Source organism: Amblyomma maculatum, chromosome 1 (genome assembly GCF_055883805.1).
Source record: "Amblyomma maculatum isolate TAMU_Amacu chromosome 1, ASM5588380v1, whole genome shotgun sequence".
Lineage (NCBI taxonomy): Eukaryota > Metazoa > Arthropoda > Arachnida > Ixodida > Ixodidae > Amblyomma > Amblyomma maculatum.
The window spans coordinates 212,956,361-213,100,539 of NC_139344.1; the positions used below are offsets into that span (position 1 = coordinate 212,956,361).

Below are 144,179 nucleotides of genomic sequence, written 5' to 3' on the forward strand. Positions count from 1 at the left end.
AAAATTGAAGCAGCAGGTTCGCCGAGACAGCGTAAACAAACCTACATACATTGTCGTAACATTTTTCAAAGTGTCAGTATCATTTACATTTCTGTCGCTGTGCCAAGAACGCTTAGTGGGCTATCTTGCTGAAGCGCATTTCTTTGCTTAAACTTCATTATTTTGCAGTACCGTCATTAAATCAAGGGAACTGACGGTAATGCGCCGGTCTCGCCAATCTTCATCGTGAAAAAAAGAAAGAAAAAAAGGTTTGCTGTATCGCATTTTTCATCACACGGTTGCGAGTGTTTTGCACTTATCGTTTGTTAGATGGTATCACTGATGTAGATTCATTTGCATCCCCCTTATGCTGTTCATTTTCAAGAGCCTTGGTGATTAGCTGGCGTTAAAAATCAGAACGACATTGAGACAACCCATTGTTTTCATGTGTGGTTGACACACTGGCAAGAAGTTGTCAGCTTCGAACACAGATCAAATCTATAGCGCGAGGCATTCTAGCCGATATAACATTATATAGTGTTCTGCAACTTTCTCGTACGAGTTTTGAAACATTCTCCCGCATCAACTGGAGGCTCATTTGCACTGAAACCACGCACAAAGCTTGCGAGCTGTTGTACCTTTTGTTGTGTAGTAAGTTTAGCGGTTCTTACCTTGTTTGGTCCCACGTGATGAGAAATCAGAACCGTCTCTGACGAGACTGAAGGAGCAAAAGACGCAAACGGCAATTTTCGGCTGAAGGGCAGTGGTGGCGCCATCTAGCATCATTACAAAAACATGCCATGTGTGCCTGGGCGCTTTCGAAACGCGGCACTTTCCTCCAGCGACGCCAGGTCACACCACAGCGGTTTGCTGGAAACTCTGCGTTGGCGTCTTTTGCTCCTCAGTGTCGTCGCAGATGGTTCTTGGTGTTTTATTATGCGCGGCCAAACAAAGTAAGTACCATGGTCAAACCTACCTCGTAAAGCAAGGGATCCAAACGCGCAAGCTTTGTTCGCGGTTTCAGCGCAAAGTAAATGAGCCTCCAGTTGAGGCGGGATAATTTTTCAAAACGCGTACGACAAAGTGGCGGAACATTCTATACTGATCTGTGCTGCAACGACAGCTAACGAGAAATAAATAGTTAATAAATCTGAGCAGATGAATTCAATTACAATCACATTAACAATAAAAATTCAAAAAGGCAGTGTCCTTCTGATCTTCGTCCTCGTCCTTCGCGCTGTTATTCCAAAAAGAGATGCGGGTGCATATCGATCATTACACGAGCATGCGCCCGCATGCGTGCAAGAGTAGAGTATGAGTATTTATGTACAACCAAAGATAGATGTATCTCTTACAAGCCGGATAGCTATTTCATTTAAGGTAAGTGTAGCTTTTGCAAAACTCTATAAGCAAAATGGACTAAGCGTATTCCTGCACGCGTGTGGCACACTATGTAAACGCCTGTGCCAACCACGCGCAACGTGCGCGTTACCATGCGCTTGTTTTGCGGCTAAGCAAGCAAAATGTGAAATCACTGAACCATTGTATCTCACACAATGGCGTCTCCTTTGATAGCACGAATTTTTCTTGGCCAATTCTGTGAACCAACATTGACCGCTCTTGCCGATCTATTTTTTCTTTCGGAACAGAGAAAACGCCTTTTCTGACTCATTCCTGTTGCCACACCCAAAGGTGCAGCAGCGAGGCATGTTACCTTTACCTGCTGTGTGCCCATAAATTTCCATCCACTTCGACGAACACTCGAACAAAGGGGAACTCCCGTACGACACGTATTCGCGCCCATGCTTGGATGGGATATGGCGACGCGAAGTCAGATGACTTGTATCAGCCAGTATAGGGGGGATAGTGGCATGCTTAAAAGGAATGCATTACTCTAATTTTCCAGTACTCTACGCACACTCAACGACAAGCTCCCTCAACTTTTAGGTAGGGGGGGGGGGGGGGGGGGGGTACACGTCATATTGCCACAGCTGGCGAGGCAAGGCTTCGGCGCATGGCGCAGAGACGGCGGAGGCGCAGCGGTAGCAGCTGCGGCGTGTCACGTGGTGTGATGTCACGACCACTCCTACGGCGCTGCTCCGGCTGAAGGGCAAATTATCATACCCGATGATCTTCGCGAACCATGGCGTAGTTGAGCTTTCCACTCCACAAAGAACAAAGTGCGGCCTTTCTCGGCGCCAAGAGCGCATGTCAGCCTGGAGAGCTTTTCACGACCAGCGTATCACGGCGTCACGCGGCCTTCGCCCTCATCTCTATGTTTTTAGCTCAGCCGCCTGCGGCCGCATTCTCCCGTCGGCGCGCCACCGTGTAATACTATTTCTGCCGATCACTCCAGCGCCTCTTTGCTGCTCCAAAATTTAAAAATCGCGCAGCACTTACGAGGTTCTTCTTGATGCATCACCATCCACCAGCCCTACCAATCGCAGTTAACACTATATATTGCCACCGAGCGCTTGAATGCACTGAACGATCATAGAAATCGCAGGGCAGCGGGTCCCCTTGTCGACGGTAGTCATCGCCGCGTGTCGCGTTCACCGGAGTCGCACAGCCTTCTGCGTCATGCTGCAAATGCTGAGGTCCGAACGACCACACCTAACACTTTACGTCATTACTATGCACAAGAGCCTAACAACAGGCAAACCAAGGGTAACCGAAGCTCTCGCTTTGTATGACTAGGGTTAAAAAAGTTAAATCACAGCATTTGTTTTTAAATTTTGGATCCGTTTAGCCTTCTAGCGTTGGTCACTGTTGTTGAGTGACGAAGCCGCGACTTTAATGCGTCCCACACGCGTCCCACGCGTCCCCTGTCGGGACCCACATGCAGGCGAGCCAATATTTGCTTCGTGAAGACGTGAGCGGCGGCATGGGGGGGGGGGGGGGGGGGGGAGACCGTCCAAACGCGCTCGTTGTCGGCAAAGCACTGCATGCCAAGTAAGCAGTGGCAGCAGCAATGCAAACGACGCGTAATCGCAGTCCGGGAAATCATCGAATCGCCGTCCGATGAAATATAATTGCAATAAATCTGCGTTATAATACTGTCCAGGTAAATGCAGCCATGATTTTAAATGCTACGGTGAGCCTAGACCAAACCAAATCATTTCAGAGCTGTTCAGAGTCACCCATCCTAATCTGCAGAATTTTGGGTACAATGATAATAATTACTTAGCAAGGACTAATTAGTACTTGTTTAATTATTTATATGAAGGAAATTATGCCAATGTAGAAGTCTAGACAGCCTCGAAAAACGGCAAGCTTCGTTGTTTTCCATCACGTTACGATTTACGCAGCTCTTTTCATAAGCTTTCAAAAGAAAGAAAAAAGCTCAATATAGCTGCTATTTTGAATTAATCGTCATATCCGTACGCCAAGCTTCGTCAGAGAGAGCGCCGAAGAGAAAAGCGGATTGCTTTATCTGGAACGCGCCTAGGGGCTTAAAGTTGCTGCGCCGCCTCAAGACTTCTTTTGATTGCACCGGGTATCGTTTTCGGCTCGCAAAAGAAATACTTTAATACTAGCTTGCTGGAAACAATGTGGCGATCCGTTTTCAGAGATCTACAACGTTTGCAGTAGCTCATTTTTCCTCAAGCCAGCAATTAAATAAAAACCTAATTAGCTTTTACTAAATAATTACCTTTCCTGAGCTAAACATACTGCAGATTAGTAAAGGCGACACCACTCAGCTCTTAGTTGGTTTCACCGGGCTAGTGCCCACCGTAATTTTTTACACCTTGGTTACACTTAGCAGGGACTATCTATAGCGAACGAAGTCTGACTGAGCTCCATTTTCTGCCTTTTCTGGCTTTTAGTAATGGCCGTTTGCAGGATCGGTTCGAAAAACGAAGACTTTTGCCAGTGATTTCTGAAACATTCGCTCCAATTACGGATACCATATTTTGTTTTAGTTTTCTCGTTTGCCGTACTACTAGAAGTTTACGACAAAACGTTCCATAGACGTAGCGAAATATTTCGTTACTTTTAGCCTTAGGCGCATTGCCTGTTAGACCAAGTTCCAGTTTGTTTCCTAGCTGCTCCCGTGTGCTGGCGCCGCATCCTAGCGCTAAAGACTGACTCCAAAAACGTACGCTGTTGCTCAATGATTCATTTCTATCCGAAATCAGAAATCGCGCCAGCAGTGCCCGCTAAATCGCATCACTCTATGGCACGCGTGAACTTCCCCATTTCTTACCTGAATGCTGGAGAGTCAGACCAGAGAGATCTGCGAAGTGTGAAATATGACGAACGGTTACTGACAACCATCATACAAACACTTATATATAGTGACAGTCAGAATCCAGCTATTGTCTGTCTCGGCCGCGCTACCCGTGCTGAGCTCAAAGCAGGTGCGTGGCAACCGCGGAAGCATGTCGCTACATGCGCTCAGCTCGTGCTGCGAGCAGCAATGAATGCGGAGGATGAGATGCAGACCAAATGCACTTTTCACTCTGATACCATCGCATTATCAACGCGTAAATAAGTGTCCCTTATCTTCATTTCGAATTCGGGGGGAAGGGTTAAGATATGTTGTGCCACAGAGCCGAGGGTAATCGCGCTATAGGAATTCAAGAAGTTAGTGGTTAGAGCGCTCGGCTGCTAAACCCAAGTACGCTGGTTCAGTCCCGGCCACGGCGGCTGTTTTTCAATGGAGGTAAAAAGCACGGCGTCAGTGTGCTGTACGATGTCATTGCATGTTGGTTTGGTGGGGTTTAACGTCCCAAAGCGACTCAGGCTATGAGAGACGCAGTCATTGCATGTTAAAAGGACGCTGACAACGCTCTGTCACAATTTTTATGTTTCCAAAATCCAGCAGTATGACATACGTCTCACTGAACTGGCATTTCTTCACGATCCTTTAGGCATGTTCTTTTGAAGCCAAGACTTCACTACGCCATACTACGCCATGTAAAGCCAAGGTCGCCGTGCGGAGCTGGAGCCTCTACTGCGCATGCGCCGAGCAACAGGCGCGCTGCGCGTGACGTCAGAGTTGCGCCGCCGACTCAGCAGCCTCGCTGCGCCGAACAAACAGTGCGCCGCACGGCCACCGCCGACTCCAGCCCCGCTGCGCGTGTTGCCATTGCGCAGTAGCTACAGATGCGACGTGTGTGTCGCCAGAGTTACGCCACCACCGACTCCACAGGCTCACTGGGCGCGTCACGCATGCGCTGTAGCTACATATGACGTCATTACTCGTCCACTTATAAAAAAAGGATGAGAAGCGTTCGTTCTTCAAATGAACGATGGATGAAGTAGTGGAGAGTCCGCACGTATACTGCGACCGACATCAACGGCGACTACGGGAAGCCACGTCGACGGATACCGAAGTTACGGCATGGTATAAAGCGAGTAGACAATGGGACCGAGGAACCTAGATCTGGGATATAATTGATGTACACGTCTTAGCTAAATGGGAGACAAACATAAGATAAAAAAGCTGCTACAATAAAGAGCTTGACTACGCGTAACTACGAGCACAAGGTTTCGCGACACACTAGGTTTCCGCACTCTTTGGAAAACGAACGTGGTGGACTGAAATTGGGAATATTTTGTATCTGCAAAAGACCAGTTCAGTTGGATGAGTATTCATTTAAGAGATGCGTACGCGTAAACTGAGTTCGGACCGGAATGGCACTCCCTCTTCTCAGCGCTGCCTTGTTTCTAGTGTGTTGCTTAGTTGTGTCTTATTCTGCATCGAGTTGATTTGTTATTGTCTTCATAGCGTGTAGAAAGTTCGTATACGTAGAACATTGTTGCATTTCAATAATTAATATGTTGACAAACATTCGGAGTGACGCAATGCTTATGCACCCGGGTGGAATTCTGAAAGGTTGAAGTTGAAATCATACTCGGTCCTTTCCTCGTGTTTGCTTTTTATAGCCTTAATAAACAGCCGTGGCGTTTTATTTATTATAACTCTTTTTCCAGCCTTTCTTTTCGCTCCCAGCAACCAGGTCCGGCGAGTAATACAAGGTCCGCCTGTAAGACACCTCCACCCGGATTCGTGCAGATTTATAATGCGCAGTAAAGTGATATACTCAATCCTGTATAAAGTTCGCACCACATTTTTCAAGGAGAGCGCTTGCAGAGGCATGAACTCCGTCCAAGGAAAACTTGGACTTCCCCTGCTGCTTCGCGTTTGTAAACCAAGGCATGTCACAAACAAAACCACGTGGGCATGATAATGGCATGGCAGTGCAAAGTGCATTGCAGTGCATAGCAGTGCAGCGCCGAAACATACCTACACAAAACTCACCACCTGTGGCGCCACCTAGCGCAAGTGTGCTTTGCCGTCAACGTTTAGGCTGTCTTTTTGAAGTCTCCTTCGTGTGATAAAGGTGCGCATGCAGTTTCAAAAAAGCTTGCTTAACCATGCAGACATGTAACCGTAATGCGCATCAGTCATCCTCCTAGATCTATTTTTATACTTCTTTAGTGTCGGTAATGGGTTGTGACAGCATTACTTATATATCTGTTCCCAGTAAAGTAACTCGTTCGGAGATTTCGTATTGTATTGAAGTACCGCTGCTGCGCTGCAAGTACATTTGAAGTTTTATCTTTCAGACAAAACTCGAAATGTAATGCTAGTATTTTTTGACCATGCTTCCAATCTTCGCGCAGGTGTGGTTTGGTTTTTCTGTACTACATGTGTGTGTGTGTGTGTGTGTGTGTGTGTGTGTGTGTGTGTGTGTGTGTGTGTGTGTGTGTGTGTGTGTGTGTGTGTGTGTGTGTGTGTGTGTGTGTGTGTGCGTGTGTGTGTGTGTGTGTGTGTGCGTGCGTGTGTGTGTGTGTGTGTGTGTGTGTGTGTGCGTGCGTGCGTGCGTGCGTGCGTGTGTGTGTGTGTGTGTGTGTGTGTGTGTGTGTGTGTGTGTGTGTGTGTGTGTGTGTGTGTGTGTGTGTGTGTGTGTGTGTGTGTGTGTGTGTGTGTGTGTGTGTGTGTGTGTGTGTGTGTGTGTGTGTGTGTGTGTGTGTGTGTGTGTGTGTGTGTGTGTGTGTGTGTGTGTGTGTGTGTGTGTGTGTGTGTGTTCTGCTCATGTGCTGTTCCTTAGGTGTCCAGTCTGTCTGTTGTAGCGAAGTAGCGTTATTTCAATTTCTGTTCTCGCGCTTCCCTACTGTTACAACTACTTCATTTTTCTCCTCAGTGTCCTCTTAAAGAACAAAAGGTGGTCAAAATTTCCGGATCCTGCACTGCGGTGTCCCTCATAAGCTGAGTCGGTTTGTGACGTTAACCCTTATAAACTAATATGTATTTTTTTAATTAGTAGCGATCTTCCCTGAAACAAATCGTATGTATTATGGCACCAGAGGTCCCGCACCGCGAGTTTAGCTTAAATATAGACAGATATTATTGAACGTTGCGCGACTGTTACAATCCTAAGCGTTTGTTTTACAGTTCACAAGGCAGCCCTTCTTTGCGAATGACGTTGCTAGAATAGAAAATGCAAACCAATTCGCAATAAAAATGTAAGAAAGAATGGCAGAGGAGGTCTCAAATGTTTGAATAAAATGTATTGAATGCTTCACTGAGCATAAAAAATAACGAGAAAGTGTTTGCATTCAATGGTGGGGATGCTGCATAATGTAGGCAGATTTTATGTGTCTGCGGTGATTTGGTTTAACTAGCCATTTCCTTTTTCGTAGCTGTGTGTTACGCGTCTGGAAGGGTTTGGTAAATTAAATTCCATTGCGTCTGCCAATGTTTCTAAAGGTTTGCCAATACATTTTTCAGATGACTGAGCCTTGAATATGCTTCACACACAGTTTGTTAGTCTCCCAAGTGGACTCCTCATAACGCATGACAGTGACTAGAAAACCGATTACAGAAGAAAAAAAAAGGAACGCGCTGTATTTGCGTATGTAGTATCATTGCTTCTTGAATACTCAGTAGATGGTCCGCGCACCTTCTTTATACGTCCTCTTCACCGTTCGCGCCGTTTTTTCTCAACACAGACCAAAGAGCAAAAATGAAGGAGAACCTCCTAGCTTGATTTTGTGCCTTATTCAGCACGCAGTCGAAAAAGACTGCAGAACCGTGTCAAAAATACGACAAAATATTCTCTAGTTCTGTCGTAAACGTCAGATTATTCTGTAGTTCTGTAGTACTTTTCTGTAGTTCTGTAGTTTTTCTGCAGTATATTTCTGTTGTCTGTAGTTCTGTAGCACTTCTCTGTTGTAACTACAGAATTTTCTGATGTTACTACAGAAAGTTATGTTCTCACAACAGGTTTCCTGTCAAAAACCGCACTGAAATTCTGTCGTAACTATAGAAAATGTTCTGTAGTCTTTTCCAACTGAGTATTACTCGTTCCTACCAAGCAATCACTATCAGTGCCGTTAATACGCACAACCTTTCGCATTGCGGAAACGCATTCTTCAGTTTGGGTCATGTATACAAACATCGGTTAACGCGCAGCGTCCAGCAGTTGCCAAGGGGTGCAGGCATCATGCCATCACCACGCTATATGAGCCTTGCGCCGGCTTTGGTTCAAATTATGTTCAGTGTCAACTTCGCCCCAATTACAGGATGGCGTTCGGCTGAGATTACCGAATATGTGAGCTGAAAGTAGTTCATGCTTCCAGCAATGGACAGATGACACGTTCGCTGTCGTATTTTTGCGCCTATACTAACCAGCATCTCTTCAGTGCGACTTTGCTTCCATTAAAGGGCCACTCTCCAGGGAAGGACCTTTTAAGCGAAGGAGACCAGTGTTTGGATCAGGTACCGGAGATAGTCTGTGCAAAATGCTATAGTGACACGCGCGCCGCAAAGCAACGAAAATACAAATAAAAGCTCTCTCATGCTCTCCTTCGGGAAGCCAGCTTTCCCGTTTCCTGCGCTGGCCGGTCGAGCCGCAGCTATGACGTATTTGTCGAAAACGACGTCCATTGGTCGGTCTCTCTGTCTGAGCTTGAAGGATGGGTGTCTACCGCTCGCTGCGCGCTTTTCTCTCGCCACGGCTAGACTGAATCCAGCGCCGCGCGCTCCCTCGCCCGTGTGTTTTTTTTTTTTTTTTCTTGTTTTTTTTTTTTTTCGCGCACGCGGAGGGCCACGCACCACCTCACGCCAAATGCGGAGGAGGGAGGGGAATTTGTCTTGCAGAGGCTAGACTACCGGGCAGGAGAGTGAAAAACCTTTGCGAGGGAGAGGGAGGAGAGAAACACGACAGAATCGGTGATTGCGGGGGTTGTAACTGCGTTATTAGTTACTCTTTTCAAAAAAAATTTGCGGCCTTGCGTTCTGGGGGCGAAGCCTCACAGTCACCGGGGAAGAAAATATTTTCGACCGGAGGGTGGACAGTGGGCCTTTAAAACGACCAAAGCCTCTTCCGCTAGTAATAAGCCAGTAGAGTGCTGTTTGGACTAGTATTTAGAAGTTATGCATATTGTTCGTATTTAACCTGAGAATTATCTATAATTCCAGTAAGCTTTTGTTGGAAGGAGGCTTCAAAAAGAAAACTGAGTACAGCCACATTCAGTCCAATTTTTTCGAGAAGCTACAGACCTGAAGCGCGCTTTCTTCTCCCTCAGGCTTTACCTATCGATTTTCTCTGAGTACCTAGTTGGGACAAGGTGCTATTAGCGGCTCCTGCTATTGGTTGTTTGTTCAGTGAGACATTCGCGCTGCTGCAGGGGCGCCAAGGAAGCCCAGGCTGCACCTTTGTTTTATCTTTTAGTGTATTTTGCTCAAACACAGGAGCAAAAAATATACCAAGCTTTGCGCCATTACCCATCTAGGTGCATGTCTAACAACCTGTTATTTGGCAATATATTGCGTACTTTTGTTTAAATTTAGATTATAACGCTCGATAATCGGCAAGTTATTCGCAAAACAGAGCGCTGCTGCATGCGTGAGACATATGTCGCCAATGTTAAGTAAATAATATATGCGCAAAAGCATCAGTGCTTCGTCGATCTGTTAAGCCCCCATGTGGGATCTCCTATATACACTCTGCAGGCCGTTAATAACATGTGGCGAGGAAGAGCGCGCCGGCGGCAACCCGCTTTAACTTAAACATCTATCTTTAGACTCAACAGACGCGCCAGATGTAGAATCTATCTTTGAAACGGCATTATCAGCGCTTTCATAATCAACGGAGATTTATGAGTATTTTTCCCGTCCAAAGGGGTATATTTACGTTACCACATTCCATAAGCTCCTATAAAGCTTTTCTGATCATAGTAACAATATTCTAGACATGCCACACTTGAACTCGACATATTCAACATACGTTCCTAAATGTGTGCTTTTTATTTTTTCCTCCGTGCATTTTCATTGAAAATTGCCTTTACTAATGCATGAAATAAGTCGCATCATGTTCCTTTGTTAGTGACGTTTATATTATAAATCTAATCAGGCTCAGGAACAGCTTAGGCCGTCTATAAAACCTTCTTTCATTTCAAGTGTGTGGTCTCAAATCGCTTTGAAAATTATATCACGTTTCCTTTTTATTTATTTCTGCAGGTACGTTCCATGGTTTATGTACGGCTCCCTCACACACTACCCATGTGGGAGAGAGAAATTTGAATAAATAAACATACATCGAAAAATAAACGATCTAACCGGAGTCGACCTATTCGTATCAGATAAATAAAAACACATTTACCGAAAGATAAGACACAGCAATGGCCTCGTTGCGAATGCTGCTCACTGGCCGTGACCGTTAGAGGTACAGAACCTCAGAATTACACTCGCTGTGACGACAGACCCTTAAATCAGAACGTCATTACGTGTTTTCAAATACTCGCCTTTAGGAGTCCACTGCACTCAAACGAAACATATTTATTCTAAACTTTCACGTTTTATCTTTGCCTTTTTTGCTTCAATCTCCTCCCTGCGGCACTGACCGAAAGGCTTTAGTGCCGTGTGGAGAAAGCCACAAGCTGCACCAGTTGATTGACGCGTTGCTTTGCAGTATATACCGGGTGTCCCAGATAAATGCAACCAAGGTTTAAAAAATACGGCCACGGTGAGCCATAGCGCAGTCAAGTCGATTAAGAACTGTTCAGAGTCGTCTATTCTAACCAGCAGTATTTTTTTTCGTTGACTAAATTTAAATGATTAGTAAAGTCTAATTAGCTATCTTTAATGATTGGCTTGAAAGAAAAGGTTTCAATGCAAAAATTGTAGATATTCTCGAAAAACGGCTAGCTACGTTGTTTCCATCAAACTAGCGTTTACGTAAACCGATTTTTGTTTTGTTTTTTACCAGCAGAAAAGCGTTATTGTCGTCACTACTATCATCCTCACGGTAGACAAGGAGAGCTATGATGTGCGTTTCACGATCCTGTGCGTGGCGCAGTTCGTTAAAGCACTCGGCTGGGGACCCAAAGGATGGACGTTCGTTTCCCGGTGGAGACAGGATTTTTAGTTTTCAATGACGTCATCATGACGTCATTTAATTGACAGCTATAGTGTGATCGAACGAAAAACGCCGACAGTATGAGCCTTTAAAAGCTTTCACCTTAAAACTTCCTCGTGACTGCGGAGCACTTCAAAGCATGGAGGCGCGTCCGAGATAACAAAATTCGCTTTTCTGGACCGTGGTGTCTACGATGAAGCTGGTTGTACGCACTTGGCGAATCATCTAAAATATCAGCTGGTCACGTTACAGCATTTTTTTTTTTTTTTTTTGAAGAATTAAAAATAGGGCGACTTCAGTCTCAGCGTGACGGAGACAACGTAGCTAGCCGTTTTTCGAGATCTACAACTGTTATATTGAAGATTTTTTCTCAGGCCAGTAATTAAAAATAACCAATTAGTATTTGCTAATTACATTTGATGAGCAAAAAACTTTGGTCATATATATATATATATATATATGACAACACTTTAACCATGAGAAATACAAAGTAGCACCATTTCTTCCACCAATTCAACAGCCAGAGCAGACACAGCTAATCAATAAGCGTAAACTGCCAGACATGAGGTAGTATAACATATCGAGAGTTTTAAACGTACTTCAAGTATATTGTATTTGCTTTATATTAATTTTGCCTTACTTGGTCCCTACATTTAATAATCAGAGTAAATACATTCTAAATATGTTAGGAGCAAAATTCTGAACCCCTTTTTTTTTATGAATATGTTAGAAATACAGCTTTTTTCCGCTTACTACATCTCTGGCACGTGAAAACCACACTTAAGCCAGTTCAGCTAATTATAGAGGAATTAAAAATGCGCCACCAATATAGTGACAGCATACCTTCAATGCAATAGTCAATTTACTCATGGCCTACTTTCTAAGGCTAGTAGAAAGTATACGAGTAATATTGCAAAGGCATGAATTTATAACATCTTACAAATACACTTGAAATGCACCAGAAATAGAATACACTTTTCGAAACTAGAAAAATATACAATGCACCAGAAATGTAGTTATCAATGTTGTGAAAAACAAAATTTACCAAACAGCCTCACAACTGACTAAAAAAAAAAAAAAGGCTGATATTCACAAATGTCAGTATGAGAAATTTGTCTCTGCCCGCCATTTGCTATCGAGTATTTGTTACACAAGCTGGCATTACATTTTGAGACGAAATACGTACTAGCCCCATTCTGCGATTAAACACCTTTTTGTGTGCGTGCGCGCAGAAACTCGCTGACCCATAAAATGGCATTGCAATTGGTGCACTGTAGCAATAGACATCATCTCTGGTGGTCATCAATGTGCGCAAGTTACAAATCTTTTCGTATCAAATTGCTGACAGAACATTTTTTTTTTTTTTTTTTTTGCGCAGCGTTTCGATTTACGCTACATAGTTTCTTGCCTAAGTAGCATGCATCTATTAGCTAAGCTAGACGCTATCTTGCGACAGGGATTACAGCTGACGATATAAGTTACCTCCATTTTTGAATATTTTGAGCCTTTTTCGAGTTTAGTTTTAAACTTGGACACGACTATTTGTCACGCATAAGACTTCCAGGAGGTGTCATGAGGTTTCTGATTGCTCATAGCATACGTCTCCTAGTCAAGCCTTACAAGCTAGCTCAATGAAATACTTGGCCGTGCAAAGAAGCAATGGTTCACATTCCCACATGCAATCAGTCTTTAGTGTGTAGCCGACCTTGCTTTCATTTCCATCTCTGTATCTCTGTATTTTACCCTGCTATATACTTAATATGCGACATTTAACAACTCGCGGACGAAGACCCCACAACGCTGCGGCACTGAATATTTTTATCGTGTTATAGAAAGAAAAATTTGAAAAAAAAAGGCTCCTGCATGGATGGTTAGAAGTATCCAAATTTCTTAATATACCCGCTAGCATCTTATACCAATTAATTGCAGTCTGTGTGGAACCTGGTTGCAGAGTGGCGACCTGTCAGTCGTTATGATAACCAAACGGTCAAGCAGCAAAGGATGCGTTTGTGTGTGTGTGTGTGTGTGTGTGTGTGTGTGTGTGTGTGTGTGTGTGTGTGTGTGTGTGTGTGTGTGTGTGTGTGTGTGTGTGTGTGTGTGTGTGTGTGTGTGTGTGTGTGTGTGTGTGTGTGTGTGTGTGTGTGTGTGTGTGTGTGTGTGTGTGTGTGTGTGTGTGTGTGTGTGTGTGTGTGTGTGTGTGTGTGTGTGTGTGTGTGTGTGTGTGTGTGTGTGTGTGTGTGTGTGTGTGTGTGTGTGTGTGTGTGTGTGTGTGTGTGTGTGTGTGTGTGTGTGTGTGTGTGTGTGTGTGTGTGTGTGTTTACCTAAATATGATTTTAAGCATCAGACTACCACTGCAGTTTGAAGTGTGCTGAAAACATTTTTGAGCAGCACCCTTTTGTTAGAGTTGAATTAAGCTTCAGACGAAATAATTTAATATTTACCTAACTACATATTAAAGCGATAACTTTAAGAGCCCCGTTCACCAGAAAATCTGGAGTCGGCGTTGTCCGCGGAGGCGTAGTGAGGAAATATTCACGAGAACGGCGCTGGCAGGTGGTAACTGGCAGCTGACATGGCGGCGCACTGACTGGACGTAGGGTTGCGTGACGTTACGTTTGACAGGAGCTGACAACTCGGGCCTCTCCTTTCATATAGGACCCTCGCATTCACGTTCAGTCATGTTACCCCTAGACCACGCATGCAGGTTCACTCGGTTTGGTTAAATCGGGGCTTTTAATGTGGACTGGTAGCCTACGCTATCGCGGCATACCCTTAAAGACGGAGCTTAAGTGCCCCTCATGTTTTGTTTTTTAATTCATTGCCACCGTGCAAAGACCGCATATATATATATATATATATATATATATTATTCCGCATAGTCGAAACATGCTCGAAGCAAACTTTCAGATGTAGTATTTTTGACGAATCTTAAAAATATATTTCGTATATCGAGCAAGACACAGTATACTTTAGAGGAATAAATTTTGTTTTAACAAAAGTGCATATTTAATACTTTGCCACCATGCTAAAACACATACGTATTTTTTCATATATTCGAAATATGCTCGAAGTGTATACATTCTAATATAGTATTGCGACAAATTATAAAGATATATTTCAAACTTTAAGCTAGAAATTTGACGAAACCTATTTCCGAGATTTTCAGCACATTCGTTAATATAAATTATGTTTAAAATGTCTTGCGAATATCGTGCTGTAAATTGCAAACGTATTACTTTTAGCTACGAGGTGAAAAGAGGGAAAGCAACTGGAGAGGACCAGCTAACTTCGGATTTGTTGATGGACGGTTCATAAAGGCTGATCTACAATAGATCATATCCGCACTATCAACCAGACGATAGAAAAATAATGGGAATACAACCAACCACTATGTATAGCATTCATGCATTACGTGAATTTCACACGGCCATGCAGGCTTTGCGAAATCAACGTGTGGATGAGCGAAATTGCTGGAAGGTATATATATTGGCTGCATAGCAACCGGAGTCCTTTATAAACACACAAAGTAGTAAAAGCTCAATTAATTAAAAGTGTTAGCAAGGAGACATGTTCTCTCCAGTACTATTCACCCCTGGCTTGGAGGGAGTGTTTAGAGACTTGGATTGGGAACAGTTAGATATAAGGGTTGATGAACAAAACCTCACTGATCTGCTAAGTTACTTAGCAAGACGATGTACTTTTTTTAACACCCTCTTTAAGGAAAAATACCCGTACTCTCATTCCCCTTGTACTTCCCCCTCCCTCATAACTTAACAAAATTGGAGGAGGTTTCCCTTAGAAGGATAAGAGCTAGGGCGGGCCTTACCCCGTCGGTAACATGCCTATGGGAATCTGAAGAAGAAATAGGACCTACCACATGCCCGAAGTGTTCCACACCAGCTGCTGAAGTGGATGTTCGCCATCTGCTGTGGACTTGTGCAGGGACAAGGGCATCAAGGATAAAGATTCTGCAGGAAGTGGGACTAACCCCAACAAGGGAAGAGGACTTCTCGAAATGGCTCACCGACAACGCTAAGAGCAGAAGCCTTCTCCGGTTCCTTACGGAAAATGATTTGCACGGATTTTTATAATATATTCCTTATGGCAAGCTTGCGTAATAAAAAAAAAAAGAAGACGATGGACTTGCTAAGTAACTTCGCAAAAGATGCTATGACCTAAACAGGAAAAGTAGAACGGCAGGCCTAAAAAGTGATATGCCTACGACTGAAGAAATATTCAACAGCCTAGGAAAGGAACAGCATTTTGCGATTGGCAACTAGGCGCAGGAATCGGTCTTCTTAACGCACTCCCGCTCGGACCGCAAAATAGAAATACCTAGAAGGATCAGATTTGAATGGTGTGCATTTTGGCATGCATTCTCATATCATGAATGATAGCTTACTAGCATTCGCTAGGCAGGAAGGTATACAACAGCTATATATTACTGATGCTCACCTATATTGGGTCCAAAGGTGGAGGCTAATGAAAAAAAAAAATGTTAGGCTTAAATTTAGGGCGACGCAGAGAGCTATTGAACGAAAAACTAAGAGGCAGGAAACGGGCCGAAGGGGTCAGGGAACAAACGCATGTTAATGACATACAAGTCGAAATTGAGAAGAAGAATGGGCACAGACAGGGCATGTATTGTGAAACTGATAGACACTAAAGGTGGCAGGCTAGAGCCCAAAAGAAGCCAAGCTTAGCAGAGGGCGGCAGCAGAGAGAGGCGTGGACAGATGAGATTAGGAAGTTTGCAGGGATGAGGTGGATACAGTTGGCACAGGAACAGGTTAACTGGAAGGATGTGGGTGCCGCCTTTGTATTGTAGTGGGTATAGCCAAGGATATTATACATATGACCTACTCCGGTGTAGTGAGGCTTATTATTATTTTATTTTATTTACTTATTTACAAAAGTACACGATGACGATGAAGATAAATATTTCGGAGCGCATATTGTACTTGCGGTATTCACGAGTCCTGGGCACCTTGCCAACGCATTTTACTTGGCAGGCAAGCAGACTTGGCATAAAACTTCCGATTTTGCCCATTATCCACAGTTTTGTGTTCCCAGGTGAGCCTCAATGTGTTCGCTGATTAAATATTTTCTTATCAGAATTATTCTGAAAAACTATTTCTTCTAACTCGACCATTTTCTCATTTGTATGGGATGGCATCCTGCGACAACTGCTGCGACCGAAAGGCAAAAGACCATGGCTATTGCGGTAATAGGGGGTTTTAAGGTCTCAAAGTGACTCAGGCTATAAGATACGGCGGTAATAAGTTTATCCCCGTATCCCAGAGCATGTATTTCCACCGAATGGAATTTTAAATGGCAGCGAACTGCGCATGGGGAGGCTTCAGAGGCAGGAAGATGTCGAGAGTCTAGATGGCAGCGAGAAAAATTGGCAAGTTTAAAGTGGGGGCGTATAGTGCAGGCCAAAATCTGAGAAGTGAACAACATTGTAATGGGGCTCAGTTTAGCGCAGCTTACATAAAGAAAGCATTATCTCAGAACATTAAAGGCGTCTGGGCCATTGTTATGCAACAACTCGTTATGTTCGTTATGCAACAAATGGCATTTGACCGCTTTATTTTACCCTAGTTGGCGCTATATAAGGCTGAGATCTATTAAACATTGCCGCATCAACACAGCTCACAACTCAGGCATGCGCACGTTCTGTAGACTCCACCGTCCTGCTCATTGCGCACTGGTTAGCTTTGCTAGCTAGCACCTATTTCGACTTATAAACACCCTAATCGATGCTCCGCGCTTTGAACAGAAAGGAACGCGCCGCAGTTACGAACGCATATATGGTATATTACGCTTCTAATTATTTCAGATTGTAAGGTGCCAAGCAATCCTTGTTGAAACTAGTCGTTTAGGAAAGATTTTACAGTGGTGCAGTATATTTGCCCTTCATAAAAGTGAGTTCAAGCTTGGAGGAAAACTAAGAATGCTTTAAAAGATCGATACTCCTTGTGTATCCCAAAGTGAAACCGTCAGTAATCTCCGAATATGCTTAAAGCATGAGCTGCAAAGAAACAGCACTCGTAAGCATTTCTCGAATCAGCGCATCGAGGCGCTGATGAAGTATACAGGATCCTGTATTGCTAAACAGACTTTAGGTTGGTTACGAGTGCTTTAGCTTGTTACAGATTGAGTGAGTGAGTGAGTGAGTGAGTGAGTGAGTGAGTGAGTGAGTGAGTGAGTGAGTGAGTGAGTGAGTGAGTGAGTGAGTGAGGGAGGGAGGGAGGGAGGGAGGGAGGGAGGGAGGGAGGGAGGGAGGACGGACGGACGGACATTAATGGTTATACATTTGTTGCGTCTTTTAAAAAATGCTGCGCTCCTACCTTGTAAGAGGTTGGACGGAGTTCAGCTACGAAGTTGGAGAGCGAGATGAAGAACTGAAAGCATAGAGCCAGTTTATTCCCGGCACAGCTTCCGCGGATATTCGTTTTCTGCTTCCCTCGACATCACACTCGAGGTCGGGGAGCGGCTTTCTGCTGCTGAGGTACTGCATAAGTTGATCTGCAAGTGTTGACGCTAGCATAGGTGAGCTTAAGAGCAAAACGCTGTACCCACGATACAGCGTGTTTGTGGCCTAGAAAAAGACGCAAACATTGCGCGCGCAAAGGAAAAAATCCCTTTGACGAGCCAGGGGGCAGTCGATTTCCACGCAGGGCCGCAATTCGATTTATTCGCTCCCAGCTGGCCTCGCCTCCGTATGCGTTTAATCCAGGCGCCGTTGCCCTGCTCCCCGCATTTTGGCGCCCATATGTAGTCACGGGCAAAAGTTTGCGGGATGCGGGTTCGCGGTAAAAAAAGATATATATTTCTGCGTGATCAGTCAACGCAGGCATTTAGAATTTATAGACGTATGCTTCGTCAGCCAGAAAAAAATGTCAGCTGACTGCCAAGTGAAACAGCGCGGGAATGTATTTTTCCTCGGATTCGCATCCCGACGTATTGCAGGCTTAATGCGCAGCTATAAAAAGTACCGCTATGAAGCATTCGCCATCGATACTTCAGAAGAAAAATGTTGACGTTCCCACAGGGGCAGAACGCGTGTCTGTGTGCGACAAAAGACATGGATGCACGGCCAGGAAATTAAGAGCGCGCGAGGCCGTTCCACGTAACTCTACACTGCATTTTTCACTTTTACTTGGGTGCACTATGCGAACGAATAAAGCGCTTTTCTTTTTCTTTTCCTTTTTTTTTTTAACTGCTTCTATCTTTTAAAAGTGATTACTGCTGTCCGTGCAATTTCTCGCATAATTTCAGCAGAGCATATAAAGGTGTATCGCCTCTGTCACAAAATAAGAAAAAAGAAATCCTCTGTCCCGTCAATATATGATGGTTCGTTGTTCCAAAACCAGCTTATCTGGTGTAACAGAGGCTAACTGCAACGATATTTGAACCGCCCATAAAGTACCTTCTCGCTCATTGTAAATTCGCGTCAAGGGCCGGCGGCTGCACGTGCCGTGAAGCTAGTCACCGTAGACGGCACAAGCAAGTTGCGCAACTGGAGCTGCGCGGTCCAAGAAGCCACGCAAGCGGTGAGGAGGACGTCGCGCCGCGAAAAACCCGACCCAGGCGAGCCCGCTGCCCCGCGAACTATCGTTCCCAGACGGCCAGGGTGGTGCCATCTGGCAGCGAAAAATGCGTCTTGACTTGCGCAATTCTGTGTCGATGGGTGGCGCTGATAGTTCATGAGTAGGAAGCAGCGGACACGGCGAAAAAAATATATATATAATACGCCGCAGGCACGGCAGGTTTGCCCGGATAGCCAGCGTGGGCCGAACTTATACGGTCGATGACTTAGCTGCCGCTTTGCGTGAATAATCAGTTTGATGCAGAGTTGCGATCGATGTGTTTGCCAACATCATACGCTGACAGCTCAAAAGGAGACTTTTTCTTTTTTTTTTTTTTTTTTTTAGTAATTATTGACTCCGGAGCCATTAAGTGCGGAAGGAAACACCGTGGGGAAACATGCATAACATGGCGACAAGCAAAATTCTCTATATTGTTAGCACCGTGGCTTGAGGGTTTCTTCAGTAGGGTCAACATGCAACCTGTAGCAGGTATGGTGAATGCATGCGATTACATAGGACATAAGGGGTAAATACGCGGGAGCATTTCTAATATCAGCATTTTCCTTCTGAAGTCGTACTGTAGGAGTATTCTAGTTATTCTTTGTATTCTAAATAAATAGCGTGTGATAGAAGACCCTCTCGGATGTGATGCGGAACGGAACTAAATTCTAAATACACTTGCGCTCCTCATTCCGAATTTTTTTCAGCTCATTAATCAAACGGCCCGCAGGCAGTATATGTATTATATAGGTATATATTCATACGCATACTTGAACTCGCAGAAAAATAAATGAGTCGCTTACTGCTGTTTTCTTGGCAGCATGCGCAAATATCATAGGAATTGACGGGAAAGCTTCTTCAGCTATACCTACAAGACCAACATGTAACCTTTGGAGAAAAATTTGCATAGCAACAATGACAACTTACTAAGATCCATGCCATCTGGAGAAATGCTACAGATTTCGTCAGTGGAGTGAACGTACGTCAAACTGAGAGCGTAGCAAATCTGTTGATGTAAGAAAGATTGGTGCGTGTATATTTATATATATATATATATATATATATATATATATATATATATATATATATATATATATATATATATGAAAGAAGCCAACAGTCGGTGAGGCCAAGGAAAGCATTGGGGATTATGTGTTAGGTCTTTTTTGTTTTTTATTTTCTATTTGGGTAATCACAGAAATGAGTAATGTAATCTGCATAGGGGAACGATAATTAAACACAAAGTAGAAGAAAAAACAACGTGCCCATGGTCCCCACCATCGGCGCGTATATATATATATTAATTTTGTGCTAGCGGTACTTGAGCTCCCCACTTTTGGATTTCGAGTAGTCACTGCGCTACTGGCCTTGCTTACGTCATGTAAAAATTCCTACTTCAAGTCCCCATCATCCTGGCGCATCGGCTGCTTTTTCGCGGGTGAAGCGATGGCGACGGTGGTGCCTTGACAAAGAAAATGTTTTAAGCTTCACGAAAACTTGCCCGGGTATACCAACGTGAATTATGATATGCGCAACTATTATTTTGCTGCATGCGCACGTTTGGCTGAAATGTCCCACTCTCCCAGCTCATTTTACTCTTCACCAGTTGATGGAGCAACGGGTTCACAGCCGTATGCTATATGGTCCGTCCCTGATCATCTGCATATCTGAATAATCGACGATCACATTGTCACTTCTGAGCTTTAACTGTCGATTTCTCACCCAAAGGATCGACAGCCGAGGCGACAGAACCACGGTACGGCGGGAGCTTACGCACGTCTCACGCCTGTGCGGGCCGCGTCTGTGGCGTGCGTACAAAACACGGAAAAAAGAAACGCAATCCGTGCAAAAATAAGAGAAATTAATACTGCAGTTATGGGTGGTCGCATCTTCTGAGTGCAATTTCAGCGCTCACAGAAAGTCACAATTTATCTGCAGTATACCTTGAACGCAGCTAACAATTACTGCTGTGTAAAGTGACCAGAGCAACGCCCTCTCTTCTTACAAACGCGCATAAAAGTAAACAAAAAAAAATGTCCGTATATTACTTTTCATCTACAGGTGTGACTTTACTGCACGTTCATTGGTGATACAAGATTGGTACATTCATTGTACAGAAACAGATGGTATATTGGTCGCAGTACTCCGACCTCAACAGCAAAGCAGCTGACGTGGACAAAGTTTACTGCTCGCATTTATATCTTCAGTTCCATATTACTGTCGTTCCTCTCAGTAAAATATATTTAACGATGGTTTATCACTAGCATGGATTTTGATAACGGAAATGGGTCCAACAGAAAAGCGCTTCAACTGTGCGACGCCTTTCGAAAGCCCCCTGCACTTTCGATGCTTCGTAAATGCGTTTGCAACACGCGAAAACTAGTAATTCGATCAGTTTGGTCATCAGTAACTATTTCTATATTTGTCGACGTGGAAAATGTTTGCACCTTTTTGCACGCGTGAATCTTTGAATGCTCACAATCGCATTTTCTAGCTTTTCGGATGTCCATGCACCTGCGGTTTGCTATATTTTGACACTTTTACTTTCTAACTCATCATCAGCAAACTTCTGTCCTTCCCTATACTTCACTTCTTGGTCCACACACGTTGACACTCACATTTCAAGCACTTCGTCTCGAAAATGGGGCAATAAGATCACTGAGCTCATCTTATTTACGATTAAGTTTGTACTTTCTTCAAGCCTTGTTAGCTACTGCGATCACTTTTTCTTTCGCCCTTGAAGGCAAAGCACGGACAACTTGATGGGCGCCTTGACGTACGCACCATTGTGGGCCGCGGTCGTGACCTCACGGTTGTCGGCAGGGCAGCTGTACACAGCGGTTTCTGCGGTCCGACGGAGCGCAGCGCTTTGCGCACACGCGCTGTCAGGATGCGAAAAATAGCATTAATCGCCTCGTGTACTGGAAATTGGTGGGTGACCTGGAGAGCCCTGAAACGCGCGTAACATCAGATGTTCGGCATGCGTACAGCGATCGGCTGAGCCGCGAATGAAAGCGAGAGTGGATCACGACGCTGCTTGATAACGCAGACTGCTGGGGAGCGGTGTGCGCTGTGTTGTGGCCACTTAAACGACAGCGCTTAAACGACCAAGGGGAAATAAAGAAAGGGTACTATAGCCCTGGGACATTTTTAAAGCATCTGTGAAAGAACAAAAGAAACCCGTCCTTCGAAACAAACTGCTTTAGCGTAGTTGGGTGCTCTTTCGTCTGCTTGCGTGCATACTTCAATGAATGGTGCGCGGGCCTAGATTGGGAGCTGTGAAAACACGCATTAAATATCCACAAATTACAGGCTAATAGCTAATTCTGTGGATGCTTCATCGCGCTTCAAAATTTTCTCCTCTTTAGGAAAGAAAACTTGCAGGACACCTAATTAGTTGTGACAATGCGAGAGCAACTAAGAGCTATGTTGTGAGCTGGCATGAACAACACATTCCATGCGTTACCACGCACACAATACACCATTTCACATACCGCGTATCACCATACACCTCGTCCATATCACTTTAGTTTATATATATATATATATATAATTTTTTTTTTCTTTTTTTTGAAGGAGGTGGGTGTTCCTGTGGCAGCCAGCTCCATTCCGTCCCTCCCTTCTCTCCACTTCGCCAACTGCTAGCCGTGACAAGTGGCAGGTAGCAGGTGGCTTTTCCAGGTACTATTCTTGCAGGTGACAGGTAACAAATGACGGCGGCATTTCGCTCCAACGGGGCTCCGGGGTACGCTAATCCGGGTGCTAACCTTAATTAAAGGTGCTAACCTTTAATGGCTCATGCTCGCGGATCGTGTCCGTCCATCCATCCGTCCGTCCGTCCGTCCGTCCGTCCGTCCGTCTGTAACGCTTTCGTTATGGGGAAGACGGTAGCTGGCAGCTGACATGACCGAGCACTAACTGGACGTAGGGCTACCTGACATTGCGTTTGGCCGAAGCTGCCAACTCGGGGCCCCTCCTTTCACATCGGAGGGTGATACAAGAATCAGCCTGCCAAGATATTTGCATTCACGTTATCCCTAGGCCACGCAGGCACGTTCCTACGGCTCGGTTAAAGCGGGGCTTTATATGATGGCTGGTAGCTTATTGCGACATCGCGAAGGTGGGAGTAAAAACAGAAAGAAAGAGATGCTTAGTGGAGGACTTCGGACCACCGCGCGATAGAGGCTTTCGCCTCATCGAAGTTTAGTGATCCAAAGTGCCCTCTAGAATGTTTGAGAACCACACCTAGAAAACGTATTTTCGCACATGCCGATCAAGTGAGCAAAATAGGCCGCACGTTCACCCCTTTTGTGATGCAATTACAGCAACGGCTGAGATGATGCAAAATTCTGACGCCGGTCAGTGTGTTCATTTACCCTGAGGTAGTGCTTTTGTTGCTGCACAGCGACTATAGCGCATGTGAAACGCTACTTGTTGAGTTTGCGTCCGGAGCAGCCTTGTGCCGCTCACCATGTTTAACTCACAGATGAAATATACACGGTCATCGATACTGTTGAGCAGTTATAGAGGGCGAACATAGAGGGAAGGACTAGTTCATAATTCGGAAAACGAGGCTCATGCAACGGTTGCTGTAATAAAAACTGTGAGAGAAAGGAAAGGTACGAGCTGGAGCCGAATGAGGTGACAATAAGCCTGTCAGTAATAAAACGCGAAAAATTGCAGCAAAACACTAGTCAGTCGATGCTGCGATGGAAAGTTTTGAGAAGTGAAGTGCAGCATGGGAAGGGGGGGGGGGGGGGGGGGGTATCTCTGCAATTCCAGAAAAACACGACTCTAAAAGCTGTGAAAATCAAAGGAAGCACTCAGTGCCAAAACAAGGGAGAGAACGGCAATACAGCTTATCCTTGGACGCTCTTCTTTCCTCTGTCGCCGCTTCTATTCCCGTATATCAAAATTCTAGCAAAATTTCCCATGTAACGCTAATATGCGGCACAAGAGATTTAATGAAGTGCATAAATCATTGCATGGAACCCACAAGAGGACACTAAGCTTGCTTTAGTAGTTTGTTATTCAAGGTGCGAGCCGCTAAAAAAACTCGGCCTGATCAAGCGAGAGCTCTCATAGCGAGTTTCCGCTTATCCACGATTGGCGACATACCTGCGCTACATTAAAAAAAAAAAAAAAAAAAAAAAAAAAGATTGCAACCTCGTTTACTAAATTTGCAAGGCAACTGCTTCAAGCCAGTTCCTCTCAGCGGCGCACTCCCGGTAATTGTATACCATTGCGATTCGTGAAACTGCACACGCTGCCTTAGTCCTCGAGCCGAAGCCACACACACCGCTTTCCCGGAACTTCGCTTCCTGGTTCCCGAGTCCAACGAGAGTGGGAGAAGCCACAAAAGCGACGACTGCTTGATTCACGTCGCAGTAAGAAAGAAGACGGCATGTTTTTTGGGACCTCTCCCTCCAAGTTTCGTCACTCGTTGCGACCAGAAAGGAAAACAGCGCTCAGAGGTAAGTGCGCACGGCGAAAACAATAACAGAAGTAAGTGCGCACGGCGAAAATAATGAAGAGTTTCGTTTCGTATTAAATTTCAACCACGCTGCTCTTACTGACTGCAAAACTAGTAAAAGCCGTATTAATTAACAAAGGTCCGCAATGGTCGTTTTGGTTTGATTTATTCGAAATGAGCGTTTTTAATTAAAAAAACGACGTAATTAAAGCTGCGCATTGGTTTTATTCATAATGTAAAGTATCAATTAATTTCACTGCATCACTAAGGTAGCGGTCTGCTGAACAGTTACTCCTTGAATTCCAGCCTTTTATCGGAAGCGGCGATACAAACATGCGCGTAGGAAGTAATAAGTGACCTCGCTTTCATCCTTTCAGGGGGGCTTAAATATTGGCGTAAGAGCATGATACTCTATCCTTAGTTCTCGACTTTCACTTACCGTATCCGATGTCTTGTGTTCGATGTGCAGTTCTTGTTGCCTAAATGTGTCACCTTTCAATAAATATACTGTGTCTGAACACACAGTCGTTATCCTTGTGAGAGACGTTAGCAGGTCTGAGTATTTTTGTTCGTACCCACTTTCTGCGCACAACTACCTGACGTCATGCAGTTGATGTTTTGGTTCTTACTTGACGGAAAGCCGTCAGAATACACCAGGTAGAAATAAGACAGCGCGAGGGGGAAAGACGGATGATGCATGTACCCTTGTTGTGGAAGTTTTTTTTTTTTTTTTTTTTTGTATTAACCCTTACACTAGCGACGACGAGCTCGCTTCGCCCGCGGAGATTGTACCAGTCAAACCGAAGGCGAGCTCGGTCCGTCTTCGCACCCATTATTAAAGAAATGCTTGGTTGTACCACCGCGTTCGGTATATGCTCCCATCCACATACGACTGCAAAAACAGACAAAAAGAAAACAAGCAAGCTTGATGGGCCGGACAAATCCAACAGGCAACAAGACATGGTGGCCTAGAGTAGCCGGGACTATTCTTGCACGGACATGTCATCACAAAAAGAGAAAAACAAAAACAGCCGAAAACCAGGGTGCGTTGACGTTTCACCCCATTTACAAGCCGAAATCGATACCTCTTCTGATACATATAGCAGTGGTGCGGCAGAGCTGTTGTGTCTGGCTTCGGTGTCTACGAATTCTGAAGACGACGACGTTTCAGCACACCGGCAGTAGACAAATGTCAACGGCGACAATCCCCCGCCTTCACATCTACGTTTTCCATTCGGAGGTCGGAAGGCGACTTAAATAGAATTCAAGCTGAACGTGGTTTGAAGTCTTATAATATGTAACAATAACATCAATAAATAAATAGATAGATAAATAAAATAGGAAGTACGTTCGACGAATCAGTGTCAGGTCTTATATTGAATCATTATGCGCGGCCCGTCCAAAACGTTGCTTTATTTGTTAAACTGCTAAGAGTGTTACAAAAAAAAAAAAAAAGCGCACCCCCTCAAACCTGCACGTGGTGTGAAAATTATATAGTACGGATCCTGCTTGGAGGACACCACATAAATACAGCCCTTAAGCTGTCAGACCGCTCCTTCACAGAAGTTAGTACTTCCGTCCATTTTTCTTGATTAAAGCGTGTAAAAGTGAATTTCGACGGAGAACTTTCCAAACGCAGCAACGATTTGTCGATAAAGATGTGATGCGAAGCTGAAATTTAGTTTCATTTTCAGTAATTTATTTCAACGTTTCAGGCGTAACTTAAAGATACGTTTTAGTGCGCTTGCACAAGAGAACTGATTCAGCGATTTCATTGTTTTTTAAAGTAGCAAAAAAAAAAAACAATAACGGCCGATTTAGCATAGATAGGTTAAATGCGAACGAATTAGGTGCGTTTGCACTTTGATTTTCACATTTTTTTTTTTTGGCCCACCCATATGGAATCTACCACAGTCGCAATCCCACAGTTGTAATCTAGCACATTAAAGCATGTCGGGCGGTCTAGCACTATGCGGCATATTACGACTGTACACTGATTGGTATGTGCGACCCGAAACAGAAGTGCTAGGACATATCACATCTAAATCGCATTTAGCATAACCACGCCTAATCAGCCGTCATTTTTTTCGCTCTTTCCGTCCTTCATATTGTTTGTAGCATCGAATGCAGTAATAAAGAGGTGATATTTCTTTAAAATTTCACGGCAAAATAATTGGCGAGGTAGAAATTCGAGACATTAATCGTTACCCACCCCATTCTGGGCTTGTAAAAACGACACGAAATCAGATGCAGCAGAAGCACACGAAGAAAGAAAATTTGAGTCTTTATGGGCATACATGTTTCACTGTTTCCTTTTTAAGTACTTTTTACACTCACCGACGGGACCGGCACTTGTGAACAAAATATTTCTAAGGCACAGTGAGATGAACTAACAAAACAACTTTTCCTTTCTCTCAAAGCATTAACATTCAACGGTATAGGCATTCCGACTAGTTGTGTTTCTCAAACTCTTTAGTAATCATGGATACGTATAGAATTGAGATGATAATGTCTGCACGTGAGCAGTTAGTCAACAACGCAATCTGTTGCGCAAACACAGAACAAAACTGCAGCAAATATTGCTTAAGTAAGATATAAAAAGATCGCTTGTGCGTATAAAAGTGATAACTACGCATGGATGAACCACTACGCGACGCTCCTGCCAAGTATCGAGGTCAGAGGGCCCTTACGTAAATGAACCATTCCAAAAACTGACCACAAAGCGAAAAAAAAATTAGCTTGATTCTATAGGCTCGTATTTTAAATCATACGAAAGAAAATTAATTCTTCTCGGCCTCCTCTGAGTTTATTCGAGCTTAACTGAAGAAATTTAGGAAGGTAAGCTGAAATTTTGTGACTGTGGAATGGGGGAGTTTCTGCTGAACGAGTGTGCTTGTCAGTCTCAACTACGATTTTTTTTTTTTTTTTTTAGGATGCTGTAAAGTGCTTCACATTGGGAGCACAGCACAGGTTGTTCAAGTAAGACATTTCTGCGTTCCTCACGTTTCGGGATACCAGTGCGATCGCGATGCCAGCTATAGCGCCCTCGTATGGTCATCTTATTCGCGTTTTACAGTAATATCGGATACGAATTTAGAAAATATAGTTGCATGACATCGCGGCTCTGTTAGAAGTGCATTCTACAAATGAATTTCGCTTTTCGTTGTATGAGTTGAGCGTGACTTTTCACCAGCTCTGCATCCTGTATCGATATCTTAATTACGGTAAGCAGTAGATAGCTTTAGACTGAAACCGCTCTGGCGAAGAAGACCAGTTCAAACTTTTGCTATTCTTATGCACATATATGAAACATCAAATTGCTTGTACGCTGCGGCGTCCAGTGTGGGTACGCAGGGCGTTCAAATGCGTCATCAGCGAACACTTTACGCTAAGTCCTTTCTCTGCAAGGAAGGCCCGGCACCCAGTCGCGCTACCGATTTTTACTACTTCGCAATTAAGCCGTGGAGTATTATCTTCTCACGATAGCTTAACAGGGGATTAACCTAAACTGCAGTGAGATTAACCGTAGCGTCACAAAAAATGGCAACGCCACTGGTTGGAGGGCCTCCTTTGAAAAGCATTTGTCGCTTCGCACTGTAATTCTACCTGACTACAACTAGTACTCCTTTAACGAGCTGCGTATGGAGCGGCCAGAAAAACAGAGGGTTTAGCCTTGTGAGTACAGAGTAGCGCACACGTATACAGGAGTACCATCGCCTTTATAGGACCCGCAGTGTCAGGTGCGGGGAAGGTGGGACCCGGCGTCCGGTATACATCTACTCCAGTACGCCTCCGCTGTGCAAAATCTTTGTAATGTCCCTCGCAAGGCTTCAACCAATCTCCCTCCAACGCAATCTTTGTGCGGTGTGACAATTTATCCTACTGGTTACTACAGGACGCCTAAATATCTAGCACGTCACCCTTCTGCCGGACCCTGGAACACTCAGAGAGGCTGCTTTGCCTACACACTATCGTTTCAGGTTGATAATGTCAGGCAATTATACGTGTCTGCCATTGTTCTCCGGTTACTGTACGTTATTATATAGGATTTAAGCATCACAGTGGGCGCATTTTCAATTATATAAGCCGTTTTAGAACTTTCCCTACAGATCACGGAAGGGGTACCACCGATAGAAGGCTCGAGCGAGGTGATGGGTTGCAGGAGTCCGCAAATACACACACACGTACACACACACATACGCGATCGTTAATCACACCAACAGTTCCATGACACGTGGCTTTTACCACGTCTTGATGGCGCCGGTGGCGGTCGGTCTGTGGCTCCCCATGTGCGGGTACATGAGAGCGCTGGCGTCGGGTGGTTGCGGCGGCGCCGGCGGTGGCGGTGCGAGCGCGGTAGCGCTGGCGAAGTATGGATGCATCGGGTACGAAGGCGCCGGCGGTGGGAACGGCACGGCGGGCTTTCCATCTCGCACCAGCACCGGTACCGCCACCCGGCGGGCGCTGGCTGCCGCCACCATCTCCAGGGATTTGTCCTGCGACTGCCGCTTGCACTTGTACCGCCGGTTCTGAAACCAGATTTTCACCTGCGCAATCCGGCGGTCAGGACTGGTTAATTTTGCGCCACGCTGAAATCAATCATAGCCTTTATTTTTCACGTAAGTTCGCGCATTGCTCCTCACCCTTCATTTTTACACCAGTTTCTAATTGCGGCCTATCGAGAGCTGCAGGGCTTTCTTTGCCTGATAGGATACCATCCCCACGTCACTTTTTGTCGGATTTGAATCATACCCACAAATTTGGGACAAATTCTGGGAATTAGTTTTTGACCACGTTTTCTCACAAGTTGCATAACTGCGGAATAAAAAAAACATATTTGTTAAACCTCTGTCGAGTGGCTTTTAGTTCTTTATATTAGTTTTCAAACAGCGCCCTATTGGTTTTTTGTCTATGGCCGCCTTAATTGCAGTGTGTGGAGGGCAAAAGTAATTTCAGGAGCAAAATTTTGCTATTCATTGCAAGCCTAATCAATTTCCACCAACGTGTGCATAGCATTATCTCAGGGTGTATCCCGCAGTTGTCTCATCACTAAAAGCTGTCACCGAGAGGCTTTTAGTTCATTATATTAGTTTTCAAAAACGCGCCCTATTGGTTTTTCATCCCTGACCGCCTTAATTGTCGTGTATGGAGGACAAACTTCAGGAGAAAAATGTTGCTATCCATCGTAAGCTTCATCAATTTCCACCAGCGTGGGCATGGCATTATCTCAAGCTGTATCCCGCAGTTGTCTCATCACTAAAAGGTGTCCCAGAAAGCTGGAATTGATTCTGGCTTTCTGTTTTCGATTTACGCAATTCCTTAGCAGCATTAAGAACTCCGCTGTCAATTAAAACTGAGCTGCTCATCTACGGGACATATATGCGAACAAGAAGATGTTGGCGTACACGTTGCCTCTAACATTTGAAAAGAAAAAAAAAAAAAACATGCCAAAGTTTGCATTTCCTAGCAATGCATTTATTTATTTTATTTATTTATTTAAACACACCTAACCTGTGTTGCGGAAAGCTTTTAGCGAGCGACACGATGACAGTAAGGATCTTGTAAAAGAGCCAGGACATCCCTTTTCTCAACGATCCGTCTCCCATAAGAACTGCGTTGTCTTTGGCGGCGTGTCTTGTTTGGCTTCTGAGCGTCGTTGTGAGGATAACACGCTCGTAGATTTATTTTGCTCTTTGTGACATGTCATCTCACATCACGGCAGACAGAGAATTCTGGTACCCTTGAAGTATTGTTCCTCTTCCTAGATCAGTTGCTTTAGAAATGCCGCTGGCTGGTCAATCAATCAATCAATCAATCAATCAATCAATCAATCAATCAATCAATCAATCAGCCTTTTATTTTCTCTATATTAGAGAAGGAGACAGGACTAAAAACTCGGAAGCTTGACAGAGGTCTTGCCCCTTTTTTTCGAAGTAACATTCTACGGACACTGCCGATTTCATTCTTGCGATCATCGTGGTCATGCAATTGGTGGGCTAGTCAGAGTCCTTCCCTTCTTCGTAATCGTTTCGAACGCCACCCATCTACAGCGGTGGATGTTAGAACACACGCAGAATGATCTTAGAGATACTGTTCCTAGAAAGAAGGAGAAAGGCAGGAAGTTATGTTGGTTTCATGAAGATTATGGCGATTTGATAGCTCAGCGACAGCTTGGGAAAAGAGCCTTACTTTTGTCAAAAACGCTCTCCGAGCAGAGTAGGCTCAGAGAACATTTTTAGAACCACTCGGTGTTATGCATGGGATTTAACGTGGCGCAAGTTTACTTCGGAAACGGGTCACTTAGCAGCGGAGCACTGTCCCAATTTGTATGATGAAAGGCAAGTAAAAAAAAAGGCAAATATCCTGCAAATATTCGGTGCAGTTATTTTAATTAATCGATATTGCTGAGCGTTCAATCCTAGAGAAGAATATAATGCTTTAATCAATTTTTAGTGCAGATTTACTCTATCATTTAAAAAAAAAAATCGGCACGAAAATTTGTTTGAAGTTCATGGAATACTTGAATCACTTGGCAAATATGTCAAATTAAAAAAGTACAAGCGGAAAGATCCAGCAGCCATTGGCACAAAAAAGAATGATATAGAATTTTATTTAGTCTTAATCAAAGGAAAAGGAATGAGGATAATCAGAAAGTAGACGAAGAAAAAACCACATGGAACGGATCGAAATGGTTGTTTTGCTGAAAGGGCGCCCCGCATTTAATCTCGAACGGGATAACAAAGTATCAAAAAGAAAACACAACTGCTGTAGAGAAAGCGAGAGAAAGCAAGCAGGTCACGGCAAACTTGATGCCGAGCGGCACAACACCCCCGTGCCCGATACAGCGCAGTTGCGACAAAATCAACGGGTGCTACCGCTAAGCCGCGCGACAGCAGGCACGCGCGCCTTGCGTGCGCGCACCGCATACCTGCGTTGAGGTGAGCTTGAGGGCGTTCGCCAGCCGTTCCCTCTCCGGCGCCGTGAGGTACTTCTGCTGCTTGAAGCACTGCTCCAGCTCGAACACTTGCGACTGCGAGAACAGCACGCGGGGCTTCTTCCGCTTGCGCGTCCGCGGGCCGCCCTCCCTGCCGCCGGGCTCTGCACACACGGAAATGGCTTCGTGAAAAGAGCAGGAAATGCGATTTTTTTTCTCAGCCGCGAACATCTTGTAATGCATGGCAAGTCAAATGCGATGCAGACTGTAGACAGGTCCATAGCAGTCATTTACGTTCGCAAGCAGAATATTTTAATTTTACAGTGCTAGGAATATGTCAGCTGCCAGGGGTAGCGGAGGAGGTCTGCTTTAAGGGATCTCCAAAAAACATCTTCGAAGAAAACAAGCTAGGATTTAATAACGGCGTACTGTGACACACGCAGGCGATAAAACGACTTTATCTGCTGTCGACTTCTACGTTTGCGTATTAGTACGTGCGTGTTCTGAAACTCGCAGCTTAGTTTCGATATCTTCACTGTGAAGCAATAATACACCGCTGTCAATAAACCTGCTCGTTTTTTTTTTTTCTTTCAAGTTTTCTACAACTTCCGGCAATCAAGGATGAATTATCATTTGGAAAAACTTATCTTACATTTTTAATTATCTCGGCGCTGCAGCAGTATAATAGCAGCAGCGGCAGCAGTTGTAGTAATAAACTTTATTCAAAAAATATTTCAGATAGGTAACATAGTCTGACATACTAGGAGAATGTGTCCTTTTACAGACTGCTTTCACGCTAAAATCACCGAAGACATTTCGACCTCGGGCTTCAGTGTATGCATATGATTAGTCGATGAAGTAATCACCCGCATCACTTAGAGTGGCGACCTTCTGTTATCTGGACTTTGGTCTCGGCTAAGCTTAGATCCCGTTTACTGCGCTGAACTGCCAGTATCCAGGTTCACTAGACGCCTACAACTCTCAAGCAAGGTGTTCTCAGCGTCATCGCGATATCGTCAAGGATTTTAATTAATTTACCCCTCCTCAGTTCCCCTGCACCGAGATAAAACGTTACACTGGAATTAGATGCGAAACGCATTAATCATTTTTGTTTAGGTACACTTTATCGTTTTTTCTTCGTTAACGACGTAGCAGATTAATTAGTTGTTTTACGTGTTGCGTGGGCTCATAAAACCGCGAAGTCCCGCAGATTATTCAAATATGCATAACGCGGCGACAGCAACGCGAGCCGCGCTTTGAATATGCTAATTATTTCTACGCGTTGTGAGCCAAAGGCTTAACGGAGATTTTTAAAGAATGCGGATCGATGTTGGTACTTCCCGTGTGTGCGTTTAATACATGGAAAATCGATTGCTTCCTTGGTGTATTCTGGGAAAACAACATGTAAATCAAAGAATAGTATCCGGTTGTAGGAAACGAAGTGTTCGCATGAGTCAATTTTCTACACAAAAAAAGGACCCCAACATTTTCGAAATCTTTGAAGAACGACCCACCGCAGTTTTCTTGTTTTTTAATCTGCCACGGCGCTTTTCTGTGTTTCTTTTTATTTTATTACAAGCGCTTCACAAAATGCTTCCCGCCATGTTGCGGCATCCTGGAAACCGCAGCAGTATAATGCAGTACATGATTAGCGACGCGCAAGTTGGCATTTATCGTCGTGTAAGGTACCAAATATTACTGTGTGGCCTGATGTACACAAAAAAGAGCTAGGGACAACCAGGGAAACAAAGGGAGGTGCTAGGTTTGAACAGTTTATATTAATGTGCTCCATTACTTGACTCATGTGCATCATGTATGGAATATTAGAGAATGTGTCTGCAGTAGCTGTGTAGCTTATGATCAGTATAATAGCCACAAGTGTTATATATTTGGTTAGCTTATGTCGAGTATAATTGCACTTTACTAATTTCAGGCCTCAGTTAAATGCAGCTAATTAGTCAATTGGGATTAAGTTGAAATGTATGCTATATCATTCAGTCATAGATCATTGGATAGCTTATGCCAACCACAGTTGAGCTGAAGTTATTGTATATGTTAATTAATTACTGTCAATTAAATAATTATAATTAAACTGAGCTTCACGCTACATCAAGCCACATATCACTGGATAACTTATATCGAGTGCGACTGCACTACACTAATTGTAGTTCTTATTTAATAACTGTTAATTAGTTAAATGTGATTAACTTTAGGATACATGGAGCTATATGCAGTTGAAGAGGCCTCGACGAGTAGATTCCAAAATCGAATGCTAAATTACGCGAAAACCAATTCAAACTGATAAAACCGCGCGTTAACCGAGCTAATGTTTATCGAACTCGAATAAAAAAAAAAGCAACGGACGGAAGCAAAGCAGTAGGCTTACCGATACGCATTAGCAGCTCGTAAGGAGCGCTTAAGTGCCCCGACAGTTTTTTTTTTTTTTTTCTCTCTTGGTTCATGATACCAGGTCAGCGGGAACCGCTACGGGACATGAGTTCTTTTCGAGCGTAATAATTGAACCACAGAAATTAGATCGTAGAAAAAGGTCCCAAAGTGAGCTGTTTGCTTATGTTGTAATTTCCCAAGGAACACTTCGCGGTATGCCAGCAGTTACGGCGCACTGCGTCAGGATCTAGTTCCGCGCCTGGCGCTTCGGCTTCATGTGCCCGTTTCTTATTCTTAACGCTGACTTTACCTTTATGCAAGTGGCACATTCTTCTGTTCACGAAGTGTCACAGGCGAACATATCCAGAACACACCTTCAGCCCCGCGTAAGCCCGTCATTCACCGCTCGCGGTCAGCTGTTCGGTCTTCCCGCGTATTTTGCGAAGATCGAATCTTCTAAGCAGAATTGCCCAAGCTATGGCGTGCACCCATAGTGCAGCATTGGCAATCATGGTTAGGCCGCCACTCTGCCGACTACTCGCTATAGTGGCACCAAAATTCGCGCAGCGATGCAAATTATCAGGCCATCATATTTCAAGCGCGTCCAAGCTACACCAGGACTGTGAAGCACGCAGTGGTAGAGAGCTTCTGATTAATTTTGAGCAACTGGGGACCTTTAAAGTAAACCGAAATCTCAACGCACGGGCATTTTAGTTTTTCACTTCCATAAAAAAAAAAAAAAAAAAAAAAGACCGCTGCTGCCGGGATCGAGCCTTCATCATTCGGCTCAGCAGCACAAGGTATTTGGTCAGCCTTAAATACTCTAGAAATCAGCATGTTACAACAATCTGGGGTATGCGCTTCGCGCAAAGAGCTTATTTGGGTACCAGGTCATCAGCGTGTAGAGAGAAATGAGCGTGCACATGCCGCCGCCCGAGCTCTTCTCCCCCGGGTGTCCTCCTCCTCCCTCCCTGAAGTCTCGGATTCCTCACAACGATTATAAACATGCGCTGACAGCACTTGCGCTTATCAGGACAAAAGTTCCCGGGCCCAGCCAAGGAATTAGATAAAGTAGAAAAGTAGAATTTACGCCGATTACAAACCTCGTCTTTTAATAATCCAGTAAAGCTTCACGCTATCGATCTAGACTCTTTTTCAGTACACTGTAAATTTTGCGGGCAGAAAGCAGAATTGTACCATATGGTATGGGCCTTGCCAGGCCAATAGTGCCTCAGACGCTATACAGCAGCCAACGTGGGAAGGATGGGAGGCAGCCTGTCAAGTTCGGACCTCGTGGACCCGAGAGCCCTCGTGGAAAGGGCGAAGGCGTCGTCGTTAGTCGACGGAATCCTGGACTAAGGATCCCACCAACGTTCCCATAACCCCCCCCCCCCCTCCCCCGTTTTTTTTTTTCCTTGCCATAACAAGTTTTCATCATCATCCAACGAGGTGTACTCGTAAACAAGTGTGTGATCGTGAGTGTGTGAGCGAAATGCGGGCGCGCAGCATACCTCAATCTCAACGATATGATCGTTGACACGAAAAGGAAACAAACGAACAGAGTACAACGATTGAAGACCAATGTGAGTCCGGCATTTCAAAACGAAAACATACTCTTGGTCAGTGCACTTCCTCGTCTTGAACGTACGACCCCGTTGTATAGTGCTCTAGAAGATTGGGCAGTGTGTCGACCGCGCCGCGAAATGCATGGGAGCGGGGGGCCGCTTTTGCGATGACGGAGGCGCCGCAGCGCAGAGGGCGCCACCAGCAACTGGTGTGTCAGCCGTCCGGGCGCACGCGTATGCGCGCTGTGCAGCAGGGTGGATACCGCGCGCACTGTACGTTCTTGTTTGCTTGTGCATCGTCTCGAGCTGTTCGCGACAAGATTTTATAAATATGCCGGTTAATGGGGCTCAGTACTGTTAGCAATCACCTAATTTATTTTCCCTTTTGGCCGTCGACATCACCTCGCGGAAGCAACATGCACAGGAGCTGGGCTCCGAAGAAAACAGCTTGGAGAGGGCGTACAAATTCAGACTCGCACACCACGCTTCACTCGCCGTACAGCTTGCTTTGGCATTCCTGAAGCACCTAACTGACGTCCAGAAATGCACTCGTTTTGAAATGAGGGCAGTGTGGAGACAGGAGGTATGAAGAAGTCAAACATGCAACATGTGCGTTCGAGCGCTGACTAAAGCTGGCCACAGTAACCCCATTATCAAAACAGTCAAAAATAGTATATTCCGTTGTTTCACGCGCAGACTATGCCGACTACAGTAAGTTACCTGAAGCCACAAGAAAAGTCGGCATTCAGTTCGAATGAATTAAATATGGACTACCCCGCAGGTAGAGACATGAAAAACGAACGACACTAGGTAAACGGCTACTAAATAACTAAACACAGTGGGTCAGGAAAGCTGGAAGAAGTGGGAAGTAAAGGATGCACAGAAAAAAAGAAAAGAAACGTGTCGCCTACAAGGGAGGGAGAAAGGAGGCACGCAGCGCCGTGAAAAGAGCGACCGCGAATGTGAACAAACGTTTGGAATTGTCGTGCGGCGCAGCAAACGCACGACGGAGAAGAAAGCAGGCAGCTAAAGACGAAGAAAAATGGAGAAATATGACAGCAATAAAAAAAGGGAAACAATCGAGCTTAATAACCAAATGGAGGCCTGGGAATCAAGAAGAAAGCACACAAAAAGGCTGCAATCGAACGCGTAGAAATAAGCGTCGAAATTTAAGTCAACAGCTTCGTAAAACTGTACACTAATATAAGAACAAACCATTTCATTTTCTTTCCATAAATTGGAACATTGGTGTAACGGGTAGCTTTAAGTACCCAGAGATGCGCGCTATACTTAAGACATTTAATCTCAATGCATTATAGTTTGACAATGACCTAATTGTTCCAGAAAATGTTTTCATTCTAGGTAGCTTTTATTCTGCGTGCTCAAGCAACCGATAATATGTAAGTCATTGACCCCAGAAGATCGCTCTAGTCCTGTTTTGGTGCACATATAAAATGAAAAAAAAAAAAAGAATAGCTTTGAAAAAAAAAAAAAAAAAAGAACGATGGAAAATAGAGGACGCAGAGGCTATAGTGTACGCCTAATTCGCTTCCGCTACATAATTCTTCAGCGAAAGAGCGGTTGTGAGGTCGGCACGGTTTTTCGCCACGAACAAAAACTGCGCCATAGGCTCTAAGCTATAGTCGCAATTTACCCAAAAATTTGGCTCGGGTGTACAATCCTTTTGGACGCCTTTGCACTTGAGATTTTGCAACCTTCATCTAAAATGTGGAGGTTCAAAAATGTTACCTATTAGAGCACCAGAAAGCTCACACTTGAAATAATGAAAGTTCATGTGTTTTTGCGGCTTCGCTCTTTGCGAAGTAGCGAACCACGACAAGAGTTCTCAAAGGGAAAATAATTGAATTCCCTTGGAGTATTCCAGGTGTAATATCAACCTTGTTAACAATTATAGCCTGATTAGTTTTGCAAAGAGTACCCGCGGCAAGTAGCCCGATTATAGTCCCGCAAGCAGTAGTTGGCGAGTTTATCCAGTCGATTACCCACATTTCATACCACACACTCGAAGAATAAACACGAATTAGTGTCCGCATCTGAATTCGGCCTTATACTAATTGCATGTGCATTTGGTGCCCGTCACCGTTTTCGCATTTTTCGTTTTCTTGAGGTGCGCGCCAAGAACTGCATCATATCTTCTAATACGACGCGCAATTATAAGTGTGTGTGTGTGTGTGTTCTTTTTTTTTTTTTTTTACTCTGTACCATTTGATGCCAATAAAGCGTCCGCTCTCAAGTGCCCACTATGAACGTATTCCCTCGTATACGTATGTGACAGGTTTAATTTTTCATATTTTGTCTGAAGTATTGTCCTAGCTGTACTTGACATTTTTTAAATCTAAACAGCTGGTTCACCCTTTGGTCAGCGGCACGTAAACAAATGTCCGCGATATATGTATTTGTTCATCACGAACAGAGAATAAATGCTTGAGTCATGTATATTTTCCTTTGTTTTCTTTTTGCCGCTAAATACCGCAGTGCTTTACATTAGAACGGTAATAAATAAATGTGTTTTGCTCGCACACTGTATTTGTAATTTCTATAAGCGGTGATTATAGGGCACATAAAGAACACCTATTAAAGAGATATATTACAAATTACTGACGATTTAAGATAAACGTTGTTATGTATTAATAAGCACAAACAGAAAAATGTAAGCAGGTGTTCGTAAATAAGGTTCGTAAAAAATAAGCTCGTCCTAAAAGACCTTACGAAGCACAAGAATTCGCATGTATACTGTTATTCTCCGCGTGTTAATAGCGCTCCTCGGCAGTAGCCTTTATTCCCTTACTGGAAGAACGAATGCAAAACATCACGCTTCGTTGAAAACATTAAGTACAAGCTCATCTGGACGATTTATGGCTGTCCGCAGGAAGAAATGTTGAAAGAGTTTGAAATAGCGATTAAAACATCGCGCGCTGCTCCGTAGGACTGCCCAAGCGAGCACGGCGTCTCCAGATTAACGTAATGGAATGGCAGGGATGAGTTTAAGACTTGCAATAAGTAGCCCCTTTATTAAATATCGCACCATTTGCGTAGCGTGTCAAAATAGCTCCAAAGAGAACTGCGCCCCTCCTCTGTACCCCCGCTATCCCCGCGTCCGCTACGCGCCGAGCGGCGAACGTGGCACCCCTGTTGCACGTCGCGCCCTCTCGCGGTAGTCGGTTCCTGTCATCGCAAAAGCGGCCCGCTCTCCGGCGCCGGTCGTCACACTGCCCGATATTCTAGAGCACTATACCCGTTGTGAATTTTTTCGCTGCCGCAGTGCCACTCCGATTGCGTTTTCGACACAGAATCGGTACCTGCAAAGCCGCTCGGAAACGTGGACAACACAGAAAGGTCCACGCATCCTTTGTCGTTCATTATTTTTTTCTTAAACCTGAAAATAAAAGGACCGTCAAACCGAGAAAGCCGCTCCTACGGAACGTAGGAGCGGCTAAATTACTTACGGTCGCCGGATTGCCTGGTACGGAACGTACCAGGCAATGCGGCGACCGTGATCTCCCCAACAAGGCGCCGCTTACTCGTTTCGGTTTTCCTCCGGTAGATGACAGCACTTTTGCATAAAATCTGTTCACTCTTTTAAAAATAGGAGAAAACCTAGAATCTAGAAAAAGCGCAATCTGTTTTTTGTACGACTGGTTACATCAGCAAATCATGTGACTTCTAGCATAGAAGGAGCGCCATACGTCGCAATGCGCTAGCTACTATCTGTCCCACGTCCTGATAACAAAAGTAGCCATTCTTTTCAGTTTCACTGTAAAGGAGTGGCTTGTAGGCGAGTTGGTGCATTGCAGTTGACCGAAAACGATTTGTGAAACGAGACAAATACACAAGGAGAAGCGATGGGAATGGTACTGGTTTCGTACAAGAAGAGCTTTCCTTCTGAGACAAGAGCGTAACTTTTTTTTTTTTCTTTCTCGAACTTCATCTCAAAGTGTTTTTGTTCATATATGGTTTCCTAAGTCAAGATCTCGTCACTTTTCACAACGTTTCTAGGAAGCATATATGCATAATACTGCTCGATGCGTAGACCATGCATTTGCTAGGGGAAAAAAAAAAAAAAAAAAAAAAAGATGCGCAACTTTTTTTTCTTCTCACCGCTTTCCATCATTAGAAACACGGCCGTGCCGCGGAACTTTATTTAGACAGCAGTTTTATGTATGAATAGATCGACGTAGAAAACGCATCTGGACTCGTTTCTTTGAACGGAAACAATATTTGAGAATTGTTGCCTGTGAGGAAAACGTATCGCCCTTTAAGGTCCGCATCTATCACACCTTACACGTACGTTCTCGTTCCTTAGCTGAGCCAATTTTGCATCACCTTTCTGATGGCTCGAAAGTGCGAAAACAGATGGAGCTTGTACGTACCGAACAAAAAGTAAACTTTATAAAAGCATGTCGAAAGAAGCGATCAAAAAGCTTTTCCTCGTATTTCAAGGTCCGTTGAAGCTTAGTTCACCTTTCCGCTTATTATTGTGATTTCAACATTTCATGTCAATTTATGAGCTATGATGAAAACACCCATCTCTATGTGTGCGCTAAAAACGACTGGAACAGACGAAAAGTACTTTAAGCATCTCTGGATTTGAACCTGTGATCCGGGACTTAAATTTTATTTATCTTCCCATCTAATTGTTTCTCAATTCATTGAAACTATCTTCAACACGCCAAAGGTGAAACCGTCTTTTTCACCCTCTTTTTTGACGGTGAAAGGAATTCTGCTCTGTGCAGCACCTCTGTACCCTGCCCAGTGGCACCTATCGGAAGTGATGGAAGGTGCGCACTAACACTAGGGCTGCTGAAACAGCTTTTAATGCTCACACGCTCGCCGAGTGTAAATTTGTGGGTCTTCAATGCGAACGCTTTTGCCCTAGTTCGCACTGGCATGGTCACTTCAATATGATCTGGTGGTGCAAACCACAGGGAGACAGGGCGCAGCTGCAAGGAGAGTTCTGTGCCAGAAACAAGAAAACAAAAAAAAAGTCTCCTTGCGGTTATGGTCTTGGCGTGAGCGCAGACATGTACTCTTTTACTACAAGTTCCGTTTTGCCCGGTAGCAGAGAGAGAAAGAGAAATAACATTTATTTGCACCCTTCAAACGGTTGGCGAGGAATCGAGGTGCAGCTCTGTCCCAGCCATGTGCTCCCCTCATCAGTCGACCTGGATCTCTTGGATCTGAGAAGCGGCCAGGGCGAGACGGATGACTTCACGTTGCCCTTTTTTGTCCTGTTGAGAAGTAGTGCCTCCCAGGACTCATCTGTTCAGTCAGGTTCTCCAGATCTAGGACACTTCCATATCCGAGAAACTGTTTTAAATGCGCACCGCCATACCGTCGCGACATAGGCAGCAGAAGGGTCACAGAAGAAACAAATTGAAACATTCGAGGAAAAATATGTGTTCACAACGTTCCCGACCCTACATTACAGGAATGAGTTTCATAGTGATATTAGCCTCGGCAGCAAAGGTTAGCTGGTAGGTTTTAATGTGTGGCTAATTTAGTGTCACAATGCGGCGTACATTTTAATTTTCAGACAGTTAAATCAGGAATTAAGCTAAAACAAAAACGATATATTTGTTTTACGTCCGCGACCTCACGTTTGCCTAGACTACATGACAGTCCCTAGCAAACCATTTCCGCAAATGTACCAGAACATATCGTGCATGACAGAGAATGAGCTAGAATATTGAATATCTACAAGGCTCCGTGTAGAAGCTAAGACGGAGGCTGTGCGTCGTTCCACTAGCCCACGCCAAAACTCCTCATGATGATAATTCAGTGATCCATCACTCACTTTTCTCATATTCAGTAGGAAAAAGGTCAAGATACCACAAAAAGCTTGGTTCTGTTTTGGGCTCCTGCTCTATACGTTCGGTCAGGTACGAGATATTCAAGCGCGAAGAGCAATGCTATCGATTTTCTTTTTAGTACTTTCCCGGCCCTATTTCATTGGTTGCCTCGAGCGAGCTATCTTCACCACAAAGCAGAAAAGTTGCGCGAACACGCTGAAATTGTTTACTGCAGCGAGACTGCAGTTCTAGAAAGAAAAAGCGGGGAAAAAGAAAAGAAATGTACAGCGACCCGTCGCGCCCGGGGCCACGCTCCGCACTCAAGGTAACGACTGGTCTGCTTCCGCGCGCGTCCCCTTCATGCATAACCCATGGCGAGCGCTGCAAGCAGCCCAGCTCATCGCTGAGTGTCCGCGATGTTTCCGATACCTCAGCCGAACTGTAAACACTGTCGCAACACCAGCACAGCCGCTTCTTTCGAAAAGCATGCTGACGACGGGAGCGAAAATAATGCAATACCCAGCGTATATATGACATTAACGCGTGAAACCGGCATATGAGGCGTTCAGAGAAAGCAAGAGAACGAGCTGCTTTCGTATTCCATGGTGCAGTTTATGTTAAAGTCGTGTTTACAAACCATTCATTTCATTTATTAATTTATTTATTAAGTCAGCCAATTCCAAAAAGGCTCAGGAAAACGAGCTATTCTCGCACACACACTCACATACACTCAAAAATGTTTTGCGTTTTTTTAGCTTTGTTTTATGGCCAGGCGAGCACACCTTACGTTGAGTAAGCATAAAAGGAATAAAAATAGCCTCGCTTTCCTCACGTACCCCCTTCTCCCTCGCCTTTTCTTTTGTCACTTACTTTGATACGCCAATTTCTATGCGGCTCCTCATTGGAATAAACATTCAGTTTTGCGAGAAATGTTCTCAATTTAAGTGCTGCAGAACTACTACCCGCATTCTTGCAAAAACCAAAACACGCGTGACAGATACAGCGCCTTTCGTTTTCGTTTTCCTTTCCTTTCCTTTCCTTTCATTTCATTTCATTTCACTTCCTTTCCTGTCCTGTAAATCAATTATAGAACGCCGATGAACTTTGATACTGTTTTTGTTCGACAAGGGGCGCGCGATGTTCTACAGTGTGCCGCAGCAACGCTCCGGCTTTCGTACAAAGTGGGATTCGCTTCCAACGCCATCGCTAATAAAAGCATTACTTTAAGAAGATCGTATCTGCGAAGCACAGGTAATGTGTGGCCTGGAATAATGGCCGCCTGATTAACACAGCAAAATAACGGTTAATAATTGAGACACAGTAATCAAAATCCTGTCAAAACGCCCTGCTGCAGCACGATATTCTGTGATTAACTGAGTTCAGTGGACGTGAATCGTTTTGTTTCGCTTTCTAACTCGAGCTCTTTTACTTTTTGAGTACATACGCACGCTGAACAGCGACCGTGTATGTTGAGTACTGCGTATTTCAATTTTAAATAATCCGAGGTTTACTGCCATGCTCATGTACTTTTCACGTTTATTGCGCTGCCCATGTCGTAGTTATTTGAAGTGATCTTAATTACAATTTACGGGTGCGTCACTAGATCATCAACCATTGAACGGGCCCTCTAAACTGCAGGAGAACAAGTATTCATTGTGTACAAAACGAAAAAAAAAAGGAAGTGAAATAATTAAATGATCACAAAAAACAAGACTGGTCCAAGCATCTAGAGAACCGAGTGTAGGCCATTAAAGATTTCAAACTTTACTTGCGTTTTTCAAGAAAAAAGAACAAAGTCCATTGTTGGCTTGGACAGGCTCGTATTTGTATGTCATTTTTGAAATAAATATAATAATATGTGAGTGTGTTATACACCAAATCTCTGACCCGTGATACTCTCGCGGCGAATTCTTCCAAGCACTTGCTTTTCAATACGATTACAGAACAATACTGATGGCAAGAGCCCGCTTTAATCTTCAAGAACAAAAGCATGCCTTCGTGGTTAGCTAAAGTATATCGACTAATTTTGGTGAATAAGTTCTTATTTTGAGGCGCTTATATTGTTTAGTTCTAATTACGAAATGCAGCAGATTAAATTACCTTAGTTGCCAGAACGTTTCAATAAATATTCGATGATAAAACGAAATACATGAGCGAACAATTTTAGATTCTGTTGTAGACTGGCTCAACAGTAAACTTTTTACCTCGATTAAGCACAACAGCGAGAAAGAATGAACAAAAGAACACCAAGAAATAAAGAAAGCTAGGCAAAAAAATTCCGATTGAGTTTGACTCGAACTCTTACCTCTTAAACTAGAGCGTCGTATGCTGGGAAAGCACTCGTCAAGCCATCCTACCACGAACAAGAAAATGGTCACCGATCTTGTGCCTCAGTCTAATTGCCGTAGGAACAGTGTTTTTTCAGGCGTACGCAACCGGCACTCAAGGAAAAAGAAAAAGAAAACGATGGAGCGCAGTGGATTCTAAATGTGTGTGTGTGTGTGTGTGTGTGTGTGTGTGTGTGTGTGTGTGTGTGTGTGTGTGTGTGTGTGTGTGTGCGTGTGCGTGTGCGTGTGCGTGTGTGTGTGTGTGTGTGTGTGTGTGTGTGTGTGTGTGTGTGTGTGTGTGTGTGTGTGTGTGTGTGTGTGTGTGTGTGTGTGTGTGTGTGTGTGTGTGTGTGTGAATTTTATTTCTACGCAGCCGCCACATGTGAAAATCGAATCGATAGCCTTTGGTCGAGAGAATCAGTGCCATGCATATACGAGATGGCATGCTATTATTAAGGAATATCGAATATTTTTCACAGTCTGTTTTTATTTGTTTTACACTGTACAAGGTATTAAACGCGAAAATTGTCAATGAGGTGTTATTGGTGTACGTGACTATCAGATAGAGCTGGTTCTTCACAAAATTAGACAACAAGAAAAAGCAATTGAGTAGATGGCAAGAGAAATGAGGCGCCTACTGTTACTTGTCACCATGAATACCTGTCCTTTCTTTTATCTCTTGCCTCTCCTTCACCTTAGATCGAAGCTCTAGATATGTAATCGCCGCCCCACCACTTCCGTCTCTCAAGAGCTCCTTCCACTTATAACTTTTTAAGAGCTCCTTCAACTACTCTAAAGAAAAAGTGCATCATTTTGTCATCGATAATAAACATGTAATCTCTGCCTGCACCGATCATGTTTGCTCTGAGGCACTGACGTGCAGTCGAATACTGCAGCGCAATCACCTCGTAGCATCGCTGCTGGTGTATTACTGAAGTCGAGGCGCGGCAGCTTCAGCACGAAATCCAAGCTTAGAGAACTTCGCCAACTTGCGCAGCATTTCCTTCTGCGCTGTATGGCCCCAAATGTGCTGTGCAACCAATCCCAGCCTCACTAACTTAAATTGCTCGAGGGAGAAATGTACGCCACATTTCACTGCGTATCGCGGGATGGCGATCTTTCACTGAGTGCCTGGTCGCATTACCAGAGCCGCCCCGCCTCTCACCAATAGTCTCCGACGTTTAGTCGGTACCTAACTGAACCATTTGTTGCCATGTCAATGCGGGGAGCTCTCATTACTGCTTCCAAATATCGAACAAAGCGATGTTCCGTACTATGGGCAGGCCATCGATCCCGTCTTATACACATATCTGTCATACGTCCGTTCATTTTGTTCGCGTATGATAAGCTCGGTAAGCGCCCTCACAGCCAGAGTTTCATCGGCATGAAGAACACAGTTCGATATCTGTACGTGTAAAGGTGATTATACTCAAATCCGTGAAAAAAATGCCTGACCAAAGTATCGAGTGCAAAAGTCTCCAGGGGGGGCGAAAGGAAGCCTACAGGCATATAAATGCCATGTGTGCAAGCGATTGCTCTATTTTGCGATGATACATAAAAGCAGATTTGACAAAAGATAAAAGCGCACAGCAATACACACATTCGAGAGAAGATGACACAGGATACGCGCTATTCTGTGATAAAAGCACAAGAACCGCATAATTCCCCCTATGCAGAAGGGTGGTTTCAAATGATCTGCCGATAAAACAACTACGCTGTTTAATACATGCTCGTGCTTCCTGGAGAGCTTTGTCTGCGATAATATGACGACGTTTGGTTTTTCACTGCTCTTTTTGCTCTACATGGCATTCATAAGTGAAGCTTGCCGCGGCGACGCAAACTTCATAGTTGAATACTCACTCTTTTTAAAACACTGAAGCAGTCAAATCGCTATATTTCTCTGGCGCAAGGTTTTCGCGAAGAGAGGAACTAAACATGGGCACGAGAAAAAAGAATCGAGTAGCAAATTTGAGGGTGACCTCTGGGTTGACGCGCATTGGTATTGTGTCATGTTCGCTCTTTTTACAGTCCAAGCGACGTTCACAATGAGCGATGTGTACGCACTATTTACTACGTACCGGTGCGGACAAAAGTAAACGGAGCACTCGATTTGCTTCTAAGATTTTTCACGCGCCGCATAATTGAAACTGAAAGTCATAGTTAGCGCGAACCGGTAGTAGATGCCTATGCCCTTTCACCTGGACAATTATTGTTTCCGTAACTCCGCTGCCGAAGGCGTAAATTTTAATTTGAACAAAAAAGCGTGCTGCATTCACTTGTGTCCGCACATGTACACCAAACTGAAAGTGTCTATAATTAAGCAGTCTGATCACTCCTCGAAACAGCTTTCAGGGCACTCACTAATACCCGCCTACATACAAGAGTATAAAGGTTGGTCGGACAGTTCCAGTTGAAAAGTTTTGAACAGTGTCATGAGTGTTTGGGCACGCGCGACTGCAACACTCTGGAAGTCTGACCGCCGAGCTTAATGCTGATAGAATACATGTAGCAATTCTTTAAGCGCACGAAGAGAAGATAGCTACGTCATATGTTTGGAACTAATTGAGGACAAGAAGAATACAGTGTGCAGGTCGACACCGATGATTCACGCCTACACTTCATCGGCGTTTGCTGCGCTGCTGCTTGACGTGCATGGACCTAGGAATTAATATAGGCTACAACATGTCCAATCGTTTCCCTAGCGATTTATCCATTAGTTGAGTCTCTTCCTTAATAAAGTTCGTTATCAGCTGCGCAGTCCACTCAGTCAACGATAAGACTTGGTCAAAATATTACCACAGTGATTGGCGTTTACTTCTCTTCTACTTCTGCGTCATCGATTCTCGAGTGCAATCTCGAATTCCACGGTTAATGTGCGCACTACATCATTCGTTGTGACCTATTTGGAAAAACCCAGTAGAGTTTTGCAGAACGACCGCAAACGCTCATCAGCTCATGTTTATGCACCAGCGGAAATCATGACAACACAGCACGTAATGAATTTCTTTTCCCGCACCGCTGCGGTAACCTAGCGGTTTGAACATGCGCCCTGCATGTAGGTGGTACTGGGTTCGATCCTCGGTGCCGCCGGTGGGTACCCGCAGGTGACACAACAATATTTCCCATAGCATAGTGCTGGGCTTGTAGGGGGAACTGCTTGCGAAGAAAGTCTATGACCCTGTCTTGAATAGAAACATTATAGTGCCGTAGTGCTGTTTGCTTAAAGCTGTCCTTGAGCTATAAATATGTGTCATCGTCATCATCACTTTTCCCTGTGCCGCAGGATTTCAGGTGAACTTTCATAAATGTCATCCAATTAGATATGCATGGCTTTAATGTGCATCATTTTTCAATAAATGGCGATGTTTAACCCTACTTAAACCTGGACATAACGAGTGACACCACCCATAACGGTGTTTGCGTCTTGATTCCAAGATATCAGTTCGCCGGGGTAGTCTCAGAAGCCGGCGTACTTGCCCAGGCGAGATCGAGAGGGCGCCGCTTCCGCGCGGCGCGGCCAGTTTGCGAACACGCAAACCTTAGGCGATTTTGCTGTAGGCTCTCAACCTCCGGATTAACGTTTTTGCATTAAATGCTTTAAGAACCACCGAGTCTACTTCTGGGCTCAGCAGGGTGGTGGCTGTAAGGCCATCGCAAAGAACCTTAATCTTTCAAGAGTGTACAATCTTATCATCGCCACCCATTTTATGCTTGCCATACAAGATTCGCCCCGCCGCGGTGGTGCACTGGTTAGGGCGCTCGACTACTCTGCCTAAGGACGCGGGATCGAATCCTGGAGGCGGCGGCCGTTTTTCGATGGAGGCGGGCCATGTCAGTGCACGTTAAAGATCCCTAAGTGATCGAAATTTCCGGAGGCCTCCACTACGCTGTCTCTCACAGCCTGAGCGGCTTTGGGACGTTAATCCTACAAAACCAAACCAACCAGCCATACAAGATCCAGAGAAACACCTTGACACTAGCCTACGCAACAAAAGCAACTAGAAATCTTGTTGTGCTTGGATATTTTGCAGAGAGGAGCCATGTTGACTAGCTACGTGGCTGAACGTTAAGCGTACGTGTCGCTCTTTCTACGGAGTTAACCCCGCTCTTTCGTTGAAGGCATATAGACCTCTTTTGAGTGCGGTAAGGTGAAAGTCTTTGCTGGGACTCTTTATACTCATTCGCCGATTTTTCGTTCATTTCTTCTTTTCTTCTCTTTTTATCTTTTTTGTCCATTTGTTCCTTTTTTTTAATCTTTCTACTTTTCTCTCTTTTTTGGTTGTTGTTTTTGGTCTTTTCATTGTTCTTACTTTTTCTTTTACTACTTTCTTTTATCTTTTACTCTTCACGGACTGTTTGCGATATTTTAACGCAATGACGAGGCCCGACATTAAATCGTTGTAACGTTTTTGCGCCTTTTGTGCACAATTTCGACGTTCGATCGCTGTTTTGACGTCTGCCCACTATATCGACTATTTCAACGTGGAATTAACTTTTTTGTCTGTAACTAATTATTTAATCACTCCACATCAGCGGTGGCGTAGCGGTAGAACATCCGCCTCACATGCAAGAGGACCGGGGTTCAAATCCCGGTGCCGCGCAATTCTCCACCGGATGAAAAAAAAAAAAAAAAAAAAATCCGCGTGTCGATGGAATTGCATAAACAGGTTTGGGGTGCGACCTGATGCCGGTGAACACCTCCGGCAACGCACTCCCTCACCAGAACAGGAGTTGACCACCCTGGTGCAGTAATTGGCCACAACCTCCTATGATAAGCTCCATAAAACCCCGGCCCTCAGTCACCAGCGGCTGCGGAACAACTGACCACGGCGGCGGTCAGACCTGTGACGCAGCAGGGGGTGCTAAGAAAGCCTGGCTCCGCTGGACAGGCCGCCATTGGAAACTGACCCTGGCAACGTTTAATGCTAGAACCCTAGCTAGTGAAGCTAGTTTAGCAGTGCTGTTAGGGGAACTAGAGGGCATGAAATGGGATGTCATAGGGCTTAGTGAGGTTAGGAGGCCGAATGAGGCATATACTGTACTGAAGGATGGGCATGTACTGTGTTATCGAGGTTTACCAGAGAGGCGACAACTAGGAGTAGGTTTCCTTGTCAATAAGTATATAGCGGGTAATATAGATCAATTCTATAGTATTAATGAGAGGGTTGCAGGAATCGTAATTAGGCTTAATAAGCGGTATAAACTGAAGGTTGTACAGGCCTATGCACCTACAAGTAGTTATGATGACCAGGCAGTTGAAAGCTTCTATGAAGATGTAGAATCGGCAATGCGAAAAGTAAAGACGCAGTATACTGTACTAATGGGCGACTTCAATGCCAAGGTAGGGAGGAAACAGGCAGGAGACAAGGCAGTAGGTGACTATGGCATTGGTTCTAGGAATAGCAGGGGGGAGTTACTAGTTGAGTTTGCAGAGCGCAGTAACTTACGAATCATGAATACCTTCTTCAGCAAACGGAAGAACCGGAAATGGACATGGAAAAGTCCTAACGGAGAGACTAAAAATGAAATCGACTTCATAATGTGTTCACCCCCCGCTATTACGCAAGATGTAGAGGTAATCGGGAAAGTGTGATGCAGTGAACACAGGATGGTGAGGTCCCGAATTAGCCTAAATCTGAAGAAGGAACGCAACAGATTAGTAAGAAAGAAACCCATCAACGAATTAGCGGTGAGGGGGAGGGCAGAAGAGTTCAGGATCAAGCTACAGAATAGGTATTCAGCTCTAACTGAGGATGGCGACGTTACCCTAGAGGCAAGGAACAATAATTTCAGAGATATCATTACTGAGTGCGCGGTAGAAGTAGGCGGTAGGATAGTTAGAGAGGATAGCGGTAAGCTGTCTAAGGAGACGAAAGATTTGATTAAGAAACGCCAGAGTATGAAAGCTTCCAATCCAGCAGACCAGATCGAATTGGCCGAGATATCAAAGCTAATCAATAAGCGCAAGGTGGCCGATATAAGGAAGTATAACATGGACAAAATTGAGCATGCTCTAAAGAACGGGGGAAGCCTTAAAGCGGTAAAGAAGAAATTGGGCATAGGCAAAAACCAGATGTATGCGATAAGGGACAAGGCGGGCAACGTCATCACTAATATGGACAAGATAGTCAAAGTAGCCGAGGAGTTCTATACAGATCTCTACAGCAGCCAAAGTAGTCAGAACCGTAATGAGATTGGCGGTAGGGAAAAACAGTCAGACGTTCCACCAGTGACGAAAGACGAGGTCAAGAAAGCATTAGAAACTATGAAAAGGGGGAAATCAGCTGGAGAGGATCAGATAACTACAGATTTGCTAAAGGACGGGGGGGATATCGTGCTAGAGAAACTGGCTACCCTGTATACGCAGTGCCTGATGTCATCTACGGCACCGGAACCATGGAAGAATGCAAACATTATCCTCATTCACAAGAAAGGGGACTCTAAGGACCTTCAAAATTACAGACCAATCAGCTTACTGTCTGTTACGTATAAGGTATTTACTAAGGTAATCGCTAATAGAATCAGGACAACCTTAGACTGCAATCAATCAAAGGATCAAGCAGGGTTTCAGAAACGGTACTCTACTATCGATCATATCCATACCATCAACCAGGTGATAGAAAAATGCTCGGAATATAACCAGCCCTTATACATAGCATTCATTGATTACGAAAAAGCATTTGACTCAGTTGAAACCTCGGCGGTGATGCAGGCATTGCGAAATCAGGGGGTAGACGAGCCGTACGTGAAAGTGCTGGAAGACATATATATTGGCTGCACAGCAACCATAGTTCTGCATAAAGAAAGTAACAAAATTCCCATAAAGAAAGGTGTTAGGCAAGGAGACATAATCTCCCCAGTACTATTCACAGCTTGTTTAGAGGAAGTATTCAGAGACTTGGAATGGGAGCAGTTAGGGATAAGGGTAGATGGAGAATACCTCAGTAATCTGCGATTTGCTGATGACATTGCCTTGCTAAGCAACTCGGGGGATGAACTGCAGATAATGATTGATGACCTAGACAGAAAAAGTAGAAAGGTAGGCTTGAAAATCAATATGCAGAAGACTAAGGTAATGTTCAACAGCCTCGGGAAGGAACAGCAGTTTACATTAGGTAGCGAAATACTGGAAGTAGTAGGCGAATATGTCTACTTAGGACAGGTAGTAACCGCAGATCCGGACCATGAAAAGGGAATAACAAGAAGAATAAGATTGGGATGGTGCGCATTTGGCAAGCACTCGCAGATTATGACTAGCAGCTTACCGGTATCGCTCAAGAGGAAAGTATACAACAGTTGCATCTTGCCTGTACTCACCTATGGGGCTGAAACGTGGAGGCTAACCAAGATAGTTCTACTTAAGTTGAGGACAACCCAGAGGGCTATGGAACGAAAAATGGTAGGGGTAACATTAAGAGATAGAAAGCGTGCAGAGTGGGTCAGAGAAATAACTCAAGTTACCGACATTCTAGTGGAAATTAAGAAGAAGAAATGGACATGGGCAGGACATGTAGTGCGAAGAGAGGATAACCGATGGTCGCTGAGGGTAACAAACTGGATTCCAAGGGAAGGAAAGCGTAGCAGGGGGCGGCAGAAAGTTAGGTGGGCGGATGAGATTAAGAAGTTCGCAGGGGTCAAATGGATGCAGCTAGCACAGAACCGGGTTAAGTGGAGAAATATGGGAGAGGCCTTCGCCCTGCAGTGGGTATAATCAGGCTGATGATGATGATGATGATGACATCAACAAAATTTCGCACAGCCGACGCATTTTTTCATCTTCTACTTCGTGCAACCATTCTTTTACTCATCAAAATGGATTCACTTCTCGACAATGTCGGTGTGACACCTTTCGCGGACGCTCGAATCCTGCTCATACTCATGAGCCTATGAAGGCTTTCGCCTTAAAAAGCACGTGATTCGGCGCGTGCTCTCGGGTAGTGAACATGCAACTCACTGGCATGACCGCAATATGCTCACAGCTCGGTCCAAATGCAGTTTAGGACCTCTCCAAAAGGTGCTATCGCTCTGTTCAGACAGTAAGTGTGCCGAGTGACATGCGTGTTATTGAGTGCCTTAGCAGCAATAAAGGGCCTTCCAAGACCGTGCAGCCTATATATATATATAGTTTATTCTTTTTCTTACTTTGACTTGTAAAAATTAGTAGCTTACGTTCACACTAGCATTCCCTTCAAACAACGTCCCTTTGGGCCCAATGCCAGTATAAGCTAAAAGAAAAATGCCCTTTTATGGGTTCGAATACGCACAATCTAGTTGAGAACTTTAAACTAAACTTATACAGTGTACTTTTATAACGATCCTTTTAAAAACTAAAATATGTGTCGGTAGGCCTGTACGGATAATTGTTCAGCAAGGCGGACATTATGCACGCAAGAGCTCAATATTAGGCAATGGCTAGTTAAACTATACTAATCTACATCGTTATCACGCGTTTTATGCATTAGCAGTGTATATCGAAATCGAAGGCCGTCAACATCAACGATGGTACCATTTATAAAAAAAAACATTTTCGTAGTTGGCTATAGGGTTCGAGATGTCGATTGACAAAAATACGCCTTTGAAAGCTCGCAAAGTTGGCTTTCTGGCGTCACATTGAATATAGTGGCGTCGATCGCACTTCTTATGAATTAAACACAGACTCCGTTTGCGTGTCTGATGATGCAGAAGAAGACTCATTTCGGAGACGAAGGCAAGTGTAGTAGCCAAATTTTAAAGACATGCAATGAGAAAAAGCGAACTAAGTGAGCTTTCAAAACGTATTTTTGACGTTCTTTGATTCGAGCCACATAGCAGATTAAGATAATCTTGAAATAGGCTTTATTTTCAGCGTTGAGGGATTTTAATTTCGCATTGTGGCATAGAGCACTGCACGGGCTCGGGCCGGCCTGAAAGCCCGAGCCTAAATTGCTGTTTTGCCGGAATTGGCCTGCGCAGCACTTGAATTGGCGGGCCCCATGCCGGGCTACGGCTAAATGAGTATAGGCCTTCATTCGGAAATGAAGGGATCCCTGCGCTCAAAGCGCTCCAGTTGTTTACGAATAAACCACTACCAGCGCCTTTTTTACGCCGAATGAGAGAAAGCTAATTTGAAGACCGAGTTCAATCAGCGCCACTTGGCTGTTTGTCCAAGTAACTTTGGACGCGCCCGCCTGGTGGCGTTCAACGAAGTGAAAAGGTTAAGAAAGAAAAGCGCGAAACCCAGCAGTGTACTCTACTACAGTGCAGGGCTTATGGAGCGGGGTAAAGCATGACACACGGCACGTTTGCACGAGCAAGCGCCTACTGAAGTACACAACACCACTAGCTTTGGAGTTTTAGCGGTCAATGGGCACACTCTGTCTGTTATAGCAGATTGCTCTCTTGAATCTTCTCGGTTTTGTGTTACCGCTAACAACTGGATATTTCAAGCCTCACAGGGGCCACAGGAGAAGGACCTTCAGTTGACTGATCAGCAGGCCGCCGTGTCTTCAAAGATAGACTTTGATCATCTGCACCCCCCTCCACCCACCAACACACACACTAAACATAATCTATACGCTACGAGAAACGCCATTGTATAAGAGCGTACTGCTTTAGAAATATACGGCTATTCAAACACCATAGACCTATTCATAAAGAGACGTCTTTCTTGCTTTTGGTCTTCATAGAGATGCGGCAACACGACCATGAATCCTTCGCAATAATATATTATTCACAAGAATATGTAAGTTTTTGCTTCTCCTGCCTTTGCCCATCAATTTTCCTGCGGTATATACGCCGGGGACAACTGGGCAGCCTCTTTGTGTGTGATTAAGACAAGAACTTGCCCCAGGAGCTAATTGCTAATAAAGAGCCGTATTTAAAATTATTGTAATCCATACCTTAGTACTAAGCACGACAGCTTTAAATCAAATGTTGGGCCAAAAAAAAAAAAACATCTTAAACAAGCCATTGCTTCTGCCAGTACTTTTAACTGAGAATATTTTGTAAGGTTTTTCTCTCATCTTGATTTGTTCTTACGTACTGCTAAGCAGTATTATTTATATCATTCATATTCAGAACTAAGATAGGAGTGGGTTGGTTATATCAAAAGTACACGCACCCATAGTAGTATTAAACTAAAATATTACAAAATAAATATAGTCATGACCAAATGAAACACAATTCATGAACAGCATACATACAAGCTGTAATACAGCAATTCAGGTAACAGAGAGGAGAATTCCTCACGGCTCTTTGCACATACATTATTATTGGTTAGAATGTTACAATCTCGCGTTGTTTAAATAAAGAAAAGGAGCACTTCATGCAGCCTTTTGAAAAACATTTTCTTCTACCTGCTTAGAATTGTTCCGCGTTATTCGGTATGTGGACTCTTATATACTGTTTCTTATCAATCAGGACTAGATGGGTTATCGTGGAATAGAAAAGCGTTAAGAGTTTCTTTTTTCTCCTTAACTGTACATTTGTAAGGCGTCCGCGCAGACGAACTTTGCCCGTCGAGGGGCAGGCCTAGTCGTGGAAGCGCGGGCCCGATCCGGGCCTGCTCCATGTCAACGTGGGCCCGGGCCGGGCCGGGCCCGTGCTTGGAGTCATGGGCCCGGGCTGCGCTCGGGCTTCAAATACTGGGCCCAAACCGGGTCCAAACCAGAAAATAATGCCAGTGCAGTGCAGTGCATGCCATTTAATTGCTTAATTACTGAGCTTCATCACTCACATTACGTCCGGTTCACTGAACAATCCACCATCACAGACCTCACCGATGTAATTTATTTATTTCATTAATTATTTAATGATTCATTTATTTACAGATACCCTCAGTGCTGAATCATTAATACAAGCAATAATACAGAATAAGGGATAGAATTAAAATTATACAGTACTGCGTGCCCAATTTCGTTAAATATAACAAAACGGAATCCATTTATGTTATTTATTTATTTATTTATTGTTTCCTCAAGGGTCCACAGGGGACATTACATGAGGGGTTTAATACTGCATCAATGTTTAATACTGATGCAGGACGGTGTATCTAGCCTCGTGACGTATTGGGCGGAAACCATATTGAGAAAGCAGTGCGGACTGCCGGAACAGCTACATTGTAATGGGGATCCCGACGAAAGGATTTGTAAGATGGAGGGGAGATGAATTCATGGTGTAATGTGGGACAATGAAATATTAAAGAAAATAAAGAGGCACAGATTGAAGGCTCTTGGCGATCCTTTAAGTTAGGAAGATTTATATTAAACGTTGTTATGCTGGCGGTGAAATCATAGTTAGAAAAAATTAATCGTGCTGCATTATTTTCAACCATTGAACCATTTCTAGTTTATGGATTAAAATTACGTGATTAGGGTCCCAAATTTAAGCTTCATAGTCTAATTTGACCTAACCAACGTTTTGCACAGTATGAGTTTAAGAGGTGAGGGGGAGAGCGAGAATTTTCTTCTTATATATCGTAAAGTACAATTAGCGCTATTAACGGCGTGACTTATGTGCAGGTTCCATGTTAGGTTGTTTATTATATGGACACCCAAATAATTATACGACCTGACTGTCTAGAAAGGCGATTGATTTAGACAGTAAAGATGAACACTGCTCGAACTTGGACTTATTAGCAGTTCTAAAAAAAAAAAAATCTTTTTCCTATCAGCTGCCACGCTCTACGCCTCTGAGGCGCTAGTTGCTGAAGTTGACCCGACAAAATCGGAGCAGCTTAACCCCCTCCCTCCGGGCCACACTCTTTTTCATCACAGGATTGCGTGCACCTTCAAGGCCGGAAATCCAATCTTTCGGCGAGCGCATGGCGCCGGCGCGTCGCGAGTTGCGCTCGTATTGCCCAGCGCTCGGGTTGCTCGCCCGTCCTGCGATTCTCACGCACCCCGCTGCGCGCCTCTGAACCTGCACCTGCACGTTCGCCACGGCTTCGGTTCCAATAACAATCGCTTTGTTATAATCTTGTCGTTTACTTTTGGAACTTTAAGCTTTTTGCTTGTCGTATTACTTTGCTGTCATTTCAGTCATCGTTGCTACCACTGGAACCCGAAAGCACGCGACGTTATGTTGGAGTCTCAACACTCAAAACTCATAGTGAAATAGCCCGTAGTTGGCAAGCACAACACCTGGTCTTTCTTTGTTTTGTTTTGTTTTTATTTTTTTTTATTTTTTTTTTTTTGCCTGGGAAAAGATGAAGAGCACGTTTACTGCCGCCTAGTGCAATGTCCGACCGTCTATCACACTTCGCTCAACGGGCGCTTGACATGCCGGACGAAGGGCGATCGGATGATGAGCGAATGAATGCGATCGCTGAGCGACACATGGCGACGTGTCTGGCACGTGTCGCCTTACATCCTGTGGTGACAGCACACAGCTGGCGTTTTTGGCGTTTGCTTAATGAAGAAGGCACGCAGTAAAACTGCGCTTAATGAGCTGCAGACTACTGAGATGCCCGATAGAGTTGAATAAAATATCGATCATTCATATTCCAGGAGTTCATACATTACAGTTTGCGACATCTTCGATTTAAAATTCGTTTTCAACTGGGCAGAGGATTTTTAATGCGCTAGGCTTTGCTTTGTTTTTAAAACAATGAACTTTCCATGACTTCGCGTTTTTTTTTTTTTTATCTCGAGGATTTTGCGACGTGAATGTAGTGCAAAGCCATCCACGGGAACATTCTTAACTCAAAGCGAAAAATGCTGTGTTTTTCTATGAATTGCGATAATTTCTGGTATATGCCCCTTCGCCCCCCCCCCCCCCCCCCCTGGCTGCGGAGTTCACTGGATAAATTTTTTGATGAAAACTTTTTTTGTGATTCACACCCGGTACAAAAGCCCGAGGCGTGTAATGAGCACACGAACATACATACATACATGTACGTACATGTATGTATGTATGTATGTATGTATGTATGTATGTATGTATGTATGTATGTATGTATGTATGTATGTATGTATGTATGTATGTATGTATGTATGTATGTATGTATGTATGTATGTATGTATGTATGTATGTATGTATGTATGTGTGTGTGTATGTATGTATGTATGTATGTATGTATGTATGTATGTATGTATGTATGTATGTATGTATGTATGTATGTATGTATGTATGTATGTATGTATGTATGTATGTATGTGTGTGTGTATGTATGTATGTATGTATGTATGTATGTATGTATGTATGTATGTATGTATGTATGTATGTATGTATGTATGTATGTATGTATGTATGTATGTATGTATGTATGTATGTATGTATGTATGTATGCTATTACTACAGGTTTGCCTCAAGGTTCTATTCTCGGCCCTCTGCTGTTTTTAATATATATTAATGATCTACCTAGTTGTCTTGCTAAATCAGAACCGTTTCTTTATGCCGATGATACTACTATATTAGCTACTGGTAAATCAATCCACTCATTAACATCTATGCTGACTACTGATTTCAATAATATTTTAAACTGGTGTCATCGTAACTGCTTGCCGATCAACCCTTCTAAGACAACATTCATGGTATTCAGCTCCAATCGCAAGGCTCACGTACACATCCCACCACTTATTTTTAATTCCCAATGCATCAAACTTTCAGAAATTGCACATTTCTTGGCGTTACTCTGGACACTACCCTTAAATACAATAAGCACATTTATAACTTGAAACAAAAATGTGGTTTTGGCATCAGAGCACTACTAAAAGCGCATCCCTTTTTCAATCGTGACACTTTAAAAGCTCTTTACTACGCATTAATTCATAGTCTTTTTAATTACTGCATCACTTCATGGGGAAACACTTACCCATCACATTTATATCAACTGCAACATCTTCAAAATCAGGCCATACGTATAATAACCTACAGCTCATACCGCAGCGATGCGCTATCGCTTCTTCACGACCACAACATTTTACCAATCGTTTCACTGATCACCTCTAGTCTCGGAATCCTACTTTATAAAGCTGTGCACAACACCATACCCTCAATTGTAATCAACAGGGAGGCCATCACCAATAATAATCAAACAAGATTTGCTAAGGACAACAATTTTCTATTATCAACCGTTCGAACAAACTACGGCAAGCACATGACTCTTTTTGCTTCTTTACAAATTTGGAATAACCTCCCATCTCATGCCAAGCAATCCCCTTCTCTGTCCGGTTTTAAACAACAGCTGTTATCCGTATTATCGCAATAGTGTCACATAACTTTCAAAAAAGTTTGTTTCTTTATATACTGCTTTGTTCACATTCAATTCATGAGTGTTTTCATATGTCCGTTGGGAAGATGTATCAATTTGTACATAATTTTCAAGTACTTTATTTTAAAAATACCGACCGCGGATGAAATTTTTAAATTTGTATTGCATTCCTACTTTTTTTTTCTTACCATATTGTGATCGCCGGTTTTGCATCTTGTGACTGCGTTTCCTGTACCAATAATATTGTTCATAAGTTTATACATCCATCCATAGGAGGTCCCGATACAGCCTTGAGCTCTTGGACCTCCTTCTGTATTATTTATGTAATACCTGTTTTCATAAATAAACAAACTTCTTCTTCTTATGTATGTACGTATGTTGTAACATATTCGATGATGTTCCAAAAATAACTGTAATGCGCGTCTGTAGGTAGTCAGGAAACAATGTTTCAAATCTTAAACATATGTAGCCCATGGACTGTATACCAACATTACAGTATTTTGTAAAATCTATCACACAGGTTTAGCACATTGTTCTTTGAACATGTACAAACATGAGCTCGAATTGCCCGCACTTTTTCGAGAAACGATTTGATTTGTAGAGCAACACACGAACGAAGATTGTAAAGTTGCTCGTGGGGCATGATTTTCATGCTCGCCAGAAGGCTTACGTATCCCCTATTTCAAATTTCGTGACCAGTTGTTACTCAGTGAAATATATGTTGTGTGCTATACAAGCTTTATTAAATGCCATCGGAAGCAAGCGAGGCAGTCGGGAGCGACGTCCCAGAAGTTCATGAAAGAAGTTGACATAGAAGTGCCCATGCAGTGTTTTCTAGCCACGCAGCCTGCGTCTTCTATAGCTTCCTCTGTGACGTCAACAACGCACATAAGATGATACACTACTGACAGCTTGAAATGAATTGGAAAACTCAGCGTTCCATGAGCATGCTCGCTCCCTTTTCAAGCACGCGAATAACAGGCATGAGATATAATCATGAAAACAGCGGACATTCATAATACAAGTAGAAAAAAGGAAGATGGCACAAATGGCTGTCGACAAGAAGCCACACGTGCACCTAGCACTTGATATGGTAAACGCAGCATGAGAATGCGGATCGGGAACACCTAGGAAATGCTCGCAAAGCTGCGTTCTCTAATAACAACCTTCAAATTTCTGGCCAGTCAGATAACATATTCCATGAACGTGGTTCTCAAACCCGTCGAAATTCTTTTGGAAGCCTTTCAAATCTCCCCGTAAAGCATCTGCTTAGACTGACCAGCAATCCTTTTCCACGAATTGACGTTCCGCAAACTTTAGTCTCTGACTGTACAGATCAGTTTTACGGCTTGACAAAGAGTGCATGTGTGTAGGCAATTCTTACGTGTTTGCGACCCGCCCTCTCATGTTATTTTTACCATTCCGAGGACTAGACACACGTGTCGCTTCATTTCGTCAGTGTTGCTTTACTTTTTTTTTTTTTACTTTTATCTTATGAATTCACCATTTTCATGTTCTTTATTTATGACTTTTGTTAACGGGCTTGAAATGACAGTGTGCTTGCTCAACAAGTGCGGAGTTTTCTTGTTCATCTCAGTTGTTCGCAGTGTCTCGTTTTGTGCACACAGTCGATATCATGAACAACTACTAATTCAACCACTCCAGCATTCCACGCTATTCAGCTTCGTTATGCCTGCTCTAACACAGAAAGAAATGAATTTATGAGAAACCTTTACAATTGCACATACTACTCTGGCAAAATTATTTGAGAGTGAATGGGACAATTGCAGATACATTACAAAAATGTTACAGGTAGACTTATTTGATAGTGAATGGGCCCCACTTGAAACCTTTCACTGAGAAAAAAGTGTTGTAATAACACCTCCATAAATACTATGTACCTTCATTTTTCCGGCTTGTCAGATAACATTGCACGTGGTTTCGAAAGCGAGCCTTTTCATCTCAATGCGCTGAAGTTATCGCGTAATTTTTTAACCCTTTTATTCCAAAAAAATCAAAGCAAGAACATGATCTTTCCGCGTGTTTTGTGCGAACTATCTGCTTTCCATTGATATCCTAATTCATTATTCCATGAACGGAGGATGGAGAAACAGGCATATACCATCCAGCGGCTAAAGAATGGGACCACCTCGTTATGGTGACCAACGTTTGTGAAAACGCCAGATGTCTCTCCAAGATAACAATAACTAGTTTGTGAAGCGTCGCGTTGTAGGCTAGTACAAGCGCTCACGCACTTTAGGTTTCAGACGCGCATTTCAGCTTCGCTTTGTGAGATGTTTGAGCACTTCGCCGTAACGAGGTTCAGTTTAATCCAACCAAAACGAGCACAGAATTACTTAACCGCTTGTGAAATTATCCGATGATATGTGTTCTGGCCCATGCTGGGGTCTTCTGTAGGAGTGTTATCTGTTTTGTGTACTGCTTGTACCCTATTATGTCCAATCTCGGAGTCGGTCGGACTCATCAAAAGTAGCGTGAATTGTATAGGCAGAAAGTGCACGCGTAAACATACCCCGGCATAATTAAAGTGTAATTATTTCTGCCTGCTGATGACATGGTGGGAGCGGAATCCTTTCCCAGTGAATGTGGCGCAGAGCTTCACCGGTAAGGCAACCGCATATATCCACATTATTTTTGACATATTCACTCTCATTTTTATAACGCCCTCTTATTCACAATTCCAGGTTGAGCAAGGCCACAGATGACTGAATGCACCTAACGCTATAGCGAATACGTGAAGTAGGAGTGTCCTATTTTTCACGAAAAAAGGCGATTTTTTTCCGCTAAAGTTATGGTTTAACCTACGAACAAAGCTCGCCAAGTTGAATTGGCCCGGATCCCGTGAGTACAGGAGATATTGCCCTCCATCCGTAGTGGAATCAATAAAGCGGTGTGCTTGAACTTTTATTTATTTATTTATTATTATTATTATTATTATTATTATTATTATTATTATTATTATTATTATTATTATTATTATTATTATTATTATTATTATTATTATTATTCACACTGGCGGAGAGGGCGGCGGTTAAAAGTTACTAAAGAGTGAAATTGCTTCCCGACGATCGTGTCCTTTGAAGTTTTATAGGCAGTGCTTCGAAACAAACTGTGTTGAATGAACATGTTTATAGACTTGCGGACTGGCGTGAGGAGAGCGGCATGCAGATTAATTTTGCAAAGATATTATTTATGTCAATAACAAGAAAGAAAACGCCACTTAGTTATAATTATCACTTAAGGAACCAATTTATTAATCCTGTTTCAGATGTTAAATATCTAGGAATAAATATTACAACCTCAAAATGGACACCCCTATATATATATATATATATATATATATATATATATATATATATATATATATATATATATATATATATATATATATATATATATATATTGTTACGGACGACAAGGAAGAAGAAGCGGGCAGTGGCGCGGGCAGGAGCGCTAGCGCTAGTCCCGCGAACATTCATTAAACGTCATCTACCATCGTCATCGGTCATGTTCTGTTTCCTGTCTTCATCGGCTTGCCGCTTCGTAACATTTGGTTGGAGGTGCGGCGTACGACATCCCCAACCTCGCCTTGGAGCATCGAGGCCATCTTCAAGCCGGGACCATCACCGAGGGCCCAGGGACATCGCCGAGCAGCTTCGCCCCAGCCCTTCAAGCCCAGACCTGAACAACTGTCACCGCCCAGCGCCCAGCCCGGACCTGAAGACAAGGAGAACAGACATACCGATCAGAACCGAGACGAAGAACCCGAAAGACCCGAAGGAACCGATGGACACGAACACGCAACCCCCGCCCAAGCTGCCCGACGTGACCTCGAGCCATCGGTCCCATGGACTCTGGTGACGGATGGTTGACAGCTCCAAGGGAGGCGGATCACCCATGCATCAGACATCGTACCGGCAAGCCGTTCTATTCTTCCTTCTTCCTCTTCTTCTTCAAGCATCCAGACATGCCCATCATCATGCCATAAAATCACTAACATCGCTAAACTTCCTCGTCCACGATCGGGACGATCGCTCGGTGGCCCCGGGTCATGTTACGGACGACAAGGAAGAAGAAGCGGGCGGTGGCGCGGGAAGGAGCGCTCGCGCTAGGCCCGCGAACATTCATTAAACGTCATCTACCATCGTCATCGGTCATGTTCTGTTTCCTGTCTTCATCGGCTTGCCGCTTCGTAACAATATATATATATATATATATATATATATATATATATATATATATATATATATATATATATATATATATATATATATATATATATATATATATATATATATATATATATATAGTATGGCAGCCGTACTGTAGTAAGGACATTGTTAAACTTGCGCTCATCAAAAGTGTTTCTGTCAAATGTTTTTCTGCCAAATTTATTTTTCTGATTACCGTGCAACATATTCGGTTCCAAACATGCTGAATCCGCTCAACCTGGAACTCCTTAAGTTACGCCGTCAGTTCTTTAGGCTGAAGTTCTTTTACATGCTGTGGAACAACAAATCTGGTTTGTCACGTGACACCTAAATTTTTGCTGCCCGTCAGGGAGATCCAGCAGACCGAACTACTCCAAAGTAGTACGCCCACATTTCGCCAGGAGCACACTTTTCTAGAATTCATATTTTGCCTTCATAACACATCAATGGAACTGTTTGCTGCCATTTATTGTTGAATGCTTCAATGAAAATACGTTTCTTGCGCTATTATTGCAACATAAGTAATTTTTTCCCCTCTCTTGTTTGGGCAGCGCTGCTGCCTGCAGTATTTCCAAATAACTGAAATAATGAAGAGCGCCATCCCCTGTGAAAGGCAATGCAGGTGCAGATGTGAGTTTTCGTAAAAGAGAAGACAGAAAAGCGCTTGTGAGAACAAAAGTACAGGGTAGCGCTGAAAGCTGACTGCACGAAGCCATGGTAAATGCCTTTCGCAAAAGGGCGAAAGACTCATTTGAGGCTAACAGTTACCCGGCAAGAAAGAGAAGGGGGAAATAATAATAGCACTAAATTATCAATTTTAGCTCGACGCCAGGAGCCTGATTATGGCTGCGGAAGAAATCTAAATCCGCCGGAGCCAGACTTTTGAGCAGCAAGGGCTTCCATATCCCGGGACAATCTCTGACGCCGCCGCCTTTGCGTGATTCTGCGGCGGCGGCGCGTGGCGATCAGCGCGTCGGCGCCTCTTAAAGAGACGGGGAGATCTTTTTACACGCTTACGCCGACTTGGCGCACAGTGGCAGCTGTGTTTGGGTAAAAGGCGGATAATCGGCTCTCGCCGTCGGCACGGCCGATCTTTCGTGCACAAAGCAGCGCCGGTGCACGGAAGGCGGCAAGGAGTCCCTGCTCGAGCAAAGCGGCCGCCGGAAGAAAGCGGGCATCCAAGGAACCATTGTGTTCCGCGCGGTCGCAGCTCCCTGTACAAAGCCCGTGCCGACGTCGCGGTTTCTCCCGTCCGCCGTGAGCACTCTCTGAGACCGCAGTATTTGCTGTTCTTTGGCACAAAGTTCAAGCATAGCATCACTCCTATACACACGGTTTTTATTCCAGCGAATATGCCGCGGAGAGTGAGTCGGCGCTGACAAAGAGAGTAGCTTAGTTCTCTTAGTTGCGCGCGCCAACCGATTGAGTTTTCCGCAAACCAGATATCCGAGGAAAAACAAAGCAAAATAGCCTACCCCTCTTAAAAGTTTCCAAGCGGATGCTTCACCGTGCATACAAATTTTTCGTGAAATGTGCAGGGTGCCACTGAAAAAATCACAGGATGATCGAAACGCAGTTGGAAAAAGCATTGTAGTTGTGGCATGAATAGTGCGGTTGGTTTCAGCTCATGGCGTTCTATGACCGCTATTCCACACATTCGCGATGAGACGAAATAAGAGACGAATAGCGCCATCGTTTAGCTGCCGTTAGGAGTTCAATGCTTGCGTATAAATTCTTCGGCACAATTTTTCACCGCTTTTTTAGCATTGCTAGCCGCAAAATATGCGCTGCCCAAGCTGCCCTCGACTTAATTCACTGCATACGATCCTGTGTAGTGTCGGCCTTGTTCGAATCTGACAATGAGTTGCCAATAAGGCGTTCATCTTTCGTGTGTTTGAGGTAATTGTACCTTCTGCTTACTCTGTGCTAGGTATAAAATACATTCGTTCACGTTTGGTCTGTTCCAAAGAGTGTATTGACCGAAGTTGGCATTCCTGTTATATAGAACGGTAGGTCTAAAAATTAATACGCAGAAGACTGAAGTAGTGTTCAACAACCTCACAAAGAAACAGCAGTTTACGAAAGGTTGCGAGGCGTTGGAATTGGCAAGGAATACGCCTACTTTGCACAGGCAGTGGCCGCAGATGTGGACCATGAAAGGGGAATGGATAGAAGAGTCAGACTGGGATGGATCACATTTGGCAAGTGCTCACATTTCATGTACCGTAGTTAAACACTATCCCTCAAGAAGAAAGTGGTTCTACTTAAATTGAGGATACCATAGAGTGGTATGGAACGGGAAATGTAATTTTTTTATAGATGAACTGCGGTTAAACTATGTTTATTTATAGCATAACCCCAAATGCTTGTAAATCTGTCCTATTATTTCTTATGTAAAAAAGTGAATTTGTATCACATCATGGTAAATGCTTTCTCATAATTTTTGTACCCTGTAGTGCCGCCTGTCATCCGGGTGACGTGGCCTCGTCAGGCAGTGTAGGCCTTTTGCCACGTCACCCTGGACGGACAACCTTTTTTTCTATTATCTGAAATAAATTTGGAATGAAAATGGTAGGTTTAACGTAACGAGATAGGATGGGTGCAGAGCGGGTCAGGGAAGTTAAGGACATTCTAGTCGAAATCAAGAAGAAATGGGCATGAGCAGGGCATGTTGTGCGAAGGCAAGGTAACAGACTGGACTTCCAGGAAAGGCAAGCGTAGCAGGGTACGGCCGAAAAATAGGTGGGTGGATGAGATTACGAAGTTTGCAGGGATTAAATGAGAGAGATAGGTGAGAGACCATTGCCCTATAGTAGTTGTAGTCAGGCTGAGGAGGACTATTTAAACTGTGTGTTTTTTTTTTCCCCCACATCTTAAGAGGAATAATATATGAGGCATAACTCTTGCCCAGTGCACATGAGAAGTCCAATCGAAGGGCGGGCGCTCCAGATTAAAGAGGACCTTGCTCTATAACATGCGTTTTGGGGGCGCTTAAGTATACCCCCGCGGTCACGTGGAAACCTTATTTAATTAATAATAATATTAATGGAAACGCGTTACTTTTTAAAGCAAGAATAAAAGTTACTTTACGCAAACGGTAGCTTGGTACAGACGTTTCAGTCGGGTGTTTTTCAAGGCGATCTTCAACTTATGAATTTACACCTCATTTCTCAATCCAATCATTAAAAAGCTATCTAATTAGCTAGCATTAATTGTGCGGTTTCACAGAAGGAAAATACTACATACTAGAATACACGACTCTCGACAATCATATTTGATATCGCTAGGCCTGTTTTATAAGCTTGGTTGCATTCAGCTGGGATATCCAGTGTAGTGCCTGTTTTCGTCTCAGCATCTTAATCAATTTCAAGCTATACACATCGTTTACCTTGACTTAAACTGTGGGAGCCATGCGAGGTGCCTAGTGTTAGAAAGATCAAAATTGCACATTTGTCAACATTGCTGCCTTCCTTTACGACCCGCCCTCTATTATGGTGATTTCGTTCTCGCTCGGTTATTTGTAACCTCTATCGTGACGAGAGAAACAGGAGGTGGGGAACAAGAGGACCAATCACAGTCACTGCAGGTCTGGTCACGACGCCGCAGCTATAGCCAGTGGCCCAGGTGGAGCTATGAATGGCAGAGGACCAAGTGAAAAGAACACGAAATGAAACGTTGCCACCACTGGTCGCACCTGTCCCGGCAATAAGCTATACCTGTCACGTGATGCCTAAGTGGGCGCACTGGGAGCTATAGTTGTGAGAGCATAGGAAATAACAGGTCATAAACTTGTCCTCAGTGCCAAAAAAAAAAAAATGATCACAGAGTTTGTTTAGATAAAGCTCTGCGACAAGTTCTAAGATATGGATGACATTTATTTATTTATTTATTTATTGTTCGTACCGTCAAGAGCCGAGGCATTACGAAAGGGACGAGCAAATAAACAACAAAGACAAAATAAAAAGCGGCAAAACTGCCTAGTTGAAAGTGTAGTGTTAGAAATGACCTTTGCAAAGAACACAATATACCAATAACGGATCAAAAATGCAGATGAAATAAGCAGAAAACAATACAACAAAGGTGGCGTATAAAACCCAATAATTACACCACTAAATTAGGTGGTGTCATATAAATCAGTCTCATCGGGGAACCATGACAGGTTGCATAATCTTTTATACAAACGGCGCACATGCGAGGAATAAAAAAAAGTATTAAAATAATATAAAGTGTTCTTATGAGAAAAAATGGCTTGAATCTTGTCTTGCTCCACCCGGTGTCTCAATGGTTAGGGAGCTCCACTGATGATCCCGAGGACGCGGGTTCTATCCGGCTGCTGGAGGCAAAAAGCAAGGCACCCGTGTAATGCGCGATGCCAGTGCACGGTAAAAGAACCACGGGTGGTTGAGGCTTCCAGAGCCTTCCACTACGGCCTTCCTCAGAGCCTCAATCGCTTTGGGATGTTAAAACCTATAAATCAAACCAAGGTGGAGTGTGCAGTATAGAAGAAAAGTGCGATAAGCGGTCGCAGCGATAAAACTTGTGTGCAGTATGAAGAAGCGTGGTCGTACAATTTTCTACGTTGCGCTCAGTGCTTAAAGCCAGGTTCCATCGAAGGGAGGGGGTCTCTACTGATTCGCGCATAGGTGGAGAGCAAAACAAAAAGGAGGAGAGAGAAAGTGACTGGCGGCCTGTTTTGCTCATCGTCTTTACATGGGCGAGGAACCATTATTGGAGGGTTTTTCCTTAATGTATGACACAGACGTTAAACAAGCTGCCCCCACGCTCTCTAGTGTGCTCGACAGCTTATAACGTAAAAATCTCGCAGTAAATGAAGAGTAATCTTCTAATTTATGTCATATTGTTCTCAAAACCATTATTTTGTAGTACTCTTCATATCGAAGACAAAAGTAACGCTTCTGGCTAGTCTTGGCAGGCTGCTGCGATGAGATGTTTGTAAAAGTGAATAAAGGTTAACAGTTATTACTTTAATTACGCTCTTCAAAACGAACGCTATATTCATTACTCTCTAGACAATAAAATTGCTACAAAAATTAACAAAATGAAAACAAAATTTTTAAAGAACAACTGGGCTGCTCTGATTGGTAAGCGAGGAATACAACTTACCAATTAATTAATATCATCGCGCTAGCGTCAACATTTCCTCAGTCAAAACAGGGCAACAACCTGAAAATTGGCGGGTATTTGTGCGCAATAAATATCAGTACAAACGTCCTCTGCAGAAACAAGTGACTGGTCGCTCGCTGTGCTTTAATCACTTGCGATAATTCTTGTATGTAAATCTCGCCAGCTTGCATCGTGGTAAGGAGCTGAGAGTCGTCGAAGCTCGCGCAGTATTTAACACATTGGGAAGCTGTAAAGTTAAAAGAAAAAGAAGTTTTCTCCTTGGAATTATAGTACGGGAGGTCTAGATCCCTCGTCAATGCTGGTGTGGGGTCAGAGGTCCTCAGAGACCCCTCTGAAGTTAAGCACTAGTTATGCTAGGTGAGGCAAGCAACAGTTACGATTTCATTATTGTCGCTTTCGCGGTGCGGTTATATTCGAACAGCTCTATAGTGCCGGCAAATGGTAACCATGGTGAGGACCAAAAAGGGGTGGCATATTCCAATTTAAAAAGAAAAGTGTTTCATAAAATAGTAATTGTAAAAAACTGAGGTTTACCAGAACATTCAACGTAAAAAGCCTAACAAGTGGTTAGCACGGCTATTAATTAGTTCAGTGGGGGGTTTCTAGGTTTGTAGTGAGGATATAAGCTCATGCAATTAAGTACAGGTATGATGTCGCACATTGAATCTGCATATTATTCAGGTGCATACAGAGGCTATTTAGGTGCATACAGAGGCAGGAATATATATATATATATATATATATATATATATATATATATATATATATATATATATATATATATATATATATATATATATATATATATATATATATATATATTTCTGTTCTTTTCTGGAACGTTTAATCACAGCGTGCTTGAGAGAGTTTAGTTTCATTTGCAATTTATTGTACTCGAAAGTATGTTATATAGATCATGCTGAAAAACAAGTGTTTCTGGTAATCGATGTTAATTTCGCTATTTATTTATTTATTTATTTACTTGTTTGTTTATTCGTCTGTTCAGTACACCTACGTCGCCTGGACGGCATTATTGTAGGGGGGTATAAGTACTGGGGTTTTCAAGAGGAAATAAATCAGGAACAACGTGCAAACAAGAAAAACAGCAACAAAGGAAAAAACAAATTGATAGAAGGTACAGTTTCTTTTTGAAAATAAACACACACAGCTACTTTTTTTCAATAACAGAACTAAATAGTGTCCACAATAGCATAACTTCCGAAATCAATGAAATAAGGTTCAATGAATAAAGCTCTCGATTGAATTTTCAACGCTGCATGCAGCCATCACATCACTAGGTAGCGAGAGGATAGTAAGAAAACATTCCAGCCAGGCTAAAACATTATTATATCGGTTTAGGTCGGAACGTTTAACCACATGTACTTTGTTTCCACTTTATTTATTTATTTATTTATTTATTTATTTATTTATTTATTTATTTATTTATTTATTTATTTATTTATTTATTGAACCTTACAGGCCCCGAAGGGCATTGTGTAAGGGGGGTTACAATATCAAGGTTAATGGCTGTAAACAAGGAGCAGACACTAGGTATTACATAATTTCAAACATAAAAGAATTCCCAACGTAATTATACATGGTCGCTACAGAATAGAGTACATACAGATCGGACACTTTTGAGAAGAAATATGCATTCGGACTACTAATTTTTGTCGAGAATAACATGCAAAGAGCGTGCAAAAATGAGTTTGTTTCCCAAACAACCTTTTGCCGGAAACAATGCTGGGCAGTAGTAAAAAACTAAAATTGAGTTCAGGGACTTTTGTATTTTAGAGTACAATTGATTGATTTAGAATACAAAGCATGTTTCTCCAATTGTCGGCGGCGGATTGTTTGTTCTAATTCTGTGAATGCAGGGGAACGTGTTACTGTTGTATGCTGCAATAACCCTACTTAGCAATGTGCTATAATGTGCTCAATTTGTACTCCAGTGGTACAATGTCGCTAGCCGAATAGCTAAAATATTGTCAATAGTTGGTAACACCGCCTTTTTTTTATTGCTTATAGCAGGGTCAATCGCATTGTTATCCGTCTACTTCATTTCCTTCAAAGTGATTGATATATTGTGGACGTTTTGGACGATTTTTGAAGAAATCACCCGAATATTTATTTTCGGACCTCCTTACTTTTTCCACAACGTGTGTATCATATAAAGCAGAACGCCTTATATCTTCAAAATTAAAATCCAAGGTTTTGGTGCAAATCGCCTGACGTTTATTTATTAAATAAGCTTTCATATATGTAGTTCTAATTTGGCGTTTCTTCTAGGAATAAAGCTCCGAATAATATGCTGCCTGAGTAGGCCCCTATACAGAGAGAGAAAACATAACTCGGGCTGTCAAAAACATGAGTCGTCGACTTTCAGTTAATTCTCTGCACGCACGAAGAACAACGATAAAAACTAATCAACAGATAATTAGCTACCTTTTGGCATGAATAACAGGCGTAAAATCAACCAAATGTTCTTGACAAAGCTTACGTTTAACTGGAGAGGTAAGTTAAGCACGCCGCCGCACAGCTTCTCTTTTGGTGCCACTCTTCAGGAAACATCCAACCCCTCCCAAAGTCCCCTCGTATATTTTGACTCTACATCACTCAGCGCACCGCGTACCCCAAGCTACTCACCTGCACGCGAGCGCCCAACTTGAGCCTCCCGCTGTGAAGTCAGAACCAGATCGCGCCGTTTCGTTCTCACTGGCTCATTGCTTTTGAGGCCGTCGCCCTTTTCCAATAAAGTCGTAGTTATTAGTACTGAAGGTTTCCCCATACGGTGCGCACCGGTTCAGAATATGGACGAGAAGGTTGAAACTCCATCTTGGCTTTATTATAATAAACTTCCGCGTGGCCGTTCTTGTGTGTTCGCGCGGTTTTAAAGGCGGCACTGCAAATATTCAAAATGTAAAGAGATCCGTAATATGTAAAACAGAAACCAGATCGTCTTGTTTTTTTCACTCTCGAATGTTGAAGGCTGCTGCTTGGCTTACTGACGCAGTAGAGCTGAAAAATATTACGTGATACAACAACAAATCTGTCAAGGGGATCGTTTTTCTTGGTTGGGCAGCTTTCATTTGTGCCCCGCATTGCTAATTTGAAATGGCGTTTTCATACCGCTTTTGAATTTAATGCAAAACTAGTCAAGAGGACATGCATATGTTTATGACTTCAAACTTGCTTATTCTTGATGTACGATGACATCGATGTGCAGTACAGTAGTTCCAACCTCATCTCATGTGTGTTTTATGTAGCCCTTTTGCTTTGGGAAATTTGATTCCTTGTAGCGTAGCCAAACCTGTCATCGAAACAACTGTCTTGGATATATTTTAACAATACATTTTACTTTTTATGAGAATATTGAAAAATGCGTATGCATAACACGAGAAAGCTTCAATAATAGAGTCCTTCAGCGTGGTAAATACGTGCTAGCGTAGGTACGTAATGCGTTACCGGACGCCGGCTGTGCGAGCGCAGTCTACAAGCTTGCCACGTCTATGCCACCGCGCGTGCCCAGCAGGCGCCCGATTACAATTTTGCCGCGAACCCTAGTATCTTTATTTGTTGCTACTAACAGCTGCCGGCATGTGGCCTCATCATTTTGAATGCAACGCGCAGAATGGTCTCGAGATCTTTGTTCGTTAGCGCTCATTTGTCGCCGAAAGCAGCTTCATGCCTTTCTTAGTAGTGCAGGATTTACCTAGAATGATTGCAGCCAAGCTCGACCGCTTCCACATTGTTCCGGACTATTATAGTTTCCTTCAATTCTTCGAACAGTTTAGATAGAGCGCTTTTAATATAGCATAAGTGTTGTAAAGAGACGGTTTACTTTACTATATGCTAAACATGTTCATTGGTCGGTGAATAAAGCGCAGTATAGATTACATTCGGGGCTCATTGGAGCCGCTCCTATCGAACTGTGCTTGACTACTACACCGCCCGTAGTAAAACGAAAACAAACAGTGTCCTCCATCGCGTAAATTTAGCGATACGCTTTTTGGCGTTGAGCCTCAAAAATTCAGAAGAAAAGTCGACTCCAAAGAAGAATACTGAAACACGCCTTAATTCAAAGTAGTACACGACAAGAATTTAGTTCAAAAAGGTCGCTCATTTGTACGAGCAGCGACCGCTGCAAAAGGCCGCTCCTTCTGTGTCTCTGTGTTGTGTCGTAGTCGTACAGTAGGAAGGTGGTTACTGTGAAAGGTTCAGAACATGAAAAGTGGCTGCCATAGGAAGATGGTGACCATCGAAAAAGGATAATGTGAAGAGAGCGTAAAAGTGGCGCGGTCCGGGAATACCGCCCTCCTGGTGTATGGTGGGGGATGTAAGGTGAGAGCGTCAGAATGTGCTACCGGAGGGTGGTTACCAGGGAAGGGTAGTATAGCGACAGCAGAGGGATGTTAACGCGTCGCCCGAGAAGGTGTTGTGGTGCCCTGCCGCGGAGGAATGGAGAGAAGCGCTAGTCGAAAAACCCATTATTGTGGAAAAGTGAAGAGAGTGGTCATATATGCATGCTTTTTGCTTCAATATACCGAAAAGTGAAAACACCTCGACAGCTATGCTGCATCTCGCCTACATAGTGGCAACCGTCCTGCGAATTTTAAAAGAGCGAGCTATAAAGCTCCCATGGCAAACTTCAAGGGCATCTGGCTGCAAATGTGTGACCTTGAACTCTCACTGTGTACTGAACATCGTTGTCTTCGTGAAGTTTCGCCTGCGCTGCTTCTTCATTTAATCTGGGTAAATACGCTTGCACATTTCGAATCATGGTTTATATCAACTGGCTAAAAGCTGCACACTCGATCCTGTGTCGCATTGAGTCTCCAGCCGCATCAAGCCCGCCGCTGAGCTCGAGCATAGTGGAAGGCATTAGCACCGTAATTCAATATTGCGTCATAATAAGTTCATCACTGAAATAAAGGCTAGCCGTGGAATTAAGAACAAAGACAAAAACGGAAACGTGGACGTTGACGAATCCTGTGCCATTGCGACTTGGTGGAGGTGCTGGGTAAGTGGTCAGCCGTTCGTAAGTGGTCAGCCAATCGTCGACGTCGTCATCACTGCTTCCACTGAAGGTAGCGGGGTCCCGTTGATGAAGCGCACCTGTGCAGGTGACGGGCGGATGTAGGTGCAATGAAGTCGGCTCCGTCATTAAGGTAGTCAACGTTCTGCTGCGACGTTCCAGGGCGAGATGGGTACAGGGAACCTCAGACTGACCTCCACCAAGTGAAATGTGGATTTAATAGATGGGTTGAACGTCTAGCGCTGCCAGTAATTCGGGCACAGCAGGGTCGAATTGCCAGCCGCAGGGCACAGCTTCAGCGCGAGAGAGATGGGCGCCGCAGACAAGCGATGGTGATGGCGATGCCGCAGCGTTTTCTGTTCTTTGTCTTCTTTACACATAGAACAATGATCAGCTCGAAGCGAGCTGCTAAAATGCGTGCACTGCGCGGCGTGCCGCTTTAAGTTACCCCGGCGATGAAACTAGAGGAGAACGCCATTTGTATCCACCGCAACGTGCCATCGGTTACGCCTGGACATGTCAATGTGTCTACAGAGATTTGTACACTGCGCAAGCAGCCTGTCAGTTTTTAATCTATGGATGTCAAAAGTTCAGGGTGATATTTTGGCGTTAAAAAAAAAAGGGGGGGGGGGGGCGATTGACAGATTTCATACCATTTAAAAATATTTTGTGTGAAAAAATTGAATCGAAAACGGAAATTTAATGGAAAGCCTTGTTCTCTAGCTGCATGCATTAAAGATTTAAAATATAGCTTTTCTCTCTTGTTTTGAGTTTAAGCAGGACTTTTATCAGTCCAACGCGATGCGGAGAAGACTCTTTATGACACTGGCGTTCGCAAGCTACTGAGAATTCTGCTATTTATATTAATGATCAGCGCAAGTATATTTCCACAGCGAGAGATGGCATTTTCTATGCATAGAAGCATGGAGTGGTTTTTGCTTTTCTCGGCGGAAGATGATGTTCCATATTGGCGTTGTAAGTCAGACTTAGCTGCATAGAATTACGGTGATCATTTCTTTAGTAAAGCAGTATTATTATCAGCACTATAGCTGTACGTTAAAGTGGACCAGCATTGTCTTCGGGAAGTAGCTATAACTACCCAATTTCGTATTCAGATACAAAGTGCAATAAGACCTGAGACTATCGCTCAGCAAATCTCGCCGATACGTACCATCGCCTAAAAATGTTTCGGTAAGCCGCTGTTCGCGGTGAAAAACTTCAGCGCAAACATCAACGCCTTGATCAGCGCCTAAACAAGCCGCAGGATTACTGCTGGAAATAAAAACGACTCTCAAAAGTAAGAGGAATTACAGGCAAATAACGAGTATTGGAAACCCCGTGGGAAAGCTCCAGCTCTCGAAATAGACAACATCCACCCCTGTAAAGACCATAAATACCGCAATTGCTGGAGTCTGGTGCCAATAGGTTCTGAACTTCTGACACGTGCTTTTGACTACCTATATTATATGGCACTAAGGTAAACATTTGCTGCGATTTTCCACCCCCATTTCCGCAATATGAGGTTTAATTTAGATATAGGGATCAACCGCCCACATGCGGAAAGTACTCTCCGTGAGTGTTCTGGTTTTGCATACTTTTTTAAGCTCTATGGTGGAGCTTCAATGCATTGAAAGGTGCTCTCCTTTTCTTGTTGCAATTGTCGCCGGCATGATCGGGTCGGATATAGGCGCAGTGTTTGTGAGATTGTTTCTCATCGACTTATTAAACAACGTTGCGATCTTTTCTCATGAGCACTACTGCTCGGCTCATAATAGCAGCCGGGATAAAGCAGTTTCAGAATGGTTTAAAATGGTGAAGTTCCAGCCCGAAATTCAATGTTCCTGTTCTGTATTTTGACTACGTTCAGGTGAATGTGGCTGCATGTATTTTGGTGTAAATAAGCGTTTAAGCCCACACCCACATCCATGTATACATTGTCTGGGATGATTCCAATTGCCCGACTCCTTGCTCAAAAATATATGTGCTGAAGTTGTGGCACGAAACAGCGCAACGCAGAAGTTGCAAGCCAATGAACGATTTGAATTTTTTATTTCTCGAATTCTGCATCTTTCAAGCAACCTGAGCAGAACTGCCGAAGGCGCCACGCAAGCCTTAAGCACTGCACTTTCTAGGCACATCTGCACTGCTATCGTGCAATACAGCTTGAACATAACGTTTGATATGGAGATGCAATTACGCCCTTTACTGTACAGCTAGAATCAATATGAAAGGGAACACGAGAGCGCGTGGCCTTTGCGCTTTGCAGAGCGTTGCCCCCAAAACAAGACGAGAATGAGTAGCACCAAGGGTATGCTCGGAAAGAGCAGCCGACCAAGCTTACTTTGGATGCCTCTTTACCACTGATTCTTATCACCTGTTGGTGACAGCGCATTTGAAAGCTTGGAGGCCACGCGCTCCCTTGTTCATATTGCTTCTAGCTGTACGTAGAAGTAGCACCTTTAGCCTCATGTATGCGTTGACCAATTAAATTTTCTAAAACGCAGATGATGATCGAGCAGCAAAAGCAATACCGGGAATATGAGAGGCTTTGTTGGGTTGCACGCGCGTGCGCGCCTCGCGCGATCGTGTTTGTGTGTGGTGTGTGTGGGGGGGGGGGGGGGGGAGGGAGGGGGGGGGGGGGCTTGCTGCGTATGATACGAATAGCCCTCTGCTCTAGTCATCAAAGGTAAAAACGAAAGGGGCGAGTCTGTCCCCCGTCAGAGCGTGTGGTAATATCTATCATCGCTGCGCGGGCGCATGGACAGACCGGCGCCACAGTCAGAAAAGCGGCTTTGCTCGGCACTACAAGTGTCCGCGCCGTCTGCAAGACGTAGGGCTTTATGGACACTTTGCTTGCGAGGAGTGACCGCATGACGTCATGCTCTCATTTTTCTCCTGGAGAACAGCTAACAAGTGCTGAATGTTACATGGGGTGTTAGCAACTTTGCATTCTACTCTTCACCGTTGGCACCTAGACAAAATGCAATGCCCAACAACGGCATTGCATATTGTCTAGGTGCCAACGGCGGCACACCGGAAAGGGCTGGCGCCGATCGATCTCAGACGCCTTGCATGAGCAATCACGCGGGCATAATTGGAAATTGAGATATGAATATTTCGTGGCACGGGCGTGCTACGAGAAATCTATCAGAGTGGAACGGCCTAAAAATACAGCCATCCGTTAGTTTTCATGTGAGCATGCACAATAGCGGCAGAATAAAATGAAAAATCGGCGATGACCATTATACTCTCAATATGTGAACCCCTAGTGGCACAACGTATCCGCCGAGACGGTTCTCATGTTTTGCTCATTCTATGCTTAAAAAGAAACCAAAGACCTTATTTCAAACTTACAGTATATCGCATTTATGAAGAAAGTTGCAATTCAAATAGTTTTCCGCTTCAAACTATACTGTCGCGCTTATATACTAGCAAGATAACCCCTAAATTCTGTTAGTTTTTTATTAGATTGGTCCAATATAGGAGGCACTATATACGGTGTCGGGCTACCCGCTAATGTATGGCCTTGCATCTAGAGACGATAGGAAGCTATAAGATCAGGTCTTCCAATCGCGTGAGTTGAAAGTTTCATGAATCCGCTCTATCCGGCTAAAAGTAAACTTCTCAGGTTGCTCAAAGTACTATTAAATAGCATACACAATGCCTAACTGTTTGCAGCGTTACTGTAGCATATTCAGGGGTAGTTTCCACCCCTGGGGATACATTTCTACCAAAACAGCTGCCCGTTACGGTCGTTTTTTACGCCAGGCAGGCGGCATAAAAAAGTTAACGCCGGAAGCTGCACCGCCCACCGGAGGGTGACGCGCAAAACAAAATCTCAAAATCATGTCGAAAGAAACAAACTCCAGAACGAAGCTTGGTTAAGCTGCTGGTCTCACACACCATCAGAATATATGTTTTTCCAAAGCAAACGCGTGGGTGAACTTACTGTTTTGCGAAGGCTCGAAGAGAGAACAACAGATTTAGGTCTGCTGAATATTATAATTTTATTCATAGATTCCTGAGCACGTATTCTCCTTCTGTTACAGGACAGTTTATGAAGTTTTTTCTGTTTCTTTTTCGCTCTCTACTATCGGTTAGGAACGAGAACAAACACAGCTACAAATTAATTATTTCGTATTGGATGGGGGCATCACTTTCCGTTGCCCATTTATAGCGCCATTTCCTAAGACGGCGTTTAAGCCAGTTTCGTCATATCTTTCACTGTGCCTTCCAGCAACCATCTTCTCTGTAAATCAGTTCGTATACGAGGCAGAAAACTGGACGCAGTCGCTATATTTCTACCTAGTATTTTGGACAATCGCTATAGCCTATGTTTTTATCGAGATATGTCACAGTGAACTACGTACTTAATTCAGAGGTGGTCGCGGCGCGCGTACGAGGTTTCTGCGCGTCTGTTCACTGCTGTGCCCCGTAAAGCAAAAATCCAGTTGTCGGCGCTGTCAGCGTTGGCGCTGCGAGTGAAGAATAATTGGCAGGTGCACTTATTGGTTGGGAAACTCCGCTTCGAAAAGTGATTAGCTTCAGCGTGCATTTTTTCAGGTGCTTGTGAAATGTGGCGCCATCTACAACCGACCAATTAAACCAATTAAAGCTGTCTACTGTTACCATCATTGCTTTATGAATATCGCTTCGTTTGTTTGTTTGTTTTTTCTCCACTTTTTTGCCTCTACGACTCTTACATTTATCAATTTCTACTAATGCTTTTCAGCTGATTTCATTTGTCAGGTGGCTGTTCATTTATCAACGACGTGAAAATTTAGAACTTAGACACAGTTTATTTTAATGACTGCGGGCGCCAACACTATCCGTATACATCCGAATTTTGACCAATCAAAACCGCTGTTTCTTTTTTTATATATATACATGAGCCCTACGGGAAGTTTCGCAACTGGTAATATTAAAGAGTTCTGGTCACCGCGTTGTATGACGCCAAGAGATCATAAAACGTGGCCGAGTTGGGAGCGGCTGCTATATCGGGTAGCTATTGCAAGATAAGGTTGGGATCAAAACCGGGACCTTTGGCTACACGCAAGCCCTAGGACGCGCAGACACGTCCGTACGACTTGGTTAAGCGGGTGCTTTATAATATTTCGGTGGTATTCTACATAATGTGGTAGCTTATGAATATATAGGCTAACGAGTAAGTTCGATATAATAGAACTCCAAATTAAGGAACTAGTGATTAAGTGATTAGAAAAGTGAATATCAGCGAATATGGACCCGCAAGGGGATTCTTAAAGGCAGCCTGGAGCTTAAGTGATCCTTTGTTCTTTTCTTCATTTTTGCCAAAACAACTAACAACAGGTTCCGGAACCGCAGTCAGCTCTTCCACTACCCTTTATTAGCACAGTATTTATTAACGCAATTCTTTTTTCTTTACCAGCGACGTCTACTTCAGAGTGACACGAGGACTAGTACAGGGTGTTTCAGGAAACACTTTCAGGAACAGTGGGTACAAAATAGAAAGAAAAAATTATTTGCAGAAACAAACTCTCTGCCGCGACAGACACAGTATGCTGCAAAACTATTGTAATTATCCAGCTGATTAACTGCAATTCACTAATTAATCGTTTGTATTACCGCAGTTGAATGGCCCCGCAGTGGGTAGGGCACTTGACTACTGTGCCCAAGGATGCGGGATCGAATCCCCTCCGCGAAGGCCGCTTTTCGATGGCGGCGAAAAGCAAGGCGCCCGTGTTCTGTCAGAAATGCGGAGATTTTCTGGCACGACGACAAGAAAACGCGCACCTCCGGAGCTGAAATTCTTGTAAAGTAAACCGGCACGAACATAACGATCATCTCTTGAAGCATGAGCGGCAGCGAATAACGGCGCCAAACTCTGATCATAGCCTGAGTCGCTTTGGGAAGTTAAACCCCACAAAACCAGTGTTCTGTAAAAAATACATTTTATGGGCGGAGATATTACTGACCCTAGAGAATGTCATGTCGAAGATTTTGCGGCTTCCAATAACTTAGTTATTCTTAATCATCCGGATTCTTTACCTACCTACGAAACCCCTTACGCTGTCAGTGCACGTTAAAGAACCCCAGGTGGTCGACATTTCCGGAGCCCTCCACTACGGCGTCTCTCATAGCCTGAGCCACTTTGGGACGTTAAACCTCCTAAAACCAAAACCAAATATTGTTGAATGGTTGAGCCCAAAGGGAAGTTCGATGTTACGAATAAGACGATGCCATATCAGTTTGTGGAACGAGGAAATGCACATTGCTTAACGCCCTGCAGAGCGTGGAAATCCGACGCTCAGTTTTGGCGATGCCTGAGGCGCAAAAAAAAAAAAACACGGTCGTGGCAGAAATACAAGTGCCTCCCTCGTGTTCCTGTCTTTTATGCGCTTCAGGCTTCGCCAAAATGACCAAGCTCCACCAACTAGCCCAAGAAAAAACCTTGCTGAAATCGGACGCGTTTTTCTTCACGAAACCGAAACTGACTCTATGAGATACGCACGAAGCTCGCTACAGAGGCGACGTTCGATGATGACGTGTGCAGTGGCAACTGTCCTTAGTTTGAACTGCAAGCGGTATTGCGCCATGCCATTATTTTTCCTTGCTACTTGATGGCAAGTAAAAGGCCAATCATTGCCAGCTGCGCGGTTGTTATCTTTAAGAGCGGCGGAACGATATAAGGCGCGTGACATGACACAGTAAAGCATGCAGTTCGAATCTGACGGCGTTGCCACTTAAAACATCATCACAAAAAGTTGCTCCTGTACCGAGCCTCCTACGGATCTCTTAGCATCATTTTCACCACTTCGATTTCCTCTTTGGGACTAACCACCCAAATGCGATAATCAAACAGTTAATTAGTAGGTTTCCGGTTATTAGCTGAATATTAGATGACTTCTGAAGGATATTGTGTCAGCCGTGACAGAGAACGTTTCTGTGAATTGTTTTTTTTTTTTTTTTTTTTAGCCCACTATTCATTAAAATTACTTAGTCTTCCCTGAAACACCCTGTACGTACCAGTCGGACTTAATAAGCATCTTTCAGTTTAAAACGAAATGCAGAAGCGACATAAACAGCCGCTAGCATGCTGGCTCGTACGAATGCATTCAGTAACCTGTACTCATCTGCTCAAACTGATCAGCAGAACCCTCTAGCGATTTTCTACAGGGTTTCGTTATGGTCATGCTGCTTGGCAGTCAATAAAATATATAGATATTGGAATTAATTGAGGCCACAATGAAATATGAAATCGTGTAACACTAACTATGTTGTGAACAATTCTTAACAAAACTAAATTGAAAGGCTTCCACTATAAATGTGCACTAGTACTACTTCACTTTTCTCATCCCTTGCCACACAATCTCAACTGCAACATTCTTCGGATTGACGCTATGGCGTGCCATCATGGTCCGGCCGCAAAAGACGACGACAGCCCCAGCTCACCTGCCAAGTACGCTCAAATTGGATTTCGTGGCTGCTCGACTGAATGCCGGAGGCGCGCTGTCCCATTCCCGCCTGGCTGAGCGGGTTCTGCCAAATATGTTTGTGGAGACCCGACAACGACTTGTGTCTGTGATTCATCTCCACAAATTTGGTGACTCCGGTCTTCGCGTCTTCGCTTTTTGCTCCTGCCCTGTGCTTGCATCAATCGCTTCGCTAGGCCTACCACCGCCCGGAGCTCGAGACAGCGCTTTTAAACAATTGCTGGGCTGAATAGTCTACCCTGTGGCTTGACTTCCTAAAATATTTGCACGCAGCTTAAGACGCAATATACCCGGCATTATGCATTGTTTCAAGCTTTTCCCTGCTGCGTGGCACGACAATGTTGGTGGTGCGCGAAGAGGATCTGGTGTGCACTAATAGCTCAATACGCCACTAATGATGCAGCGAAGACGACTTTGACTTCCTAAGAAGAGCCACTTAAAAGCGTGGCATTTTTCAAAAACCTTCAAAATTCAATCGCGCAAGACATTCAGCGTGGAATCAACGACTCTAGAAGCCGGGAACTAATGAAACTGAAAATTCGGTGCCTATCGTTCACCTTACGTGAGGGCTAAGTGAGACACATCAGTCTTAAACCAAAATGGCTTAGCACTGCTCCTTGTGCTACTGTGTAGCCTATTGCTGCACATCGCCAATCAATGGGTTTAAAGCCTAAAGAAATGGCCCTTTAATATGCTTTGCATTAACTAGACCTCCAAGATGAGTGACTCGCAGCACGTGGCAGTCTTCGGTCGTTGGCCGCAGCAAAACAGACTGCTGCCTTTGTACTCAGAATCTAACTTGACTCGGCAAAACCAAGAACTCTGTTTCGGCGCGCGTGTGGATGCAAAAATCAAAGAAAAGCGCTGTGAAGCTCTTGTAGATAGCGGCATTATCTACCTCTTATAACGGAAGAACACTTGACTGTTTGTGTTTCTCCGCGAGTTACGCCTTAATTTGATGACACAGTTGTTTTTGTTTTTCCGAGGTATACAAATATTTCACCTATTTCGCGACTACATGTTCTTATCGGCCCAGGAATTGGCGCAATCCCTCGCGCACGCGGCCTACTTTACTGCATTGCAGGAGATTACCAAGAGCATGCGCAAACACCAAGACCATTCCTTTTTGAACGCTCGCTGGTAGAATTCCCGACGTGGCCGAGGTCTTTTGTCCCAGCCTGAATAAACATTGCCCGAAATCAAACAAATGATTATTTTCGAGGTTCTTTTGAAGTCCCTTCTTCACTATTAAAAGCTTATGGGTTTGGATATCCTTCTACTATTGGCCGTAACTTAAATCTGGTCGGCTCCGCCTTGGTGGTGCAGTGGTTAGAGCGATGGACCTCTGTGCCCATGCACGCGAGTTCGAATCCCGGCCGCGGCGGTCGCTTTTCGATGGAGGCGAAAAGCAAGGCGCCCGTGTGCTGTGCGATGTCAGTGCACGTTGAAGAACCCCAGGTGGTCAAATCTCCGGAGTCCTCCACTACGGCGTCCCTCATAGCCTGAGTCACTTTGGGACGTTAAACCCCACAAACAAACAAACATATCTGGTCGTCTTTCAGAGTCAGTTCCAGGAGTTGCAAACCGCTGACGATGTGTAGTGAGTAGGAAAACGTCCCTTTGAGAGATTGCCCTGAAGTGAGTGGAGGATGAAAGAAAATATTAAGGCTCGTCATTAAGTGTTTTTCAATTGATCTCTATCTGTAGGTCTGTCATAGTGCCGCCAAATTTGTGGAAATAATAACCGAAGTTTTTCTCCTCTGTTGACCTTCATGATATACGATCTCAATTAGGTGCAAAGAATAAAACAAACAAGTTCTCGTAGAATGCCCAGGGCTATTTGCTAATAATTTTGTATTCAAGCACCGATAAGTGAAACTACTGAAATGTAGCGTTGAAATAACTTTCGAGTAAATTACCTGCAAGGTAAGTTTCCTCCGAGAGCTTAGAACACTTTTCATGTTACTCAGAAATAAAAATTGTTTGAGAATTTGTTTTTCTTTTAAGAGCGACTGTCATAAAATATGTTCAAAGTAACAGAGAGTACTTTCTTGAATATTTAAAATGATTGGAAGCGATATTTATTGTGATGGATGCGCGAAGCGCGTGTTATAGAACACACACACACACACGCGTGCACAGGGTTCAGCCTTAGGGGGAGCCAAGGGGAGCCCTAAGTTACTTTCTTGTATCTTCCGTTCCAGGTTTGTCATATAAAGCATGAACAGCAGCGGTGATAGAGGGCAGCCTTGTCTTAATTCTTTGCATACCTTGACAGCTTCCGTACTTCTTATCCCTTCCCATGTAATTTCTACTTTGCTATCCCGGTATATTTCCCGTAGGAACTCTGTTATCTCCATAACCGATACCTTTTTCTTTTATTATGTTCCACAGGAGTTCCCTGTTTACGTTGTCGTACGCAACGTTTATGTCCAGGAAGGCCAAATACAAACGTCTATTTTCCACTCTAGATATTTCGATGCATTGGGTAAGCACGAACAGGCTATCATCTAAGCGCCTACCATTTCTAAAGAGCCGTTTTGAAGTTATCCGTGTATCTTCTTACTTTCTAAAAATGATTGCTTCTTTAATTTCACCGCCTGCATGGCCAACCTGTATATAACAGATGTTATGGTAATCGGCCTGTAGAATTTTATGTGCATCATTTCTTCTTTCCTTTTATAAATCAAATTCAGTTTATTCTGCCGCCAGCTTTCCGGAATTTGCTTATTCGTTATGACTGTTTCCAAAGACTGCTGCGCTGCGTTCAACGCCACCAACGCCGGCGCAGAGTAATAATGGCCGGCGCGGTCGGGTTGTATTCGAGTCGTACAGCGGGAAGCATGCCGGTCGTCATTTTCTAGGGTTTTAAAGCCATTGAAGGCATTGACAGCTACTTCAGATCACTGATACTATCGAAAGGACGCCGCCTGTTCGAGAACAGTCACATTTACAACGTGAATGATGTCGACGAGAAGGACCCCGTGCCTCGAGTGACGGAATAAGCGCGCGAACGACGTTGAGGTTCACGCGAGCAAACGGAGCTTTTTTTTTTTTCTTTTACTACAACCCTGGAGTGCAAAAACAAAGTGAGAATGAAGCTGAGAAAATAATAATAGCTTGTGTTTTTTTTTTTTTCTTTTTTTTTTTTTTAGCATCGTGATGCTTTCCTCGTGATATCGAGGCAGTTCATGCCGAACGCATTTGTTTGTCGCGCACACCTTTCGACAGGGCCGCGAAGGTTAGAGGGAGGTAGGCGCAGTTGTCGGCGCAGATACCTTAGCGATAGCAAGCCCTACGTAGGTGTAACGTGCTTCACCAACGAAAACGACCCTGCATCTTATACTTCCATACCGCAAGCGTGGGGAAAGACTGCAGGTATAGCCAGCATTTACCGACAACGCGTCAATAAGTGGCGTCGCTCAAGGTACGATTTTTTTTTCTTTCTACTAATGAAGCAACGCTCTATCGCCTGATACAATAAACTCTTTAACAGTCAAAGCAGGAATATTTTGGTGCGGAACTAGATACGACGTTTCTGCCCCTCGCACAGGGTCTCACGGGCCTCCACACTCCGCGGTTAAATTTCTTCGGCACGAGCTATATTTACCAATAATTTTCCTATAGTGTAACGCTCTACTTCGAAGTTTATACCGTGTTTTCTGTTTAACGTTCCGAATAGACGATGTAATAGAAATTCAGGCCGCAGAGCGCACGGGCATTTTTGTGTTCCTGCTCTCATGAAATGCAGTCGCAAATCCATACTGTAACTGCGCGGTTTGTCGCTTGCCTGGACGTTCCGCTCTTGAAAAAGACGAACATAAGTATATAACCATAGACGCCAAATTTTACAGCGCGGAGCGCGTACTGCAGCGAGTGCTCAAACCAGCGTATGGCGCCCTAAGTCAGAAGTTCATGCTGTCTTCTCCGCTCAACCAACAATTATGTTATTTGCCGAAGCTTCGCTCTGCACGCTATCGACCCTATAAGTCAACGAATTTCTCTTTACTCACCGCACAGCCATATCCAATTTTTCCCCCAGGGTCTCTCTGGTAAGCGGACAACTTTATGCTTAGGTCCCCTTCGCGATTTTACCTGCAGTACCTGCGCTTATTAATAATACTTCCTGTTGCAGTGTAAACAGCCTGAGACCGTAGTGAAAGTCTTTTTACTCAGATAAAAGTTACAGACCCAGAAACAACCTCAAATTTGCTGACATGAATTTACTTATAGGCAATCCTCCACAAGCATACGTTGTAATACGTCATTTACGGGTATAGCATAAGAATGTCAGGATACTATTGGCGTGGATTAGGGCGAACATGAAGGTATGCGTGCCAGAACGTGTGGTATGTTTTGGAAAGCCTCCTTGTCGCTAGTACCGTGCACCATTTTTCGGGAGCGCCAGAATTCCGCCGATACTTGCGCATGACTTTTGCCGTATACAAGCTCCCCTGCTCGATCACATACATTTCGCCACACCATACTGCCTAGAATAGCCACACCTTTCACCCACCAACTCACTTTCCCTTCAGACCATGTGCGCAGAACAAATACGCTCTGCGCCCCAAGTTATCTCCTTCTCTCGCGTTTTTTTTTTTTTTTTTTTTTTTCTAAGCGCAATTCATCTCATCGTTGTTCAGAGAAATGACAAAATACCGAGTTTGTGCGGTTGGGTAACCCAAGCGGGTGGGGATAGCGAGCTGCTTGTGTACGCTTATCTCAAAATGCGGCTACCGCACGTGACGCGGAATAGACAGACACTATCGACCAATTTGCGCATGCGCCAGTTTGCCGGAAGTTGCAACCGCCGCCATGTTAGTTGTAGTCGGATGGTCAGGGCACGCGCAGGCAACTGCACTACCGCATTCTCAGCACCACACGAACTCACCGCACATTTCTCGGAATTTACCGCCGAGAAACATTCGTCATGCCATTATTTTATAAAATTACACTGAATATTGCATGCAGAGCAAGCGTTCTAAGGGTCCTTCTGTTCTTTTAAGCGGTAGCGTACACTGCTCGTTCAGTTGAAAATAGGTCGGCGCAGTCAGCACTGGGTGTTGGAAATAATCGGCGGCTGCGTAAAAAAATTGTATCCTTGTATTTGTGGTTCTTATGATTGATGATTGATTGGTGTGTGCGATAGGCAATGACGAGTTAAACAAATCATTGTATTAATGATTAATTGACTAATTAGAAACACAAAAATAAGAAAATGTAAAAATGAGGGTTTAATGCTCAGAATGAAACCCAGTATTTGATTATGCTAATTGAGGAATTTTAAAGTGTATAGTAAAACGAATTTAATTTATCGAAAAAATATTTATAAATTGGAGACAGGGGGTTAAAAGGGGTTAAAAGGTGTCAAAATGCTCAGAATTAAGAGCCAATCATTGCTGATGCTAGGTAGTGGTGTATAAAAAAAAAAACGTAAATAAGATATAAGAAATAAAAAAAATAAAAATGAAAGTCGCGTGAAGCACGTTACGTCGCTAAAAAAAAAAAAAAATACCGTCTTCATGTACTGTCGCGATAAAAAGAAAAGAAAGAAAATTGCAGTCTGATGGGCTGTGACGTTTGTATTTGCTTTCAACGTGCTTTTATCTAGTGGTAATAAAGACACTATAGTCGTCCACAATACAGCCTCATCGATTTCTTACCATGCAGGTACTACCACGATGAAAAGAAGAGCGAACTACTGAGCGCATAGATGCGCTCTGTTCACTCCTCTTTTTATCGCCCCTGTGCATTTGTGCACGCATGCATAAGTGCGTGTTTGATACCGGCGTTGCAATTAAACAACGTAAGCCACTAATGCACGAGAGACTAGTGACGCAGCGCTCCCAGAAGATAATGCAACTTGTAATAATTAGCACATAGGGATAAGAAAAGGTTGATGGAGTGAACAGCTCGCCGTATACTACCCCTATGGTTTGCGGCTGATCTATCCCGGAAATATAGCGCACGAAGACAAATGTGGTCAAAACGTTTGTTTTTTGCAATGTTAAAAGGCTGAGGTTACGTTGCGATGCAAGCTCTGGCAGTACACATGTTTACGTAAAAAAATTAGCAATACATTTTTAAAATAAACCTGCATTCTGTCCGGCCCTACTGATTCACTGAAGCCACGTGTGTCGGAGCTTTTGCTTTTTACAAATAATTAGGGGGACACTTAAGCTGTGCCGTTGATGGTATGACGAGAGAGTTTCACACACACGAACAATGTTCTCTCACTAGTTCAAGTTTTTTTTTTTAATTTTAAGTCTTTTATTTTCTAACGTTCTTATGTCTACACCGATACTTTGCATCAGCAAACATTGGCCGTCCATTTCGAGCAGTTTGACACCTTTGAACGCATTTTTCATTTTTAAATTATTTCAATTTATTAACTGACCAATAGCACACTGTAAACTTTTGTAATCAGCATCACCACGCACTGACATCTCATTCTGAGAATTTTGACACCGTTAACCCCTTTTCCCATTTTTTTTTCACCTAAATTATTGCAATTAAATAATCGACCAATTGAACTCAAAACATTCCTAATCAGCATTATGAAGCATTCGCTTTTTACTCGAACCATTTTGACACCTTCGAAGCAACTTTTTCTAGATTTGAGATTTTTTTAATTCCAAAATTAGTCAGCTAAATACGATGAGTTCATTCACTCGTCATCGATCAATCACTAGAACCAAAAATTGTCATGATACAATTAATTTTTTTAATTAGCCTGAGATTATTTCCGACACGCCGTGCCAAAAAATACTTCGACGCCGACGGCTTTTCGACGAACGAGCTTTACCAGTAATCTATCGCTTTAATATAACACTAGTCATTTAATTGTCCCTTTTGCTCCTGTTAAATAATCCAGAAACGTCACGGGTGAATTTTCCCAATAAGCTCTTGCATACAAACGAGCTAAAATCGTTCGGAAACGCGGCGCGCACTCCAGTCCATCTCCGGGCGGCTGCAGCGGTCATATCGTGCACCTGCATGCACGGTGCGCCGCGGCAGCGGTGGCGTCGTGAAAGTTGAAACCGGCCGGTGGGATCGGACAAGTGTGCGGTCGCCAAGCTGGCGCCGGCAGGACGCAAACAGAACAGAGGCACGCACGATAGTCGGCGCTCCCGAAACTATGAGACGATACCCGATCCGACCGTGGCCCTGAGCGGTGAAGGCGTTCACACAGCGGCCATGGCTTTCCGGCCACTAAAGCTGGTCAAGTCATTTCACTCGCACAGAGAAGAAATGCCCAACAGAGGAGGGGGAATGGGTCGGTGTAAAGTGAACAGGACTGACTTCAAGGCTTCGGGGATGACGTACACAGGATGAGCAGACGAGCTGATAAAGTGACGAGAGGTCTAACTATGGAGCACAACGTGCTCATAGCTCCGATATATCAGGTTTACATAAATGTTTTTCCTTTTTTTTTTTTTTTCTTTAAGCGAAAGCACAGCACCATAGATCGAAAGACCCGTCAGCGGCGCACCACTCTTTCGGTCCGTCGGCATGCAGCAGTACGAGGAAAGCGGCTGCATTCAGAAAGGGAGAGCATATGCGTGCGAGGGCATGTGTAATCTCGGGTGTCCGGACATCCCGGGTCTTTATCCCACGGACGGCGTGCGTTTCGTCTTTCTCCCACTCTCAAATCAGCCGTCTCTCAGCCGTAAAATAATTCTTCTCCCAGCTTCCCTTTGATCGACACCACATCCATTGCGCGTCTACCTAGCGAATTGACGCGCCGCGGCTTATATTCTAAGCTGCGCGGTAGGCAGACGATCACGCGTGGGGATCGCGATGAGATGATGATGAGCATAGCGGAGCGTGACGTCAAGCGCGGGCACCGCGAGGAGAATGGCGCGGCACGGCGCAACCGGTTGTCATGATAAGGGCGCATGTGCAGTTGTGGCTCTGGTTGGGCACTGCGATATGCGCTTCTAGCCTATAGTGTAGCTTTCGCTACAGTATTCAGGAACGACGAAAAACTAAAAGGGAGCTTAGTGGGCTAGTTCGTGTAACATATTGGGTAGGCGTGATGCCTTTGCGGAGTCATGATTCATAAAAATGATTAAAAATGAACAAAATGCGGAGCAGAGCTCCTCGTATACCGGCGATGGGGCAAGTGAGGGATGAACTATCAAATAAACCATCCTCTCCATTAGGTTTTTAACACCCCAGCTCAGAAGCTCAAACGAGTAAAACGACAAACGTGAACGTTGGCACACAACTGGTGACTTTAATATGCGTTCCAGTGTTTTTCTCTGGTGTTGTGGTTGAGACGTCCACCGACACAGAAAAACAAACGGAGGTTTTACACCGCGAAAGCTGTACGTTCGTTTATTTATAAACCACACGAATTATATGTTCTTGCCTCTGTACCCGAATAACCTTGCTTTTGGTCCCAATTCAGCCAGGTTCTATAGTCATTTACAGGATGGCGTTAGGCAATGACCTTACCAGCAATGTGGCATATTACAACATTTTGAAGTTATACGTGCCAGTTACATAACAATGCCACCCATGACTTGACGTCAGCTGCAACAATCGCATTAGTGAGAGAAATGGGGAAATGGCTGTACACGCCATTTAACAATTTTTTTTTCTCAAGACTGAGTACACGTATCCGTCATGGTGATTTAAGGTGTCAGCCATCTTGCAGGAGCGAGAAGCACATTTTATTTTTAGTAATATTATTTTCGTGACACCTGCCTAGACAGTTGTTTACGTTAAAAACAATGCACCATATATGAACTTGCTTCATCAAAGTAAACAGCATAGGGCTGTGCTAATTGCCACATGCAGCTTTGGGGGAAGTCATTACAAAGGTGAATTAAGTATGGCCAGACTGCTTAGTTCATACCTTTGTGCTGTCGAAGTATGCATGTGATTTCATTGAAATATCCTGCGGCTTCGTACGCAGCATCCTTAGATCAAGCCACAACGTCAAGCTCCTAAGACAACCTGCTGCCCCCCCCCCCCCCCCCAAAACAAAAAAAACTAATCTCGACGTTTTAACCAACGCGTCAAGTTGAAACAAAGATTATCACTGCTCGCTTTTAGCTCTACGTACCACCTCCAACATCCACCGATACATTGAGTCGTTCGGCTAGTACGACTGAGTCTTTTCGGTCCAACTGACTCCCAAAAGGTCACTTTGCAATAATTTAGATTGCAAAACCTGGGAGTGCCCCTTCATCTAATGGTAATGAGGCCTTTGTCGTGGGCATCGCAAGACGAGTAAGCCATTAGGCAATGCTCAGCTGACGCTCCCAGTTGTGGATGTGCGAAATTTTACAAACACAGAAACCGCAAACGATATTGATGAGCGTTTTTACACCAACCGCGTTGTTAGCATGGATCCTAGGTGAAACGATAGCACTTCGCGGGGCGTGCCAGCTTCTCGGCTAGGCACAGCAATTATTCAAAGCATTCGAAGCTGCCTTACTACAATGGAGAAATTGTTAATGCACCTAAAATGTATCCGACTAAACGAAAGGTGTTTCCAACTATCAAAACATGCATTCTTTGCATAGAAAGGAGTAGCTGGAATAAAGAAATACAACTTTTTTTATGCACACATTTCATGATTGACACTCCCCTAGCCTTTGACCTGTTTTGAATAAGCTCATACAGCAACCTAAATACGACTGTTCTTCAGCGCTAAAAGTGGTATTGCGCATTTCTGGAGCGATGAGAAAGCAAAGTATACTCAGCGGCCAGTTGGTCTAAAAACGGTTTGACCGAAGAAAGTGGCATTTCTGCGTGCTGCATCGTCGCTACGTCCATAGTTGAAAATTACGAGATGAGATAAGCAAGCAAAACATCCATGAGTAGTTGGGCGGAAATGAACTAAAACTGAATGATGTCGGTCACATAGTAAATAAGGCAAGCAATCATTAACAGCTGAGAGGCGATGTGAGCTAACAAGTTTTCTGGCGGAAAAATATTCCTTAAAGAGTTGGAGGAACAGTCCAGCCTGCCCGATGTGCACCCACATACGGCCTTTGTATGCTTATGGTGCTATAACAGTGGGCACTCTCCACCTTGGCTTTTGTGGCCGTTGATCGGCATAACTACAACAGCGAGCTGCTTTATTGGAGAAGGTTGAAAAGGTCGTTATTTATACCTGCTGCGGCTATGACTGGAAGAAATGTCATGCTGCCACTAGAGTGAAGGATGCAACGAACATTAGTCTCCTCATCACAAGTATCCAATTCAGTTTTTTTAAAAAAAGAAAAAAAGACACCCAACGAAACTGCAAGCAAGTGAATTTGTGATAACCTAAGCGCAGCCAAATGCCCTCATTCATATCGACTTATGAACGTAAACAACCTTGGCTTTTCAATGACTCGTAGAGTACATTATGGATAATCATTATCCAAAGAATTTGACGACACGATCATAAAGCACGCTTGGCATTGAAAGTCGCCTACACAGTGTTCTATATCCTCGATATTAGTACTTTGTAGGGATAATAGCAAATTTAAGACACTCTGCAACGATATGTTGTTGAACGGCGAAGAGCACCACGTTACCGCAACTCCAGCGAATTCTTCAAGGCTGCGAATGAACTAGCAGTAACTGAAATGCTTTTGTTCAGACATTATACACATGGGGGTGATGACTACTAAGCGGACCGACCTTACTTATATGAACGACAGTCATAACGAACGCACCTGAGACCTCCAGAAATAGGTTACCTCGCGATACAAATCACTATAATTAAATATCTCAATTATCTCCAGTGATGCACACGTTGCGACGTTGACAGGTGCAACCGGGAGCCATCGAGACTCCCGGTAGCTCTTGGCAACGAGCACCAATGGATGGTTGCGCTCTGAGGTTGGCTTACTTGCTTCGTTGACAAATTGCTGGCCGAGCAGGTCAGGGCGGCTGGCCGCGTAATGCTGAGCAAGGTGCGGCGGCGGGCCTTCGTCGTGCGGCTGTGCGTAGGTGGGTTCGAGCCCCGTACCGTCGAAGCAAGCCGCATGGTACGGAAAGCAGAGGTGCGGCGCGCCGTGGCCGCCGCCGCCGCCGGTCGCAGCCGCCGTGGCCGCAGACTCCGCGGGAAGTAGAAGGGCGTCAGCGTCGAGCAGGCCCTCGTGACAGGCCTCCTCGAAGAAGGCCTTCTCGAGGCTCTGCGCCTGGTACAGCAGCGCCTGCGGGTCGAGCTCGTCCACGCCGCTGTCGCTGAGGTTGAGGATGTCCTTAACGGAGAAGGGCGTCGCCGAGCTGGCCAGCATCGCACTTGGGTCCTCCGGAGGTCTCTTGCAGGGCCCACTTGTGCGCCACTCGGGGCAGACCAAGTGGCCGCTTCTGCGCTTCTGGGCCCCACGCTCGCGGGCGGGGGAGGGGGCCGGCCGCACGCCTGGCGCCGTGTTTACGCGACGGCCGCGCCGGACGAATAGCAGCCGCTCTTGGGCCGTTCTTTTCCAGCGCTCGGCCTATCCTGATGCTGCGGCACTAGGGCCTGCGGCGGCCTGGCTTTTGTGACGCTCGAATCATCGCGGTGTTCAGCCAAACCCGAACAGCGATGCGGTGACGCTGGGTTTGCCATCGTTCCTTCTGACCATCGGTCACTGCGAGCGCATATTTTTTTCTCTTTTTTTTTTTCTTTTTTGCCCGTTCAAATTTCTGGCTTATATGCAGACACTATTCACGTGCTCTGCTAGAACTGGTTTCAAATTTTGCTGGTCATACTGACTCGGATAAAAAAACTCAGCCTATCTCATGATCTCCATAACAGTAATGCGTTGAGGCTTCCGTCGATTCAAGAATTTATTTCTTCATACAAACTGAAATTGCCTCTCCTCTTGGTACGAAGCTTTTTCCAGCGATGACGTGTACATCAGCGCTGCGTGTCGCTCCTTTTTTTTTTTTATAAAGTTTAGTTTAGCTCATTGGTTTGAACTCATTTAGCAAATTATGCGAAACTTGTAAATTATTTAGGAACAGAACCGCAAGATCGATTTCCCTCATGCGTGATCCTGCTGCGAATTATGTGCCGTCAGTGTTTGATGTCGTCTCCGATTGTTTTAAATAATAAAAAGAATAGGCGACACGTGATTCAGTGAAAGCATTCTACAACTGTGCATGACACCTGTGTCTTATATTTTGCTGGTAGTGCTAAGAATTCACTTAAGAATTTTTATTTTCACTCCATGGGCATATATATACCCCGAATACACAGGCATTGCTCCTGACGAACCATTTTCAAATATTCAATCTTCTGTTTTGACCACGCAATAACTACAAAATTTGCACAAAATATTGCATTTAGGAATCATACTTTTCAGTCATACACTGCCGCAGAAAGAGACATACTGAACGGTGCAAAACATATGCGAAGAACGCCGTCAGCCATAACAGAATAACGCGGTTGTGATAACATCCGTCGTCAGCATTTCTCTATACTAACAGTCGTTCAGGCTTCAGCGAAACGTTAAAACAAAGGGCATTTTTGTTGTAGTCAAATGCTGTTACAGTGTTCCTGTATTTTTTTTTTTTTTCATTGTTTCTGATATATTACGTATATAAACGTCGGAAAACCCTTGCTCTTATCTTAATTAGACATTTGGACATCAGAAGTGCAACTCCAGCTAAAAGTGAAAAATAAGATTTAAATGAACCGGCAGAACACCAGCTTTGAAAGACGTGCACCTCATCAGCGCTTTTCAAGGACCGATAATGGCGATGACACTTGAATTCTACAATACACCACAACTAACAAACGCAACTCATTCACCTGTGAACGGATACCACGGTATATCATGAAAGGGTGGCCTATGAGTGACCGTGGTGAATAGGTATACCATGAAAATTTTGAGAAAATAATGGGGTGCTAGTAGTAAGAGACTTAATGGGCCCAGATGAAGACAGGCCCACTTGTCGAAACGTTGACTCGACTTGCGAACTTAGACTGCCCTTCAACCCTTATTCAGTGCCCTTTCATACTGTGTAGCCCCCATCTTCATTCTCTCTCTCTACCTTTAATGGGTAAAAAAAGTATAAACAAGCAACAGTGCATGCAGTCTATGGCAGACATAGCCTAGACGGTTTATTGCAAAGTTCTATTAGCTGAATAGCGTATTTAATGTAAAAATAGTCACAGAGCGAAACAAATTAGGAAGGCAGGGCTAAAAATATGTTTGTAAGGTTATTTTTTAACATTTTAACATCACATTAACATTCGGAACAAAATATTTGAACAGTGCTTAACTCGAACTAGTGATTTCACTAATACAACCTGTCAGGCATGGTAAGTGCGGCATTGCGGGACGGTTACCTCTAGCCCATCGGCTTGTGTGCCTAGAGCACTGCCTTTTACGTTATTATCACGCGATTCTCGCCATTTGCAGTCATCACTGTTAATACGACAGTTTCTTTTAGTATCAATAGATGGACGCCTTCTGCCAAGTCGGGCAGCCATGCCGCATCGAGTTCCGAAGCGTAGATTCGTCATTATTCTTGATATTCTATCGGCCTGTATGCACTTCGACCGCTGTTTTGATTATATTCCAATACAGTAGCCTATTTAAGGTCAATCGAGGCCGTCAGTGAATGATGATTCTTTCTCCTCTTTATGACGCGTTCTTCAGCAGTAACACCTTGTCGTGGGTGTCACACCGTCTGAGATGGTCGAGTTAATAACTGGCAACAACTTGACTAGAGGGGAAAATGAACTGAGACTTTATACAGGAATGTAAATATTTGCAACAGGCTGGACAACGGGCACGATAACATGGAACTGGCTAAACTCGTTGGCATAGCCGAAGAGGCAAAGGATCTAAATATAGCCCTGAACCATGTTGTCTTGCCTGTTCAGCCTGTTGTAAATATGTGTATTCCTGTATAAAGTCTCGGTTCATTTCCCTCTTTAATGAAGTTGTTGCCAGTTATCATCAACTCTACCGTCTCAGACGGTTTGGCACCCACGACAAGGTGTTGGTGCCGGAGAACGCAACACAAAGTGGAGAAAGAATCATCACTCACTGCCGCAGTCGACAGGATTCTTTCGTTATCAGAGGATAGCAAAGGAGGAAGAGGCGACGACCCGGCAAACCAAGCATCGGTGGCTGAGGAGGACCGGGAGTTGACAGCAGGAAACGGAAGCTTCCAGAGGAACCAGTAGCGGAGTCTCCGAGGTGGATCGACAACGAAAGATTGTAAACGGTTCGGAGAAGCTGCGTGGCGAGGAAGCGGGTGGAGACGAACAGACAACGACAGCAAAGGAAGTCGGACGTCAGTGAGGTGCGACTCGTCAGAGGGTGAGTTCTATTTGCATTTCGCCTTGGCGTTGACATTGCTGTCTGTGTAGATTGCCTGGGGTGTATGAACATTCATTTCGCGAATTTGAATCCGGACAGGCGGAAAGCGAGCACGACAAGCGAAGAACCCCCCTTCACTCCGTCTTTGGAATTGAGTGGTACAATTGATAGTGAGTTTAGAATGTGTAATGCCATACAAAGTGTTCTGTGGGGCAATCGCAAGAGCGAACGAAGGGATCCTAAAACTTTCCGAGTTTATGCGTGGACGTAACGCGTGGTTGTGTTTATTGAAGCTTTGAACAGATCAAAATGGCTAGACGGATATTGGTGTAATGAAAAGCTCAACATTTGGTTTGAGTGTCGTTTGGAGCTACATGTGCGCTCTTTATTCAATTAAGCAGCGCCAATTTTGTTGGCCCTGTTTTGTAATGTGAGCTCACCATCACCTCAATGATAGTAATTGTCCTTCTGGAGCTTGCTATTTTTCTTTATCTTGTAGCCATCGTCCTTAAACCATCAGCGGATCATCTATAAAAGAAGCGCTAACGGAATCGCTGGGCACGCTTAGAAGGAAATTGCATCTGAGCCCTTTCATGTCATTGATTAATGAACGGTTGGCACTGAACGCAAAAACGAAATATGCGGAATAATATTTTGGCAGACCTAACCACATGATCATCAGCCAACTCATTAATGATTAACGAAGAAAAAAACTAAAGCAGTACTGATCTTTCCTAAAGGAAAACAAGTACTTTACCTCGTTATACCTCAATGGCAGAGTAATCGAGTATGTGGACACCTTCAAATCATTGGGTGTAACGATTAGCAGTACGATGACATGGGATTCCCATGTTAATAATATTGTGTCAACGCTTTCTGGAATTGTCGGAATTACTTCACGTAACAGGCATATTCTACCTATCAAAACTAAAATTAATTTATATTATGCATTTTTTTATTCCCACTTTAGCTATTGCCTCCTTTTTGTCTGGGGCAATACAACGGTATCTAATGTCATAAAACTGCAAACATTGCAAAAAAAAAAAAAATGCTTCGCGCAATTGTCAACGGGAGGTATGATTCGCCTACTAGACACATTTACCTACATTATAATATTGTATCTTTCAACAAATTATTTGACTACAGATTTGCATGTCTTTATAAATCAACGATAAAAAAGGATGATTCATTTTTTCCTCAAATTGTTCCAATTACATGTCGCCACTCATCATACGACATCAGATTGCAGAATAGGTTTGCATTACCAAAGTGCAGAACTAACTATGGGTTTTGTATGTTGAGATTGATTGTGCCCAAGTTCCTAAATACCTCTCTCAGTGACCAAGTGAATATTATGCCTTTTTCTGCCATTCGGAAAAGCTTTATTCAGCAATCTATGCTACAGTGATGTCGAGTGTTTGAACGTACTGTGCCACTCTGTGTTATAGCCTCGCGGTCTTCTGCGTCTATTATTGTTGCCAGTTATAAGACATGATTCTACCAACCTTATTCTGTAGATGCACTTGTATTCATTTTTTTCTACCAGTGGTTGTTTTTGCCTTGTGCCTGCTGCTGACTTGTAGGGGCGGTGAGGCCCGTTAAGCGGTGTATAATTCACTGTTTTTTTCTCACCATCTCCAGTTTGCATGTAGAAACTGAAATAAAGATAAAGTATAATATTAAACCAACAGTTACCAAAACAGAGGAGCGCACAGAAAAACGTTTTCATTGTTTTAATTTGGGATGTTGATCCATGCAAAATTAATAGTTCTATCATTCACTGCCTCAAAGGTAATTTATTAGAAAATAAAGAAAAAAAACTACCGCCCGCCGCCAGTTTAATCTGAACCCACAACATCTGTAGATCGAGGATTCTGATCTCATAATTTCACTGTACCTGTCTTGTTAGTTGTTAAGGGTGTTTTCCTTCCAAAGACCATGATCGAACGTGGTATTATGGCAGCTCAGCCACCCGCAGTAATAGGTTTCATAGTTTCGTTATGAGCGCTACAGAAAATTATTTTTTCCTTTCGGTATTTCAGGAAATTCTATAAATAACTTTTTTTTTTTTCCTGTGCTGTGCAGTTTTTACTCTGCCCAGAGACCTGGACTTTTCGGACCCATTCGGACTTTTCGGACCCAGCCTTGTGAGGTGCTTTGTCTTTTGTTGACGTTAGGTGGAGACTTAATGGGCTAGCTAAGCCCCATATACTGGTCAGTGTGCCAACGGCTTTGTTAACAGGCAGTAAAATGTGCAATGTGCAGCCATGTCTCGTACGTGTGTCTGAAACACGCTCGAAGAGGCTTATTGTGATTCCATATTTTTGCCACAGTTAACAAATCACATTAATTGGTAGAAACTCCACAATTAAAGGGAACGGGGGGGTGGGGTTATGCCATCGATAATGCGTCTTGTGTGGAGACCTTCTCCAAAATCTACCGTTTTTACGTCACGCCGTAAGAGCATTGGTTCGCATTTCTATATAGAAATTCTTACGAGATACTAGAAAGAAAGCAGACGCAGATTTCGAAAGCAGCTTTATTACTTTGACAACGACAATGAAAAAGAACTGTTAAATTGCATTGAATGACATTATAATAGCAATGGCATGCGCAAACTATACGACGCGTCCATTCAGCTTCTTGTGGCTGAACTTCAAGCGAACAGAAAGATCAACCAACTATATATATATAGTTGGCGTAAGCAACAAAGTAATTTGTTGTTAATAACGTTAGTATACTTCAGTCTACGAGATGAGGCGGCGTTCATCACGATGAGAAAAATTAATGAAGACACATTAATGAAATGGGCAAAAGGTAATTAAAAAATACTGACTCTGGTATAGAAGACACATGGTTAAACTGGGCGCACTATTTTCCCTCGATCTTAGGCTCGTTTTAGGCGGTGATATTTAGGGCAATCTTTTTTTGCTGACAGTATTGCGTCCGGATAGCTAATGAACAGAATAATATCATCTGATTTTCGAAATGTTATTGTAACCTCTACTGGCATAACTCCAACGGCTTCTACAATTTTGGATCCGTTCCTCACTAATGTTGACACACCCGTGGTTGCTGTTGGCACTGTAATCTGCGACATTAGTGACCACTGACCCATATTAATCGTCTCTTCATGCTCCACTCGCTTAGTCAAACAGCGTCTGCCTGTTGTCTAGTATCAAAGCGTAAATGTTCCAGCTTTGAGTTATTACGCAATAAGATCGAAAAGAATTACTTTGCTGTGGTTTTTAACGAGGACATGGCCAACGGCGCATACACAATACATTTATGCCTATATGTTTCGAAACTTCATAAGTGTTGTTTTCCAGTGAAACCCTGGAGTTTAAAGGGCGTACGCGGAAACCTTGGGTTCATCCTGAACACGTGCGATTAATTCGTCAGGAGAAAAACCTCCGTGGCATATTTTTCAAAAACTTAACACTGGCAGCCTTCAAAAAAATTCGCAACAGGATTATGGCCGAATTTAGGAAAACTTAAATACAGTACTGTCAGCAGTTGTTCAGCAACGCATATGCATGCCGATCGAAGCGAGCATGGAAAATTATGAACAACGCGCTAGGAACATCCCCTATTGAGCTCATCATAGATGATGAACCGATTTAAAGACCTTTATTATCTGAGCGCTTTAACTGCAATTTTGCTGCCAGCCCAAAAAAAAAAAAAAAATACGTGTCGCTAAATCCTGTTTCGGCTTCCTTACAACACAATGGCCCCTAGACCATATTCTCTAATCCCACAGATGAATCAGATGTCTACCAGATGTTTTTGAGCTAAAAAAAAAAAGTCAAGCGTTCGACGTTGACAACATTCAGGTTAGATTATTAATACATGTACGCGATCTTATATGCCCATATTCAGTCCATATTTTCAAACCTCTCGCTTGCATCCGGTAGCTTTGCAAAGGACATGAAATCTGCAAAAGTTTCGTTCATATATAAAGGATTGGCTTGGTAGGGTTTAACGTTCCAAAGTGACTCAGGCGACAAAGGACGCCGTAGTGAAGGGCTCCGGGAATTTGACCACCTGGGGCTCTTTAAAATGTAGCGACATCACACAATACACGGGCGTCTTTCCGCCGCAGCTAGGATTCGATCCCGCATCCTAGGAGTGAGCAGTCGAGTACCGTAACCACTGAGCCAAGGAGCAGGGCCATATATAAAGGTGGAAACAGGAATGACGGAGGCAACTACCGACCCATATCTGCAATTCCAATATTTTCCAATGGAGAAGATTACGCCATTTCTATGGGAGAAGATTATGCTCATTCGTCTTGACAACTTCCTTACCAAGCACAATATTTTATGACAACGTCAGCATGGGCATCGCCAGGGTAAGTCTATGGAACCCGCTTTTCTTTAAGAAAAAAAAATCATAATTTAACAACATCGAGGCTAATGAAATCACTGTAGGTATTTTCGTAGACTTTAGCAAAGCGTTTGATTGAGTATTCCACGCAGCACGCCTTAATAAATTAGATTGTCACTGTGCCCATCGGCTAACACATACACTTTTGTATCATACCTATACAAGGCCGATGTCGATGTGGCTACCGTTCCAATTTCCAAAAAATTGCTTCCAGCGTTCCAGAAGGCAGCACTCTTGTCCCGTTCTTATTTCATTTCTGCGCAAATGATGTGATGAACATGGATGGTAATGAATGATATCTTCGTGCTCTGTAGATAGTTGGATGACTCAAGCTTGTTTTTGTTTTTGTTTTTTTAGCATAACTAATCAAGTCGACCTGTTTAAAACAGCTAATAGTGCGCTGTCAAAAACATTAAAATGGCGTGATGTAAAACGACCTGGATAAAATTGAAACAAAACGCAAAAACGAATTTCATTTGTGCCTAAAAAAAAAACGTTTTCTCCAAAACGTCCCGAGTTAAAATTAGCATATCATCAAATAAATATCGCGAAATAGCATAAAATACTTGGTGTGACGTACATTCTCAAGTCAGCTGACATGGAATAGTAATATTTAAGAGATATACAACAAACAGTCCTAAGGTGTAGGCGCCCTATATTGGTCCAGACACCTCATTCCGATCCCTATTAGATTGCAAGTTTGCCGTGCTTTTTCGAACGCACCTAACTACTTCACGCTGTTATTGCGGGTTAGTTTAAAAAAAAAAAAAACCACGCTACTTCTGCGACTAGAAAAGTAAGGCATTGTGTAAGCAATGTACCGTATTTACATCCATCAACAGAGCTCTTTATTAAGCACCGAATCATCAACATCAAGTCCCTTATAATTATCCTCTTTTTTACCACTTGTACTTTGCAAAGAAAAATATAAACAACTCTTAATGACCAAATCAGGTGCAATGCTAGGTTATAATGTCTCTAACGCACTCGCCTCTGAAAACATGGACTACCCGCCGCTGTGGTGCAGTGTTTAAGGCGTTAGACTCCTGTGCCCAAGGATGCGAGATCGAATTCCGACCGCGGCAGCCGCTTTTCGATGGAGGCGAAAAGCAAGGCGCGCGTGTGCTGTGCGATGTTAGTGGGCGAAATTCCAGGAGCCCTTCACTACGGCGTCCCTCATAGCCTGAGTCGCTTTGTGACGTTAAACCCCTAAGCCAAACCAAAGCATGAAAAAAAAAGAAAGAAATTCAACACCACAAAAAAAAAAAAAAAACACAGACCATATTTAGTCCCTAACTTATACAGTGCCAGATGTACTTAATAAACTGCATATTTCCACCCTTACCTATAATTTGCAGTCTCACGTAAACTTTTGCGCTCAATGTTTCTATAGAGTGACCTGTGTTTGCTGTTTTCATTGTGCAGTGTTCGGTACCCCGTATAACGAACCCAAATTTTAAATTTTTGTTTAAGTCTTTATTCTATTGTCGGATGTATAGTAATGTTACTTTCTGTATAATGCCTACAGTTATTGATATTTTTGCTTGAGCTTTTATTTGTACATGCGCTCAAAAAAGGCTGAAGTTTTTGGCTAGTAATTGTAGTGCTTGTATCGAAGTTGGATACTGCAGTCACTGTTTCCTGCCGCCGGATGCCTGGCCTCGTCAAGCTGTCTTTACAGCTTCTTGTCAGGGAGTCCGTCAACGTTTGTAATTTTGAAAATAAAAATGGATTGAATTGAACCTTGATGCTTCCGTTTTATGCATGCCGCTGTGAAAAAGTGAATCTTAGCCTTAAATTCCTGCAGCTATTCGGAGTCGAGCCTTCTCTATACCTGACATCATCAGTGCCACGTGCTAGGTATCTGCAATGCGTCGCAATAAATTTATTTCCGAGAACACGCACCCAGAAAATTTGTGCTGCCAACTGTACGTCGGCACTGACTATGAATCAGGGTAGACGACCGTGCACAGCTCTCCATTTTTGTAGCATTATCATGGCAGTTTCGATCACGTCGTCTTTCATCGTTGTTTGGCAGTGCTGAAACGACAGGATTGTCAGCAAGCGCAGAGAGCGCTTGGTTATATTATGTCGTTCGTTTCACCACTGCTGAACAACCCTTTGGAAAGATGTGTATACGTATACAGGTAAGAACGATTGTGCACGGGAACAAGCGCTACCTGCATTGAGGGTGATGTGTGCATACCGATGATTTAGAGCAAGATTTTCCGTTTGAATGTTTCGGCCAGATCGCATGCAATCACCTAAACGTGAAGGCTGCCGAAGGAAAATTCGCAGTTTTGTCCTGCTCCCGCAAAGGATCGCCATTGTGTCGCGTTTTTTTGTGAAAACTTGCATCTGAAGCAATGTGAACATATTCGAAGTAATAACAAGAGGAAACGGCGTTAAAAACCTGAAAAGAAAGGAGAAAAAACAGCATATAAAATTATTTACTGAAATGTATACTGTTAATCACCTGATCTGTCGTCTAAATCAAAAACCCTTTATCATTAGTCGAGTACAAATTGCACTTCAGCATTAGCTGAGGTCTACATGCAGTCACAACTAAAGCCTTAATTATAAAGGTGGTCTGCGCGCCCGCACTACCTGTTAAAATGGCGTCGTGAGAATCCAGAAAACTTTTCTCGTTATGTGCAGTCGTCAACGCGAAATAACTCTCCTCCTACGTGGAAGCTGAGGAAAGTTTCGACGTCTGCGCGGGGCCAATTAAGGAGAAGAAGAAATGGACGAACCTGTCAGGAACACGATGTCGACGACCAGCCGAGGGGCGGTTAGGATGTCAGGCGCTGCCGCGGCTTCTCTTGGTGAATAAGAGAGACGCCTCTACTGGTGCGCGATCAATGGACAGCCCGCCTGGCTTTCTCGCTGAAAACCATGCCAATAAAACGGCCGCAACGCTAGCTCTCGTGTGTAAAAATACATCTCTCTCTGGCGTCCCGTTCGTAGGACCCATGGCGACTAGGAATTATGCAAATATATTATTCATCGTGCTTGATACAGCGTGTCTTTCGGCGCTTCATCACTCCACTAACTGCTAGCAGTGAGAGGGTGAGGGAGGGAGAAAAATAGCAAAATTGTGGGCATACTTAGGGGACGTTCTGGGCGTTTACGTGGACCCGAAAACGTCAGGTCGAGTCTTCCAGTCGGACTGAAATGGGTCTACTGGGGTGGTGCGCTCTGAAGGCTAGCTGTTCGGGCCGAGTTAGTCCAATTGCAGTAGGTATTGCGGCCCGCGAAGCGAGGTGCATGTACGAAGACGCTGTCGAGACAATGACACCGGTTATCCCCAGGGGAGAGAATAAATGGGCATCTGCTTTGTACTGGCGACGTTGATCCTCCGAGACAGCTGTAATGCACCGCGACCTTGACGACACCTTCGCACTTTCACACTGTCACTGGTCGACCCTCGGTTCCCTGCAGTCTCGCCGGTTTTTACTCGCAATCCAGGTAGGCGCCTCGTCGTCTACATGCGGTGATTTTTCTCAGGCAAGCCTGAACCGACGAGCTCCTGCTGGCTTCATGGAAACTGGCCACTCAGGCATGGTCGTACGTAGTGTTCAAATCAAGTAGTGAGTGAGTGAGTGAGTGAGTGAGTGAGTGAGTGAGTGAGTGAGTGAGTGAGTGAGTGAGTGAGTGAGTGAGTGAGTGAGTGAGTGAGTGAGTGAGTGAGTGAGTGAGTGAGTGAGTGAGTGAGGGAGGGAGGGAGTGTGTGAGTGAGTGAGTAAGTGAGTGAGTGAGTGAGTGAGTGAGTGAGTGAGTGAGTGAGTGAGTGAGTGAGTGAGTGAGTGAGTGAGTGAGTGAGTGAGTAGGTGGGTGGGTGGGTGGGTGAGTGAGTGAGTGAGGCAAGAAAAAAAATTGGTGGCAACTGGCTATGCAGTCAGGCTGAAAGCAATCAGAGTAATAAACCCTACTCAGGCCCGTCAGGAAGAGGGAAACTTATCACCGAATGAACAAAATGCCAAATGCCCGAAACATCAGCCTGAAATTATTCTTCAAAAACCACAAACGTGGAATTCACCGCAGTGTAATTGTGTCCACCTCGAGTCCCCCTGCGATTCTTGCCGCGGTAATTTAACAAGGCCATGTCACCAGTCCCTGGAACCAGACCCAGGTTTGACGTGAGGGGTTTATCAAAATGACGTCATGCGTGGACCTTTAACCCGACGAGCGCCATATCTACTTTGGTGTGATTTTACTTATCACAAAGGAGTATGGAAAGCTAGAGATGTGCAATCAGGATTTGTGGAAAAGCATTTATTTCTTCGTTGCCTCACCAGTTTGTCTTGTGATATTTTTGCCCTCTCGTGATTCAGCACATTTCATTCTCCATACTTCCCCGACCGCAAAGAAATAAATATTTTTTCAAGAACTCACGCAAACTCTTGTCCCTAATTGTACGCTACTCGAGAGTCGAGACGTTCCTCAACGTGATGACCCACTCAGCGGACAAACTCCGCTCAGAGTAAATGGTATATGCCACCTTTTTGAAGCTTTCACGTGTCAACTTTTCCTTTAAATGAAAATTCTACACTCAGATACAAGTGACTAAAATGAAAGCCTTTAGTATCTACGACGTGCAACGGCCATGGTCTAACAGTGCAACCGTTTATTTCCAAGAGCATCGCTTCGTATAGGCGCACGATGACTATCATAACGGCTGCTCGTTGTGTGATATAGAGCTATCGCATCGGTCGCCGTAGTCAGTCTGTATAAAACACCGAATAAAGAGGGCTCAGAGCAAATTCCGTTCACAACAAAAAATATTTCTCAGTTGCGTCGGCGATTCCACTGCGCCGAGGTGGCGCAGTGGTTACGGCGCTCGACTACTGTTCCCAAGGACGCGGGAACAGTAGTCGAAAAGCAAGGCGCCCGTGTGCTGTGCGATGTCAGTGCACGTTGAAGAACAGAAAGAAAAAGTCGAACTTCTCCTAGAGTAGCTTTTCATATGCCGATGAAAACAAGGAGACAAACACAATACTTGAAGAACAGAACGAGAGTTACCTTACAAACAGCTTTATTCAGGAAGCCAACTGAAAGAAGAAAAAAAACATACGTTCATTCAAATCAGCCAATCTCGTCTCCGAATCACGTCTTCCACCCCAAAGTTATTGAGGCGCCAGCAAGGGCAGAGCTCGTATCCGTAGATGGGAAGGGCTGCGAGTGTCCAACACATCAACAAACACCTCAGTTTTGTTAGGACCACCTGCCAAAAGAGAAAGTTCAAGGCATAGTATGAAATAAGTATTGCGTCATCTGACTGGACAACATAGAAATGAGTTAAGGCAACCCGAAAACAACCATGTTGTTAGCCATATCCTGACTATGGATGAAAATGATCCCGCGTTTATTTATCGCTGTTGTTCAATGACTTTTCAAAGGTGTGTTTTAACTCATGTAACATGCAAACAATCATGTTATATAGAAAGAGCCAGTCTTTCTTAATAAACTCCTTGTGAACATTTCCTTGTGAATCGTAGTTGCGCTTCGGTCCTTTTCAGTGAATGTATAGCAATTTGCCTGGACATCCATTATAGCTCAATACTCGAAAGTTCGCGAGGGAGAGCAGCGCAGTCGTCGAACGCTCACAAGATTCCCACCAAAACAAACAAACTAACAAACAAAAACTTCGATGGAACTGTTACTCTTCAAACCAAAGCGAAACACCAAGGAAGGCTCCGAATTCAGCCGTGGCACTTCTGTCGCACAAGCGGCAACCTCCTCGCATGCAGCCTCCCTCCGTCTACCACTTTCGATCTCTCCCTAACCTTCCACTCTCGCTGGGCCCTCTTTCAACCCCTCAAAGCTGCGCACTTGCTGAACGCTGTCGTAGCCCCTGAGGAAGGATCCAAGTTTGTTCCAAAACGTCAATTTTAAGTAAAACAAACCTTTGAACGGCGCGGATGCTCATTTCCCTGTACGTTAAGTCCCTACTAAAGAGAGACAACTCTGCCGAAGTGTTTATTTTCAAAATATTGCGTGACCGACACTAACGCCACCGAACCTCAAAATTCTGGAGGGCACTTTAGGTGTACGACGAGAGAGCTTTAATGGCTCCCGTTCACAGCTCCTCTCAAGGATCCTTGTTCGCGTACATAATACCTTAATATTATCCCACACATGTTTATTAGCATACAATCATGAGCTATACCTGTCATGTCCTAGATAGCACTGTCCTAGATTGGTATAAAAACACGCATTATGGTCTATAAGAGTAGGATGCCTGATTCGAGATCCAAAGGTCCCAGTGGGTTCTGTTCCCATCTCAAAGGATCCGAGATGCCACATTTGAAATGTCCTGCCAATTAGGCCCCACCGTTTGGCCTCTCTCGTGATGTCAGACATCCCACCGACCAATACATGCCCGGCCATGTCACCTGCCAAAGGTATGTCTGTGATTTTTCTCTCACCGTATCGAGGCCGCATTTTCTAGAAAACGGTGACTCGAATGCTGAATCTTTTCAAATATGGGCGGAGTGCACACCGTCGCAGTCTCCGAGCAAATACACATATCGACAATCGAGTATGATGCAGCAGTCTCCAATGGATGCCAATGGCCAGCTATAACTTTCACTATCCCTACTATGAAACTGCACCGGTACTACATATTAAGAAACTGCGAACTAAACCTCTTCCCCTTTCATGCCATCATAGCTGCCGTTTCTATAGCTCTGGGTATTTCCGCATGATTGGTGGAGTCAAAATTCAGTACTGCAAGAGCCGCACGATGTAGCCAATCATGTGGCACTCACTGGCTGTGCTTTTTCATCCTACTTTTTTTTTTTTCTTTGAAGAAAACCTCCTGTAATACCAGCAGTGCTCAAAAGCGCAGGAAAGAGCTGACACGAGTGGCTTAGGGATCCCTTTGACGGCCTATTGCATGACGCTGGCAAGGGCCATTAGCTCTTGAGCAACACATAAGAGCGAGAACAGGCCCACAGAAGCCCAGGACGAGGTGTTCCGCTCGACGAAATCGACCAAGATGCGGCCGCCATCGCGTCAACTTTTCCTATTGTAGACGCTCAAGAAAGCCGAGAAGCACACGTCGGAACGCATCGCAGAGGCGCCTCCAGGGAATTCCTAGAGCCAGTCCGAAAAAAAAAATAAAAATGTAGTGCGAAGCATCCGAAGGACAAGATACTTAGGAACAGCAGAAGAGCGTCGAAAACTATCAGTTTCCGTTGGCTAGCCATCGGGGTGATATATTGTCTTTCATGGCCGAGCGAGGAGGTTAAGCGAGCCCACTAAAGTATTCCGATTCCATTTGCGGTTTCCAGTCATCGCATCTTAACGGCAAAGGCGTAAATGTTTCCTTTTAGCATATCGGGACGCACGTGGAGACCCAGTGCCTCCCGAGGGACGAGGTCGCCTCTGAGAACGGAACGGTGACAGGTAGGCACTCTCCCGGATGCTGTGCACGAATGCGGGACACTTTGTGAATGTGTTTTAGACTGACACGTGACCTTGCACTGTTCATGTCACTGTTCTATAAATATATTGCATAATAACTAATGGGTATTTTATTACAAGGTCATATCTCATCGGGAGCAGACGCTCGCATTCAACGCAATGTCAAACAAGAGCCGCAAGTATAATATATATATATATATATATATATATATATATATATATATATATATATATATATATATATATATATATATATATATATATATATATATATATATATATATATATATTGCACTTCTTCCGCTACGAATAAGACTGAAAATGTCTTAGAAACAATTGTTGGGTTTAGACATGGTTTGAACCTATAGTGATAGAGCGAAAGCTGTGAGTGTTACAGCGATAGCCACTGTAACACGGTCTTTTCAATGCACGGTTTTATCATTTTTAATAATAATAATTGGTTCACAGGAAAGGAAAGGCGCAGTATCTGTAACACTTGTTCTGTGGACACCTGAACTGCGCCGTAAGGGAAGGGAGGAAGGTGGGAGTAAAAGCGAAAAGAGAGAAAGGGGCGCCGTAATGGAGGGCTCCGGAGTAATTTTGACCACCTGGGGATCTTTAACGTGCACAGAAATCGCAGGGACGCCACTTCGTTTCGCTTCCAACGAAACGCTCGAAGTTAGGTTTTTGGGGAAAGAAATGCGCCTTATAATTTTGAGTGGTCACAACAGAATGATGGACACCTGCACCTAACCAGGTCAAGGTCACGTTTTCATTTTGTTATGTAAATTGTAAATTGATTTGTAAGAAAGGAATGGCGCAATATCTGTCACACTTGTGAGAAAGGCAGAAGGTGGGAGGTACAGCAGAAAGAGTGGAAGAGGCTCGTAGTGGAGGAATACGGATTAATTTCGGCCACCTGAGAGCCTTTGAAGTGTGCTGACATGACACAATATGCCTGTCCGTTTAAGTCAGATTTTGGGAAAAGTAAGGTGCAGTATACTTTGGGTGGACACCACAGAATCGTGGACACCCACACTTAATTGGGTCAAGGACACTAGAAAATTAAATCTAGTGCCACGCGAATACCACTTCTACGTAGCGTAGTGAAGCTTTCGCTTCAACTATAAATTGGTTCTAAGAAAGCGAAGGCGCTGTATCTGTCAAGGTCACTTCAAGGTCAAGTTATCTAACACGTAAAGCTCGGCTCTGCCTAACGTAGTGAAGCGAAAGTAAATGCATGAATTAATTATTTTCGGGTATATTAGGAAGATAAGCTGCAAATTTCAGAAGGGTGGCAAAATTTTGATGCCAATAATTCGTGATTTTACGCTTTCCCAGGAATTGGATAAATTCAAGTATATTGCATTGTAGGGCATATTATAGTACGGTACGGTGCGTACGTGTGATATGGTATGACATGATGTGGTACACTATGGAGTGGTACAGTATGGTATGGTATGATTTGTGCAGCAGCGAGTCCCCGAAGGTGTTTGTATAGTTCATGAAAGCGATGGCATAGCGAAAGCCTGAAAAATAATTTCTGCCTGAACCGTAGTGCACTGGCATCACACTATCTCACGAGCATGTCTGAATTTCTCCCTGGTCGAAGTGCGGTCCGCGTGGTCGGCTTTCGATTTCATGGCCTTCGTCTCGGCAACCGAACGCTCACAGCATTCTAGTTTGGACCTCATAGAGGATTTGCGATGATCTGTAGGAATTGTATATCTGAATGGATAGGTGCAGATGTGGTGAGGGGATGCTAGCCTCAGGTACTTTCGTAGGTTATCGAGAGCCTGGTTAGCCACTATTAAGTGAAGTCAGCTCGGATTATTGTATGTTAGAGTCCAGCAATTTAGCGCAGTAATTTATTGTCTAGTTAATGACACCGTGGCGGTAAAATGGCCTGGTAATAATTTTTTTAAATCTTGCACTTAAATTGCAAACATTTTACAAATAATTTTGATTTGGAAAGTCAGACGCTATTGCAAGGCCTTGGCTGCTTCTGGTTACGTTAGGTTGGTGTAGATTTTAACTGAAATAACAAAATTTTTCTGAAATATCAAAGTGGCAATACAGCGACCACACCGAGTGCCCAAAGTGCTCTGTACGAGATTGCAACAGTAAAAATTCATAAGTTCGTGCATTTTTCCCGCGCGAAATGGTCATTAAAACGCTGTCCAGTGTGCAAACGGAGGGCAGTCTTCAGAATGGCAGCCGCAAACATACCTTGAGACTATAGATATTGTTCTTAGGGATTTATAGCTCGCTGCAGTTGATGCCATCGGCAGACGCTTCGCTCAGGTCTAGTACTTATCGGACAATGTGATGAGCATTGCCTTCATATCACTTAAAGAGAAAGAAATGAAGGAGGTGGTGCTATAAGGAGTTATATATGTTCTTCTATGTAAAAGGAGCAGAAAGAATGTGGTGGGTGCCGAAGTAAATTGCCCCCTGCTAACGTAATGAACACCCACCAGACTAAACTAATTTTAGCGTGCAAGAGTAGAATCCGATGTTTCTCAGCCACTGTTCGTACACTGTAGACAGTCTGATTGCGCTAGCACACGGGATGCTTAAGCTAAGCATTTCGAGCCTCTGGAATGATATACTTTCCGTGCTGCAGCCTACCAAAGGCGCTTACGACTGCGGTCGTTATAGCAGGTTATTGCAAGTAAATAGAGCAATCTGTGTTCTTCGCGGCTGCTGTGCACGACGTGCTTCACGTGCGACTACTCAGCTTAACGCTATTTACGGATTTTGCACTGTTTGATTGGTCGTTTAAGAGTCGACGCGATAGGCGCAAATATACGCAGACGCGGAGCAGCAGCGGAAGCTCGACGAAAACCGGCGTCAAGTCTGAACGTAGAAGTCAGTAAACGCCACAGCAATTAGTATAGCGCTGCTTGCCACATGCCGTTCACGATTACTCTGGCGCGTATTAGCAGGTATAGCAGCACTTTTCGTTTAGCTGAATTCGCAGAGAAAACGAAATGTAAGGCAAACGAATGTGAATACCTACCTTTGTTATATGAACGCGAAGAACATTGGCGGCGTAAAATCAATGCAATTAGTTTTTTTTTTTTTTTTTTTGAATGCAAATGATGACTCGAAAGTCAATCGCGTGGTTGCAAAGCGCACAAATATATTAGCTTTGTTGCGTTTCTATACTTTGAGCACCTCATCGCCTACCTTGTTGAGTCAGTCAGTTTGCCCTTAATTATTCAAGAATCCCGCACGTGGGTATGCCGGATCTCTAGGCCACAAAAAGATTTTTCCCGATTAAAAAAATTGCTCGGCGTCGAAAGCGAGAGTTCGGGGCTGCGCTTATATGCTTGAGAAGCAGTAAGCCGACGCAGGCTTAGTCCAATACTGAATGTAAGTAATGGAGAACAGATACCATTTTGTGAATCCGAGCAGTAGAACGGCAGGCGTAAAAATTAATATGCAGAAAACTGAAGTAATATTTAACATCCTGGTAGCAGTTCACGGAAGGTAGCGAGGCGGTGAAGGTGGTAAGAGAATAATCTACTCAGAACAAGTAACGACCGCAGACCCGGACTACGAGAGTGAAATAACTAGAAGGATCTGATTCGGGCTGAGCGCGTTTGGTACGAATAGCAGTATACTAGTAATCGTCAACATGAAATATAACAGCTGCTTCTTAACGGGTCTCACCTAGGGGGCAGAAAAATGGAGGCCAAAGGAAGGGTTCTACCTAAATTAAGGACAGCGCCGAGAGCTGTGAAAAAAAAAAAAAAATTATAGGCGTAACGTTATGAGACAGGAAGTGACCGGAGTGGTTCAGGAAACAAATCCGAGTTACCGACGTTCTAGTCGAAATCAAGAAGTAGAAACGGGCATGGAAAGGGCAATGGAGAGTTAATACCGCCAACACTCTGGTAACTAAAATTTAATTTTATAATTTTTGAATACTGCTCGCCCCTCTCGCACAATGGTAGGGCGCTCGACTGCTGAACCCAAGGACTCGGGATCGAATCCCGGCCGCTGCGGCCGCTTTTCGATGGAGGCGAAACGCAAGGCGCCCGTGTACTGTGTGATAACCCCAGGTGATCGAAATATCCGGAGCCCTCCCCTACGGCGTCCGTCATAACCCGAGTCGCGCTAAGACGCCAAGCACGGTAAGCCAAATTAAACCAGCCAATTTTTTGAAGGCTAGAATTATATCTTGATGCTGTCGTCGGAACAGTTCCGCCGTTGTCCGGGTATTCAACTATACAATTTGTAAGCCGCGATTATGAGAGGCAAATAGTCGGAACTTTGAGTGTTTTGATTTAGCAGAATCATACACAACTGAAGGGTGAAAACAGACTGGTGGTTTCCTTGAGACACGTACGTTACATAACAGAGAAACTGAAGTGGGCAAAGTTTGTTGCTTTATTGACGTCTAAAAACGATGGCGTTCTGCACACATACCGAGGGGCATGCATTTAGTGAATACAAGTTTCGAAATCATTTCATTGTCACCTCATGCGCCATTGTATCGTTGAAATTCGAGGTCGTTTTTTATGGCAGCTTAGATTTTGCGGTGAGCGGCTGCAACCTTCATGTCGCTCAGACAGCCGGGAGATCGAATTTTTTTTAAAAGTTCGCTCTGTGTCAAACTGCCACCATTTCATATTATTTTGCCGGTGGATGCAACTTCTTACCTTGACCCCCCTCTTCCTGCATCATTAGTGATACGGATATCATTGTGGGGTTACAAGCCAATAGATTGTTTTTGAGGGGCCTGTTGACAATATTCACCCTAGTTTCACTTCGATTCCAAGAAAGGATGTATAAAGAGAAGTAGAAGCGGTGCTGACATCATTCACTACAATTATATGCTTTCACGAAGTGGAAGTCATTGTGTAACTGCGGCTACAGTAGATGTATAATTCTCTGTGCTGGCTTGTAATGCCAGCATATACATATAACACGTCCATGAATTCGGCCTTTTGATTAAATACTGTTTGTCGCTGGCAGATACTACCTGCCAGATAATGTCGGCGAGCCTGCGATGATTGCACCTGCCAGCTTAAAAAAATAGCTTGCTCATCCCCAGGTGCATTGAGGTACTAGACTTGGTAGTCCAGTACATCGAGTTGATTATCTAACGACACGGTAAGAATGTTACAAAGTCCTTGTCTCGGAAGCATTGTTTTTGTTATCTCTCCCAGACAAGGCTTCTGAAGCTCTCTCTTTTTTCGTCTATAGCATCGGAATCAGAGTGTATGTTTTAAGAACGACTTGCTACTTTCGGAAATCATTCAGAGCCTAATAAAAGCCACTGACCAATCCGAAGTCACTGACCAATTCGACTATGTTTGACGAACTGCCTGTTACGTTTACGTAGCGCATATAATGTAGTACACCCTCCCACTTTTTTAACCTGAAAGCACGAGCGTCGACCGCCGAGTCGATAAGCGCCGTATGACGGAACACAGCGGCGAAATGAGCGTGAATACGCGCATGCGCGCAATGAGCACTCCGGTGCAGCTGTCCTCTGCCAGGCTGTTACAGGAACCGGATTCAACCCCACCTGCTTTTTTGTGCGTTATCGCATATTATTCTGTTTTCTGCATGCCACTGGGAAAATATTAGAAAAGCACACGTGATACCGCCTGCTTTCCTGCATGAGAGGAAGGTGTGAATTGATAAGCAAAAAGAAACAAAATACTGATACGCATGTAGTATAATCAGCGGGCGTATATCACATTCCATTCAGCGCTACTACCTCACCGCTTATTCATAACTTGATGGAAGCGTTCAGAAAAGAAAGAGGATGAGGACGATAACGGTACTGAAAAGAAGCAGGGGTGAGGTCCCGCTCCCAGAACAGCCTGGCAGAGGACAGCTGCACCGGAGTGCTCATTGCGCGCACGCGTGTATTCTCGCTCATTTCGCCGCTATGTTCCGTCATACGGCGCTTATCGACTTGGCGGTCGACGCTCGTGCGTTCAGGTTAAAAAAGTGGGAGGGTGTACGTCAAACATAACAGGCACGTAATGAAAGTGGTACGCTCGTAGGAAATGAGCTTTTCGCAGTGAACACGTTTCCCGATTAGAGTTAGCGTCGGCGTAACACTGCGCCACCCTAGCCCTGTGCTTTCTCGCAACTTGCTTCTGTCGCGGTAACTTTGGCGTGGGTGGCGGGGATCGCCGGTAATGAGCTGGCTCACCAGCTTGCCTGCGACACTGTTGTACGCGAGCCGGTGGTTCCTTCGTCTAGCTGCCTTGCCTATGACGGACGAGGCACAGTTTTACAAGAGAACGGAAGCAACATTATACGCAACTGGACACTCACTAAAGACACCACCTCCACCACACCCACTGCTTACCATATGAAAGACTCACACCTTGAGAGCCGTACAGGTGAACAGATGCATCACCCCGGCCAGGATGTTTTTATACGATTTTCGTTCCAAACCCTAATGTTCAAATTGCGCCTGCTCCTAAACGCGGAGCATCTCCTTTTCGCCTGCACCGCAGCCATCCGTTCCCGACACTATCCTAACCCCACTCCTCGCCAGTGGCGGGCGTGGCTGACCTCGGCGCTCACGCCGACAAGGTATTTATTTGAGGGTAGATAGTGCAAAAAAGACGAGGACATATGAAGTAAACAAACGAGCTCTGATGTTCAACTGATGCTTTATTGCTTGTGCCGTGAAAATATATACACTGGGAACAATCGACAAAGAAAACGTAATGACATTGATATCAATAGATACATAATATATACAGCTGCGGCTGACAGCAGCGGCGTCATTGCCTTGTGTTCAAAAACCTCAAATCCTTCGCTGATAGTGCCACCGAAGTACTACTAACACAAGCATTATATAACCTCGTGATTTCAACGGCCTCCAGATTTTCTCTGGTTAGCTCATTACAGTGTTTCTTTATATCACTCTCGTTTGGGCGAATTGTGGCGTGCGATTATCACAGTCCCTGCAGTGAATGCCGAGGTGCTCTTTCACTGCTTCGTACACATTGTAGTAATGCTCTTTGGGGCGCTCATTCAGGCATCGTCACGTCTGCCCGATATATTGTTTCCCACAAGAAAGCGGAATGGAATATACAACGCCTTCCTGGCAGGGCACGGTTTTTGTGTCTTACTGAGCGCCGTTGCGCAAAGAACGCAGCGTGTTTACTTTCTTGCATATCATCCCCAGCTTGTCAGGTGCCGAAAGGGCGACTCTGATATTAAATCGGCTTCCTATTTTCTTCAGTTTGTGTGAAATGCCATGAATGCATGGGACCACTGTTACTTTTGCTTTTTTTCTGAACGGCTGCAGGTGTCGCCTCGTACTCGTTCCTTTTCATCGACTTTCTGGAAGAATAGATTCCGCTGTTGCGACAAGCAGCTGCTTAGGATACCCGGCACTCACTAAGCGTTGGTTTTGATAACCGAAGCTGTCTTTCATGGAATGGAAGCATGACTTTTTAAGTGCATTAATATAACAAGACTTGACAACGGCTCTTTTCACTAGTTTAGAATGAAATGATGCAAATGGAAGTAATGGTTTACTGTTTCGTGGTTCGTGGTTCGTGGTTCGTACGCCCAGCATGTATGACTAGGCGAAAACAGCGTCGCCTATCAGAGATGCCGTAGTGAAGGACTCAGGAAATTTCGACCACCTATTGTAAGAATATTTAACGTGCCCCGACGTCGCACAACACTCAGGCGAAACGCGGCCATCCCTGCGGGGATCGACCCCATACATGTCCTCGAATCGGCAGCCGAACGCCCTAACTCCTGAGCCACCACGGCTGCACCATACGCTTTCTATAAGAAAACAAAATAAAAATAGTAAATTATGTATGTATGTATGTATGTATGTATGTATGTATGTATGTATGTATGTATGTATGTATGTATGTATGTATGTATGTATGTATGTATGTATGTATGTATGTATGTATGTATGTATGTATGTATGTATGTATGTATGTATGTATGCATGTATGTACGTATGTATGTATGTATGTATGTATGTATGTATGTATGTACGTAGGTACGTACGTACGTATGTATGTATGTATGTATGTATGTATGTATGTATGTATGTATGTATGTATGTATGTATGTATGTATGTATGTATGTATGTATGTATGTATGTATGTATGTATGTATGTATGTATGTATGTATGTATGTATGTATGTATGTATGCATGAATGCATGTATGTATGTATGTATGTATGTATGTACGTACACACACACACTAAACAAAAAATGACTGGGGTGCGCAAGACGGCTGACAGCCGTATGCCACTGAATTACTTTGCCTACCTCGAATATTTCATTTTTTTAACCATTGGCTCAAGTTATCTGGGACACCCAACATATATTGCAGAGGCTGCTCTTCACGAGTCTCGTGCGCCGACTTGAAGAAGCGGAAGTGCCCTCGTGACGTTCGATGCGGCGTGGCTGAAGTTGGGTGCCGACCGTCTCTTTGTGCTTTTGATGTGCTCTCCGGTGTCTCCTGGGTCAACCTCCATATTAAAACCTTCTAGTTACGAGTCCAAACGGCTACGTGACAATATATGTGTGCATATATTTACCACATCGAACAACTATCGAGGAATCTGCAAGTACTGGGTAGTAACTGTACCGCAAATCTTTAAATATTTTAGCTGCGAAATTTGGGAGACACGTATGCTCCACCTAATGGTTGAAGTGATAATGTAGGTTTTTATTTATTTATTTGCTTTAATTTATTTTATTCTTCAGTAATATTTATTGTACGTACAGCAACGCGCTGACCACGTTCCTCGCCAGCACGCCTGGTGCCAGCGAACTCGAGGCCTATGCTTGCTTTGCCCACCTGATATGTAGAGGGCTTAGGTTCAAAACCCAATGGCGGGAAATTTATTTCATTGAATTCCTTCTACTATCTAAAATAATTAGAGCAACCTCCCTGCCAATTTTGACTCCTCTCTAGAAATTCGTTAGCTTTATTCCATTGTGGAATGTTTGAAATTCGTGCGCGAGGTAATGCGGTTGTGACATCATGACCCTGCCGACCAATCAGGAATTTTACCGAAACGTTTGGCGACTGTTGTCGTGATGCCAGGTTACGGCGATGCTTTTCAGCACAATGAGCACGAAATATAAAAAAAAAAATTACTTGGTAGGCAAATAAATGCGCCAGACTGATTACTAAAACACGGATACGTGCACAAAACAACGAAGAGGACAGAATGAAGTACAGTCACGACTAAAAAAAAATAATGAGAAAGGTTCAATGCTGCTGAACCGAATGTGGAGCGAAAGCATGAGCTGCGGGTGACCGAGCGGTCTTCTTCGTCTTCTTCTTCTTCGTCATCCCCTCGTAGTGCCCTGCCGGAGTGGCGCAGTGGTTACGGCGCTCGACTATCTGTTTCTAAGAGTGCGGGATGGAATCCCGGCCTCGGCGGCCGCTTTTCGATGGGGGCGAAAAGCAAGGCGCCCTTGGGCTGTACGATGCCAGTGCCCTTTAAAGAACCCCAAGGGATCGATATTCCCGGAGTCCTTCACTACGGTGCCTCTCATAGCCTGAGTCGCTTTGGGACGTTAAACCCCACAAACCAAACAAATCAAACCAATTTCGTATCTAGGCCTCTTCACGACGTAGCTACGGCTACCCGAGATCTTGAAAACCTACCGCAGTGTAGCTTTCGCAACAAAAAAGATTAGCACATCACGTCATCGTAGTCCAGCGCGGGTCCATTCTTTGTGAACACGCCTTACACTTTTGTTATCGGCGTATTGATAACTGTATCACCAAGCTTTGTTATCTGCGCTATGGAAACACGTCAATAGAACTATATTTTTGTTTTTACGCGTGACTGTACGAACTAGTTCGGTTATTCTTTGTTACCCTTCGATACATCAGAGTGGGTTGACATTCCGAGCAAGCCAATGATAAGGGGGATATGTCTCACCGCATTGTCCTCCGGTATACCTTCTTATTTAGTTAGTGGTTCAACAGCATTTTTGTAGTTTAATTATTCTGCGCATTTTTCTACATATATTACACGCATCGGGCTCAGCCATCATTTGCTGTACACATTTGTTTATTGATGCAACAGGGTAGGCCCTATTCGTCCCATGCATTTTAGCCTATGTTTGGCACCCTTTTTCTCAGGATCTGCTGGGGTTAGAACATTCATCTTAGTATCATTGTAATCAGCAATCTGAGATAGTGATACTGAACTAGGATTATTGTTTTCCAAACACTGCATTTTTTGTTTGCTTTTTTTACCAGGCCTACCAAATTTTTGACCCAAATTTTGCAGTAAATATCCTTTAAATTAAACTATTCTGCACTAACTTCCATATTTCTACTTCAGTAGACTCTCTGTAGTCTTTACTCATTACTCCCAACGTTTTATCACCCTATCACCGGTAGTTCCTGAAAAAAATGGGTCAAATGCAGCAAAACTTCACGTTTTGAGATAATTGCCTTTGAAGTGAAAGAAAGAGCATTATTACAACACTAACTCTAGAAATAGATACTGATGAAATTTTTTCAATAGCCACCAGCATGTTAGTCACCACCATAATCGATATTTATTTTCTGTGCCAGCTACCTTGCTCTCCCGGCCCCCTTAGTGACCTGTCGTGTAGCCCTCAGTACGAAGTATAGTTGCCGTCAGTCAGCTTCAAATAACCAAATAACCTTCAAATAACGAAACACGCCGAAGCGCGAACAAAATGCTGTGAGTCGCGAGTAATCCAGCAGCGTCTAATTATTTCCTTGGCTAAAAAAAAAAAAAAAAAAAATGTGCTCGCCAGCTTTTTGCTGAAAAAAAAAAAAAAAGTATTTTTTTCAGATTAGGAGAGGCAAAGGTCTCAAGCAGGTGTCAAAAGGGGGCTTTGCTGGTCACCGCCTTGGCTTTAAAAAATGTCGATTTCGGAGTAAATATGTCGCTTGCCGGTAAATGAAGGACTGGACTATGTAAAGGATAGAATAGGGGTTTTGATTTGCAGGAAAATAAAAAATCGATTTTTTTTTTTTTTAATTTTGCCTACCCTGTTTTCTTAAGTGAGGCCGCTTAATTTATACAGAAGGCAACAAGAAACAGAAGTGCAGCTCTGCGCAGCAAATTAATTTCAGGAAATAATTAAACAGTATCATTGTTTTCATTGATTTATTACACGCAAACGATACGAAATGACCATAAAAATTCGCAACGCAAAAGAAATAGGGAAACAGTAAAAAAACATGGATCTCATCCTTACTGACGCCCCTGCAAGCAGTTCGGTTGCTGCGACGGATCAGCCGCTGCCCAGAAATATGTTAGGACATACCCCAGCTCGCGGCACGTATCCCGCAGTCTATACGTATTGAGTGGGCTCCACGCATCTACATGCCTTCTCAAACATATGAAGATTTAGCGACCCGCCTCGTGACTACAGATTCATCATGGCCTCGACTCCTTAATTTGGACGACACTTTCCTTTCTTCAAGAAAGAAACACCTCCGGCGCCGCACACGCGCTCTCATCCTCCGTGTGTGGTAAGTTGTAACCCTCCCCCGCGGTCTCACCCGTGCAAAGAAGGTTACGTCTTGGAGGATCCAGGTAGGGGTTGCCCTCATTCCGGCGGTTACTCGGAAGTGGCCTGATTTCCGGCATTTAAATCCCCGCCCAGGCTGTCCGATATAAAAATGTGAGAACACTGAAGCCGGCATTCATCACTTGCTGTTTGGACTGCCCTGCACTGAGACCGAGAAGAAACAAGTACCTGACAGTAGCAGGTTTTTCACTTAGGAATCCATCTGCATATATTGCCTGGACGCAAGGACCACATCATCGCTCAATTCTGGACTTGGCTTCATAAAATCAGCCAACCTCTTTCCATTAATTTAATCATTTCAAGAGTGAGCGATGAGGGTCTAGTTGGTATGACATGATTGCAAAACATAAAACTGAGCAGGGGACAAGACACAGGAGAGAAGCAAACAGGACGATCTCATCATTCTCATCACATAACCCTGTGATGCACTGAGGCAACAGATATCTTTCATTAAAAAAAAAAAAAAAAGGCGGATGACAGGACAAGCGACGTCTTATCTCCCATGTTTCTTCAATTCCGTCACCATTTAGCTTTTTTGTTCCTTGCGCTGCGCATTCCATGATGAATCAATGACTAGCCAGCACCAATACATTAATCGATGCACAGACCGAGTTCCTAAATTCGTCAATGCTTCTTGGTTGCCGGCATCGAAACGTGAGGGTATTTGAAAACAGTGCCATCTAAGTACGTGTACAGAATGCAAACATGGCCGCCGGTTTTACAGTTTCGCTTCTCAGACAACAGCGGCCCGTTAGCACCACGCTTGTCACTATATCAGACGCTATAAGGTTTACTCCCCACCATCAGGTAGACGCCCACTCATAATGGCATTATCGTCAAGTGCCACTCATGTGATAACGCACCAGCCTCCGCACGTTATCTGTACGCCTCCTGTATCTTCCAAACCAGCAGAAGAAGCCGTCTTGCGGAGCAAAACGTTGGCAAGCTTATGATCTGTCGAGCCGCGTCAGAGATTGAGAAGTGGCAACTGAAGTGCCAGTTGCACAGCAGATACTTGAAAGATGGAGCTCTCTCCTAGTGCTCTTGAGCGTTTGCGGATAACGCGGTAGCTGGAGCCGGCATAAAGAAATGATTTAGGATCATAGCGATGCGTTGCGTTGAATTTTAACCCGCTTGGCGGCGACAGAGAATGCCGCAAATAATGGATATATCCCGTAATTCTGGTCGCCTTTTTACCAATTTTCTTCTGTTCATCTTTTCACTGACCGCCTTCTCGCCGATGGCTTACTGTTCAAATAACCCGATATGATTACCTGTTCTGTTTATCATTTGCTCTTTTACATTCGTTTGTGAAGAAAACAAGAAACATTCATGTAAAAAAAGTCTACCAATGCTGAGCCGGAAGTGTGAGCCATGGAAATCGAACCTTGATTGATTGATTGATTGATTGATTGATTGATTGATTGATTGATTGATTGATTGATTGATTGATTGATTGATTCATTCATTCATTCATTCATTCATTCATTCATTCATTCATTCATTCATTCATTCATTCATTCTGCATCTCCAAAGTTGCGCTATACTCTGTGCTTCATGGAGGCTACCGTTAAGAAGCCGCGGGTGCTTTGGCTTGACATAGCCGAATAAGAAGGCGCCTCGTCCTGACAGTGCCCAAAATATCATTCAGTCTGTCGCAGAGCGAATGTCAGTTGCTGGTCAACTGCGTGGCGTATATATACGCTTCTTCGGTAAGAACTGTAACTCGAGTAATTACTCACTGACATCAACCCAAGCGCAACCATACGGCTACAAAGGAAAGTTACACAGCTTTCTCAGAAACTTATAGGTAAAAAAAATTTGCTAATTTGCAAATTTGAAAGGAAAAGAAATGACAGCATCTCTGGACTGACAATTGTCGTAAACTTGCGCGTGAGACTGACGTAAGCACGGTCTTCTGCATAAGCGCAGAAACAGACAGGTTTTCAACTAGTTCGTGCACATTCATGGCTTCTGATGGCATTGAAACTCTTCTATGGCAGCCACGGAGGCGCTGCAATTTTTATTTCTCCTGAAATTTCTTACCAGCGTAGATCTCATCTCGCTCTGAATGTACCGCAATGTGAATCTGTTTGGATAGAAGCTAACCTTTCTCTCTTTTGCACTGACACTGGTACTCGGCTGCACTTACCGCTCACCGTCTTCATCAATCCCAGAGTTTCTGTTAGCATTAGACACCCCAATAAATAAACAAATAAACTATCTTTCGGAAACAAGAATGTTTTAATTTTTGATGACATTAATATTAATCTTTTAGATACAGATAACCCTAATGTTGTTTCCTATACCAATTGCGTGAGTTTGTTCGGCTACGAATCTATCATCAATGCTCCAACGAGGTGTACTTCCAGTATATCAACTTTAATCGACCATGTCCTGACCAATATATCGCCCTCACCGCACTCAGGGATCATTGAACTTGACATTACAGATCATTTTCTATTTTCATTACGCGCAGTAAACCCTCCCGTCCTTCATGGTCAATTTTCTACACTTCCAGTTTCAACAACGAAGATTTTGTTAACGCTATCAGTAACACAGACTGGTCTCCGTGCCTTTTGCCCAAGCAATACAGAGGGACAAATGGAGTGTTTCTGTAACTTTTTTTCCAATTGCATATCTGAGAGAACAACAATAGTTAAATGTAAAAAGAAAGAAATTTCCCCATAATCCATGGCTTACAAATAGTTTATTAAGTAGTGTGCATCGAAACGAAAATCCGTACAGAAAAACGAAGAAGCAGCCTTTTATCGCTTCTTCAGCTGCCCGCTACAAAAAAAAAAAAAAAAAAAAAAAAAAAAAAAAAAAAAAAACTCCGAAGTTCTGAACAACTTACTCAAACACCCGTTTGTTGGCTATGAACACAAACTGTGTAAAAACGCTAGCACTAAAAAGCAATGGAGGCTATTGAGCGAATTCCTCAACTTGCACTGCGCTAACAACGCCCCTACCGAAATTAATTTCAATGGTACTATCTGCACTGAGCCATTTGACATCGCGAATGCTTTCAGTGACTTTTCTTAGCCTTCCACTTCCGCCAGAGCCAGATTCGAAACGCAGTAATCAATTTTTTTTTTTTTTTTCTGTGTTCTCTTGTGAAATCGAGTTGATAATCAGTAGCCTCAAGGACACTAGTCCTGGACTAGATCACATATCCTCACGGCACCTGAAACTTGTTGCTCGTCTCGTTTCTAAACCGCTTTCTCATATTAATAATCTCATCTTATAGAATGGCATTTTTCCTGCTTGCCTTAAAACAGCGAAAGTCATTCCAGCCTTCCAGAAAGGTGACAGACAAATAATGTCTAACTATTGTGCCATATCTATGTTATCATCTCTTAGTAAGGTAATCGAGAAATTAATAGTCAGTCGCTTAGACAATTATCTAAATAAATTTAATATTACTACCACTTGTCAGTTTGGTTTAAGGTCCGGCAGATCAACTAACTTGCCTCTCATCTCTTTGAATTTATTAAGCATGTCATTGAGAATGGCGAATGTGTTCGCTCTGCATTTTTGTATTTTACAAAAGCTTTTGATGCGATTATGCATTCGATTTTGCTAAAAAGCTAGAATGTTATGGCATAGTAGGCTCTGTATCTCTCCTTTTGTAAAGCTACTTACAAGGTCGTAAATAAATAATCAATATTATGGGCCTACCTCTCTAGCTAGAATTATTAACCAAGGTGTTCCTCAGGCATCTATTTTAGGACCTTTACTGTTCATACTCTATATAGTAATGACCGTCCTACTTCTATTAGTCCAACTCACTGTGTTTTATACGCTGACCATACTACCGTGTCGTTATCTAACAAGTTCATTGATGATCTTACTGTTGATTTCAATACCGTTTTGTGCAACATAACAAAATGGTGTCTCAATAACAAGCTGGAACAAAGTTTTTAATCTTCAATTTTCAATCCTTCCATGCGCTCCTACATTGACTCTCTGTTCATATACTATTCCAGCTTCCAAATAACACTAGCTTTTTCGGCGTTATTCTTGATTCCGCCCTTATATTTTCAGCAAAAAAATAGTTAATTTGCAAAAATATCTGTTCGACACCAAAACTCTCATTAAAGCGCATCTTTATTTTTCATGTTACATTCTCTTATCTCTGTATTATGCTTCCATTCGTAGTCGCTTCACTTACGGGATTCTCGCTTGGGGAAATACTTACAACTGCCATTTATCGTCTGCACTGCAAATACAAAATCAGCCCCCCCCCCCCATTTGCAATACCACTTGCAGCACTTTTTATAATAACGCTCGTCCCTTATTATGAACATCTGATCTTATCACTCCCCCTGCTCTTTCAGTATCACCTTGTAATCATGTTCTTTAAGCTATTGAATGACACCCTGCATTTTCAGTTTGTTAATACTATACTACTTTCGAACTACAACTCTACAAGATTTGCAGCTAATAACAATTTTCTACTCCCGAAAGTTTGTACTAATTATGAAAAAATGACGCCATTTTTTGCAGCCATTTCATTCTGGAACTCATGCCTTTAAGACTGAAAACATCAATGTCCTTGCCCACATTTAAGAATAACTTGAAGATGTATTTGTTGAATTGCTGATTTTGTATATCTTTTTATACGCCTAATATCTTTATTTATTACCTTTTTTGTGTGTAAAAATACTGATTTGCCATGTTTTTCACATTATAACCGTTCGCTAACTATGATGTTATTATTTATTTTGTTGTAATGATCTATTGAGGGTTCCTGTGCAGTCTTCTGACTATGGGACCCTCGTCTGAATATTTATGCATCGTGTATATATGTTCATAAACTTTTACTTTCACTTTAAAAAAATTGCTTGCGGTGCGCAAGACAGCTGGCAGCTGTATGCAACTGATTTCCCTAGCATATATCAAATTCTTAAGTTTATAACCCTTGGTCTAAGTGATCTGGGATACCCAGTATATATATACTGCGTATTATCTGCCCCAAAGATAAGAATTTTCAATTTGTTTTTCGATGCCAAGCTGGCAGCAAGCATCCAAAATATTTGGGCGTTATCAGAGTGCAAAGGATTTATTGGTTTGGGACGTGAATGTTTGCCCTTAGTTAGAGCTGCCTTGAAGGACATTTACTGTTTACAGTTCGTTTAGCTACCAGTTGCAACGCGTCCGTGGCCCGGAGTTCTATTGAAACAAATGCTAAACCCTTACTGCAACTACTCGGCAATGCAAGGTTGAGGAGGATGCCGCAGGGCACAACGCTTCACTGTATAGTGACTGGGAACCTTAACTGAAAACTTACTCATAGCACGGTTTAAGAAGCGCTTCTCTAGAACGACAGAACTGCGTGTTGGAATTTTAGGGGCTCGCTCGCCACCGTGGCTTCGCCGCCTGTTTCGTCGTCGAAAGCGCTCTCTCTCTCTCTCTCTCTCTCTCTCTCTCTCTCTCTCCGTTGCTCGCTGCGGAACAAAAACTTTGCGGCTGAACGCATGCTGGTGGCCGCTTTTCCTTCTCCTTTTACGTACTTGCACAAACTCTGTCGCGCAGCATGCACTGTTCCATGGTCAAGCCGGTGTATTGCTTCGCCATCGCAGGCAGAGGTGACATACGTTAGAGCGTAAGGGTTTACGAATCGCAGGAAACTAGCATGTTTTCAAGGTGCCGCAGAGTATGAACCACGCGTATTAACTGCGTAAGCAGCGAGTTGCGGTCGATTACAGATTTTGGTTTTTGTTTGTGTAAAAAAAAAAAAAAACAATAACACGTTGACTGCTCAAATAGCCCTCGTTTATTTTACTCGTTTCTTTCTCGTTTGGAAGAAGGTAATTAGGATGGGCTAGTAGCGAATCGAGCTCAAGACAGACTGCTTAAGTTTCGGCTATGGTTTTTTTCGACATGTACAGCCTCATCTTTGTGATGGCTTGTCATAGTTCTGGCACTATTCGTGACGCAATCACCAGTCCTTTCACAGCTCGTTTTAAAGTGGCGGGCAAACTTTTAATGTGGTCCTGTGCATCTGTGTGTCTCCGAGCTTCTATAATGCCGTGAACAATGGCATGCATATTTCGGTTATCGCCGAAGACTGGGAATCGCTAAGCCTTACAGTAAATTGGCGTAACCCTGTAGCGATGGAATGCTGCGCTCCAGAGCTTCCGCAAGAACGCAAAAATAGAAAAAGTAAGGCAGCAGCATGCGCCCAGCCGTTTGCAGCGGGCAGAACGGACAGCGCTCTGACGAGGAAATACTGAATGGAAATGAAGTGGAAAAAAAGTGGCGAAGCCACGGCGTCGGGCGAGGGCCGAAAAGACGGGAAATGCTATGAGTTTGGCCGTGGATGCTTACAAGGCGCTCGGTAAATGAAGCACGCATTCAGTTCAGTGGTTCTAGAGAAGTGTTTTGCCCTCTATGGGGGCCTTCGTATGTCTTCGCCCACATCGTCACCCATCATGATCCTCTTTCTTCTCTTCCCCTTCCCCGGTGCAGAGTAGCAGACCAAATTTTAATCATTCCGGCAAACCGCTCTGCCTTTCCTGTCAATAAACATACCTATCTATCTGGCCTCCGAACGCATGTGCCTTGCAGTCACGCAAAAGCACGAGAGTTTATGTATTATTATGCCCTGTAACGAGACCCAGTAAGATAATACATTACGCGCACGCGTGCACGTATTTCACAAGTATATGAGTGCGAACGTCGTAAATTTTGCTTATGCAGTTCACTGCACTCTCCACCTGCATCTAGGACCCGAAGAGACAGGATGAAGCCATGATAGTAGACAGCACACTTGTTCTCCACGCTGTCGTCCTCCCTCCATAAGTCTCATATGCGCGCTCCTTCCTTTCATTTTGCTCTAGTTTTAAACAGAGAGCGAACTCCCGCCTCCAGTTGCACTCGGGCGTTACGCTTCGTGACCTTAGTTCGCCATTGAAGAAGCACGTGCGTACCAGGGGCGCCCCCTTCACACATCGTCTTGTGCCCGGTTTTCACTTCTGCAGTTCTCCGAGCTTCACTTCTCGTGGCCTGTCTGTCAGCAGCTACGAAGTTCCGCTGGTAAATCTCGCAGCCAGTGCGGTGTGTACCCTCCCCTTCTCCACCTCTCCCTCCGTTCGAGCACGCGGCATTCCCGAGAGCACCCTGCGCGCCTGACCTCGTAAAAGAATGTGACTCGGAGCTCGGAGATGTACGTGATGTTTACCGGGAACATTTCGCTTGAATAACCCCGCGCTGTAACCCGAGCAGTCATCTACCTTGGTGCTCTGTTTATGGCTCAACGCTTCGAATCGGAAAAACAAACGCGGAACGTTCGGAAACCCCGGCACGCCGCAGTTCGCGCATGTCTAAGAAGTGGAAAGGGAGGGGGGAGGCACTCTACGTCCCTGCTTTTGAACGATTCTTGTTTGCTTTTCTTCTTCCTTCTTTATTTTATCCTTTCTGGTGCCCCTTCAAATGTTCTTTAGAAGCAGCTTTCGTGTCTCCAGGGCCGCAAGCTGGACCCGTCATTGGTATTTTTCCTTGCCGGCCAATAGGCTGCGTAGGGGTCCACTTACTTGCGGTTCAGCCGTGTCGCTTTTCCGAAAGCGACAAGGTTTACCCACCGCATCTTGTGAGTTCAATTTGTTGATGAGAATTTTCACCGATGAGAGCATCCTTTCGTCTCAAGGGTGGTGCTGTTTGCAATTTAAACGAATCAAAGCTTCAAGCAAACATCGATTTGCTTTTTCAAACCCATCCATCCCGCTTTCATATACACCGCGACGACGCACAAGAAAAATAAGAAAACACGCCATGCTTTGGGGTGTGTTTTTCCATTCTCCTTGTTCATCGTCGCGCTGTATGAACGCCTCATGTACCAACAAGTCTAGCAACTGGTTTTAACGTTATCACCTACGGAAAGCTCGCTCCGTAATCTTCGCAGCGTAAAATAAGTACTTCACAACTGCCTCTCGTTGCGTGCGTTTGTCGGAAGCTGTGCAACGTTCACTTCGTGGACCTCGCGCACCGCTTTGTAAAGAACTAGTTTTTAGAAGGCGAGCTATTACAAGAAAAGTCCTCTGTGCGGGGGAGAAGTACGAACTCAAAGCGGACCTTTAAAATTCAAGGCAGTTGAAAATCTCCGTGCCCCCCCTTCCCCCTTTTCTCCTTTGCAACAGTGAGCACGCTTTTCTAATACGCGTTCGCCACGAACAAAGAATTTTTGTATTCCCCAGCCCTTCCCCTCCTCTCCTCGGAACACTAAAAGAAAGATAGAACACTGAAACTCTAGCAAAACATCAGTTGTTTGGTTTGGTTTGTGGGGTTTAACGTCCCAAATCGGCTCAGGCTATGATAGACGCCGTAGTGGAGGGCTCCAGAAATTTGGACCACATTGCACTCTTTAACGTGCACTGGCATCGCACATCACACGGGCACCTTGCTTTTAGCCTCCGTCGAAAAGCGCCCCCGCGGCCGGGATTCGATTCCGCATCCTTGGGCACGGTTGTCGAGCGCTAATCACTGCGCCACCCCGGCGGGGCAAAACATCAGTTGTGGCACTTCATTAGTACAAATGACGTCAAAACTAACTGAAACACACACAATTTTCTGGGCTGAGTTTAGAGATAGGCTTTTGGGTTTAAACCAAAGAAAAAAAAAAAGACAACAGTAGGCCGAATTCAGTTTTGGAAACTCTATCGGGATTAGCTGAAAAAGGCAGCATCTTTCCTATGCAAACTGCAACAAGCTGTTCGGTCAAAGGGGGAAATTAATGCCGGAAGGGTGCACACGGCGGGCACACCGTTTTATTTATTTTTTCAAGAATAATTAGCGACGTTCTTATCTTAGCTTGGCAAGTTTAAATTTTTATCTGTATCTACTTATAAGCAAAGTGCCACTGCTTATTCTGGATGAATCGCTGCACATGGTGTTGCTGCGAACCTATTGATCCAAGGTTATCTTCACTAGAAACAGCCAGTGGCTACAAGAAAACTACAAAACTGTATTTGTCATTCGGTCTCCGAGAACGGCTAGGCGGTCTTTTCGCTTAAATAAATCATCAAAGACCATACTTTCTTCCGGAACAGCATCTGTGAAGACTTCAGTAGATCAGTGACTGCAGCCTTTGGAAATACGCATTTCTGCATCTTAGGTTTCAAATTATGGTAATTGATCGCACGCAGTTTCTTCTTCGTGCGTCCGACGTAAGTAGCAGACAGCTATTAACTTATATAAAGACTAACAAAGACGTGTTCCTGTGTACACTCAACCGGTCAGTTTGCTGTCGAACTGAAGTGGCTGCCAAACGGCAACACTGAACAGGCAAATGTTTTAATATCAAGGCCCTAAATGTATTGGTGCGGGCGTCATGTGCACCGAGCACTCCATAATAGAAGGTGACATGGACAGCTTTGAAAACATGAAAAAATATTAAGCGTCGCCTCCGGTAAAGGGCGGGTACTGCGTACGGCGAGCTTGGCATTGAACAAACGTGTGAAGAAACGCCAGCGAACATGGCGCGCTAGCCGCGACCGTGGAGGTAAAAAAAAAAAAAAAAAAAAAAAAAAAAAAAAAAAAAAAAAAAAAATTCTTTATGGTCGCGACTATGCTCACGCCGTTTGGTAGTGGGACCTTAGTGAAATCATCTTATGCGAAGCAAGGATAAACACCGAACCAATGTAAAACACAAAACACCTAATGCAAGCCACGTGTAAAAAAATGCAAGACTGCGGGGAACAGATGGTAAGGTGGCGGCAATATAAGAATCATTACGCAATAACTCAGCGAAAGAGTAGGCTTGCCCTGCCTCTCCCTGTGATATGTCGTCAAGAGAAGCGCTTAGAAGTGTCATCGATGGTGAGTTTGCTTCATCGCTTGTCGAAAACCCGCAAGAGAAGGAAAAAATAATAATAAGCGCAGAGCACATATACTTAATCCGATGGCACCCATGCTCACTTAGCGGCTTAAAGCAGCTCCCACCACTTCCCAAGCCGATTAGTCATTTCGACAGCGGCTCGATACCGGCTTCTACCGCACGTCCGAGGCTCCCAATATCGAGCGAGGATGGGAAGCCACCCTCCCAGGTTCTTACCTCCTTATCCGACCAATGCGACGGCTCGGGGTCTCATCGGAATACTCGACCGTCCACTGGGCTGCTGCATCTCTTGCGCCATTGTAGAACCTGTTCAACCTCGGAGAACGGTTCGCGACACAGTTGGAAGGCGTGTTACTCCGAATCAAAAAGCGCTCGCGATTCTTACAGCTTATAAGCCTTGTGCAAAGCTAACAAGAAACATCGGCCGAGCTGAGGCGCCTGCCTTCATTTGGAATCACCTTTTGCTTCTTAATCGCCCTTCATCTTGGGTTTATAATTCCAGCGAAGCGAAGAAGATCTGCTTTGCGATCTTTATTCGGGCAAAAAGCGAAAGTTTATTCTAGCGTTGGGGGCCGCATGAACAGCCGCTCTTTTTTCTTCGTTTCTTTTTTCTCGGACCAATGAACATGCCTTATGTGTGGGAATTCATTCATTCATTCCTTCATTCATTCATTCATTCATTCATTCATTCATTCATTCGTTCCTTTCTTCCTTCCTTCACGCGGCTATACTAACCATGCGGTTTTCGAGTACCGGAGGAAATACCTCCCCCCCCCCCCTCCCCCCCCCCCTCCCAAAAATGTCATTTCATATATATATATGAAGCCGGCGCAGCTTTCCTGAACGCTAAGTCTCCCGAGCAGACGACAGCAGGGACATCAGGGGCTCGCTATGAGATACATATGAAAGAAGGCAACTGTCACCAAAGACCAAGGACATAATAGGATGATGCTTTTATTTTCTTTTTTTTTTCATTTACGGGGTGTTGATCAATGGGAAATCCGGAGTGTAAAAACTTTATGCCTTAAAGACAATTGCTTAGAAAGTAACAGCAAAAACGGACAAACGGCACCAGTGGGATCCGAACCTGCAACTTTCGCATGTCGAGTGCGGTACGCTAACAATGAACTACAACGGCGGCTGTCCAACTCCAACGTCCTTTTTAGGGTTATTTGTTAAGTGTTCGTTGTTCAGCAGCGTCATCCTCTTCCATAGTGGGCGTATATAATATATGTATTATCGCAAGTTCCACGTCTAATAACATGATCGGACAGCGAGGACGACGGCTCAACGAGAACCCTAATTATTACATGCTAAGCAATGTCCCGGAGCAATAACTGGACCCCGCAACGGTGCTGTAGAAGTTAGATCCAGTGGTGTCCCATGGAATTAAGGAAGGTGTCGAATATTCAAGGGAAGGGGGGGGGGGGGGGGCGTTTATACGAAGTGTTGGGGTCATGGATCCATTTTCTGCCTAAATGCGGTGACGAGGCCAAAGATGCAAAACAGGAAAGAGCTAAGCACAGCAAACGCTGTAAACTAACTCGTAAAACATGAAGAGGGAGAATAGGTTGAGAGGGAAGCTAGATTAAATGCTGCTCCCTTTAAAAATATGCTCAGCACCTGCTATTCGACTCTCGTGAACGCCCGTAAACACCAGACGTGATGAGGACGTCCCTGACATCGGAAGCCGAGGTATCTCTCTCTCTATCCGTCCACATTCGTCCACGTGGCTGTTCAACAAGTGCGCCAAGCTTTTTTTCGAATGCATGGGTCTTACGCACGTGTACGTACGCTGCTGGCGCCGCTGCCTCACCGGGGTAAAAGGTGAACAGCTCGGCAGTGGCGTCGACGCGGCGCCGCCGTTCTCGCACTGGCCGCATGCTGGCCGGACCGTGATTCTACCACTCCCCCCCGTCTAGACAATAACACGGCTACCTCCTCCTCAGCCCGCAAGAGGCGCCGAACTTTTTTTAAAAGCACCCTCGAGGTCCGCTGCCAGTCAGACCGCCGTCGGGCCGGGTATCATGTTGCAGCCGAGGCAGGCGCTGTTTATACCTCCCCCGCTTGTGGCGTGACGGAGCGCAAGTCCGCACACGTGATGTGGTGCGTGCATTCAGTAGCAACGAAGAGTGGCCTCGTTGCGCGCGTCTCCACGATGCATTGGTGCACGCGAGGCGCATATCGAACAGGCCGAGGCAACATGCCGAGAACAATAGCGAAAACATTGCACTTGAAGTAAAAGATTGCGCTAAGAGAGAAAAGTAAGAACTATTGTGAGTTCCCTGTCTGGAGCGCATATCGTGTACGGTGCTATTATTTACCCATCTGTGTGCACGCGTCCCAGGTTTTCATTTCAAACACCTCGTTTTCTATAAATAACCATATAGCTAGCTAGCACTGTTTATCTTTAGTTTTGGTAAACAGGCGGCGTTATAATGCTAGTTGCATTATCTGCAGTGAGGCTGTGCCTTCTAACGCCGCTTGAAACTGTTGAATTACCATTATAGGAGTAAAGAAATTGATAAAGGCATTGCGTACGCTCCTTCATGGCTGAGCTGACCCTTAGTTATGACATCGCGGTTAATCTCTTATCCTGACATCGCAGGTGGTTGGTAGGTAACGACATTCCCGAGATGGGGTTAATCTCCGCATCATGCCACTCGGTCGACGCCACTAGCTGGAGAACAATCTCTTGTAATGTATTTAATTGCTTCGTCGTTCTTGATGTCGTACACTGCATTTTGTTGGTTTATGTTAGTTAACTGTACTACTTTTTGCTAAAAGATGCGCCACTAGACCTGCACGATTACTCTGTGATCTACGGCACTTTCATCTTTAACTTCGGCGCCAACGAAAGTGTCCCATGGGGCCCACTCCTCCGCGGGGGCTTTCAGTGTGCAGCTCAATTTTCCTAGTGTGCTTGTTGTGATATGCAATATCCAGTACAGGAACTCGCCAGACACGAAGCTTATAAGTAAGTTTTTTTATTTATTTAGTATTTTGTCAATAGACAAGTATTTGCTTGTGCGCGCGAATAATGAAGCAATATTGCTGCACCAGTACACACTGTTGGTATATTGTTCCCGCGTCTGTGATTCAGATAAACCGAAATTACGTGCAAAATCACTAATCGTTATTTTCGGCACTGTCGCAAAGGCCATCTTCTGTATCGAACTGCCATACGCTGAAAAACCGTAGGGAGATGATAAATCGCAGAAACATATCCGAAAAGTGGCACCATTTCAAGACCTATCCGCTTGCATGTTAGCAGACATCACGACTAAAAATTTTCGCATTTTTTTTTTTTTTTTTTTTGTCACCGAAGAAGAGCTAGGGCCCTTTGTCAGTGATCGAGAGCAGAAGGGGTCAGTTCGTTTAGCAACTAGTTTGTTTCCGCGCGAAAATGCTACTGAGAGGAACCTGGCGTTTTTATTAACCGTCAACATATGACTGGCATCAAGGCTTTCCCGCGCACTTAAGATTAACAAATAGCGTTAATGATAGTAAACGATCATAGGCGATTTGATTCTGAGCTCATTGGGCCTCAGTCGTTTTAAACAGCGTAAATTAGAAAACATTTTATCCTTCTGCAGAAGAACTAGCGGTAGTTTTGGATTTTTGGATTCACTTCGAAATGGAAGGCTCCGCGCTCGGGACCGACAATATTGCGATAAAAAACAATTATTCATCACGATAAAGTGGTAATAGCAGTACCAAATGTGTATCAACTCAACGACATTGAGTAATGTCTCTGAAATTTTAGCGCACAGAGCCACTGTACTGTAGCGGAGATAAGTGGTGGGGAGGGGTAAACGTACGGTGCCGGAGCTACTTCTACCCTTCCTTCCACTCATTTGCGCCAATCTTGAGCCGAATATGTCTAGTCACCTAAATTTAGGACACACCCGCTAGCCTAGATTCAAGAGGCTCAGAACTCCTTCTTTCACAAGCATTGCGTTGTTGGTGTGCAGTTGTTAACGTTGTGTGCGTTCAGAAGGAGCCGCCAGACTTCACTGGAATCAGTCAGCAGATTCGATCGTACCGACGAAATTGCGATTCCGAAAGATTAACAAACAAGGTTTGCCCTTTGTCACTAGAAAATCGCTCCGAACGATGAGAAATGTGATGTTAGAGGAGGTTTCAAATGTTTCAAGCTTTACCAACGCGATAAAGGCAGTGCATTTCTCTGATGTCCTACTGTGTACAACGCGAAAAATATTTCAGTCTATAAAAAGGTGACTGACTTCCGAAATTATTGAAACATTTTATATAAAATATTTGCATATGTATTACCTGAGGTTTAGGTACATATTGACTGAGCAAATGTGTACCCCTAAGAGAATGGTTATCCATTACCACTCGTGCTCGCCTAAGGGGTTGCCAATTGGACGGGGCACGAGTATCTAGAAAGCAACTCCCTCTTAACGCTCACAAACTCGAGATTCTGCGGTAATACTCTAAACACTCCTCACTATCAACAGACTATCCATCCGTGCATAACCGGCCGCTAGACAGGGGCTGCCCAGGGAACCGTAACAAAAGCGCCGAGTCACGACAGGCGCGAGCAGTGAGAGAAGCAGCACGCCACGACGGCCTCCATTTGGCGCCAGCGTCTGACAAGTGGCGAGGGAAGGGAGAAGCGCCCTGTACGGTCGTTTAATGCGTGCTGGTCCTGATGCGGCCAGCAGTGCGGGGAGGACTGTTTATTTTCCGGAGCCCAGCTCGAAATGCGTGCTGCTCTTCTCATTTTTTTTTTTTTGACTCCATCTCTCTCTCAAGTGTGCACTTCGCGCTGAGCCGGCCGTTCAGAACCGCGAGCTACGGTCGACGGGGCCCGTGAAATCCAGAAGCTCGGCGCAGTTTATCGGCGACTCCCCGCTGGAAGCGCTGGAAGCGCCGCCGCGAAGTCATTTCGCCACAAAGAGCACGGCGGGCCTAAAGAGACACGCATCGCCGTTCCTCCCTCCCGCGGCGCCGCTCTCCTGTCACTGACGCACTCTGGTCCGCGCAGAGGCATTCTGTTGTTTGCTCAGCCGGCTGCACATGCACTGACGTTCCGCGCAAGTCTGCAAGCTGAAATGTTTTTCCTGCGCGAGAGAAGTGACGAACGTCTTCGAGCGCCTAGGCGTATGACGCTGGGTGACGGCTGCTCCCGAATAAAAGCCGCGTGTCCACGCGTCACATAATTGTCTCGAATATTAACAGATTTCGTGTGCTCTTCTTTCCAACCAACACCAGATGCGTGGAATGATACCCCGATCAGACGGCGTGGCTGTTGCTGTTCCCCATACTTACGTACATCTCTTGGTCTCCCTGCAAAGAGCCGGAAAGCTCACACTCCCATGTGATATCTTGGTTGCCTTCTCTAGTTTTTGGAAGCATGGAAGGAACTCTTAGCGCGGTCACATCCCAGCCGTTCTGAAAGAGAACGAACTCTGCTTGCAGAGGCTGCTGGGCCATAAAGTAAAAGCAGAATCGGCAGCGAGGGGCGCCGCTGGATGGGACCATCTCATCTCCGCGGTACATGTTCAGCGTTAAAACTTGTACAATGCAGTATGTCATACAAATCAAGGCGATGTGCAATGGCAGCTTCTTAATCGGACGACCGAAGATCAGATGTCTGGCTATTATTTAACACGCTGAAAACCACTTTTAAAGAAAAGAAAGCACTAAGGGCTTTGTCTGGACAGAAATCTATCATATGTTCTAGCCATAGCGAGGTTTTTGATGACGTTCATTTCATGCACAATAAAGTATGTTTGGTGTTTTAAATTGATTGCAGCTCATACTGTACATAAATCAGGCGCCTGGAAAGTTGTATAATATTCGCCAGCTGATGGGACAAAACGTATTTCTTACTCTTAAGACTCTTTCTTCTCCATCTTGGTGGCAAATTCTACTGTAATACTATAGATAATTACATATTTTTTTTTTCTTCAAGTCTTCGTTGGCCGCTTCTTCTTAATGAAATTGCTTCCCGGTTAAAGGGCGCATGTTGGCATCCATAACAAAGAAAAATTAAAATCAACGGACATACAAGTGCCCATTTTGGTAGGCTTGGACCGGTAGACAACTTTCATGCTCGGTTTATGCGCGTCTTCGAAGCTTTAAACACTATTTGGTATAAAAATAATGCATATTTTAATTTTGAATACTTGCCACTTCATATTGTAACAGTACAGAAGAAGATGAAGCTTAAACACAAGTGAAGGTGGAAAGACGTTGGAAAAAGACTCTCGTGCCGGACGCGCTGCCGTTGACCAGCTGAACTCCTTTTGAGTCTGTGGTCGTTGGAATGCTGCAACTGCTGCAGTCTTCTGTGGATCTGGCCGAACTCCATCGCGGTCGACGAGATGCCCGAGTACCAACGCTTGACGTTCGCCAAAACGGCACTTTTTGGAATTCAGGACAAAGCCAGCCTTCTGCAGGCAATCTAATACAATAGCGAGTCGCGTATTATGTTCAGTAAAAGTCCGGCCAAAAATAACAACATCGTCTAAATAGCACATGCAGATTTCCCACTTCAGGCCACGAAGTATTGTGTCCATAAATCTTTCAAATGTGGCCGGCGCATTACATAGGCCGAAGGGCATGACGTTAGATTCAAATAGGCCATCCGGCGTAACAAATGCAGTTTTTTTCCTTGTCAGCAGGGTCCATCGGAATCTGCCAATATCCCGATCGCAAATCAACTGAAGAGAAATAAGACGCGGAGAAAAGGCAATCTATGGCATCGTCGATGCGCGGGAGAGGATACACATCTTTTTTAGTGATGGAGTTAAGGCGACGATAGTCGATGCAGAACCTCCATGTTCCGTCTTTTTTCTTTACCAATATCACGGGAGCAGCCCAAGGACTGGAGGACTCCTGTATTACGCCCCTGTTCAACATGTCTTGAACTTGCTCGGTGATGATCTTACGCCCTGATGGCGACACACGGTACGGCTTTTGACGGATCGGATGGGCAGATCCCGTGTCAATCCTGTGGCGTGCGCGCGACAGCGGAAAACGTTGCGAGCCGTCGGACTGCGTGAAATCAAAGACGGGTAGGTGCTGGGACAAGAGGTTCTTCAATATATGTCGTTGTGAGGTGTTCAACGATGCGCTGATCATCGGATGAAGCTTTTCGTCAGCAGGTGAGTTAGTAGCGGGGTTGTGTAGAGAAGGAGTAACGACAGCTACACAATTCGGGAGAGTTGCGCTACATGAAGCTAGTTTGGAGCCCACTGGAAAAATAACTAGTTCCGATGAGCAATTTATAGTCCACAGTCCGGTGCGTCCCTCTTTCACGCGAACCAAACAATGCGGCACTAATACATTTTTCTTTACGCCCCGTAAATTAATAGGCGCCACCATAGCCTCAAAAGAGTCGTTAATAGCACGGCAGCAGGACACCTGGACACACACTGCAGAATGTGGCGGTATGACGGCTTCATCACACACACACAAAACGTCTTCATAATTTGACGTCTCTTCCAAAAGTTCACGAGGAAAGACGTGAAGGAGAAAGACGTTGGAAAAAGACTCTCGTGCCGGACATTTTATCCGGGACCATTATTATTATTATTATTTTTTTTTTTTTTCATTTCTAGGAGGAGGGGGGGAGGTGGCAGTTCATTCCGGGAATGCGCACATTTCGGAGCCGTATTTTACCTCACTTCCGACTACCAACGCCTCCACAGCACGCATGTCAGGATAGCATTTGCACTTCACAGACAGGCGCTAAACCGATAGTTAGAGCCCGGTTACTAACGCGAAGCCCGCGGGGCGAAGCTCTTTTTTGCCGTCCGCGCGGCGTTGCCCGGAAGCGAAGCAGTGAGCCGCACTACACCGTGTACGCGTAGCACCTAACCGTGACCAAACGTTCGCCTTCTGAAGGAAGGCGCCATCAGTTCCTCGATTACAATGACGTGCACGGATTTCCGAACTTGCCGACGAAGCACGCGAGTGGGCTCATTTGCACTGTCGACCTGCTTTCTGGCGAAGAGATCAGAGAAAAAAATAAACGGAATAAACGGAAACATATTTCGGGGCGTCCTTTAATTACGATGCGACTCCGCCGTTGCAACAGTGTCGTGATGTGAAACCTCGTAGTGCTCCCAACTGTTCACGACAGTGCCAAGTCCCCAGAGCTGTGACACGGAGTTGCAGTCGCAGTGGAATGTTTCTTCGTTCCTATTCGCCAAACTAAAGGCACTTCTCTATTTTATCGTCTAACAAACAACTAGCGACTTTACTGTCTGCAACGTCATTCCAAACGTGACTTCGAAGCTAAGCAGAAGCAGTCACTTTAAGCCTGTACATTATGGACTGCACAAGTTCTTATAACTGTCGTTGCCGCTGACAAAACAGTGTTAGTTCCTAACAGTATTGCACAAGCGACGCTTCGATGGATCAGCGAATAGGGCGCTCAATGCTGATCCCGAGGACGAGGGTTCGACCTCGGCCGTGGTGGCCCCTTTCCGATGAGGGCGAAATGCAAGCCATCCGTGTACTGTTCGATGACAATGCGCTTTAAAGAACCTCAGGTTGTCCAAATTACCCGGAGCGCTCCGCTAAGGCATCCCTCATAGCCTGAGTCGATTTGTTAAGTAAAGCCTCACATATCATACCAGCATTACACAGCCCGAATTACCAAACTTCCTTCTCTAACCAGAGCGTCGGGTACCAGAGATTCACAAAGCATGCTGTGGGATTAACCACGGCTCCGGACGAAACAATCTGAACTTTCAACGAGTGCAGGCTGCATCAGCAGGTGGGACAATGTTTATTTTATTGTAGGTCATTGATTACCTGCGCTCAGTTTTATATTTCTTTTGGAGACTCAAAGCGTAGACTAGTTTGCTAGTTGTCTAAATAATAGCATGAATATTGTTCTCAATGAGTCAGCCAGTCTCTTATGTGGTTTCATTATACTGGCCACTGACCACATAACCACAATAAAACCCTTAAAGTTCACAACGTTTACCTAAACTTTTAATTGGTTGGGAATTACAAGGTTCAGTCTCATATGGGTAAGCGTACTTGCGTGTGCCTTGTGCTTAATGACTGTACTCGTTTGCAAGCATTTAATCCAATGCTTCCGCACTCTGGCAAAAAGGTTCAGTTTGGTTTAGGGGGTACGTCCCGAAGCGACTCAGGCCATGAGGGACGGCGCAGTGGGGGCTCCGAAAATATCGACCACCTGGGGTTCTTTAACGCGCACTGAAATCGCAAAATGTGTATGTGACATTACTGAAAACGTCTGAACGTTTGCGCAAAAAATTCGGATAGAAATCTTCATACCCTTGCTGTATACACTTGCACCATCGTTCAACAAAAAATTGTGCATAGATAATTTTTGTATCCAACACTTTCACGTTTGTAACACTGTTCGAAGAAGTATCAAACAAGACGGGGAGCCCCGAAGCGCTACAATGCACTCTCAGGTCTTGCCTCTAAACTCGCCTTCAAGTGACGACCAGTATAATACTGCCGAAGCATTCCCGCTCACAATGTTATCTTGTGTCTGCTGCCGTTTTTTTTTTTTTTTTTTTTTGTCCAAAGGATTTTCTTTCGGCAGCCGTGACATCGAGCGAACGCAGAAGTATTCTTCCCTGGTGGCGACTACTTTGCCTACAGCCAGCCTTGAGAGTCAGTTCCCTTATCAATTAAGATAAGTGAGTTGTGTTGAGAAGAAACAAAACGAAAATGCCTCTATTTGCAGAGAGTGTTCAGCGCTTCTAAATGAGATAGCACGCGGCTCTCCAGCTGAAAAGATGTCTATATTACCTTGAAAAACAAACCCTATATTATCCCGATAAATTTAAGAGGGGCGGGGAGGGGGGAATTCTTTCTTTACTCTTTTCTTTTTTTTTTTTTTTTTTTTTGTATGCTCATGGTGCCAAACTTACGCCGCAGCAAAGGGTATTAATTCGGACCACTTGGTGCAAAAGCTCGGTGTTGAAGTGCTTAACTTTTTTTTTTTTTCGTTTTCACCTAGGTGTTTCTTGTGGCAGAGATTCGAAGACGCCGAAATAGGCTCAGCAGAACAGCAACATTGCGTCCGAGTCACACTGACCGCAGGATTAAAAAAAAAGGGGGGGGAAATTTTTGACTTAAATAGTCCGCTAGCACTACTCATACTGCGCAAAAGCGAATTTTATCTCGAAATTTACAAAATAGGTTTTCAAGAGTTTAATGCAATCTGCAAAAGCCGACATTTGAGAGAAAATGCATGCAGGAATCGCACTTAAAAGTAACAAGCAAAGTGTCCATTGACATAGCGTGATCTTACGGCAAATATACAAGAAACTGTTGGGAAAGAAACATTAAAATGAAGTCGTGAAAACATCGGATGATGGATCACGTATTGATATTCATAATTCTGAAAGCAGCAAGATCAATCATGGCCTTCCTTCGGTGAGACGAATAATCATTCATATTTAAACCGTACACCGGGCTTCTGCCGCCACATCAGTATTTTTGAAAGTCTGAGTTCTGTTATTGTTTTTTTTTTTCTTCGTTTAATACTCAGGCCGTATAAATAAGCGCAGTTACAAAAAAAAAAAAAAGAAATAGGGGAACACGCTCCGCTGTTAAGGGTATGACGCGATAGCGTTTCACAGACACGGACAATGTCTTCGCACTTTTTCAATTGTTTATACACTGACACTTGCCGTCGGAAAACATTGCCTTTCCATTATGAGCGGTTTGGCAGCTCTGAACGCCTTTTTCATTTTTTAACTATTAAAATTGATTAATCGATCACTTACACTGTACATTTTTTAATTAGAATCATAAAGCATTGGCTTTTCATTCTGAGCATTTTGACACTATTGAACGCCCTTTTTCAATTTCTTTGATTTCGTTAACCCTCAACTGATCAATTAATTACAAAGATTTCATCGCCTATCACACACCAATAAGTCATCAATCCCTAGAACCACAAATTACTTTTTTTTTTCTTTTTTTTTTTTTTTTTTTTTTTTACAGAGCCTTCAATTAATTTCGGGTTCAAGTCCCGCGGAGGGTAGGTTGCAGATACTGCTACATATTTTTTTTTTTTCTTGCTAATATAGATTAACCAAACCGGCCACATTGCTGGTAATCTACGTGCCAAACACCAGTGATAGCTGCCCTGATGAGGCGCCGACTGCAATGTACGGGGCCAGGAATTTCGCGCGGGACCACTGGGAGCAGATTTCCGTTTGTAGAAAGCAGGAACAGTTTACTCAGCCGTCTCGCTTCGTTTCCTTGCAGTGGCGAAACTACAGGCTGTGTAGGCGGGCTTGTGGCTGGGCGCGTGGGGCTCGAAACCACCGAGCTTCTGGACATGTCCTGGAGCGACTAGTTGCCTTCGTGTGTTTCGAAAGTGACAGCCTGCAAGCTGGACAGTCGCTGCTATTCCTCCGAAAAGCCTTGCGGCGAAAGTGCATCACTGGCATACAAAAATCATCCCGCTTGCGAACAGGCCGCTTCTGCGCAAGTGAGTGCTTTAAAGCGACATTATTAAGGTGCCCGTTCCCTATAACATTCGGCGTCTGCGTTGTAGGCGAACAATCGCGGGCATGTCTCTGGCAGGTGACATGTTCAGGTGCGGGCATAAGTAAACGGAGCACGTTTTTTTTTTTTTGCTGTTGTTGTTGATGTTGTTCAAGTTACAATCACGTCTTTTGTATTAGAGACAACAAAACATTAGTTGTCCAAGTTAAAGCGCTCTGGCGTCTACTGCCCGTTTGCACATACTACGACTGCCAGTTTCAGTTATGGAACGCGTGAAAAAAATTTAGACTGAAATAGGGTGCTTCGTTTACTTTTGTGCGCACCGGTACGTGCACTGACTGGTCGTTGTGATGTGCAACGTGATGAGACCACATGACATGGTCGAAAAGGTCGGCGCTGGCAACTCTGGCTTCGCATTTGAGATGGGAGGGTGAGATCAATTCCAGCCTTCCAGTGGCTATTGCATGCTGAGTTAGACACCTTTTCCCGAAGCAGCGGCTGTGTCGGCTGACCTCTCATATAGTGTGGTATCTTACCACTGTGTGCTATAGTATGTAAGGGATATGAAGAAATTAAACGATATTGATTATGCGAGCAGCGGTGAGCATGTGCACTAATGACAGTCTGAAAAGTGAGACCACAAACAGGAGCCAATAATGGTTTTGTGTCATATCCCTAAAGGCGAAGCTTGAGTGTCCCACCAATATATATATATATATATATATATATATATATATATATATATATATATATATATATATATATATATATATATATATATATATATATATATATATATTTAATTGTTTCGTTCTCAGCCCTTCAGTTGCGTGCATGCAGTTTCCTGTAAAGAGAGTGAAACGGTTCTGCGCTGTGCTAATATGGGAGTGCCACTTTGGGCTCAGTCTAATAAATATCATGTTGAAAAAAAAAATTAATGCTCTCGTAGCCTACGGATAAGGCATCGGTCTTCTAAACCGGTAACTGCGGGTTCGGATACCGCCGAGGGCAGGATGCAGATGCTCGTCTATTTTTATTTTTCCTTGCGCTGCTGTGGTAAACTAAACAGACACCACTGCTTGGTAGGGTAACGATACACCGAAAATATTGGCAGTATTTGGGTCCCCCGAAATCTTTACCTCTATTACATATCGCCATATAACAGGAGATAAATTCTTAAAACAGGCGTGTTAAATACCTAAACATCGCGGAATAGCTATCCTTTTGTTCAGTGTTAACAGCCGAGCTAAAATTCATTCCATTTTCCGGTGTAAAATGCCTTTGAAAGTCGGCGTGTTTGGATCTTGGCGAAAAGCTTCATTGGGAAGAGAAGCCTAAAGTTTTCTTACTGTACTCTGTACTTCAATAGATACAGTCGGATACAGCTTGAGTCTGCAAGTGACCAAATGTAGTGCGGTGTTGAAGCTTTTCTATCTGAGTAAGGAGGAAGGTAACCGTCAGAGGTTATAAGCTCAAGGATTCGATGCCTTTAGATTGTTTGATCTATAGCGAAAGGCATTCGTTATGGGAGTAATATTGGACACCGCGGATCATGTTCGCTTGTTAACAACGGATTCTTTAAGCCGCATTATGCTACAGTTTGGCAAACTGTGGATCCTAATGCGGAATGAGCTGGGCTGAGCGGCGCCAGAAAGTGCAACTGGAATCTCGGCTGTCACCTTACCGTATTCTGTTTTCAACAATCACATTGTTAACGACGCCACCGTGGTGATGCAGTGGTTACATCGCTTGACTACGGCGCCCGAAGATGCGGGATCGAATCCAGTTTGCGGCGGCCGCTTTTCAAAGGGGGAGAAGAGCAAGGCGTCCGTGTGCTGTGCGATTTCAGTGCACGTTAAAGAATCACAGGTAGTCTAAATTTCCGGAGTCCTCCACTACGGCGTCTCTCATAGCCTGAGTCGTTTTGGGACGTTAAGCAACGTAAACCGTAACCATGTCGAGAACGCACTTCGCGTTATGTTCGGAACTAAAATCCAAATATAAGGTCTTTTTTTTTTTTTTTTTTTTTTTTTTTTTCCGCTGCTCGTCAAGATAGCTCTACCACCAGGCCCGAGAGTTGCAAGAAAAAATACTTTGCTTCAACCTCGGGGCGGTAAAACGGGGAGAGGTAAAAAAAAAAAAAATGGCCCTGTGGAAAGGCCAGGAAATGACACTGCGCAGGAACGGATGGCTGCGCGGTGGCGACAGCAGGCTTCAGGGCAATAATGGCTTCGGAAGCCTCCGGCCTACGTGACGCTCCACGTTGTGTTAGGTCTGATCAGTGCATGCCTAAAGTTCCCGATATAATCGTGAGCGCGAGTATAACCGTATTTTTTTTTTTTTTTTGCCTGGTGCAAATGTCTTTTTCGCGTTACATTCGCTGTCACGTTATTTACGTGTAAATACATGCGTTCCTGGGCCTGAAAGGTGACAGTAACGATTCTCAAAAATGCATAAAATTAATCCAAGCTACCACGGCATGACACATCGCTGGAATTCAGAGCGAGAAAAAATTTCTGAATGAAGAGGCCGGAATCTCAACAACGCACTTCTTTCCAGCATGGTAGCAAGGAAGGAGGGGGGGCGAGGCACTGCATTTTTAGTTGCGTGCTTTCTTTTTCAACGATGTAAACTACAGTGTATGAATGATCGCATAGAATCGACCTGGGGTGCTCGGTAAATAATCCACACTGTATTTCTTCTATGTAGCTTCAGTTTGGGTCTTAAGCCAAACAGTGGCTGCAAAGTCACAAGTAGGTATGAGATCATGTGAAGTGTATTAAATATGCCGTATCGATCATTTTAACTACTTTTGTAACAGGAGGGAACTAAACCCACTTTTCGAGTTGGCTTTCGGCACCTGCCGGCAAATACAGGATCTTTTTTAACCTTCAGTTTGTATGGTGCTGTAAGCATGGCTCTGCCCGCTCATGAACGAAAAGTTTTATTGCGAAAGCAATACTACTCTAGGTTTCGAGCCTTCAGCGTAGCGCGGCCTGTAGCCACGTCTTGCCCACGTGGCGCTGTGACCTCACATCCCACGTGACACTAGGGTGTGGGCTGGCAGGAGCTGCCAACTTGGGTCTCTCGTCTCACATGGGACGGTATGTCAGAATCAGTCTGCTAGGACCCTGGCATTCACGTTACCCCTATAGGCCACTAAGGCACGTTCATGTGGGTTGGTTAAAGCGGGGCTTTATATGTGGGCTGAGGAAGAAGAAAAGAGAAGAAGAAGAACGCTCGGTCACCCGCAGCTAATGCTTTCGCTCAATATTTGGTTCAGCAGCGTTGAACCCTTGTAATTTTTTTTTTGTAATGAATTTCGCCCTCCCACTTTCTTAAAAAAACGTAAGGGTGGTAACGAAGGTGACACTATAGTGCCGTTAGCTGTTTTTGTTGTTAGTGAGTTCAAGCTTGCGTTTGACGGGGCAGGTCAAGATGCCTGGAAAGTGTTTATTTAATAATGCCACCTCTTGTCTATTGTGGGAGGGAAACGAATCGAATATTTTTTAGTTGGTATTTTGATATGCGCCAGACAGCTTAAACTAGATCCTGCGATACTCAAGAGTTAACTCTGCAGAATAAATGGTAGATTATTGAATGAATGAGTAAAAATATTTATTATGGCAAACGAAGTGTGTAGCCCAAAATGCAGTCGCCACACGCAAGAATATTAGTAATAAATTATCAGAGACACACTAAAAGAAAGCTCAATGAAAGGGAGAGCGAGGAAACGAGGGGAGATAAACCCTAAAATTAAAAGTCAGTGCAAAAAAAAAAAAAAAAAGAAAGGCTTCACAAATACTTCACTGTCTGACTGCAAAAAGGTCGTTCCTGGTCCTCGTTCACACGTGTGTGCGTGTATGTGTGTGTCTTGCGCACGTGCGTGCGTGTGCGTTCAAAAATGGGAAATCCAATCATTACGGTCGTTTCTCAGGCTCGACCTGCTAAATGACTTTTGAAACAAGAAGTCGCTGTGCTTCTTAAACACGCTCAAACCTTCGTTTCTTCACTGCTGCGAGGGGGCAGATTTTGAGTGTTTGTTCCGACCATGCACCCTCCCCCCCTTCCTTCCTATTCGTGTCCCCTCAGGCTCGCAATGTAGACACAGCGGGCGACGAAACGCGAAGGACTACACCACTGAGCCCGACTGAGGCTTGTGATTGCCTCGCCACGATTCAGAGCTTGAACGCTCGGGCCGCGACAACCGGGACGCGTGGGCGCGATGGGCCCTGGTGCCCGTCAGTCCGGTTCGGGACCAAGCGGCGCGGGGTGCTATCGGGACCCCGTGCGTTATACCTTGGCGCGAGACGTTCCAGATGACCCGCCACCCGCGAGCACTTGACGCGCCGGCGACCACACGCCGTGGCCGGTGTCGGGATTTCCCGCTGGTGCCCTGGCGTCGATCTGCGCGGCCGGCTGCAGGCCATCGTCACGACCAGGCTCCAGGCACGAGCGCCGGCAGGACGCCAGTAGGCGCGCCAGTCGGAATGCGCAAATTCGGGCGCGGATAGCGTCGGCAGACAAATGGGTCCGCGGCGGCCTTTGGGTGCGTCGAGTCAGAGAAGAGCCGGCTGCGTGGATCTTCCATAGCGGGTGCAAGAACTCTGCTTCCTCGGAGGGGGGCGCATCTATTCGATGAGGAGGTCCGTCGGGATTAGATACGGGCAGTATTTTAAAGGTGCCATGGATGGCGGAGGCCGTACTCCTGCCGTATCGTCATGGTAGCTCAGGCGCCTGATTTCTTTTCGTGTTTAAAGTGTGGCCAGTGTGCAGTGTGGTACATGCCTGAGCGAAAACAGATTTGCAATAGTTGGAGAAGCAGTTCGCCAGTTTTAAGAAGGGCCCATATTTTAAGGATTGGGACAGCGAACTGTGCGAAGTTCAGTGCAATATACTGCGACAAGAAAGGGAACTTACAAGTCCTAAAGCTCCATCATGGCAGTCATCTCTGTCCGGTAAGTTCTCGTAATTAACCGACTGGCATGACAGTGAGGAAAGAGGTGCGAAGTGCTTTCTCTACACATCTATAACGACCTGCTTTAAATATCCACTTACCATATAAATTAGCGGTGTTGCTTCTGACCCAGCCAGCAAAGAACAGATTGCAAAAGGGGCCTCCTACTCTGGTCTGTACTTGACGCGTGTGATTCCCCCCCCCCCCCCCCCCTTCCCTCTCAAGAACAAACAACAATGCGGAAATGGCTTTTTTGTCGATTGAGAGACGCCTCAGCTTTACCGATAAAAATATTAGCAAGAAATGAAGCCTAAAACCCTGCATGCGGTTGGTCATCAAGTTGGTTTCCCTGCCCAACAAAGATTCTGTCGGTGTAATGTTGCATGCGTACCACTTCGATCCTCCTCCACTTCCGGGGAAACAGCAGCAGATGCCACACTTGACACCCGCGCCAAGGCAAACAGCCTCACCGTGTCCGAACGGTGTGTGTTGTGCGAAAAAGCTGAGTTTAGCGCAATGGTTAAGGCGTACTCAATTAATTAATGAAAGTAATTAATTTATAAACAATCAATGAACTTAACTGACAAAGAAGCCGACAGATATCGAGAAATCATCAGACAGACCAACAATTCGACAAGGAAAAAGCGAAGAGATAAGCAAAAATGCATAATAGACGGATGATAATCGAGGGGCATTTTTTCAACGATTAAAGAAAGTACTGCGGATTACTCTAAA

At 44.2% G+C, this 144,179-nt stretch overlaps 1 protein-coding gene across 1 annotated transcript; it reads right to left on the bottom strand.

Annotated features, from left to right (window-relative positions):
* Positions 1-26,233: 26,233 nt before the first annotated feature.
* Positions 26,234-90,821, bottom strand: LOC146205543 (homeobox protein Nkx-2.5-like). Its single transcript, XM_084590254.1, has 3 exons — positions 90,373-90,821; positions 31,347-31,516; positions 26,234-28,965 (listed from the first exon to the last, which is right to left on the bottom strand). The coding sequence occupies exons 1-3, from the start codon at positions 90,761-90,763 to the stop codon at positions 28,660-28,662; spliced, it is 867 nt and encodes a 288-aa protein (XP_084446380.1). The 5' UTR covers positions 90,764-90,821; the 3' UTR covers positions 26,234-28,659.
* Between the last annotated feature and the right edge of the window lie 53,358 nt (positions 90,822-144,179).

Coding starts and splice junctions, on each gene's coding strand:
- LOC146205543 (XM_084590254.1), bottom strand. CDS start 90,763: ATGCTGGCCAGCTCGGCGACGCCCTTCTCCGTTAAGGACATCCTCAAC. Junction 31,517..90,372: donor GCAATTTGTCAACGAAGCAA/GTAAGCCAACCT, acceptor CCGTGTGTGCAG/AGCCCGGCGGCAGGGAGGGC. Junction 28,966..31,346: donor TCAAGCTCACCTCAACGCAG/GTATGCGGTGCG, acceptor CGGATTGCGCAG/GTGAAAATCTGGTTTCAGAA.